The sequence below is a fragment of the Leptodactylus fuscus genome, chromosome 7 (assembly GCF_031893055.1).
Source record: "Leptodactylus fuscus isolate aLepFus1 chromosome 7, aLepFus1.hap2, whole genome shotgun sequence".
Taxonomy (NCBI): domain Eukaryota; kingdom Metazoa; phylum Chordata; class Amphibia; order Anura; family Leptodactylidae; genus Leptodactylus; species Leptodactylus fuscus.
The window spans coordinates 50,011,217-50,124,627 of NC_134271.1; the positions used below are offsets into that span (position 1 = coordinate 50,011,217).

At 42.3% G+C, this 113,411-nt stretch overlaps 4 protein-coding genes across 6 annotated transcripts in view; all 4 read left to right on the forward strand.

Moving 5' to 3' along the window:
* The first annotated feature begins 8,834 nt into the window (after window positions 1-8,834).
* FBXL8 (F-box and leucine rich repeat protein 8) lies at window positions 8,835-16,929 on the forward strand. 2 transcript variants are annotated; one of them, XM_075281889.1, is made up of 3 exons: window positions 8,835-8,860; window positions 9,665-9,842; window positions 14,469-16,929. In XM_075281889.1, the coding sequence occupies exons 2-3, from the start codon at window positions 9,691-9,693 to the stop codon at window positions 15,466-15,468; spliced, it is 1,152 nt and encodes a 383-aa protein (XP_075137990.1). In that variant the 5' UTR covers window positions 8,835-8,860; window positions 9,665-9,690; the 3' UTR covers window positions 15,469-16,929. The 2 variants fall into 2 exon arrangements, with proteins under 2 accessions (XP_075137990.1, XP_075137991.1); XM_075281890.1 differs by lacking the exon at window positions 8,835-8,860 and adding an exon at window positions 8,877-8,934.
* A 14,579-nt stretch (window positions 16,930-31,508) lies between these two features.
* HSF4 (heat shock transcription factor 4) lies at window positions 31,509-69,527 on the forward strand. Its single transcript, XM_075281880.1, has 13 exons — window positions 31,509-31,631; window positions 50,941-51,049; window positions 51,132-51,259; window positions 53,355-53,479; window positions 59,316-59,391; window positions 61,920-61,984; window positions 63,516-63,615; window positions 65,107-65,231; window positions 65,669-65,893; window positions 66,296-66,401; window positions 68,260-68,325; window positions 68,690-68,777; window positions 69,301-69,527. The coding sequence occupies exons 1-13, from the start codon at window positions 31,509-31,511 to the stop codon at window positions 69,474-69,476; spliced, it is 1,512 nt and encodes a 503-aa protein (XP_075137981.1). The 3' UTR covers window positions 69,477-69,527.
* An 11,071-nt stretch (window positions 69,528-80,598) lies between these two features.
* On the forward strand, window positions 80,599-93,142 carry LOC142214451 (5-hydroxytryptamine receptor 3A-like). Its single transcript, XM_075283399.1, has 8 exons — window positions 80,599-80,790; window positions 82,167-82,211; window positions 82,760-82,869; window positions 84,985-85,151; window positions 88,881-89,038; window positions 90,513-90,720; window positions 92,016-92,222; window positions 92,801-93,142. The coding sequence occupies exons 1-8, from the start codon at window positions 80,599-80,601 to the stop codon at window positions 93,073-93,075; spliced, it is 1,362 nt and encodes a 453-aa protein (XP_075139500.1). The 3' UTR covers window positions 93,076-93,142.
* A 16,748-nt stretch (window positions 93,143-109,890) lies between these two features.
* The window catches only part of ARL2BP (ARF like GTPase 2 binding protein), a 12,966-nt gene continuing 9,445 nt past the window's right edge, over window positions 109,891-113,411 (forward strand). The window contains exon 1 of one of the 2 annotated variants that reach the window (XM_075280579.1): window positions 109,891-109,982. The gene's annotated coding sequence lies outside the window, so the exon portion shown is untranslated. Of the gene's footprint in view, window positions 109,987-113,411 lie in introns of both variants that reach the window. The other variant, XM_075280580.1, reaches the window with a different exon arrangement.

Sequence of the window (113,411 nt, forward strand, 5' to 3'; positions counted from 1 at the left end):
CATCCTAAATTAAAAAGTGCAAAAACCAAAGAAACATTTAACGTCCTCAAGATCTCAGAATCATTAACTAGTAAGCACAGATCCTCCAACATAATATACAATAGATAAAACATAACATTTATTGAGTCTCAATAAAAAACAGCCCCATAATCAACAAAAAGGTGTATTAAAAATAATGAAACATTCTTACTAGAGATGAGCGAACAGTAAAATGTTCGATATTCGTTTCGAGTAGCCCCTCAATATTCGACTACTCGAATCGAATATCGAACCCTATTATAGTCTACGGGGGGGGGCGGGGGGGGGGGTAAGCAACGTTCGATCAAATTATACTTACCAAGCCAACGAGTGAGGGTCGGGCTGGATCCTCCGAGTAGTCTTCTCTGTGCAGCGTCTTCCGGCTCTTCATTCACTTTGCCAGGCATCGGGCCTGGGCAGAGCCGACTGCGCATGCCCGCACTACAAGCCTGGAAAGAGTGAATGAAGAGTAGGGAAGCTGCACGGAGAAGACTTCTAAAGGTAGGAGAAGAACCAGCATTGATTGGCCAACTGTATAGCATTCGGCCAATCAATGCTGGTTCTGCATCGAACTTTTACATTCGAACAGCGAGTGTACTCGATCGAGTACGAGTATTTCGAATACCGTAGTATTCGATCGAATACCTACTCGATCGAGTACTACTCGCTCATCTTTAATTCTTACCGATTCCAGTAAGTAATGTAGCATCACACATTAGGGTCATGCAGCTTATCAGCAGCAGGGATAACACATTGGGTGAGGGAGAACAATACTGAAACACTGTGTCACCCCAAAAATATGGTTCCTGTCCTAACAAGGGCAGTTTCCAAACTGACCCTAACATATATATGTCTCTCTCCTGCCACGTTGTGCGTATGTGCTCATCAGGGGATATTTAGAAGAAGGACCCAGTGATCCAAGCTGCAGAGCGTCAAACCCTTAGTGCAAGAGATCTCATAGTAACCTCACAGTAATGAATGGTTAAATATGATCCAAAATTATCAGAGTAACTGCACCTATCAGATGATGTATGCCATTGACTTTTCAGACCATGTCACAGATGCTCCCCACTTTTGGGAAAAATGTTGAGGCAGGCACAAAAACACCATTTGCAACTGTTTAAGGTGCAAGTGGAGTTAAATAGTTGCAAATCTCTGTTTTTTGACTATTTTACATCACAGAAGTGCCAACACCATTATGGTGAATCCACACCTGTCTGTTCTGCAGTTATGTACATTAGTGTTAATAAACTACACGACTAGACACAACAAATGAACTGGAATGGCGCTGAATCGATGGAAAAGAATCCCTCTTTATTTAATGTCAGGCAGTTCTTCAAAGATTTATCAGATCTATGGGTGCATTCACACTACGTTTCCTGAAGCTTATTCTGAACGTAAAACACGTTCAGAATAAGCGGCGTATAAAGCAGCTCCATTCATTTCTATGGGAGCCGGCATACGATCGCTCCCCATAGAAATGAATGAGCTGCTTCTTTCACTGCGAGCAGTCCCATTGAAGTGAATGGGAAGTGCCGGCGTATACGGCAAGCTCTGCTCATGCCGAGCCATACACGCCAGCGATCGTATGCCGGCTCCCATAGAAATGAATGGAGCTGCTTTATATGCCGCTTATTCTGAACGTGTTTTACGTTCAGAATAAGCTTCAGGAAACGTAGCGTGAATGCACCCTTATACTGCTTTAGACTAAGGCCCCATATAGCAGTCCACAGCTGAAAAGCACTGCAGGAAAAACCAAGGAAGAAGTTTCAGAAGAACTGCAGAGTTTTCATCTGCAGACTTTCTCCCTCAATTATACCTATAGGGAAACCAGCGTTTTCCTAGGTATACTTGGCATGCTGCGATTTCCAAAAAGGCAACAGTTTTGACAATCACAGAGATTCTGCTGCAGGTATTTTTCTGTAATTTGTGGATGGGATTCGCTAGTTTTTCCATGGCGTTTCCGCTACTTGGGGCCCTGACTTAAATCTGGTTTAGATGACAGCCTGGAGAAAATGTGATTAACAAAACATTACATGAACATTTACATGGGGTAATGGTCAGAAACAAAAGTTCATATAAGCAACCTGTCCATGATCATCAGCTCATGTAAAAGGGCCTTACTGTGAGACTGGAAGGTTTGTTCTTGATTCTGAAAATACAAGTGATACAAAACACATATTACTGTCACTTTAAGTCCCAGATGGAATATGGCCAAACTGAAGGTCTTTGGCTGGGTTACTGCTTCTGAAGGCTTGTGTCCGGATGCTACTGACTCAAGACAAACAACTGTAAAATGTGTTTCATCAGTGCAATGAGGTTAAAGAGCACATAAAATTTGTATGGCCAGGAATATGGTAGGTGGAGTACAGGAAATCTGTCAGCAGGTTTGACCCTGTAAGGCTAAGGCTGCGTTCACACGGAGTTGTTTGGCTCAGGAAACTGACTCAAATTCCTCCTCCAAAAATCACCTCACCATACAGTCCTATGGTAAGGGTTTTTTGGCAGGAGGAATTTAAATCCGTTTCCTGACCAAAAAACTCCGTGTGAACGCAGCCTAAGGGTGCATTCACACGGCGCAAAGTGGCGCTGATTCTGGCTCAATAACTCGCGGCAGAATCAGCGCTGATAAAAAGCCTCCAATTGAGATCAATGTGTTCCGTGCAGAAGATGGAACCCATTGAACTCAATGGGAGTCTTTTTATCAGCTCTGATTTTGCCGTGAGTTATCGTGGCAGAATTAACGCCACTTTATTCTGTGTGAATGCACTCTAAGACCAGACGGTGCTAGATGAAGAGGAATTTGATGTAGACACCGGTCTTAGATCTCTCGCCATTTTCTGTTTCCTGTGGTGGAATGCCAAAGCTGAGCTGCTTTCCACCGCTGCTTAGTTCCAAGTAAATGGTAGGATTCCTCAAGTCTGGAGAAGGTCGAACAGCATGCTTTTTTTTTTTTTTTTTTTTAATAGGCAAAAGTAGGATGGAATATGTGTGAACAGGTCCTTAAAATGCTGGTAGAGCTGGTTAGTTCTGAAGAGCTGTAAGTCGTAGGCCCTGGATTAAAAGATTGTTTTTCATGTCATGCTGCTACCAAGAATATCCACTAAGGTATGCTTAAAGTAGTTGCCCAGGACTTGTATATTGATAACCTCTCTTTAGGATAGGTCATGAATATGTGATTATTTGGGGTCCAACACACAGGACCTCCTCAGATCAAATGGTTAAACAAGCTGCCACATTCAGGTGAGCACTACGGCCTCATCGTTGAATACCAAGCACAGTGCTGAACGTTGCATCGGGTCTGTACTTGGTATTGCAGCTCAGCCTCATTCACTTGAATGAGACTGAGCTGTCATGTGACTGATAACAAGTGATTATGAAGATAATCTTGTTTCCCTTAGTCCTAACAGCGGCACAATGTGGGGTATTTCTGCCCCTGTGTGCTGGTAGGACAGGCGGTTATTTAATTAGCCAATCAAATGCGTGGCAGGCCCTATAAGAGGGCACAAGAACCTCCCCTCTGCGTGTAAATACAAAAGTACCTCCATAACATTTATATACAGTTTTATACATAAGATATGATTCCCAGGGTGGGAAATCTTGTGCCGCTGTTAGGACTAAGGGAAACAAGATTATCTTCATAATCACTTGCTCCCTGTCGTCCGTACCAGCGGCACAATGTGGGGATATAGCAAGCAGGTCCCCAAGATGGGTGGGACTAACCCATGACCGAACTTAAAATGGTCTGGGCAAAGGCAGTGGAATCTGCCACTTGGTCCTTCAGGCGGTAATGCCGAATGAAGGTGGATTCAGATGCCCAAGAGGCAGCTGCGCATATTTGGTCCACAGACAAAGCACTTCTTTCTGCCCGTGAAGTGGACACTGTCCTGGTTGAATGAAAGAGTTTTTTGAGAGAAGTCCTCAGTAGTTGATACCTTTTTTTAATGGCTAACTCAAAAAGTTTTTTGATGACATATCGAGCTTTCGGGACTACTATAAAGGTCCCTTCATCAGGATGGTATAACACAATGTCTAAAGGTAGGCATATATATACAGAGAAATGGAGTGTTAGATGCAAAATAGATGGAAAACAGAACATAAACAGTTAAAAAAAAAAACACATATATATCAGTTCACAGGAAAGCTCTCTGGTTTATGGCTTCTTTGATCAGTGACGTGGTGTCTAGTGGTTATAAAAGGCCATAAAACCCTGGGCCCTGTTTAAACCTTGTTGGAGAGTGCTGGTTGAATGGGCATGAAGGAAAGATGGAGCCGACAGCCCTTGGGCGGTATAGGCGACTCTAATAGTCTCGGTAACCCACCGGGATATTGTAGCTTTGGTGGCTTTGACGCCCTTGTTTTTCCCCGTGTAGCTGACCAACAGGTTTTCAGTCCGCCTAAAGGGGCGAGTGCGCTGCAAGTAGATCTGCAGGCATCTAACCACATCCAGCTTGTGCCATCTTTCTTCTTCAGCAGAAGAAGGGAAAGGAAAAAATACTGGAAGGGAAATCAGTTGGTTCCTGTTTACAGCAGATGGCACCTTGGGACGAAACCCAGGGAGGAACCTAAGCTGTACATGGTCAGAGAAAAAGGTGGTATATGGCTCCTCAGCGGACAAAGCTTGTAGTTCACTAACGCGTTTGGCAGTTGTGACTGCTAATAGCAGTGCTATTTTGCCGGTTAGCGACTTCCAGAGGTTGAAATGGCTGGCCACATAGAGCGTTCAGGACCGGAATAAGGTCCCATTGGTGGACAGGAGTGTTTACCACCGGTCTCAGCCTAGTTGTCCCTTTAATAAAGGTGCTCACTAAGGAATCCTGAGACAAACTCCTCCCCAGATAGGCGGACAGGGCCGTTACGTGTACCTTGAGTGTGGCCGCAGCAAGACCTCTGTCTAGTCCGTCTTGAAGGAAGTCCAGGATCGCCTCCGTAGGGGGATCAGTGGAGTCCACTTGATGCTGCAGACACCAGGCATTAAAGATGTTACCTATTCGATGGTAGTTCCTGTTAGTCGAATCTGCTCTGGCGCTGGATAGGGTCTTCAAGACAGCTTGTGACAGTCCTCTATTCCTCAATAGGGACTGGTCAACCTCCAGGCTGTCAGGTTGAGTCTCCTCAGATCCTGGCATCTCAGCTCTCCTTGGGTTACCAGGTCTGGGAGAGGGGGAAGCCTCCAATATATGCCCTGACTCATTTGTATGAGCTGAACAAACCAAGCCCTTTTTGGCCAGAACGGGATTATGGCTATTCCCAAGGCTTGGTCCTGTCTTATTTTTATCAATACCTTCGGTATGATTGGAATTGGAGGGAATATGTAAAACAGCCTGAACCTCCATGGGATGGACAGGGCATCCACCGCCAAGGGATTGTCCTCCTGGTACAGAGAGCAGAAGGTCCCCACCTTGGCGTTGAGTCGGGTAGCCATAAGATCGACCTCCGGGAGACCCCATCTCTGGACGATCTGTTGAAATACGTCTGGATTGAGAGACCATTCTCCTGATACGGTAATACCCCGACTCAGCTGATCCGCTACTATGTTCAGGGAGCCCTTTATGTGAACAGCGGATAACTGGACCAGATTCTTCTCTGCCCAGGCAAATATGAGATTCGTCTCTCTCAGCAAGGTTGGTGACCTGGTGCCCCCTTGTTTGTTTATATAGACTACCACCGTCGTATTGTTTGACTGGATTTTGACAGACTTGCCTTTCAATTCTGGGGCAAAGTGTACTAGAGCCAGGTACACTGCTCTGAGTTCCTTGAGACTGGATGACCCCAGCTCCGGACATCTCCATCGTCCTTGTACAGTTTTGTCTTGACAATGGGCTCCCCATCCCCACTGGGATGCATCTGTTGTCAACAGGGTCCACACTGTCGGGACCGTGGACCTTCCGTCTTTCAGGTGTATCCACCGTCTGAGGGAAAGACGGGTAGCGGGAGAAAGGCAGATCTTCTTGTGCAATCCCCGTGGAGACATGTTCCAGGTTCTCAACACTTCCATCTGCAGGGGACGCAAATGCCATAAAGCCCAAGGGACCGCCCTGGCCGAGGATGACATCAGGCCCAGGACTCTCATGGCGGTCCGGATGGTTACCTGCCGAGTGCGCAATAGGAATCGTGCACTGGCTTGGATTCTTTCCTTCCTTGGACTGGAGAGGAAGATCTGCATCGCTTCTGAATCCACTATAAATCCGAGGAAATTTCTTCGGGTGGATGGAACGATTTTGGACTTCTCCCAATTGATAATCCATCCTAACTCCTGTAGGAAGTTGATGGCAAGGTTGAGCTGCTGGAGGAGGGCAGCAGGAGACTGAGCTTTCAGTAGCCAGTCGTCTAGATAAGGGACGATGAAAAGACCCTGAAATCTGAGGGCCGTGGCGACCGGAGCGATCACCTTGGTGAATACCAGTAGGGCGGATGTGATGCTGAATGGCAGAGCTGTGAATTGATAGTGCTCCCTGTGGCCGGCCATAGAGACGGCAATCCTGAGGAACTTCCTGTGGAAATCAGCAATGGGGACATGTAGATAGGCGTCCTTCAAATCAAGGGTAACCATCACCTCTCCTGGCTGAAGAAACACAGCCACAGAATCCACGGTTTCCATTTGAAATGAGCTCTTCCTGATAAACCGATTGAGGTACCTCAGATCTATTATCATCCTCCAGCCCCCGCTGACCTTGGGGACCAGAAAGACGGGGGAGTAGACTCCCAGACCGTGGTCTGAGGCTGGTACCTTCTCCAGGGTGCCCTTGGTAACATATTCGGCGACCGAGGCTTCTAGACTGGCCTGCTGAGAAGGTGGAAGAGTTTGGGTGGAAACGAACCGATCTGGAGGTGGAAGATGAAAGTCGATGTGATACCCGTGCTGTATGATCTTCAACACCCATGGGTCTTGGATATGGGTGAACCATGCTCTGGAAAAGGAGGAAAGACGTCCTCCCACAGAAAGAGGGGCCACAGGGAGCTGCCCCACGTCAAAACTCAGGCTTCCTCTTGGTGTCCTCCTTGGAAGCACCACGACCAGCTCCCCTAGGGCGATATCTAGAACGCCGTTGTTGGGAAGGGCGTCTATAATTTGAGGAAGAACCTCTGCCTCTAGAGGGAGCACGTCTGCCCCTGGATGCTTGAGGTAGGGACCTTCCCCTACCTTCAGCTAATCCCTCCATAATGGCGTCTAAGCTTTGGCCAAGCACCCTTCCCGGCTCAAAGGGGAGAGCACAGAGAGCTGCTTTAGATGCAAAATCTGCCCGCCAAGGCTTTAGCCAAAGGGGTCTACGGGCTGCAGTAGACAACGCCATAGATTTGGCGGAGATTTTTAATTGATGGCGGGAGGATTCCGCCAAGTAATCTGCAGCCCTATGAACTCTTTTCATAGAGGCCAGAATCTCATCTCTGTCTACGCCCGAGTCTATATCCCGCTCCAAGGCGGCTAAGCGGTTGCGCAAAAAGTCACCAACCGTAGAGGAGGCTATGGCCACAGAGGCTTGCGTGGAGGAAGCTGAGTAGACCTTCTTCAGAACGGAGTCCGCCCTACGATCCAGAGGGTCCTGAAGATTTGAACCATCTTCCAAGGGCACCAGGGTTCTGCGGGACAGCTTTGCTACGGCCAAATCCACCTTAGGGGGAGGCCCTCAGGAATCCCACTGGGCAGTGTCAACAGGAAATAAGCTCTTGAAAATCCTGGAAAGCGAATGTCCTTTTTCTGGCTGTTTCCACTGCTGCGCCATAAGGTCGGCGTCCGCATGGAAGGCAATATGTCCCCCAGAGGCAGACATGGAGCCTTCCCCGTCAACATCTCGGCCCACTGTAGACCAGATGGACTTCAGCAGCCTGCCTGTTTGTTCATAATGGAACGCAGGTCTGCTGGAAATGACTCAGTCGTCCTTGGAGGAATCATCCTCTGCCACCCGCAGGTGTTCCAAGGGGGGGAGAGACGAGGAACGGTGCTCAGAGCATGGTCTGTTGGTGAGCTGAGACAAGGTGGAATGGATCCCCTTGAGAGAATCATCCTGCAAAACAAAAAGGAGAGTACAAACAAGGGAAAAACTATTTACCCAAGCGATGCCCAAACTCACCATCTCCTTGACCCAGGCCATCATATCTCTGGGAGAGGGCTCCACAGGTGGAGGACCTCTGCACCCGCGACAACGGGCCCACTCGTAGCCTGAAAATAATAGGCAAGTTATAGGACCAGTAGTACCCTGCAGGGAACAACCTTTCAAGCCGCTACCTACCATCAGGGAGCGGTGTGTCGCAATCGAAGCAGGAAAGATGTTTCCTCTTGGAAGAGGTTTTCCTCCTACCATCCCCAGGAGGACATTACAATGACCCACATTTACTAAGACTGTAATATTTTTCTCCAGTAAAGGAATGATTTTCCCCAAATGGTTAAAAAATAGAGGATCTCTCTATAAATTTGACGCATTTGGAACTCACCGACAAGCAGAGCATGAAAGTTGGCATGCTATGGAAAGATGTAGATTTGTGCTGAGGTTTACAATGTTGTAACTTTGCATCGGTTCTGATACTGGGTATGTAGAGATGCCAGGGCTTGTTGAGGTTGCTGTTTAATGCCCTATTTGGAGTACCAAAGCAAAAGTGCAGTGACACAATGGGAAGAATGACTCTGGTATTATGTATTCTAGTGGAGTGGACTTGTCACTATACTGGGTTTTTCTTGCTATAAGTCCTGCGAGTACAGTACAGTTGTCTCTGAATGTTAGCCTGCACACACTTTTGGCTGTTCTCACTATTGGCTCTCGTGTCATCTGACATGATCTACCAATGCTGGGTGTTGGGAGGGACAAGGTCTTGTTTCAGGAAGCGTTGTCAGCATTGCACAGTGGTGAGTATTCAGGGTGTGTAACTATGGCTGCAATACATGGGGACATTGTATGTCTGGTGTAGAACAGTGCGCAGGTCAGATTACAATGTGACATTGCAGTTTTGTGATACTATGATGTTTCATTAACCCTTTCTGCAAATATTGTAACTTGCAGACAACAAAGCCGTTGCCCTTTGTAATGATGGGAATGATTTGTGAATAATGTCAAGTATCAGAATGATCTGAAGTTTTGCTTTGTATATGGAGCAAAAACTAGGGGTACAGGTTACATAAAGTTTTATAAACAGGACTCTCTGTACCCCCTTATTGTTAATAAATCAATGGGGTTGTCAAGTGTTTGTACAAGATTTAGTTACACTAGGTTCACACCGGTGCCTGGGTTTCTGTTCTTAGGGTGCCCAAGCAGATTACATAGACATAGACATAGACAGTAAGGGGGCCCCACTGGGTTTCCGCCTGAAAAATGCAGAGGGAAAAATCCTGCTTGCAGGGGGACGGAAACCCCAAACGTGAAGTAGAGGCATGTGTGAACCTAGCCTAACTAGGATACTGCACGGTAAGGATGACACCACATGTGCTCACAAGGCACCCGTCCTCAGATCTGTAACCTTTACATGCTGGAGATCTGATATGTAAAGCCACTCCTTAAATCATCAGTCACCTGTTCTTTTATGAGCCGAGCCTGCAGAGACCTATAATCTTGTGCGGTTTGCACTGCCTTACGTGAGTATGTAAGGCAGGGACCTGCTCTCACCACATTCAGTACAAGGGTTACTTAATATCTCACATTTACTTTACGCATAGGTTGACCTGAAACCGGAGAAGCCACAATGTCACTACAATGGGACTACATGCCTCAGGAGATTCTGGCACAAATATTTTACTACTTATCCCTCACAGATCGACGGGCTGTTTCTCAAGTGTGCCAGTCTTGGGCAACGGCAGTGACATCAAACTCTGTCTGGCACTACACAGAGATCAGGTAGGCACTTGGGTTAAAATGGTACAAGCGTAAGACATCAGTGTCAGAGTATTTAAGGTATATTAAGGCTGAAGCTCCTATCATGCATTTTAATGGGGTACAGAGGCTTTTAGGCTCCCCTCAGTATACAGGGTTCATATGTGACTGCAACCTCTGTATTCCCTATAGTTACAGCCCTGTTTTTCTTTCGGTCGATGCCTGGAATACCGGTTGCCTTAAATGGCACCAACCTATGTAGGTTCTGTCTCAAAACCATTGAAATGAATTACATCTTAAAATGAAATGTTCCATTATAATAAAATGCAGATTCGTTTTAACCCCTTCACTCTGCAGCCAATTTAAGCTTTAATGATGTGTTTGTTTTTTAAATGCATGTCTTGCAAGAGCCAAAACTTTATTTTTCCATCAGTGTAGTTGTATGAAGGCTTCTTCTTTCGATTTGAGTTGTATTTTTCATTGACACAATTTTGGTGTGCATGTAACTGTTATTCATTCTTTCTTCGGGAAGTAGAAGAACTCGCTATGTTATGGAAGGCGGCAAAAAAACGCAGGATGGAATTCTGGCTAATCCCATCCACACACTGCAGAAAAATATCCACAGCACCACCGGGCCTTATGGTTGTGGGTTGTGGATCTTGATTTTCAACACAGTGTAGATGATGTTAGATCAGTGTTTCACCCTTGGAAAAAAAAAAAAATTCCTCAGGGCACCCCTACCAAATAATTTTTACCAAAAGATACAAAACTACAGTTTCGTTGTTTTGGGGTTTTTTACAACTGAAATTACAGTTGGAACCACATCAAAACGGCATGTATTTTTCTGTTGCAGTTTAGATGCATTGAAACTGCATCACAACTGCACCATGTACATGCATCCTCCACACTACACCATCCTATACTTTCCACCCAGCACATACAAAAGCTCACCTTTTACCATCACCAAGCTTCCTTAGTGGCCCCACATAGTATCATGCTCCCGAGTGACCCTCAGACACAAAATAATGCTCCTGAATGACCCTCAGAACCTAATCCTGCTCCCCAGTGGCCCCCAGACACCTGATAATGCTCATCACTGGTGGCCCACAGACAAGTAGTAATGTCCCCTCAGTTGCCCCCAGAAAAGTAATAATGTCCTTCAGTGGCCGCCAGACAAGTAATAATGCCCCCCAGTGGCCCCACACTATAGTTGTGCTATAGAAGTAAAAAAAACAACCAAAAACAACACTTACTCATCCTCGGTCCCTGGTTTCTGTGATCCCCCTCCTCTTCAGATTGATGCAGCAGGTCTTCAGTAGTCATGAGCAATAGAGCAGGAAGCCAAATTCCTGCTGTTCTGTTCTATTCAGCTACATAGGTATCTTTAGTTAATAGAAGGCATGTGGCCATTTCCTCACTGGATTGTCGCAGCACCTTTAGGATTGGAATTGCTGTGTTGGATATATTACAATGAGTTTATGCGAAGCTGCACATTGTATGTTGAGAATAAACAATGTCACAAATATCATACAAGCACATGAGGTGATACCGTGATTCTCCAAAATTAAGACAGGGTCTTATATTATTTTTTACTCCGAAAAAAAGATTAGGGCTTATTTTCAGAGTAGGTCTTAATTTTTTTTCCTATGAGCAACAGTTACACATTTGACCACTTTTTATTTAAATTTTTATCAGATGTCAAACAGCGAAAGAACGGCACTTCAGCACTGTAGATTTTTTTTTCCCCCCAATACGGTATTCACCATACAGGAAAAATATTTTTATAAGTTTGTAGACCGGGCATTTTTGAACACAGGAATACCTCATTTATATGTGTTTCACAGTAATTTTTTTTTTTTTATACGTATTCTAGTGAAAATGGGAGGCAGTACATTAGCGGAGACCTGGACCAGTAACTGTGGCCCTGGGCAGTTGTGCTACTTTGGGTGGTTGACACTTAACAATGCATGCAATCACACTCTGATTGCGGGCATTAACTTCGGGTCTCCGCTGTACATTAGCAGAGACCCAGAACAGTAGCTATGACAGTGGGGACTGGTTGCAAGTACAGGTGTGCTGCTTTAGGGTTGGGGGGGAAGGTGGTCCGGCGCCAAGCAGTTGAAATACTTTGGGGGGTGGTTCATGCTCAACAATACCCACAATCAGAGTAGACACTGATTGCAGGAATTAACTCCAGGTCTCTGTTGTATATTACAGCGGAGACCCGTTATGGCAACTATGGCAGCTGCTCTGCAGCAGAGCGGCCGCCATCTTTAAGGACCCAGCATCTGCCATAATTGTATGGCAGATGTCGGGAAGGAGTTAAACTAGCTAGGGCTTATTTCTGGAGTAGGGCTTATATTTCAAGGCTACTCCAAAAAACCTGGAAAATCTAGCTAGGGCTTATTTTCGGGGTAGGTCTTGGTTTAGGAGAAACACGGTAGAAGTAACTAAAATGTAAGAACTGATTCTCCTAGTTCAAGATTTGTATTGAATCAGGCAGAAAATTGGTAGTGAGGACAAGAACTGCTCATTCTTGAACAATACACTGCAAAGTCATTCGGCCAACAACTATTGACAGGGCTATGTAATAGCACCACACAGCTCAAGATTAACAGCATCTACATCTTGCCAAAATGGTGACCTTATTTTTAAATATGAGATGTCCTTCCAAGGAAAAAGTTTATAGTAGACTACAAGAGTGGACTGGTGAAAATCCCTAAATGGAGATCCTAAGGAACCTGAAGCTTTTGCTTATTTTAATGATTATCAGTCTTCAATGGTCCTCATTTCTTTATAAAAGGAAGGAAACAACAAAAGACTATCTGCCAAACAAGTCAACACAGTTGATCTTAGGCCCACTGTTCCCAATAACGTGCGTGGGCGGCCACTCACCTATTGAAGCCGCCCCGCTCAGCCAGAATTAATGGCCGTGCACTCAACTCAGATCTGCGTCCGGAGTAGGTGGAGCTAAATTTGCCGCCACGCGCTGCGCACGCCGCACATTTTGGCCCTCTTTCCACTTTTCAAAAGTTGGGAGGTATGCACTCAGAAAGACAGGCAGCAACCAATGGTTGTTTAATATGGCACCCGCCATATTGCTGTCTGTCCTCCTGAGTGCCGGGTCGGCCGTCAGTTTCCTCAGCACCAATCTGTGTGTGGGGGAGGGGGTGACTAAGGAAGGATCATTATACTACTGGTGGTACTGTTTGGCCATCAGGTCGCCCATCATTGGCGGAGCCTTGCCCAGCTCACTAGCTGTTCCGCTCAGCAGCTTCCAGGGCTTAGAGGGAACATTGCTTAGGCCCCAAGGTGCAGATAGCAGGGGATGCTAATTTTCTTTTCTAACCTGATCCCATACAAATAATAGCATATCCCAGGGATCTATGGAAGGTTTGATAGCTATGGAAAAGATTGATGGAGATAAGTGGCTATCAGACTCATATCATGTATGATACTAAACCAAAACACATAATTTATTAAAGTTGACCTTTCACCTCCACCATTTCCAACTCATTGCATCATTCATTAGGTGCTGTTCCACTGATTCTAGGACAGTTGGAACTTTTTCTCTAGCCTCCATCATTCCTGAGCAATCATTGCTCTTAGGCTTAGTTCACACGTAAATAACATGTGGCTTATTTTGGCACTGGAAAAAAAACGCTTCCTAATTAGGAAGCGTTTTTTTTTTTTTTTTTACCTTGGCACGCTTTTTGTGGAGCGTTTTTTTTGTAAAAAAAACCTCTTCCCATTCACTTCTTTTGCTTTCTTCAGGCGGAAAACACCTGAAGAAAGGTCATGTCGCTTCTTTTTCTCTGCTAGCATTTAGAGGATTATGACATGGATTCCGCTGTCAAAATCCTCCCCCATGTCCCTGTGTGAACTATCCCTTAGTTTCAGCACAATTATGCTCTCTGCTGTCAGGTGGTTGATCCTAGGCTGGAGCAGAAAGACAGGGACCCTCCACGTGACAGCAGAGAGTATAATTGTACTGAAAATAATAGCAATTATTGCTTATGAACAGCGGAGGCTAGAGAAAAAAAATTCCAGCTGCATAAGATTCAATGGAATAGCATCTATTGATATATGCAAAGAGTTTGGTAGAGGTGGAGAATATCTTTAAAGGGGCTCTATCATTGCGAAAAGTAATTTATAACTAATCACATCCTTGCATAGCCTTTAGAAAGGCTATTCCACACCTACCTTTAGTATGTAAATTGCTAATGCATTGCAATACATTGCCAAAAATTGTCATTTCTTTTGCAGGCTGCATAGAGCACCCTGCAAAAGAATATCACTGCAGACAAGCCTTACAAGGCTTCCGGCTGTCATGCCAACGTGACGTCGGCCCTGGAGCATGCTCCAGGCGCTGTCGATCACAGGCAAAATGGTGGCGCTCATGCACCACCAGGAAAATGGCGCCTGGGTCAACTTTGACTGAGGCGCCGGAGGAGTTAATGCACCGACCGGAGGCATTAGCGCTGGGTTTACTGTGTAAAACAGTAGACACGCGGCAGCTATGGCAGCCACCCCACTGAGGGCGGCCACCATAGTATTACAGCAGATGTCGGGAAGGGGTTAATTATAGTGTTTTAATCATCTAGTTGTGAAGTATACATATTCTTCTTAATGGTGTTATTTCTGTTTAAGATGGGTATCAGATGAAGAACTTCTGTCCACCGATGGTCTGCAGGATTTCATTGGACAAATAAGACACCTAAAGATTGTGTTTGACCAATCAAAAGAAGCAACACGGAAAAACGTGACACAAATTCTGATCTGTTTGGCCAAGGAAAGCAAGAAGCTGGAGAGTTTGAACATTGCATGTTGTGGGGAGAACCCATTTTTCTACTCTGGACTTGAAATTTTGGACAGCATCATGGAGCTGTGTCGCAAAGAAAGTCAAATAGACCTCCACCACATTGACTTAAGGAAACTGCCCTTTACTCTTAGTGATGGCTTTACAAGACTCATAGCTAGTGGGAGTCCTAACCTCCGTAGTATGTACATCAACAATAGAACATTAGTTTGCAAAGTAACTCCTGACACTCTAATACAAGTTTTACAAGTATGTCCTAAACTGACCATGTTAGGAGCCTTTTGTTCAAGTCTTTCAGAAGATGTTTTTTGGGAACTGATGAAACCAGAAAGGCCACCTCTTCGCCATTTGGATATCTTGTGTGAACGTCTAGACAAGTACACTCTTGCCATTTCTGATAAAGTTTGGGGAGCCCTCCGTCAACGCCACCCCACTCTTTCTGTGGATCTAGAGTTTGATCATACGGTCCCTGCCTGGAAAATTCCAAGAATCTTAAAGCCAAATATACCAGTGACCACTTTGCAACTCAACACTTACAATGAAATGTCAAATCAACTGAGATTTGTCAATAATCATTATACCGGAACTCTGAAGAAACTTTTTATACAGACAACATCTTCAAGTACTCTCAACTCAAATCTTATTGATTTAGCTGGGAAGTGTGCTGTACTGGAGGAAATCCATTGCTATTGTGTGGTGAGCCCTGATGTTATTCAAGCTTTCCTAAAGAACTGTCCACTTCTGAAGAAATATACCCTTAAAGTTGTCAAAGAACCACATCCTTGGAAGGCAATCTGTCACCAACCAGCATCAAAAACTCTAAAGGACTAGAGTAATGACATCTGCAATCATCTATAATCTCAAATGTAAAGCACCATGCAATTAATGGTGCTATATAAATAAATAATAATAATAATAATAATAATCACAACATATTCACACCTTCCATGTAATCTCACTGAAAACAGTCTCCATAACATGAAATTTACTCCAAAGAGGATTGATGTAAGCGCTGCACATTCAAGACCAATGTAAGATGTAGACCACATGTTTATGACCCTGGAGGGCCAGGATTTTACGTCTGGCAGGCCATTATTAGGTTTCTATGCATTATGATGTTTGAAGTTAAATGGGACACTTTGCACCATCCCATAGAAGTACATTGTGAAAGATTTATCAAAACTAGGGAACAGTTTGCATAGAAACCATTATAGTTCCATTTTTTAGAAGTCCTATTGGTTGCTAAGGATAACAGCTTCACTTTTTATATGCAATATTATTAATACATCTCTTCCCCCTTCACAGTCACAGTGGGCCTCATTTATAAAAAACTAGTTTGGAGAGAATCTAGGGTTGTGTGTGGCATGCCCATGGCATCAAGTTGCATTTCTAACTGATTGCCAGGGGCATGACTGCCATATTTGTCTGTAGTAATTGCAATGAGTCATGTCTAATGTATGCTACTCCACCTGTTAATGGTACGACTCAAATAGCAAGTAGCCATAGACCACCACAGTTTATGGCACTACACCCCTCTGGCCTTGTTGGGGCATTCAGCTACCCACATTTACAGGGGCCACTCTACTGGGATTTTTGCTCATGAGGGGCAGTCTACTGGCCATTATAACACAGTTTAGGAAAATACTTTGTTTGCACTAGTACAGGGATTCAAAAGAACCCAACATATAAACTCTACCCCACAGACAGATGGGTTTAGGGTCACCTGATTCAAACTGTGTTTTTACCTTGTGAATTGTGAATTCACAAAATGTCACAGTTTTTGTAAATATTCACAACACCCTCATTGCGCCAAAGAGGTAAGCCGCAGTACCCTTGTTGCTCCAAAGAGATAAGCCGCAGCACCCTCATTGCTCCAAAGAGCTCTTTCACATATTATAAGAAAAGTTGTCCACATATTATATTGTCCACACTGCCTAGCAGGACAGCTATTTGTATGTGTGCATGATGCATAAACATACCCATAAACCCCTCTACAGAATTCTGCTTACACCCCTGGGGAATGATTGGTTTGATAGTTTCCTCTTTGGAATAAGATCTAAAGGCTTTTACAATAAATGAACAATTACGAACTAGATAAGTGGAGAAGGTACATTTGATAGGAACCCATATACAATATATTTGCCTTTTCTCTGAGTACTTTATGTATGCCATCTAATTTCTGTGCCTTACACTCCTTTTCCTGTATGCCAAAAAAAACATGATATCAAATAAAATCCTATATGAATTAACATGGCTGTGTTTCATGAAAGTACAGCCCTACCTCTGCAGGCACTTTAAAGAGAATCTGTTCCGTAATAGTGCCCCCTGTTTTAAAGCAATAACCAGATGCATTGCTAAAGGTAAGTGGTCCCAGTTTCCAGTTAATAATTGTATTAATAACATTTTATTTTGTACAGCAGCCTGTATTCTGTTATATGTTCTTAAGAGTGACCTAATCCAGATAATAGTGTCAGATTTCCAGCACAAATTGCAGCAAAAAAATGTGGATTTCATGACATGCAACAAATTTATTAGGATTCTTAAATACTTTTTTCAGTGTTCTGTGGCTATTATTTTTATTAACAGTTTTACCTTATTATTAGTTCAGAAGACTACTATTATAACGTGTGACAGCCATGAGGTGCTATACATAAAAATTGATCCTAATTTTGCATGCATTATTTTTTTTTTGTAAATGATGTTTTATTGAATTTTTAAAATGACAATGTTGAACGCGTATATATAGTTGATAACGATAAGTATGGCATTGCAGACACAATTCAAAAATGTTCGCATGCGCTATTTTTATTAACCAACTTACCAACTTTAGTTGATGGTTGGCTATATGGAACGAACCGTTGTAAGTTTATGTAGGACCATCCAGCTACAGACTATTCAAAATCTACCAATTCAGCAGTCTAAAATCTAACGTATATGGTCAGCCTTATTCACGTGACCGTTGAACCCATGAAAGTCTCAGGGCCTATTCATGTTTTTTTTTTTTTTTAACTATTAAGGGCGAGTTCACACTTGCGCCCGATCTCCGTTATGTATTTGAATGGGTTTGAAAAGTCTCCGGTCGTGAGCGCCATTGAGCGTTTTGTGCTCTCTGTGGTGAAACCTTTTTTTTTAACCAGACACAAAGTCGGACATGCAGGACTTTGTGTCCGATTTTTTTTTAAAAAATGGTGTTGCCGCAGAGAGCACAAAACGCTCATGGGCGCTCACTGGTGCAGAGTGAATGCAGGTTTCCGTCTTCTGCCGGCAGAAAACGGAAACCTGCATAACGGAGTTCGGGTGCAGGTGTGAACCCGCCCTAAGCCAGGAACCCACGTTATGAATATGCGTAATACAGTACCTGCAAAGTGGATTGGATTGTGGCTAATTCCATCCACGCATTGCAGAAAAAAAAAATCCACATCAGAAATGGTGCAATTTCAAAAGCTGTCACGTTTTTGTAAATCATGTCAATTATACCTACAGAAATGCTGGCATTTTCCATATAGGTATAATAGGGGCATAATGTCAACAGAGGAAAACTCGGTGGATTCTCTGTGAAAAACACTGCAGAAAAAAACGCGACGCATTCCCACTGCGGTCTTTTCCAAAGCAATTTATACCTGCTGTTTGTCCTATTTTTCACAGAAGTGTCTTACAGAATTTACTTCAAAGGGTTCTGCAACCATAGTGGTCAAAAGTGAGTATTTTTAAAGGTATTGTGGGAGGGGCTGGCGAATGGCTATTGGAAATAAACTGGGGGCAAAGATGGGCAGGGACTTGAAACGGGACAGAGATGGAGGGGGGACATGAAACTGGGGGCAGATGAAGGGGGTATATGAAACTAGGGAAAGATGGAGAGGGGACATATAATGTACGGGTGAGTGTAGGAGGATTATGCTGTGTGAGGGCACATGAAAAATGAATGGGAATGGGCAGAGTCAACATAAAAGTGGGCAGAGCTAAATTTAATGGTCATCCAGTAGACAGGGGTCCTTTGTGAGGTCATTGCCCCAGCCTGTCTGCCAAGGAGCTTCATTGTGACACGCGCAGTATTCCACCTATGCAAAAGCCTAAGGAACTGTACAGTATCGGTCAGTCTCCATTTTGTTTTGCACAAGCCATTTTCCAGTTGTTGCTGACATCCTCCATAATGTGCTATGGTTCAAGTGAGTTTTCGGGATCCACAGTGCTCCTTTGCAGTGACAGTGTTTCCATGGTGGGGTGGAAGTTTCTTAAAAATGTCAGTAAGGTACAGATGACCTATAAATCCAAGCCATATATTCAGGAGGTGAATACAGGCAGCAGGTATGGAGGTATTCCAGGCAAAATTTCTGGGAATGATACAAAGTTAATAAACAAAAGTGTTATCTTTTGCCCCTTCCTAATCTACCTCTCCCCACACTTTCACTGGTTAGGTGCTCATCCTCTCTGCCAGTCTTTAGCTTTGATGATCACTGACATGATTGCTGGAAACCCAGAGTCAGGGACCAAATAAACAGAGAGGACCTGGAACCCACTATTGGTATGATAGGGGAACCAAGAGAGGGGATAGCAGTCCCGGCTGTCCAAAAAAAAACAAAAAACGTTTGATTTTTCCTAGAAAACCCCTTTAAGTGTCTGGGACATATGGCATTCAGCCCAAAAGGTGTATAATAAATAAATGATTTAACATGAATAAATAAGTGGACTCCAAAATCCACTAATAAATGTCCTCCTAGTGAACTCCAAACCCACTGTGTCCCTTCATATAATAGATGATAAAGCTCTGTCTGCCCAATGCCACCACTAGGGGGAGCTCAGTACATAGGACGTGATCCAGTTAATATAGAAGTCAATAGTAGCTGTAAGAATCATTGGTGTTGGGGTCTGACCTAGTATCATCAATGAGAAACTATTGTCTCCTGTCAAATAATGAGCTGGTCAACTATTCACATACACATATTATAGGTTATATAAAACATTATGACTCAATCTGCTAAAAAGCAAGACCTCATATGGCAATATCAATTGTAAATAAAAATAATATATGGCTCCTGGAATCTAGTGACATAATAAGAATATTTTAGTGATATATTCCTCATCCACCAATAAGCAAGCTTCATACAGTGATGTCTTTGGATAAAATATAAATGGTCTTAATGCTGAATCAGTACTGTAACTTAAGGGGTTAAATTCTAGGTTGTTTATGTCACCGTGGTAACCATCACCAACCAATAGGATTGCAGGATGTAATTTGAATAAAAACAGTTGGCGTCCGTCAGTTGCTCCTCAGTGATGCCGGAGATGGACGTCTACATGATCGGCTCTGCTCAGCATAGTGGTGAAGACTGATCCTAATACTGACAGGACATATCACAGATAACAGCTAGGGGGCGACTGTTAGTAAATGTCCAGTATTAGTCTCTGTTCACATGAACTCCTCTCTGCTATTCTGCTATTAGTATTATCATTTACAGAACAAACACAAAACATTTCCATTGATTTCCACTCATTACAGTAAGGCTGGATTCACACTACCAGTGTTAATGTCCGTTGCTGTCATCTGCATGAAGGACATTTTCTTCTCTTATATAAGTAAACAAACAAGACAGAAGATACGTGGCATCCATCATGTTTTTTACATGAATGTCAATGGGAACGGGCATAGACTGAGTCTATACCCGTTCTCTGCCACAGTTAATGGCAGTTGGAGTCTCTGCACCCCCAAAGGACATTATTATGACTGCCCCCCCCATGTATACAGGATATATGTATGGCCACTATGACTTCTATTATACACTGTACTGATATCTGACACTTATTAGTTTTATCACTCTATCTACCCAGGACGCGTGTCATATATGTATGTGTACAGGATGTTCCTGTGTCATATATGTATGTGTACAGGATGTCCGTGTGTCATATATGTATGTGTACAGGATGTCCTTGTGTCATATATGTATGTGTACAGGATGTCCTTGTGCCATATATGGATGTGTACAGGATGTCTCTGTGTCATATATGTATCTGTACAGGATGTTATGTATGTATGTGTACAGCATGTCATTATTAAAACAAGAACTAAACAACCCCTTTAAGTAAAGCCATTTATGTAATCTCTTTATATAGTTTATGTATGTTGTGTCTCTTGTATGTATATATACAGTACATTGTAGAAAATTTATTAAGACTGGCATTAATCAAGTATCCAGCTGGCTTGAGACCAAGGTGTCCACACACTGACCCATGTTCTTGGCGAGCGGGTACAGCAAGAACAATATGTTGCATCCTTAACAGATGATAGGGTCGTATGCCAAAGGTGTGCCACTTTTACACACATGTACACCAAAAATCTGCTATACATAGGGTAATATATTCCTCCTATTTTATGTATATTTCCCTTGTGTGTATTGTACGCGTATATATTTAGACATAGCTGTACGTTGCGCCAATTGTGTAATAAATACATGTAAATCTACTGTACATATGTTATGTATATTTGACAAGTATTCGTGAGGTTCAGCTGTCCATTTTGTTCAGAGCACAAACCAGAAGTGCTATTATACTGTGGGTATATACCTCAGAGTATAATAAAGGCTGGCTCAGTGTAGGTGAGCGTATATAGCAAATGGTTATATCCACCTTGTCACACCTCTCCTGAGCCTCGACTTGTTATATTCCGGGGCTGAAGAGACCCAAAGTATAATAGTGTTTTGTGTAGACTGAGCCAGAAACTTCAGGCCAAATCAGCTTTGATCTGAACCAGTTCACTTATCTCTCATATATGTGTAAATCATTTTTTTAGACATGTCTGTAAGTACTGTCACTTATTAAATAAGTATATCTGTTTACAGTATGTGTAGGGTGTGTTTACTGTTACATATATATACATATATAGACATATCTGTATCTTTAGTATGTTTGTATGGATAAGGCCTCACGTAGAAAAATGCAGTAAAAAAAAAAGCTGCAGAAAAAAACACTCTGAGGAAACACATCACATTTTTTTTCCCGCAGCGTTATCCACTGCATAAGTAAGCAAAATGAAAAAAAAAATTGCATTTTTTGCAGCGTTTTCCTCTGCAGTCTTTCTGCCCCTATATGCCATAGTTTCCGCAGGTATAATTGACATGATGCGATTTTTTTTTCCCCTGGAATGTGCAGATGGAACTAACCAGAATACACTTTGCAGGTACTTTAAAATGCAGCGCTTTTTCAACATGGGGCTTCAGCCTAAAGGTAGTAAAGGTGTGTGCATTGTATGTATATATGTTTATATTCTGAGGTTATGTAAAAATCAGCACCAAGATGCGCAAAATACTTAATAAAATATGACTTTTAATTCCGTAGTAAAAAAGATTACATCGATCCATCGGTTCAGTGATATGTGAAATTGCCTACGTGTTTCGAAACTATGTCCCTTACTCATGGGACATATACCCTCTATTTGTGAGGAGTTTTTTAAGACTGACGTTCTATACACCAGTCTTAAGCTATTCCCCATTTGTTTGTGTATACAGTATATTATAGTATATTACTAGGACAAGTCATATCTTGCTGGTCAGTGATGCTGGGACTTCTTGTTCCCCACTTATCACTATAGTGAATGAAGCAGCTGCAGAACTAGTGAAGCACAGCTGGAGGTTCTCTCCTTGCCCATTACTACTCCTGCCCCAGCACTATGCAGCTCCCGCAGCTTCTTCTTTACTCACTTGAAGGGGGCGCTGTTGCAGTTCTTTGTACAGAATATGGTTGGGAGCAGCGATGCAAGGAAAATTCAGATGTGCCGTGGCTGTCAGTAATATACTAGTACTAGTTGTAGTGTATATACCTATTTAACATTAGTAACAGCATGTTATATATTTAATGTTATATAATATTTACTGTTATATGCAATAGTATATATAATATAGTATATAATAGTAATAGTTATAGTAATAATAATTTAACCCTAACTGTGCAACCTTTTAAATAAAATATAGTGAGGAATTTAACTAAGGCTGGGTTCACACTAGCGCTTGGTTTCCGTTCAGGGATTCCGTCTCCCATTCTGCCTGAAAAATATGGAGAGAAAAGTCCCGTAAGCAGGACTTTTCTTTCTGCATTTTTAGGGCGGAAACTCAGTGGACCCCATATAGTCAATGGGGTCTGCAGGCTTACATGAGTAACCACTTTGTAAGTGGATTGGGTTTCTATTTTCCAGGTCCCCAAGTGGACCCAAAAAATGGAAACCTGTGTAGGTGTGAACCTAGCGTAAGACGGGAGTTGATATATAGCTCTGCTATACTTCACACCAGTTTCTAGCTTACTATGAATTATAGTATAGCTGTCAGGCTGCAGGTAATCCCATCCCCTCTTAGATGACCCCATCCACTGTTTTGTAAAGTAATCATTAGCAAATGTATTTTATCATTGAAACATATTTTATATACAATAGTAGCATTAAAAGGGTTTTAGGACATACTGATATATACACACAGTATAATACACACACACACATATATACGAGCATAGCCTCTTCTCTGGGCCAATGATGTCATGTTCATTGGCCACATGGTATAGGAATAGCTCAGGCCCTCTCAAGTGAATGGGGCTGAGCTTCAATACAAAGCAGTCCCTATGATATATACGGTCTGTACTTGGTATTCAGTGAAGAGGCCGTAGCCTCACCAGAATGCTGCAGCCAATTCAACCCGCTTATTGGTGGGGGATCCCGGGTGTCAGACCTGCAGAAATCATATATTGATAACCTATCCTAACAATATAATATCAATGTATAAGTCATTGAAACCCTTTTAGGCTAAGGCCCTACATTGTGGAAACACAACTCTTCTGTTGCATGTTTTTGAGCCAAAGCCAAAAATAGCTACAAGAGTAATGGGAGATATATATAAAGTACTTACACTTCTCCCTTCTGCGCAATCCACCCTTGGCTTTGGCTTAAAAAACCGCAACAAAAAAGCTGTGTTTCCGCAACGTGGGGCCTTAGCCTTAATAGTGAAAATAAATAAGTTAAGACTAACAGTAAGTAGCTTCTCTTGGACAGGACAGGAGAAACTGTGGCCTGGGGAAGATAAAAAAAATAATGCTAAGTTATAGTTTATACTAGTTATTGTAGACTGTTAATATATTATTATTATAGTGTTTTATGAACATAACCCCTTCCCTAAAGATGGTCACATCAGCTCAAAGGAGGGGGACTCAAGTCAAAGACTGTTTTATATGCTACGATACATAAAGGCAGGGGTTATATTCATAATATATTCCTTTAAGAAGTTTATTGAGATTTAGAGAATTCCCATACTAGAATAAACCTTTAAGAAATAGGGAAAAAAAAGTCTAGTACATTTATAGAAAAACATCTTCTCTGAGCCTTGTGTTGTGCTCCCATAGATCCTGTGTATAAACTAGGATCTATAGTGATCTTATATCACACGTTATATGATGTTTTTCATCCCATCGACCACTTATTGGCGTTATTCCGATGGGTCCCTACACTAACACTTTATATATAGGAGAGGAGATGACCTTCATATATACTCAATGTTACAGGGCAGTATGTAAGAACTTAACCATTATGGTCTTGTCTATAGGGGGAGTAAAGTCTTAGTGTAGGGACCCATCTGAATGAGGTCGCCGTGACGTGGCAGATGGGCTCGCACAATTCATGAAACTGTGCGCTAAGAACCTCACATTTATATCTGTAGTCAGTGATACATGAAAGTGCGGTCCAGGAATTTTATCATTTAAAGCTCCGTACCAGACGTATAAACTCACTTGTCAGGACTGGGTCTAAGCTCTGAGTGGCTTCTCTAAAAATTACTCTGGGAGTATCAGTCCTTATTAAAGATGGGTGAAACTCTGAAGATTTGTTTTCAGTTAAGCCCAAAGATTTGTTTTGTGCTGAAAAAGCTTGTCACAATTGGGAGTGAAATTATCATTATTATTATTATTATACTCTAGGGTCTCTTCTGACCTCATAGGTGATGTTATGCATCCTGGGATCACTACTTAGGACCAATCACAACACTTGCATGAGGTATGTCAAAATCATGACACTTGGCGTAACTCATGACCTAGGGGCACATGCAGGGCCGGCGTTAGGGGGGGACAAACTGGGCAATTGCCCAGGGCCCCAGCACTTGCAGAGGTCCCCTGACGGTGGAATACTTTCCCTATTAATATATGTCCTGGACTGGCTTAGCGTCACCGTCACCGAGCGGTGGATTGGGGAGGCCCTGTGGACGCAGCGCTGCTCCACCAGCCTCCCCTGACGCTCAGGCAGAGAGCAGGTCCTCTCCCTGCCTGCTCTCTGCCTGCTAACGCCGCTACGCCACGCCCCCGGCTTTCTGTCGTCTGCCGCGGGCGGCGAAAAAGGTAGGTTTACCCCTGGTCAGAAGGTCACTGTGTAGCTACAGCATCAGCTAACCAACAGCAGCCAATGCAGGAGCTGCAGGTATTCATAGAGGACGCTCTCAGGAGGCTCCCCCCTCCCCCCTTCTCTGGCTGCCCTCTGCCCACCAATGAAAGGGCTGAGGAGAGCCCAGGAGGCGGGGCTTATTGCTATACAGAACAAGGACCCTGCGTGCAGTCAGAGTTCCTGCTGTCTGTGTCCTGCACAGAGGAGAAGGAGCAGAGGAGTGCTCACCAAAGTGACAGTAAAAAAAAAATATAGGGCGAGCAATTGTACCGCACACTCTAAAGATAGATTATGGTGCTAGCAGAATTAGGGTCCTCCGACCCCAGATCAGTAGAAAATAGATACTGTTGCACACACTTTCAATGTTAAAGAGGACCTTTCACCATATCTGGGCACAGGCAGTGTTATATACTGCCAGAAAGCTGACAGTGCGCTGAATTCAGCGCACTGTCGGCTTTCCCGATCCGTGCCCGGTGTAAAGCGCTATCGGTCCCGGTACCGTAGCGCTTTACAGTCAGAAGGGCGTTTCTGACCATTAGCCAGGAACGTCCTTCTGCTTCGCGGCGCCAATCGCGCTGTGCTGTGGAGCGGGGAGGAACGCCCCCTCCTTCTCCTGATAATGCTCGTCTACAGACAAGCTGTGTGAGCAGAGGGAGGGGGCGTTCCTCCCCGCTCCACAGCACAGCGCGATTGGCGCCGCGAGGCAGAAGGACGTTCCTGGCTAATGGTCAGAAACGCCCTTCTGACCATAGAAGAGCTACGGTACCGGGCCGTAAACTCTTCACACCGGGCACAGATCGGGAAAGCCGACAGTGCGCTGAATTCAGCACACTGTCAGCTTTCTGGCAGTATATAGAACTGCCTGTGCCCAAAAGTGGTGAAAGGTCCTCTTTAAAGGGGTTGTCCCATCACAAGGATCCTATCTATACTGCTTGTTAATGTGGATGTAAGACTTTTCCTAAATACATTGCTTCAGCAAAACTGCTTTGTTTGTCCACTATCTTACTTTATTCATTTCTTTGTTGACACATCCCTTGACTTATCTGGTCAAAAGTCAAGTGAAGTATCTGCTGCTGCACGAGAGCGAGCCTGGGGGGGGGGGGGGGTAGTTTATACTTTGGGGGAAGGGGACTCCCTGCCTCTCTATTACAGCGGGTGCCGGGTCTGTATTGCATTGTGAAGGCTGTACGTCCGATGCCTAGCTGCATCGAGAGCACACACGCAGGGCCAGCGGTATAGAAGCGACGACTTCTCGCCGCTGGCTTTGCATATGTAACCCCGCCCACCAATGATGCAACAAAGCAGGAAGAAAGAAGATTTTACAGCAGCGAAGACTGGTGAGTATGCGACGTGGGAATACCCCTTTAAGTGACAATTTATTAGGGGACAAGTGATAACAATGAAAATGCTATGAACGTTCCAGTTGACAAGCATATATGAGTATAAAATAAGCAAATAAGTATAAATTCAAATCCTCCTCCTTTCCCTAGAACACATATAATTAATAACTAATACTGTCAACACTGTGAAACACATACACGTTAAATATCCCTGTGTCCACAAACGCCCGCTCTACAAATCTATAAAAATATTTTTACTGTACGGTAAATGCCATAGCGGGAAAAAAAAGTTGTCTAACTGCCCCTTCCCTGAGGCTGGGTTCCCCCCCCCACACACTCAGCCTGACTACATCCAGGCTAAGTATCTGCAGTGCTCCTGTTCCGTCAGGAAGGGGTTAATAGGAGCACTGCAGATACCCTATATTCAGCCAGGCTGAATTCCAAGTGTGTGTGTGTGTGTGGGGGGGAAACACCAGTCCTCAAGCTCAGGGAAGGGGCAGACAGACAACCATAACACCCCCTCCCCTTCCCCAGCGTCTACTGCACCCAAAAACTCCGACCATTTTAATTTGTGAAATTTTCCAGTAGCTGCTGCATTTCCCCCTCTCGGCTTATACTCGAGTCAATAAGTTTTCCCAGTTTTTGTGTTAAAATTAGGGGCCTCGGCTTATACTCGGGTCGGCTTATACTCGAGTATATACGGATATATATATATACACAGTGGGGCAAAAAAGTATTTAGTCAGTCACCAATAGTGCAAGTTCCACCACTTAAAAAGATGAGAGGCGTCTGTAATTTACATCATAGGTAGACCTCAACTATGAGAGACAAAATGAGAAAACAAAGCCAGAAAATCACATTGTCTGATTTTGTAAGAATTTATTTGCAAATTATGGTGGAAAATAAGTATTTGGTCAGTAACAAAATTTCATCTCAATACTTTGTTATATATCCTTTGTTGGCAATGACAGAGGTCAAACGTTTTCTGTAAGTCTTCACAAGGTTGGCACACACTGTTGTTGGTATGTTGGCCCATTCCTCCATGCAGATCTCCTCTAGAGCAGTGATGTTTTGGGGCTGTCACTTGGCAACATGGACTTTCAACTCCCTCCAAAGGTTTTCTATAGGGTTGAGATCTGGAGACTGGCTAGGCCACTCCAGGACCTTGAAATGCTTCTTACAAAGCCACTCCTTCGTTGCCCTGGCATTGTGCTTTGGATCATTGTCATGTTGAAAGACCCAGCCACGTTTCATCTTCAATGCCCTTGCTGATGGAAGGAGGTTTGCACTCAAAATCTCACGATACATGGCCCCATTCATTCTTTTATGTACCCGGATCAGTCGTCCTGGCCCCTTTGCAGAGAAACAGCCCCAAAGCATGATGTTTCCACCCCCATGCTTTACAGTAGGTATGGTGTTTGATGGATGCAACTCAGTATTCTTTTTCCTCCAAACACGTAAAGTTGTGTTTCTACCAAACAGTTCCAGTTTGGTTTCATCAGACCATAGGACATTCTCCCAATACTCTTCTGGATCATCCAAATGCTCTCTAGCAAACTTCAGACGGGCCTGGACATGTACTGGCTTAAGCAGTGGGACATGTCTGGCACTGCAGGATCTGAGTCCCTGGCGGCGTAGTGTGTTACTGATGGTAGGCTTTGTTACATTGGTCCCAGCTCTCTGCAGTTCATTCACTAGGTCCCCCCGCGTTGTTCTGGGATTTTTGCTCACTGTTCTTGTGATCATTTTGACCCCACGGGGTGAGATTTTGCGTGGAGCCCCAGAGCGAGGGAGATTATCAGTGGTCTTGTATGTCTTCCATTTTCTAATTATTGCTCCCGCAGTTGATTTCTTCAATCCAAGCTGTTTGCTTATTGCAGATTCAGTCTTCCCAGCCTGGTGCAGGCTACAATTTTGTTTCTGGTGTCCTTTGACAGCTCTTTGGTCTTCACCATAGTGGAGTTTGGAGTCTGACTGTTTGAGGGTGTGCACAGGTGTCTTTTTATACTGATAACAAGTTTAAACAGGTGCCATTACTACAGGTAATGAGTGGAGGAAAGAGGAGACTCTTAAGAAGTTATAGGTCTGTGAGAGCCAGAAATCTTGATTGTTTGTAGGTGACCAAATACTTATTTTCCACCATAATTTGCAAATAAATTCTTAAAAAATCAGACAATGTGATTTTCTGGATTTGTTTTCTCATTTTGTCTCTCATAGTTGAGGTCTAACTATGATGTAAATTACAGACGCCTCTCATCTTTTTAAGTGGTGGAACTTGCACTATTGGTGACTGACTAAATACTTTTTTGCCCCACTGTATATATACAGTATATATATATATATATATATATATATATATATATATATATATATATATTAACAAAATACCATACTTTGATAATTGTTGGCCACCAGATGGCAGTGTGTACATAGCTAATACTGCGGTGTTTGGTGTTGGAGTTGATAGTACAAGAAATACAACAAAAGCTTGGACACCTGCAACTGTAAATCCTTTATCATTCATCAGATATATTCCATGCTGACTGATGACTCAAGTGTGGATTTAATCCTTTTATACAGTGTGTAGTTATTCTAGTTGACAGAACATCTGCAGATCACTCATCAATATGACCTGAAAAAGCTGATGGTGCAAAACCAGAGAGCATTCCTCTACTATTACCCTTTTCACCTCCTTATTCACAGTATATTGCACACAGTAATGTAATGGTGGCCATGATGATTGTCACCCAGCTTTCCCACAGTAAGAAGTAACCAGGATATTGCGGCAATTTCACACCAGGTTATTACAAGCCATCATGAAGTACTCTTCTCTCTGCATGTTCAGGGGAAAACACACGGACCCCATTATAGTCTATGAGGGCCGTGTGCTTTCATAAGCTCACCGTTTGTCAATGCATTTACTATTCCATTTGGGGTGTTCCCCTGCGGACTCCCAGATGTGAACCGGTCCTGAGCCTTACGCTGGTCATATATATTAGCTTTCAGGCGTCTGTTCATGCGGCTCTCCAATCAATGATGGGATCATTTATACAAATGTCTCTAACATTGACATTAACAACCAAACTGCCCAATCAAATACAAAGTCCAGTCCGGCTGATGCCGGATCATGACCTGTCTTCCGTTTTTTTTTTTTCAATAGGCTTTGCAAGGCAGAAGATAGATCAAGATTCTTCTTTTTTTCTTCTGCTACTGACTCCCTTTGTAATTAATGTGGGAGTTGGAAAGCGATTTTGAGATGAATTCTGCCTCAAAATCCACCTGCAAAAAAACTCTGTGCTACAAAGTTTGGTTTTTTAAAAATCACTATTAAAAAAATACACCATAAAAAATGTTTTAGGCTGAGGCTGCACATTGTAAAAAAGCTTTGGTTTTTGCTGCAGATTTTGCAGCATTTTTCTGAGCCAAAGCCAGGAATGGATTGAGCAGAAGATAGAGGTATAAGAACTTCCTATATATTTCCCTTTCCTTTTGTTGCCATTCTTGGCTTTAGTTAAAAGAAATGCACCATAATTGACTGTGGGGTAAAACATCCATTTTTCACAACCGTTTTTCACGTGAGCAGTGCCCATTTTCATGGGTCCTTTATACACTGCATGGGGATATCCGTGAAAACAGACAAAAATAGAAAATGACCTAGACGTATATTATATCAGTCATATGTGTAAACCCCATTCACATGCATGAATATTAAAGTGGCTGTGTGACAGCTGTTAAAACTGTGCTCGCCACATGGCCGATACCGACATTCATGATCTACTTTCGGGCGGAAAACTCTTGCAAGCCTTTTTCAGTCGGAAACCCAGTGTAAACTTGGCGGACCCCATTATAGTCTATGGGGTCAGCGGGCTTCCAAGGGTAATCACTTTTTTAATCGGATTAGGTTTCCATTTGATTTCCAGTAAGTTTTCCCCAAGCAGACTCCGCGAACAGAAACCCAAAAGCAGGAGTGACCCTAGTATACGGCCCACTGTTGCAGCGTTTAAGATGCTGTAGAAACATAGTGGAAATAATGTGGCGCATTCTAGTACCAGAAAAGTGAATGAGCTTTATTTAGTCTCATACTCACACTGTGTAAAAAAAAAAAAAAAAATCTGTTATCTTTTATTTTATTTTTTTAAATCACAATATATTAATTTTAACAGTAGAATCGCAAACATTTCCATAGTTAATTTAGTAGGGGAAGAAACCACACAAAGGAAAATGCAGCAAAAACTGTTTTTTAACTGCTTTTTTCTACATGGAACCTTTTTTTAATTATTATTTTTTACATGGCCTGAAACAATAGAAATACTGGACAATGTAACGGATGGCCATGTGTTACCGTCTGTTTGCCATAGACAATAATGTTAAAAAAAATGGACTTTTAACATCCATCACAAATCCATTATTTTGATCAGACACGAAAGTCCTGTGCCTTGCTTTATGTCCATCAAAATAACGGACCTGTGACGGATTTGGTGAAAACGGACACTAAACGGATGTTTTAATGTTCATTATTACAATATTCTGACACATGCTGGCATCGGTAATGTGAACGTCCTCTTAGAATGAAGGTGCCCTTGAGGTGCTTGAATATGATGCAGCTTCAGGTCGGTAACATGTGGTTTTACCCCAATTTGCCAGTGTTTTTAGCTTCACAGCTTGTGCAGGTGAAACACACAGTCTATATGGTATATGTACAAGCCATGTGGCCAAAAAGCCATAAATACATATATGGATAAGTGAAGAATGAATGGGATATATCACTATGCTGGAAATATCATAGCTATCATGTTCTCTGCAGCTGAATGCTGAAATGCCTCAGTTATCTTCTGTGATTCAGTGGGCATTGAATGGGCTCTGTGTGATCTCTTTACATGATGTTGCATGTTTGTTCAAAGCATTGTGGTCAGAGTATGAATACGGCATCACCGGGCATTGTTCTGTAGTGGGGCAGGGGGGCAGTGCCAGCAAATTAGTGCTGAGTGTCTATGAGTGTGACCTGGTGGTGTGAATCAGCTGCAGCCACTTTCTTTGTGACACTGTGACCTCAGTACATGGGTCCCTCTCGGTTTTCCCTATCACTGTATCATCTCTCAGGCATGGAGTTTGAGTAACACCTATCTGTCACCATGCAGGAATCTGCGAACTCCCTGGCAATGGATGGGTACTGCAGTAATGTGCCAGCCTTCCTTACCAAGCTGTGGACTCTGGTAGAAGACCCTGAAACCAACCATCTTATTTGCTGGAGTGTGGTATGTACTGCTAAGGTTCTTGGGTAGTATATACTCATCTAGATTGTTAGATTTTCTGTACTGATAAATGTGAAAACCTAATAGAAATTGTCACAGTAGGATAATGTAGCGTTGACCTTTGCTTTGCTGTGGCCCAAAAGCTCCTAGGCCTGAGTGAAACATTTATAAGAGGCCCCCATCTACATATATATATATATATATATATATATATATATATATATATATATTACCAGTGTCTTTGGGCTCCCTCGGGAGTCAAGGCCTGGTTGTGACTACATCCTCCGACACTGCCCTCTACAGGTACACCTGTGACAGTGTCCAAGTGGCTAGTATACAATATTGCCCCTTTCACAGGTATTGAATGACCCCTGAGTAGTAAATGGTCAGTTACTTGTATGCTATGAGACTTGGCCTTAACCTTCAGCAGATGCTCCTGAGTCATGGAGATATATTGAGATCTTTGGTGAAGCTTATTCTCCATTCCCATTCTAAAATATTCTTTTCTATACTACCTTTAGAAGAAACACTATAACAGATCAAGGAGCCTTATATTTAACACGGTTTCTCTTTTAGGCTCATTGGTACACATTGGCTATTTTATAGCAGCCTGTGCATGTACCACTGTAACCCCTGGTCTTGTACAGGCTACCTCAAATGGCACCATGAGATCTGCAGAACGCTAGCAGATATTATTTCCCTGAACAGATATTGGTACACATTGTGCAGCTTTGTAGCTCAGAACTCAACAAGCCTCCATTTTTGTCTCTTTCATATATAATCGTAGCTCACGCTGCATTACAGAGATATTCACAGGGTGGCGCCAAATGTCTTCCTAAGGAGTTACTTGAATATGAGACCGTGTGGTAATGTACAGAGTTCATACATGTGGCAGTGCTCTGTGCATGGACCCTTATCAATGTCATAATCGATTTTTCTTATGGAAAGCCCATTGTACATCCTTAGTCCAGAATATGCAGTAGCTGAACTTTCAGTTAGAGGATCTTGCAGCGCTGACAGCTACTTGTACTGTACATGGCCGATCACATTGAATGAATGTTTCCTGAGAAAAGCATGGTTGCTTCTATAAGGATATCTATGTATGTGTCATCCTTTGTATTGATTCAGTATTTATTGAAGAGCTGATATATGCCACTCTTGGTATAGTTCTGCTGCTGTTTGCATTGTTACAGTTCACCTTACTGTTAGCAAGGTGGGAGGAATTTCTCATTTGCTATAAGACCCTTTTAATTTTAGTTACTTCATTATGTGGATGAACAGGGAGTGATCCAACCAAAATGATTAGATGTAGTATGTTCCATATTCAGCTAACCGCGGTAAGCAGATTACCTGCAATTCAATGATAGATCTAAAACTGGTCAAGACAAATCAGTGTTAAGGATTACTGTATCTGATCATTTTGGTACAATCTTTGCAACAATTATACACTCACTAGCAAAACCCGCCACTGCGTCCGCAGCTCGGTTCCCGCCCTGCTCGACATACCTGGAGTGCGGCCCAGGCAGCCCCCCATTGACCTGCAGCCGTCACGACCCCGACCTCCCCTTCCCACCACGCGCGACTCCAGGCCCACCCTGGCCGCCCATTTCCCACCTCCAAATACGAACTCGGCCTTCCTCCCTCCGAAACGCGACCTCAGCCTTCCTCCGTCCGAAACGCGACCTCGTCTTCCCGTGACCACCCTCCCTGCGACCCCAAGCCACCCCCCTTGAGGAGCAAACATCCAAACCCACAAACTTTCTCATTTATAATATTAGTAGGATTGACACACACAAAAAAATAACACAACACAAAGGTGTTGTTGTAATTGAATTAAACTTTCTAATTGGATGTAATAATGATATATGTAAGGGATTACAATAATGGGGCAAAGTGATACATTTATTGGGAAAACTGTACAAATTGGAAGAAGGCTCTAGCTTGGATATTAAATGGAAAAAGTTCAGCATGGAGGTATACAGGTTCCATATGGTACCCTGCCGCACATTTCCCCACAGATATTGCAGCTGGTCCCATGAATATTCAATCGGTAATAAATCTGGTGACCGAACTTGCTAAGGAAGTGTTGCAGTCTAACCGAAACATTCCTGGAAAACCTGTGCTATATGGAGTTGAGCATAATCCTGCTGAAAAAAGCCCATTGGAAGGCAATACATGTGGCCACAGGATGTCCTACACACATAGCTCAGCTGGTAGTCTCCCTTGTATCTCTAATAGGGTTGACCAACTGTCATATGCGATGGTTCCCCATTCATCACACCAGCAGTTGGAGCAGTGTGTTGCTCCAGAGCAAAGACAGGATTAATGCACTCACTACGAAGCCTCCATACCTGAACTTGGCCATTGTTGGATCCCAAACAGAACCTTAATTCATCGCTAAAAACAATATGGTTACATTCTATAGCAGTCCTGGTTTCTTGTTCACAACACTACTGCAAATGAAGGTGATGGTGGCTGTCTGTCAATGGCAGGACATGTAATGGGTGCTGTGACACCAAATTACTTCCTGCTAAGTGCTTGTAAGTAGTCTGTACAGAAACAGGGGTGTGTAATGAAGGAGCCACCTGTGTCTGGACGATGGACAAGGAGACTGACAAGGAAAAATCAATGTGGTGCTCTGATGGTCTGTCTCGGCCAACCTGTTTAGCATTTGTGCATATTATCACATAGCCACTGCTCACAATACCTCATAACAACTAGCTCAAAATGGCCTAGATCAGGGGTCCTCAAACTTTTTAAACAGTGGGCCGGAGGCAGAGCAGGTTGCACAGACATCGGGAGCGGTGCCCTCCACTAGGTAAAGTGAAGTGCACTCCATGGCCTGGCCTGAGCTCCCCAGGAGCTTCATTATAAATGCATGCCTGCCGGCGTTGTCGGCGGGGCCAGACAGAAGTGCTTGGTGGGCCGCATGTGGCCCTCGGGCCGCAGTTTGAGGACCCCTGGCCTAGATGGAGGACATGTCTTTAAAACAACTACCCTGCTTCTTTCAGTCCAGTGATGCTCCTCCTCTTAAAGTCTGTCAACTGGGAAAAATGTCTTTGAGTGTGTATTAGAGGCATATCTATCAGTCAGTAACTCTCACCAAGAGGTACACTACCCAAAAGTAGCCTATGAGAGCCCTTTTTATACCACAGACCACACCTGCACTTGTTTGCCTGAGACATAACTGCATGCTGACTTTTCTGTGTGGTTGCTTTACTTTTTCATACACTGTATTTAGTGTAGAACAGGGCCTGAAGCGCCCTACTATGCACAACACTGTATATCCGGTTTACTGTATTCCTTTAATTGTATACTGTGCTGAAAATTTCCTTTATTTATAATAAAAGGGAATCTATCACAATGAGAATGGCATCAGATCTGCCAGCAACAGGTTATAGAACAGGAAGAGCTGACTATATATATGTATATTTGTGGGGAACGATTCAGTGTAACTTGACATCCTTGTTCTTTCTGTGAATAATTCATCATTCTACACTGATTAATATTATACATAAGTGGAAAACTTTCAAGACAATTGACATTCTTCCCAGAAGTGAACATCCCAGAAAATTCACTCCAAGCTCAGACAATGTAGTATCCAGAGAAATGGCAAAAACCTAAGAGCTACATCTAAGACTCTACAAGCTTCAGTTACCATGTAAAAGTTCCAGTTCATGAACAATTAGAAAAAATAATTCTGGAAGAATATCCTTTGTATGAAGAAGACAAAAGTATCTATGCTTTGCTATAATGCACAGCACCATGTTTGGCTAAAACCAAACACAGCATATTAGCACAAACATCTCATACCAACTGTCAAGAACGTGGTGGAGAGGTGATGATTTGGGCTTATTTTGCAACCACAGAACTTGGGCACCTTGTAGTCACTGAATCTACCATAAACTCTTTTGCATAGCATACTTACCTGCTCTGGTGTCTGGGGTCTGGTCCTGCTGGTCTGGTGTTTTCTTCCAGCGGATTTCCCTGCCACACGTGACTACTGAGGCCAATCAGCTGCCTTAAGAAAGGGACACGCGACGCCACAGTTCAGCAGGAACTTCCGACGGAAGAAAACACTATAGCACCAGGACAGAACTGCGCAGTTGTTTTTTTTTTGTTTTTTTTCCACCTTCCCTGGCCTCATATTAAAAAAGTGGCTATCCTGGGCAAACAATTTAAAGAGGACTCTAACAATGGCAGTGTCATATACCATTGGAACACTGATAGTGTGCTGAATTCAACTTTTTTGGAATGTGCCGCCATTATAGACCTATATCGGTGCCTTTTGTTTTGGCCCCAATATCACTGCATTGTCAGAGGGGCAGCCTCACAGCTCAAAGATAATGGCATCAATATCTCTGCAACTGATGCAAATACTGGCAAAATTGACAGTGTGCTGAGTTCTGTACACTCTTAGCTTTCCAGCGGTATACAGCACCACCAATGTTAGAGTACAAGAAAATTCCTCTTGAAATAGCACATAAGGCACTAGAACGAACTGCACTTGCTCAGGATGGGGGAGGCTAGAGAACTAGAAATGGTGGAGGTGGTGAAAGGTCCTCTTTAATTTGAATCTCCTGGTCACTAGTTCTGTAATGGAGACAAAAGAGAGAACCACACCGAGCGGATCCTCGTACATTAACTATGATACTGGGCCAATCTTAGAAAAGACATTTGCCTTCCCACCTGATGGGGTTGTGCAAATGGCACAACACCGTAGAAGCATATAGTAATCTGATGGGAACCAAAGGCAGCTGCTGTGAACGTCACATGGATGTGTAGATGCAGCACAAAAGTGGACCAGCCTCCTTACGGGATTTGGCCAAGAAATACACAGTGCTTGCCCGTAGGTATTGGTGATACTCCTTTATTAACACACAACGCGTTTCTGGGTTCAAGCCCTTTTTCAAGTGTATAAAATTCCTTTCACAGTGGGCCAGAAGCAAGCACAAACCTCCTCGTTGCCGGTACTTCGACCTTTTGCAGGCATTGGATGTAGCACTGTATGTAATCGTCTCTGCCACTTCGGGTTTGGGTAGAGCCATCTGCGCATGTCCAGGTGGTCGTTTTCCGGTGGTCTGCTACGATATTTCAGTGACATTCCGTTTCCCTGTTTCTGGAATGGGGAAGTTAGTTAGGAAAGGCTAGTAGCCAGCAGGTTAGCTAAGGAAATAGAGAGGGGGTGTGAGTGAGAAAGGGAAGGGAGGGACTGAGTGAAGGCATCGTCATGGTAGTTGTAGGAAAACAGAACATGAAGCTACCCATGCAAACAATGCAGAAGATGCCAGGAGTATACTTTTTCCTTTTTTGGATGATGGATTGAAAAGTGCTCCTTGGGTGCTCAGAGTAGAGGGGCTGAATACTTTTGCACATCACACTTTACAGATTTTTATTTGATTACAATTTTGTAAACCATGTATCACTTTCCTTCCACCTCACAATTATCTGCTACTTTGTGTTAGTTTATCACTTACAATCTCAAGAAAATACATTTAACGCTGGGTTCACACCAGCGTCCGGTCTCCGTTCTGAGGTTTGCGTCTTCTGCATGCAGAAGACAGAAACCTGTCAGACCAAGTCCGGCAGTGAGCGTTTTATGCTCTCCGCGGCAAAACCGTTTTTTTAAACCGGACACAAAGTCCTGCATGTCCGACTTTGTGTCCGGTTAAAAAAAATGGTTTCACTGCGGAGAGCTCAAAACGCTCACCGGCGCTCATGGACGGACACTTTTCAAACCCATTCAAGTGAATGGGTTTGAAAAATGCCAGCAGGTTTCGTCTCCTGCCCAGTTTCGGGCAGGAAACGGAAACCTGAAAGCAGAGACCCCGGGCGCAGATGTGAACGAGCCATTAGTTTGTGTGATTGTAAGGTGACAAAATATGAAAAAGTTCAAGGAATATGAATACTTTTGCAAGTGTATATATAACATGTTTACCATGGACACCAACAACCCCAACAAGAAAACACTCATTATTACAGCCCCCAATAGAAGACTTGCATTATCACAGCTTGAGTAATAATTCACTGTCTACTGATGGAGGGTGTAATAATGAGCTGTCTATTGTTGAAAGATATAACAATGCAGTTTGTTGTTAGATGATATTATAGTCAACTGTCTACTTTGTTGGGGAATGTAATAATGACCAGGTATTAGAGGATGTAAGATACAGTCAACCTCATGCTCCCAAACTTCTGTTTTCTGCCATGGCACCTAAGGGTGGGTTCACACCAGCACCCAATCTCCGTTTTCAGGTTTCCGTCTTCTGCCGACTGGAAACCTGGCAGACAGTGTCCGACCGTGAGCGCCTGTGAGCATTTTGTGCTCTCCGCGGCGAAACCGTTTTTTTTTTATGTTTGTTTTTTAACTGGACACAAAGTCCTGCATGACCGACTTTCATCCAGTTTAAAAAAAATGGTTTCGCCACGGAGAGCACAAAACGCTCACAGGCGCTCACGGCCGGACACTTTCCAAACCCATTCCGCAGGTTACCACTTTTAAACTGATTGGGTTTGCAATTTTCGGGTCCCTAAGTGGACAGAAAGAACAAAAACGCAAATGCAGATGTGAACCAAGAGTCAAGAGGATGTAATAATGCAATGTCTATGGCTGGATTATGTAATAATTAGCTGTCATTATTGGAGGATGTAATATTGTTGGAGGATATAATAACGCACTGTATATTCTCAGAGGATGTAATAATTTGCTGTATATTGTTGGAGGATATAATAATGCACTGTATATTCTCAGAGGTTGTAACTGTCTATGGCTGGATGATCTAATAATGAGCTAACATTGTTGGAGGATATAATAATACATTGTCTATTGTAGGGTGTAAAGGGATATTCACACTATTGTTCACTGTCATGGGATGAGAACAATAGACATTAATGGCAATACAGATGGAGCCTCCTCTGTCAGCTTCTGTTCTCATTCCCTCTCATGTAGAGAGTCCTGTATGCATAACTTTTTCTTCTGTTACAAAAATAAGGGAGCGTTCACACTACCGTCGGTGTCCGACAGCTAGTGTCCGCTGCTAATGTCCGCACAAGATTTTTCATGGACATTAGCAGCAGATACTAGCTGTCGGACACCGACTGTAGTGTGAACGTCCCCCTAAACAAACATGATGGAAGAAAGCTCAGTCTGCATCAGTCACTTTATCGCTGTTAAAGTCTGTTGCCCTCATCCTTTAATGAATAAGAGCAATGGACTATAATAATGCTATTGTGAACCTACTCAAATGATGCACTGTTGTCTGAGGATATAATAATGCACTGTCTATTGTTGAGGAATAGTATAATGTGATGTCTATTATTATGTGTTTTCTATTGTTGGAGGATGTAATACACTGAATGTTATCGGAAGATATAATAATACACTGTGTAAGTTTGTAGGGTGTATGAATATACTGTTGTTGGAGGATGTAATAATATATATACCGTATTTTTCGGACTATAAGACGCACTGGACTATAAGACGCACACGCAGGTTTTAGAGGAGAAAAATAGGGAAAAAAATTTTTCAGGCAAAAAATGGTAAAATATTTAATATATGGGAGTTGTAGTTTTGGAACAGCTGCAAGACCACATTGACAGGTGACCCTGCAGCTGTACGGGGATGTATAGGGCGTTTTTTTTGTGGGGCCAGGTGTACTTTTTAGATATACCATTTTGGGAAATGTTTATTGCTTAGATCACCTTTTATTTAATTCAGAGGCAAAACAGAGAAAAACCCGGCGGTTTAGCACTTTTGATTTTGACGTTCACTGTACATAAAAATATTAGTAGACCGGGCATTTTCAGACACAGGGATACCTAATGTGTATGTTTCACAGTAATGTTATACTTTTATATGTATTCTAGGGAAAGGAGGTGAACTTTTATTTATTTTATTTTTTATTATATTTTTTTTAAGTGGTTTTTTTTTTTTTTTTTTTTACTATTTTATTATCCCCCGCCTAGGGGGCTTGAACCTGCAATCATTTGATTGCAAGTCCCATAGACGGCAATACAAGTGTATTGCCGTCTATGGGAGATTCTATACATTACTATCGCGGAGTGTCATAGACCCAGCCGCGATAGTAATATATATCTATGACAGGCCTGGGAGCCTTCATTAGGATCCCAGCTGTCATCAGAATAGGTCGGCTCCTGTTGCCTCACCGTGCAGGAGCCGGCCTGCATCACTAAAGGTATGGGGCCGGTGGGGACCGGTCCCGGGGCTAACTGACTGCCGGGACCTGCGGAGGAGGAGCAGATTTGCAGCATGGCCGCGCTACTGCCACCGCTGGTTTTCTTCAGCGGCAGGAGCGTGGCAATCTGCAGGCCCCGGCAGCTAAGACAGTCCCCGGCATCTGCTGTAATAGACCGGCGGATGCCGGGGAGTGTCTTAGCTGCCGGGGCCTGCAGATTGCCACGCTCTTGCCGCTGAAGAAAACCAGTGGTGGCAGTAGCGCGGCCATGCTGTAAATCCGCTCCTCCCCCCACATTCGGACTATAAGACGCACCCTCATTTTCCTCCGAAATTTGGGGGGAAAAAAGTGCGTCTTAAGGGTGCATTCGCACTGAGTAAACGCTAGCTTATTCTGAACGTAAAACACGTTCAGAATAAGCGGCGTCTAAAGCAGCTCCATTCATCTCTATGGGAGCCGGCATACGAGCGCTCCCCATAGAAATGAATGGGCTGCTTCTTTCACTCCGAGCAGTCCCATTGAAGTGAATGGGGAGTGCCGGCGTGTACGCTCCGGCATGAGCAGAGCTTGCCGTATACGCCGGCACTCCCCATTCACTTCAATGGGACTGCTCGGAGTGAAAGAAGCAGCCCATTCATTTCTATGGGGAGCGCTCGTTTGCCGGCTCCCATAGAGATGAATGGAGCTGCTTTAGACGCCGCTTATTCTGAACGTGTTTTACGTTCAGAATAAGCTAGCGTTTACTCAGTGTGAATGCACCCTTATAGTCTGAAAAATACGGTATGTATAGTTTGAGGATGTAATAATGAGCTGTCTATGGTTGGAGGATGTAATAGTACGTTGTCTATTATTGGAGGGTATAATAATGTGCTGTCTTATTGTTACAGTATATAATATTGCCCTGTCAATTTGCAGCATCCCAGAGTGCTCCTGCTTATATTGTCTTTGTGCCTAAAAAATAATTCATAATGTCCACATTTCACCTTAAAGAGGACCTTTCACCATATCTGGGCACAGGCAGTGTTATATACTGCCAGAAAGCTGACAGTGCGCTGAATTCAGCGCACTGTCGGCTTTCCCGATCCGTGCCCGGTGTAAAGCGCTATCGGTCCCGGTACCGTAGCGCTTTACAGTCAGAAGGGCGTTTCTGACCATTAGCCAGAGACGTCCTTCTGCCTCGCGGCGCCTATCGCGCTGTGCTGTGGTGCCGGGAGGAACGCCCCCTCCCTCTCCTGATAATGCTAGTCTACGGACAAGCTGTGTGAGCAGAGGGAGGGGGCGTTCCTCCCGGCTCCACAGTACAGCGCGATTGGTGACGCGAGGCAGAAGGACGTCTCTGGCTAACAGTCAGAAACGCCCTTCTGACCATAGAAGAGCTACGGTACCGGGCCGTAAGCTCTTCACACCGGGCACAGATCGGGAAAGCCGACAGTGCGCTGAATTCAGCGCACTGTCAGCTTTCTGGCAGTATATAGAACTGCCTGTGCCCGGATATGGTGAAAGGTCCTCTTTAAATCAATACTGCCCAACACTCCATAAGTAAATACCCAATAATGCCTCTAAGGCTGGGTTCACACAGAGTTTTTTGGGCTGGATTTTGACACAGAATCCGCGTCAGAATCAGACTCAAAAAACTGGGCACTCGCGGAATGGGAGGTGCTCGTGGAACAAAGAAGCGACATGCCCTTTCTTGCTGCGGATTCTGACACTCCCTCCTGCGACACTCGATCCTGACTGGGTCCATTCATTTGGGCCTAATATGGAGTGGAATTCTGAGACTGGATGCCGGTGCACCATATGCACTGCATCGGCATCCAGTCGCGGTTAGCCATTTTTTGGACCGGATTCTGAGGCGGCCTCCGCCTCAAAATCCGGTCTAAAAATCCCCATTTGAACCTGGATTTAGGGTCCATTCACTGGGAGGAAAATGGTGATGAATTTGGTGTGGAATTTAAGCACTGAAAATAAAGCCTGCCATTGACTTCAATGGGTTCCTTTTTCTGCATTCGGTAATCCATTCAGGGAGTCCGTATGGGGACCCCCGAACGGACTATCGAACGCATTGACAAATGGTGAATAGTGAAAGCACACGGACCCCATAGACTATATTTGGGTTTGTGTGCTTTCTGCACGAGTCATGCGGACAGGAAAGTAGATCAAGAAGTACTTTTCTATCCGCATGTTCAATGCGGAGACCGCACAGAAAGCACATGGACCCATTATAGTCTAGGGGTCTGTGTGCTTTCATAAAATCACCACTTGCCAATATGTTCAGAATTCCGTTCGGGGGGTCCCCATGTGGACTCCCCGAATGGATTACTGAACGCAGATGTGAACCAGGCCTAAGGCCCCACGTTGTGAGCTGAAGCCAAAAAGTGCTGTGAAAAAAAAAAACACTGCAGAAATGCATCACATTTTATCCCACAGTACTTTTCACAAGAAAGTATGTAGAGTTTTCCTCAGTGGACTTTCTGTTCAATCATACCTATAGACCGAGATTTACGCCACCTTGGGCCCCGGCGTTAGCCCATTTTTCTTCTAGCTCATTTTTATGCTCAACCTTCAGCCACATTCCACCTGATGGCTCTCATTCAAGAGAATTGGAGGCTTAAAATACTGCCTAACAGGTATGGAAATTCACTTGGAATTTGACACAGAATATGGACAAGCAGAAAATTTCGCTTCAAATTCCTACAGGTAATTGAACAGTGGAAAATGAAGAAGATAATGGAAAGCGGCATCTGGGTGAAATGTACGGAATCTGCCCTCAAATCCATGGTAAATTCCTCTGTGTGAACTTACTCTGAGACCAGGCCCCCATGTTGTGAAAATGCTGCGGAAAAAAATGCGACCTTTTACAGCCACTGTGTAGTGGATGGAATTTTAGCTAATTGCATCCCCACACTGCGGTAAAATACGTTCTGCTAGTACACTGTGTTTTCCAAAAACATTGGGGTTTTGGAATTCGCAGCATGTCATTTCAGCAGAAACCTCTGCAAACGTTCTGTGAAAAGCTTTGCAGTAAAAAACACTGTGGGATGCTACATGGGGCTTAACCCCTGGTTCACATTAGCGTTTGTATTCTGTCCAGGGGGAGTCTGCATGAGGACCCCCCGAACGGAATACCAATGCAACTGCAAGCGCTGTGCAGTTAAAGAGCACGGACCCCATAGACTATAATGGGGTCCGTGTGCTTGCTGTACACTGCCCGCACAAATGATTCGTGCGGGAAGTGCATGGCAAGCACACGGACCCCATTATAGTCTATGAGGTGTGTGCACTTTGACAGCACAGTACTTGCAATTGCGTTTGTATTCTGTTCGGGGGTCTACATGCGGACTCTCCATGGACGGAAAACAAAAACAAATGTAATCTAACCCTTAGCCTGGACAAATTATGCTGTGTGAAAAATCCCTTAGATTATGACCTGTGCATAAATTCTGTTCCCTGAGGCGGTGGTTATATTATATATATATATTCTGTATAATAATACACTATACAATGTGTATAATAATACAATCTATTGCTGAAGGACATAGTAATGAGCTGTTTATTATTGAAAGATGTGAGTGTGCACTGTCTTTGGTTGGAAGATGTAATAGTACTCTGTCTATTGTATGAGTACATAATAATGTGCCGTCTGTTGCCAGAGGATAATAGCTATTTTGGGGGGGATGTAATATTGAGCTGCGTATTGTTAGAGATGTAATAATATGCTGTTTTTTGTAGCAGAATACAATAGTGTAGTATATATTGTTAAAGGATATAATAATCAGCTCTCTATTGTTGGAGAATGTAACAATGCACTGTCTATTGTTAGAGGATATAATAATGCACTGCACATTGTTGGCGGATGTAATAATGAACTATATGATGTTGGCAGATGTAATAATACACGCTTTGTAGTTAGAGGATATGATAATCAGCTGTTTGTTTTGTAGAATGTAATAATTTACTGTGTAGTATTAGAGAATGTTATAATGAGCAGTGTATTTTTGGAGGATGTAATAAAACACTTTATATATAATTGCCAGATGTGATAATGAGTTTTCTATGGTTAGAGGATATAATAATACACTATTGTTTATAGTATCATTGGAGGATGTATTAACAGGATTCCAGATGATAAGCAAAATAGAGACCAGTGCGATTAAAGATTTGCAACTATCCCTGCCACTGCACATATAGCCTTGTTGACTTAGCAGACACTGCACACTTCTGCTGGGTCAAGGATATATTTAGTTTATTTATTTATTTATTTTATTTATTTATTTATGGAGGCTATTTCCAAAAATGGTTTCAAAATCAGAAGGTCAAAATCTGCAGATATATGTATGAAAGCCTACTCCAGTTGGTGTGGATTTCTATACATATATACACAAATTTCGTTGCATGTAGTTTTATCGAATTTCCTGCTTGTAAATCCTTATGGCGTGCATGTATGCATACTTAATAATATAAATATATTTCAAGTTGAAAGTTGCCAAATCTTTGACTGTAGTTGTAAGAAGAGACGTGTGTAACTGTACATGGTAAGGCTGTGTTCACACAACCATGTCGTGCTGTGGCCATTTAGGAGCTCACTCTTTCATCATATCATAATATAAAGTAGTGAGTTCAGTTCACACAGCCATGTTCAGTCCAGTACATACGACCCACACACAGAACACTTTTCCTAAACTTGACACAGTCGTGGGAACGGACTAAATATTTAGTACAATTAATTACATATTTATTTCAAGGTGTTTTATCATTAAAGATACTTAAAGGTGTTGGATTGCAGGAAGTTCAACTGTTGGGACCCCCAGGAATCAAGAGAACAGGGGCCCAAAAGTCCCCCATGTATACCTCCTGCATGAATGAAGAACAAGTCAATTCTATGAATGGAGCAGTGGTCAGACATGTGCACTGGCACTTCAGTCATATGGAGGAGACATGGCGGAATTTCAGAACTCTTTTCCCCGATGGTTGGGAGTTCCTGCGGTCGGACCCCTGTGATCTGACACTTATCCCCTATTCACTTCAGTACCGGCCTATTTTCCCTAGTTCAGGACTGGACACTTTATATTTTTTTCTTACATGAAGTTTTGAGGGCTATAACAATTTTTTTCCTTGGGTTATTCAAATAGTTTTTCATCTTTTTTGGTAATAAATAAGGCTTTATTTTTTTGTTTTAATTTTTCCATGTTTTTTCTTTATTTTAATATCCAAAAAATGTATGCCAAAAGGAAGGCATTTCTTTAAATACTTTTCCCTCTCTCTTATGGCCATTTTTACTTTAGTAACACTTATTTTTCATAGTTTTTTTAATCATTTATTTTAATACTGTCAACTAAAATTTGATTTAGGTTAGTACCCAATGGCTCACTAGTATTTTTTTTTTTTTAGTCTGGATGATTGAATAATGAGTTGCCTCTTGTTGGAGAATATAATAATACACTGCCTATTGTTGGAGATGTAATAATGAGCTGTCCATTGTTGGAGAATATAATAAAACAATGAGGCAGATTTATTAAATTTAGCATTTCATACGCCAGTCTTAATAAAGGGCCCCGAGAAGCGCAAGACGCTCCTGATTTATCAAGAGGCTTTAGCGTCTTAATAGATCAGGCACATGCCCAAGTGTCAGGATTGAAATCTACGCCAGTTAGGAACTGGCCTAGATTTCCTGTAAAAGTCTTCAGAGGGCCTTGTGCCCAGTTGTGCCACATCATCACACATCTATGCCAGAAAACTGTGTATTGTTGGAAAATATAATAATGAGTTATGTATTGTTGCAAAATGTAATTGCCTATTCTTGCAAACAGTGATTGATTATGGAACCTGACTCAGTAGACACACTGGAGAAAAGATGTGAACAAATCGGTTCTTCCAGCTGATCCCATTTACAAAATTTTGTTTGTCATTCTAGATCAGGGAGTAGAATTGTCTGAGCTTGTGGTTCACTCTCATGGCTATCAGGTCTTAGTGTGGAATAACCCATCTGTATGTCAGAACATGAAAGTACTCAATGATTGGTTCTCAATTGCCCCGGTATCTTCCTAATCAGAAGGTCTACTGGAGTACTGGAAGAGCCCTTGATTTGAAAATCTTAAAGTAAAACACTTATATTCACCTTGTCTCACCTCTCCTGGGCATCCTTGATCCAGCATCCTCTTTGGGCATCGCTTGCCTGCCACTAACGTTATACACCACATGGGTCACAGGCCTCAGCAGTCACGTGGAGCATGCTGGTCTAATTATGTCAACATGCCATACCTGACTGCTGAGACTCATTCACAGGCAGTGACCCTTGAAGTGTGTGACTTCAAGGGTCTTCAGTTGAGAGGGACATTAAACTGAAGGGCCAGATGAGGGGGACATTAAATTGGGTGGAGTCAGATGAGGGGGACATTAAACTGGGTGGAGTCGGATGAGAGGGATATTAAACTGTGGGGCCAGATGAAGTGGACATTAAACCAGGGCAGATGGAGGGGGACAGTAAAATCTGGGAGCACCAGGAGGATGATATTATAATGTGGGGGTAGGGGCATTGTTCTGTGTGGGAGTACAAGAGAAATGGGTGGGAATGACCGGAGTCAAAGTAAAAGTGGGTGCAGCTAAATTTGCCACGGCACGCAGTGCACATTCTGTTCCTCTTTCTGTACTGTTAAACTTGGGAGGTATGAGTGACTAAGGAGCTAAGTGGGGACCACAGCTGCTAGTTCCTCTAAAGGCTCCCAGGACTGCCATAGAAATATTATATACTATTCAACTCTGCTTTCTGTCTCTGAAAGATATTTATTACAATTCGAACTTCATTTGCAATGTGGATGTCGTATAAAACAATCAGATTTTGCAGTGGCTTTGTGGCGAAAAATATCTGCGACATATGAACTTGTGCTGTAGGTACATTACATGACAGCCGACCCATCATACAACATATTACTATAGACCTGCTCCTGAACGATCATAATTTTCTCCTCTTCTAGAAGCATGTAAATCCATTTACTTACTTAGGTCTGTAGAATATATATTACACTCTCTTTTGTTTGACTTGACACTCCATTTTACAGTAAACACAAGTGTGTTATTTTTCTTAAGTTTTGATAGCTCAGGGTGTTGGACTTGGCTTCTTTCCTGTGTATTATTGTGTCTTTATCCGGGTTCATGTTTTTCATGTACAAGTACTGATTGTCTAAGGCTTTCATGTACGTGAGAGTAGCTACCTGCCTACTGTGACTATAGAGACCTTTTTTTTTTTTTTATTACTTACCGTATATACTTGAGTATAAGCCGAATTTTTCAGCACAGTTTTTGTGCTGAAAAAGCCCCCCTCGGCTTATACTCGAGTCAGCAAAAAAAAAAAAAAATATTATTTTTTATTTTTATTTTTTTGTGCAATATCAATATATAGAATCTCCCATAACATAGTGGGAGAAAAAAAAGAAGCTTTAAAAAATAAATAAATAAAAGTTCTAAATCCCTCCTTTCCCTAGAATACATACAAAAGTAGAAAATGACTGTGAAACACATACACATTAGGTATCCCTGTGTCTGAAAGTGCCCGATCTACTGAATAATAGGGTATCTGCTGTGCTCCTGTTCCATCAGGAAGGGGTTAATAGGAGCACTGCAGATACCCTATATTCAGCCAGACTGAATTACAAGTGGGGGAAAAACCCCAGTCCTCAAGCTCAGGGAAGGGGCAGACAGACAACCAAAACACCCCCTCCCATTCCCCAGCACCCAGCATCTACTGCACCCAAAAACTCCGACTATTTTAATTTTTGAAATTTTCCAGTAGCTGCTGCATTTCCCCCCTCGGCTTATACTCGAGTCAATAAGTTTTCCCAGTTTTTTGTGGTAAAATTAGGGGCCTCGGCTTATATTTGGGTCGGCTTATACTCGAGTATATACGGTATATCCCATAATAGATGTTTAGCTTTTTTGATTCAGTCTTTGAAACCTAGCCAAGAGGAAAAGAAAAGGAATAACATCTGTGCTTTATACATTCATTCTCTTTATGATCCACTCCTAAACGTGAAAACACAAGGGTAGGCTTAGGCCTCATTCTGCATTTCTGCGAATTCTGTCCCCAAATCAGTTGCAGATTTTGCACAGATTCTGCCTCTTGTTTTCGATGGGAAGCAGAGATCACAATCCATGGCTCAAGACTCCAGTGGTGGAAAGCTGTGTTGGATTCTACTGTGGGTGGCTGGAGACTGGAAAATGAAGAGGAATTAATTTTTATTTTCCGCCATGTGAACGGCCCCTAACAGAACAGTGGATTCTGTTTTTATAAATGTAGTTCTCCTTTATTACAGGATCAGTTTCCCACTCAGACACCCTAAAACTATTCTATTTTGGTGGTCATAACAGACACATAAGACATTATGGTACCAGAAGGTGACTGGGTAATACACCTGCCATATGCTGCTGCTTGTAATGCCATTCTGGATACAGGGACAAGAGCTTTTGTAGCATAAAAGGTAAACTTGCATTTGACTTCTTTATCGTCCTAGTAAAACCAAAACTCCTGTTGTCCATTGACCTAGGCGAAGAACTATTACTGAGCTATGATTGTGATACTTGTTCATTTTAAAGGGTGACATCAGAGGTAAATGTGCTATAAACCTAGTCCCAGTACCTTGTAAAGGTGACGCTACAGTTTCCAACTATGTCTCTGTAACTCGGCTTTTGAGGCTAATTTTTATGTGTGATGTGCTGCAATACTATGTTATGAATTTTGAAAGGCGGGGAAGGAAAATATGAAAAAAGCCGCCGAGCAGTAACATACAAAGTACCCTGTATCCTTAAAGAGTTAAAAGAGGTTTGTAACTGAGCTCTGCAGATGTACAGTATGAATAGAACATAGACAGTCCCATAGAGCTGTGGTCAATAGTTACTCTCTAGGTGGTTAGGCAGCGAGAGGGTACTTCTTCTGTCACACCACTCGTGGACCGTAATTCAGTTGCCAGATACTTATAGGTAGCATTGCCTGGCCTGGAGCCTTTGTTAGGACCTCGGCTACCATGGCAGCCTATCAGAATCCTACAGTACTTACATGACTATTACCGTGCTTCCCCGAAAATAAGTGATCCCCCGAAAGTATGAAGATTGGGAAGGTAAGTAGCATACCCCCCCCCCCCCAACCTCCTGCACTACCTACAACCAGTGCTCTGCTAAGGGGACATTGTCCCCCGCTCCAGCCACTCCCGAAAATAAGACATGTCATATCTTTAGGACCAGAATTTAATGTAAGACACTGTCTTAATTTTGGGGAAACCAATGATAATTGGTAACCTATCAGGTATATTCTGAGTATATGAAAATAAATAATTGTTAATCAATAACTTCTTTGTACCCCCCCCCCCCCCTTCATCACCAGCCAAGAACAATAAACTGCTAGCAGACTCACCAGGGACTGTTAAAGGGGCTCTATCACTGGGAAAAGTCATTTTTATCTAAACACATGCTTGTATAGGCTTTAGAAAGTCTATTCCATACTTACCTTTAGTATGTAGATTGCCTCAGTGGTCTCTGAATAAGTCCGTTTTTATTCATATGCTAATGAGCTTCCAGCCAGCACAGGAAGTTCCCAGCAGCCTCCTCTCTCCTATTATCTTCTATGTGTGTGAAGCAAACAGGAATCTGAGTCATCATCATCATCAGCAGTCTCCTATACAAAACAATAGGAGAGGTGTGCACGATCTATCGTGCACCAGTCTAATTAGCATATGAATAAAAACGGACTTATTCAGAAACCACTGAGGCAATCTACATACTAAAGGTAGGTGTGAAATAGACTTTCTAAAGGCTATGCAAAGGTGTGATTAGTTAAAAATGACTTTTCCTAGTGATAGAGCCCCTTTAAGCCCAATTTGCTCATATTTAGCAGTTTTTCATTTTTTTTTTTTGTCTGGCCAAGCTTCCCATAACCATTATACACCTACAGCACATTTGTTACCATATTAACTACAAGTTTTTTGGGTTTTTTTTCAAGTTGTTGAAAGACTTTAATTTCAGGCATCTGGCTTCTCATTTTAGTGTGGAATTAGCCATAAGCCATGTATTTCATGGGAAAATATTGGTATTATGTTGAAACCCAATTTATTTCATATTACACTGCATGTCACATACTTTGTAGACTGTAGTGTTAGAATATTACCACTTAGATACAAGGACCATGGATTTCTACAAATATAGTGCTTGCTGCCTTCTTAGTTTGGTTTTCAACCTGAATTAGAGAGGCATCCCTTCATCTATTAGCCAGAATGGAAAGTGGCTACAAATAAGGATATATTGTCCTGAAAGATTTAGCATAGCCATGCAGAATGTGGCCTAGGAACTGCGTAAATCAATGGTCACTACATCATGAATTATTTAGGTAATCTGCAGAAAAAATACACAGATTAATCTCACAACTCTAATGTTGATTCATTTGTAGATAAATGGATCTATTCTGTGGCTGTTTAGTTTAGAATCAGCTGCAATACTTATATATAATATACTATATATATATATATTTCACAGGGATATTGTATTTCTTGCAAAAAGAGACTTTTACATTTTGCATTAAAGTGGTTGTGCGGGAGTAGATACGAATAAAAGTTAAACAGGTTGGAAGAGGTAGCTAAAATAAAATACATGAAAGGAAAAATTACAAAAATAAAACTGAAACTAAAATTTTAAATAACATAAAGTAAGTAAGGGAAGGGGGTGTAAGGGGCCTTGGGCATGATGGACAGATGAGAATGTGAATTGCCTGTAGATGTCAAAGGAGATTATAAGAGATTGAGAAGATCTGAGGCAATGGGTATAAGGAGGGCTTCAGGGCAACCAGTCCAGGGGAATATGGGTAAGTTTTTAACCAATGAAAAAATTATCTAATGTAGATTTGACCTCATGGAAAGGGTAGTATTTATTTGCAGGAATCTGCAATTATCTGTCTAGAAGGTAGAAGGTCCACAATAAGGTCCTCACAAATAATAAAGCCAGGTTTTGCAGAAGACCAGACATCTGACTCCGAAGTCAGATGGTTTTAAAATTATGGCTGATTTAATATAAAGTCCTTTGATCTAAAGCAGTCAGCAATGTGTTATAAATGTTCACCTTTTGCCATCTTCTCTTTTCAGAATGGAACCAGCTTCCATGTCTTTGACCAAGGTAGATTTGCCAAGGAAGTCCTACCCAAGTACTTCAAGCACAATAACATGGCCAGTTTTGTGAGGCAGCTAAATATGTGTAAGTGCACGATGAGCGAGTATATATTTCTATGCAGTGTGAAAAAGGCATTATATTTCTTCAATTTTATTATTATTTTTAGATGGATTTAGAAAAGTAGTGAATATTGAACAGGGAGGACTGGTAAAGCCAGAGAGGGACGACACAGAGTTTCAACATCTCTACTTTCTACAAGGACATGAACATCTGCTGGAGCATATCAAGAGGAAGGTAAGTCTCACTTTATTTGTATATACAAAAAGAATGAAATCTTACAATGTTATGATCTTATCTTATGATAGCAACTTATTTCATTCATCACATCAAATATACTATATTAGTGGGTGGCACTTTTCTTTTACTTGATACTTAATCAACAAGAGTAGAGAGAAGACAGAATTGTACCCATTAAAGAACAGAACTTGTTTATAAAGACATGTGGCTTCACCCCGCCCCCGAGGAGCCCTATTACCACTCACCAGCAAAGTGAAAGGCCCCTTCATTCCAGCAATCGATAGGACTCTCAGAAGTATGACTCCCACGGATCATCCAAGTCAGGAGTTAACTTGTTCTTTGTATAATGAAATATTACACAGCTTTTCCTATATATTTTGTCAGTGGTTTCCAGATCTCTGCCTTTTCTCAGTGAATGGAACATTAATGTTACTGTCACTCATAGGGATCTAGGTCTACACTGTCTACCAATAAGTATTTGGACACCCATGCTGATGAAGATCTGCGATAGTGATGTACGGCACGCCTTCCGCTGTTAAATATCATGAAGGAAACAGCATTGGCAATAGTAGCATGCAAGATGCCACAAAGTGCAGAGTTGTTGGATTTCGAGAAAGGGGTAATTATGGGGTACCACAGAAATGGTCGATCCTTAAGGGACATAGCAAGCAAACTGAATTACCCAAAATCGACAGTGGCCTATGTGATTACGAAGTGGAAGGGGAACGATGATTGTCGGAATGTGCCCCAAGTCGGCAGACCCCCAAAACTGGGAGATACTAGAGATTGACGGATGCTGGCCTGAGAAACTGCACCCAACCAATAGCTCACATACACCAGGAGTTTCAACAGGGATCCGGGAGTATTGTGTCTATCAATACCATCCGTAAGAAAGCATCTGCTGGGTTCTACCAACTATTGAATATGAAGAAATGTTGTTTTTCTATTCCACCGCAGGTGTCCAAGTACTTATTGGTAGACAGTGTACTTTTACACATCTGGAAGTTTGTTAGAATGCTATTCTATATAATATATCAGCTGTGAGTTAAGATGAGCATGATATTACGTAGCACATGCCTTTTTATAAATTTGACATCATTTATGGCAGTCCATGCACCAGTCTAGCAAACCTACTTCAGCTAGGAGCTGCCAAAGGCTTGCTTTATAATTTACATCAGTTTATGGCACAAATTACAGAGAATCTTTCTGGCCATGGGAGTCAAAAAAATGAGAACAAGGCGAAATAAAACTTGAGAACCCTCAAAACCTGGAGAGTGGGTAGTCTCAGATCTCCATTCTCAAAAATCTCTCTAAACTATTGCTGGACAATCCCTTTACAGAGGACCAGTCACCAAACCACGCTCCTTATCCCCTCAACCACCATTATTGTCTCTTTGAAATAGACAGTGATGTTTACCAGGTAATGAATAAATTGACAACTGGGCATGAACTTTCCTTGCTCTAGCACTTTCCAGTGGAAAACAACAATGCCAGAGCAGCTTTTGTGTTCTGATATTGCATCCCTCCACTCCCACATGTCCTGCATTGGTTGTCTGAGAAGACAAAACAGCAATATCACATAGTACCTTTCAAATATAATTATTAGGAAAAAGAAAACTGGACTCCCTTAGGATTTAAGATAACACAATGGTGCAGATTTACTAATCCTGTCTAGTAATCTTAGACCAGACATCAGATTTGTCACAGTGGTTAATGCTGGGTGATAAATCTGGTGCGTCTTTACACTGGCTTGTCTACGTATACACCACCCATTACTTGGCATAGTCTGTGACAGAAATCTGTTCCAGAATATTGGAGCAGTTCTGGTGCACTTTGTTGCATTTTAATCCCTGCCCCATTTCCCATGGAGGCCCGTCCTCTTTTCGTTCCTTGTTGGATAAGCCAAATAAGAGCTTCTATAACACATAACAATGTAGGCAATTTTAAGAAAGATTTCTTGCACAATTAAGTCAGTAAATGACTGTAAGTTTATGGAATGGTGACAGGTCCCTTTCATTTATTTTTATTACATGCATGTGAGCATCTTAGCATTTGCATTATAACTGCACATATGTTTTGTCATTCTGTCTAGGTGTCTGTTGTGAAAAGTGAGGAGACAAAACTGCGACATGAGGATGTGAGCAGACTACTGTATGAGGTGCAGAGCTTGCGGAGTCAGCAAGAGAACACAGAGTGTCAGATGCAAGATATGAAGCAGTGAGTTGTAATATAGATATGACTCCTTATAACAGGATAAGATAAGATAATCCTTTAATAGTCCCACCATGGAGACATTCAATGTGTTACAGCAGCATGGATAATACAGTAATATATAATAGAAGGAACACACACAAGCTCAGAATAGCAGATAGAAAAAAAGATACTAGGAGTCATAGCAACTAAGAAGAAAAAGAAAGACTTCAGGATCATTTAGTTCTCTGTGCGGAGTGATCTTTGCTTGGCCTGATGTAGATTATACAGCCTGACCGCAGTTGACAGGAAGATCTCAAATAGCGCTCCTTCTCACACTTGGGGTGAAGCAGTTGGTCGCTCACAGTACTGCCCAGTGCTGTCACAGTCTCATACATGGGATGAGAGTTATTCTCCAGCATGGAGCTTACCACGGACAGTATCCTTCTGTCACTCACCACCTATACTGGGTCCAGGGGGCCCTCCAGTCTATTTCTATCCTTGGCTGCTATGCTACTCCCCCAGCAGGCCACTCTGAAGAAGATGGCTGATGCTACTACAGAGTTGAAAAAGGCCCTAAGAAGTGCCCCCCGGACTCAGGCCCATAGCCTCCTGAGCAGATAGAGCCTGCTTTGACCCTTTCTGTGCAGGGCATCCACGTGATCAGCCCAGTCCAGTTTATTATGAGGAGCACACCCAGGTACTTATAGATCTTCACTATCTCAATTCCCATCTCTTGGATATCCACCGGAATTGGGACACTTCTCCGCTTACTAAAATCCACCACCATCAACTTGGTCTTCCCAGCATTAATCCCAAGGTGGTTCCACTGACACTGTTCCACAAAGTCCCGGTTTAAGTCTCTGTATTCCCTGATATGGATATTGGTTGATGTATTAAGGCCTCATCTTTTGTCATAGTCTTGAAATCATTCCACATCATTTAAGATTCCCAGATTTGTGGTCTACCCCTTATTACAGAATATTATATTGTATATTGAACAAATTGCTTTGCCAAAATTGTTATATTCACTGGCAAAAGTTATTGAATAGATTCAGCCAGTATATATTGACTTACATATTAATCCTCTCATCTCTAATGTACAATTATAAAAATTAATTTGATTAATTCAGCAGAAGAAGCAAAGTTCTGATTCTCATTAGAATCCGGTAAAAGGAAAATGTTTGTTTTGGTGCCGTGTTAGCCAGTGGTTATAAAATATAAAAAAAACAAAAAAACTTTGCAAGTCTTCAGTAGGTGATACCTTTTTTAATGGCTAACTCATAATGATGACAGAATATGACGTTTCGAAGCTTCCTCTGAGCTCCTTCTTCAGATATAACTAAAAACACCTAGAGGCTGCATATTTATAACTGGACACAGGGGTAGGATTACAGGAGGGAGGGGGGAAGAGGCTTATTACTATATACTTATAAAAACAAATAATCAATTGCCAGATCCCAGGTTCTTATATTAATGGCTGTCTTAATGATTTGTATAAAAAGACATAAACCCACGTGAGATGTTCATTCCATTGTCCAACGTCTGGAATAGGGTCATGGCCTTGTACTCATAAATCAGTTGCTGTTTCCTTGATTTAAAGTTCCCTTTTAAGATCAAGATTTTCATGTCACTGGTGATATTATGATCTTCCTGGCAAAAATGATTTGGCATGGGAAGATCAGTTCTCTGTTGTCTGATTGTATGGCGATGTGAATTAATTCTCATTTTGAGTTTCTGTCCGGTCTCTCCAACATACAGATTTTCAGTGGAACATTTGGTGCAAATGATCAAATACACCACATTAGGCGTGTTATAGGTGAACACACCTGGGATTTTATATTCCCTGTTAGAGTTTGGGATCTCTATCCTGTCAGTGGTCAGTATGTGCGGGCAGGTCTTGCACCTCTTCTGTCCACATGGAAATGTTCCTTTGTTAGTTGGAGGTGACAGTGAGCTGCTAATAATTATATTCCTGAGGTTTGGTGGCTATCTGTAGCACAGGAGAGGGGGGGTCTGAAAATATGGATCTTAGACGGTTGTCTTTTTGCAGTAGTGGATGTAGTTTGCGTGTGATACCTCTTAGTGTCTCCAGGTGTGGGTTATATGTGACGACCAGGGGCACCCGATTGTTCTCCTGTTTGGTATTATATTTTAATAACTCCGATCTTGGTATTCTGGTGGCCCTGGTGATTTGGTTATCAACTGTTCTTGGATGGTAACCCTGCCTCAAGAATGTGTTTTTGAGGCCCCCAAGGTGTTCGTCTCTATCTGCAGGGTTTGAACATATGCAATGGTATCTGATGGCCTGGCTGTATACAATGGAGTTCTTTATGTGTTTAGGATGAAAACTATCCCATCTTAGGTACGTAGGGCGGTCAATTGGTTTCCGATACAGTGATGTCTCAATTTTGTTGTCCTGTATCTTGATGACTGCATCCAGGAACTTTATTTCGGAGAAGGAGTGATTGAGGGTCAGGTTGATGGTGGGATGGAACTGGTTGAACTGTTCATGGAAGGTTTTCAGCTGTTCCTCAGACCCGGTCCAAATGATTAGGATATCATCAATGAAGCGATAGTAGGCCCGAGGCCTAATGGTGCCAGTGGATAGGAAGTCACTCTCAAGCTTGGCCATGAAGAGATTAGCGTACTGTGGCGCCATTTTGCTCCCCATTGCGGTGCCGGTCCGTTGTAAATAGATGCAGTCACCAAAGGAGAAGTAATTGTGAGTGAGGATGAATTTTGTCAGTTTCACCACCGATTCAGCGTTCATACCTCGTTTTTCCATGTAAAACTGGCAGGCATTTATACCGTCCTGGTGTGGGATGTTGGAGTACAGGGATTCTACATCCATGGTGGCCAGGATGGTTCCATCTGGAAGGGGACCTATAGTAGATAGTTTATTTAATAGGTTTGTAGTATCCTGAAGGTAGCTGGCTGTATCTTTCACTAAGGGTTTAAGAGTACCCTCCACCCATCCAGAGATCTGTTCAGTGAGGGTGCCAACACATGAGATGATCGGTCTCCCTGGGTTCCCAGGTTTGTGCAGTTTTGGAAGCATATAAAAGGTTCCTGTCCTTGGGCTTGCTGGTATGAGGCTGCTTAGGCTTATTGCTCCATCAGATAGGCCGGAGATCACCTTTTTCAGTTTTTTGGAGTATTCCACTGTGGGGTCTGAATCCAACTTGGAGTAGTAGTGCATGTCATTCAGTTGTCGGTGTTCTTCCTGTATGTAGTCTGATGTGTTCATTATGACTATAGCACCACCCTTGTCTGCTGGCTTAATGATGATGTCTTTGTTATTTCTCAGGGATTTTATGGCCCTTCTTTCCTGGGCACTGATGTTAGATGGCAGTGCTTTGTTTGTATCCAGTATAGTGGATTTGACCATGTGTCTGAAACAGTCTATGTAATTATCCAAATCAAAATTTCATCCAGTTGGAGGTGTCCAATCAGATGTCTCCTTTTTTGCTAAGATCGGAACCTCTGAAGGGGTGGGTTGGGTCTCCTCTGTGTCATCTGTGTCATGAAAATATTCTCTCAAGCGCAGTCTCCTGAAAAAATCCTCCATGTTACTGCACAGTTCAATTTTATCCATGGTTTGTTTTTTTTTTGTGTTTTTTTTTTTACATTAGAATCCGGAAATTGTTTTTGGCCACACCTCAGAGTCTGTAATGCGACATGCAGGCTTTGTCCTCCCACTTCAAACTATGATCAGGGCTGATTCTACCATTTCAGCTGCCTGAAGTGACAGTGAGCCCCTAGAACATGTGTAGTGATTAAAAGAAGCCAAGGACGTACACCCAGCTTCAATGCACGCTTAAAGGGATTGTCCAGGAATTTAACAAATTATGGAGGGGCCCAAAGCAGGAGTAACATTTTAATTTAAAAAAAAAAAAAAAAAAAAAAAAATCTTGCCTCTCCCCAACAATCAACTATTCACTATGACAGACCATTTGGTCGCCTGTGGATGCCTCGGAAACCCTGCACCCCACAGGACCCTGAGGCGAATCAGTCACCTCAGTGGTCACTGGAGATGAACTGGTGATACATGATCAGGTCACCAGTCCCTGTCCAGCAACATCACCTATCCCTATCATGTGAGACGCAGGGTTTTCAGGGACTGAGGCATGGCACATGCCCAAACCAGCTATGGTAGTAGACACCAGAGTGCCGGGGACAGGTGAGTATGTTTTGTTTTTTTAGATAGATAGATAGATAGATAGATAGATAATCCTTTAATGGTCCAACCATAGGGAAATTCAGGTTAAGGTTATACCTGCCCCGGGTCCCTCCAGAGTTTTTTTTCAAATCCTGGAAAACACCTTTAAAAATAATGTTCCATAGTGGCTTCCATGCAGTATAATGTCCCATAGCATAGAGGCCCCTCCACACAGTATACTGTCTCACAGTAGCTCCTCCACACAGTATAGTATCCTATAGTGGACTCCAAAACCAAGTATAATGTATAATAATCAAAGGCATGGGTCTTCAGGCTTCCTACATCAGGGACTGCTGAGATCTGTGATTGTCTCAGCAGTCACTTGGGTTACCCCAGCATTATTACGCGTCATGTCACCATGTGACCGCTGAAGCCCAGTTGCAGACCTTAGCGGTCCCTGAAGTTATTGAGAAGGCTGAAAGACACCCAAAGATGATGTGAACCTGTGCCAGAGCCCAGAAGAGGCAAGTTACACTGTCTGTTTTATTTATAACCGCCTCTGGATCTCTCCTCATTATACTCTGAAGTCTGAAAGTAAATTACAGTATAAAGTTTCATATAGTTGTCTTTATTAAGACTACAACAAACCTTCTACTGAAACATAGGGTTCTATAGTGATCTAATTTTGGTTCTGTAAAAATAGTGCCGTTATGGCATACAGCTATGAGAAAATCCAATTATTAGGACATAATAAAAATACTGGTCTCAAATTTAACTACAATGTTAGATGAACAACACATGAAAAACAACTCTGAGTCATTATGTATTTAACAAAACTAGCCCAAAATACAGACGATGTATGTGAATTAAGAGGTTAATTAGTAGAAATGTGCTGATAATTAAATCCCCTTAATTGATAAGCAGGAAGCATGACAACCTCTATAAAAGCAGAAATTTTAGCAGTTTGCTGGTCTCGAGCATTCAGGCATATCTTAAAACAATGCCAAGGAGCAATAATTCATATTAATTAATAATTCATAATATAATAATTATAATTAATAATGATTAATGATGAATTAATAATTAGCAATGATCTAAGAGAAGCAACTATTGCTGCCCATCAAAGAAGGAATGACTATTTCCAAACTATTTGAAATTCATACTTTTTTAGTGAGAAAGATTATTATATATTTAAGTAGAAAACAGTCAAGATAGTTGAAAATCATCTCAAGAATGGACATCCCAGAAATTCTGAGAAAATGCGACAAATCCAAAAAGTACATCTAAGACTATGCAGACCTCAGTTAACAAATGTTTCATGGTCATGACGGTACAATTAGAAAAAGAAAGACTTAGAGGGCGTTCCCACTAGCGCCGCTGTCCGCCCAGGGGTTTCTGTCCTAAACCCTGGGGAAACTGGACAGGGGACAGCTTCCCGACGGTCAGCTTTAAAACTCATGCATTTGAATGAGTTTTTAAAGGTAACAGCCGGTGTCCGTGTGCAGCCTCTCCGCCTGGAAACCATTTTTTTTGCATAGATACAAAGTCGTATAAGAACCAGATGTTTTTGTTGTGTTCCGATATCTAAAACTATAGAATTCAAAGAGCCTGGACTTTACTCTTGTCATGACTGTACAATATTGATAATTAGTGAGCAGAATATTGTGATTATTATTAGCGATGCCATTCTTCTTTTGCTAGGCAGAATGAAGTCCTGTGGCGAGAGGTTGTTTCACTGAGACAAAACCATTCACAACAGCAGAAGATCATCAACAAGGTGAGTGTCTAAGCTGGGAAATGAACTGTTCCATCTCCATTTGTTTAGATGGGGGCAATTAGTTGTAAATCCATAATAATAAGATATCTGGTCCTGTGATCATAGATGGAACATTCTCACACCTGCCCTCCTCCAACCTATTCCCAACATTACTTCTAACACATATATCAATGTAATATACTGATGACACATACATAAATACTATATTTCCTAATGATATATACATTAACACTATAATTCAGTAATGGTATATATATACAAGAGGCTTCTTTTATTACAGTACATTTTACATAAAACAAAGTATCCAGTAGGCACATTAGAATACACATCATAGAGGCATGATAGAATATGTTAAAACAATTATACAATAAGGACAGTAGAAAGTACATACAAATCTAGATTATTAAGTATAATTATAGGTTACCACTTATATCATAATGGTGTAACTACAGAAAATTCTGGAAGTGGCCGAGAGACATTTGCATCAAATTTATTAAACACTTGTTCACTTGCTGTTCAACTATGACCCTAATTCTATCTGAATTATTTAATTTGCTTATGTATATAGGGCTCAAAATCTAAGTTACCTATCAGTATGTCTTTGTAGTGTGGGAGGATACTGGAGTACCCAGAGGAAACCCACCCAAACGCTATGCAGATGTAGTGCTAACCACTGAGCCATATGCTGCCCTACTTATAGGGGCTCTATCAGCAAAATTATGCTGTATGAGCCCCACATATGCGTGAATCCTATTAATATTATAAAGGTGAAAGTTTGTGAGTTTGGATGTTTGTGGGTTTGTGTGTTTGGATGTTTGTTCCTCAATCACGCAAAACCCGCTCCACCGATTTGGCTGAAATTTTCCACAAACATAATTTTTTGTCAAAATAGCGCACATACGTTTTTCCCAGGACCCCCACAAAACCCAAACTCACATCACTATCTCTGTAATCTCACACACTTTGGACCATAGCAAGCCACAAAATTCATATTACCCTCTACAGCAGAGGTCAGCAACACCTGGCACACGTGCCAAGAGTGGCACTCCTGCCATATTTCACTGGCACACCAGCAGCACAGGACCTGCAAGAGTTAAATGAAGTCCAAGCGTCCCTTCAGTGCTCTGCTAGAGCTGAGGCATAAGGACACTCCCCTTTGAGAGGGGTGCAGGAAACCAAGGGGGTGGAGTTTAATCGCTCAGGTCTCTGCCTGCTATAGTGGTCTGCATCCTGCAAAGATTCCCCGAGGAGGAGAGGAAGCTGCTAGCAAAGTGAAACTGAAAAACACACAGGTACATAGGATTACTATTCTCATTAATGTCCGGCATTTGGGCTTATTAGTTTAGTGTTAGTAACTCCATGTGCCTCACATTAATAGGAATAAATCCCATCATGTCCCTCATATTAACCCCTGTGTGCCCCATATAAAGGTTACTAATATGTGAGACATATGGAGGTACTAATAAAAGACCTCAATAATGAAGATACTTAATTATTACCTCCAAGTCTCTCCCATATCAGTAACTCTTACACAAGGGTTAATGTGAGGGACATGATGGGGTTAATTGCTATTAATAAGAGGCACATGGAGTTACTAAACTGTCATGCACAGGGACAGACTTTATGTTGCTTGCTCAACAGTATCCTGTGCCGAAAACGTACATGTACTGGCGGTAAAATAACAAATCATACAATGTCGTATATCAAAGTATATTCACTTGAAATACCTCTTTCCCAAATACACTATGTAGAGTTTCTCAAAACACCGTATAGCAGCTGAAATACAAATTAACTTGAACACAAAAGTCTCATGTGTTCTCAGTATTACAGCAAAAACAAGATACAAAGTTACATTTCATATCCCATACCTTATACACAGTACGAAAACCTTACCTGCGCCTGTATTTAGCCACTTCTACAATCACCGCAGACGAAGTCGCGGGTACCAGCTAGTATAATATAAAAACATATATGTAAATCATACCTATCGTGCACAGTGGGCGGTGATGCACGATCAAAATCCGCCTCTTTGCCCACGTGTGAACGAGCCCTAAGTGTGAGAGAAGCAAACAAGATGGAGTCCACAGACTAGCACAACAGTAGCGGTACAATAAAGAGAATTAGGAAAGAAAAACTGGAAGCAGGTAATAATAGGCAGATGTGCCCTGCTGGAACTCTACAGTGACCATAAGGACAATGCACTAGAAATCATTATGAAGCCAATATTCTTATATAATATACTATATCCTACATAGTCTCTTCACAGAAAACACTAGTGTTAAAATGTGAATACTGTTTAATAACGGGTACTATAGAAATGTGTATAAGGAATAATAGTATACACTATTATTCTTATATAATAATTCACATAAGGTATATTGTATTTTCCCTTGGTGGCACCTATATACAGGTATAGTGAAATGTGGATATCATTATCAGTTGTTTTCCTTTGCTTATCGTTGCATACAGAGGGTCAAAGGTCAGTGAGTTCTGTCACTAACACCTGATTCTATGCTTTTTTATGACAGTTAATCCAGTTTCTGTTCGGACAGCTGCCTCCTGGCCCCTCCAGCACTGGGATAAAGAGAAAGATGTGAGTGCCTGCAGGAGATCACCCCCCACCCTGCTCACAAAACTCCCCACTAACAAAATCACAAGCTCAGCGAGGCCCCGAGTGCGGGTCACCTGACCCACTCACCCTAGTGATGGGCACTGAATGGACCTGCTGAGTCAGATCTGCTGACCACTGGCTTTCAAAATACTGTGTACAAAGTGCCCTCTCAGCTCCTGGGACTATTGTGGGGGCAGAGAGAGAAAGGGAAAAAGCATCCCAAAATAGGCAAATAAGCATAATAACCCAACATTGATAACAAGGGTTATTGATACAAGCACTATCGAAATGTAGAGCTATAAGCTACATTGAGAACAGCTTGAGATTTCTCTAAAAATAGAATAAAATCAGACAAAACTATATGAATAGTCTTGTAAGGATCATTCTGTCCCTTATTACCAACAAAGGTATCAATAATTACTTACATATATAGTATCATCTTGAGAAACTAGTAAACAATTTACCTGCATCGATATAATTCTACCCCAAAATTTATATTTACCTGTTTACTTGGGGCCTCTCGAGAAAAGGCTTCCAATAACTGACATGAAAATAATGGTGGTATCTCTAAGGAGTTGTCTTGTAAATAAGTATATTGGCTCTCAGCGGACCAACTCAGTCAGAACATCAGCAGCATACCCTTAGTATAAACAAGGTGTCAAAAGTCAGAGTAAAGCTTTGGTCACACAAGCGTTCAGTGACTATAGGGACCCCATTCCACCTAAAATATGCTCCATCTTGCTATAATATGAAAGTGTTACCAATGTACATAATAGAAAGGGAAACTTCGTGACTTTACATATAACTACTTCCTTCACCTGTAGAACTGTCTGACTGTGAGAATGTATGGGAAGAATATGCAAATCTGTCTTCCATGATGTAATTAGGAAGTCAGGTGCCTCAGTGTTGCAAACCAATAGAGGGCGCTCACTGGAATGTGCAAGCCTGTCTTCCCTGATGACAGAATCTCAGTGATATAGCCCAATAAAGGCTGCTCCCTTTAACATCATGCTCAACCTTCCAAGAGGCCTTTGTTTTGCAATGATGCTGGGATTATTACCAGGTATATTCTCTCAACCGAAGACGGCCGTTTCGATGTTATTGCATCTCGTCAGCCCGGTGTAGAGAAGATTAACCTGGTAGAGGTGAGAGGCTTAGACAGGGTTAGAGGGATATCGTCACTCCTTGGGGAGAGACCACTATATAGGTGTGTGGAGACTTATTAAGCCTTTAGCACTCCACTTTGCAAGGGACCATGGTCCCTAACTGTGAGAATGTAGTGATATAGAGTATAATGTGGAAAACCGGTTTAACACGCTGATACCTTGATACAAAAATCTCTCTTACCTGTATTTGCCCAATAACCACTCAATCATTTCTGTTCTCTATTGTGTGTACAGCATTTTGTTACAATTTGGAGCATTTGCAGATCTTTAGTTGCTTTATCCTTTGTATTGATGTCCATAAGATTTATGACTTTTAGATAAATAAATACAAATTGTTTCTCTTTTAGACCTCTTATGTTGGATGATGGGAGCTCTGCCCTACCACTGTCCAAGTTTAGTAGGCAACTTCCTGTAGATTCCCTGCAAGACCCATATTACATTCAGTCGGTGAGTTTGCAGTTGGTACGTTGTAAATGCAGGAGCTTGTTTTAAAGCTAACCCCAGCATATAATAAAATGTTGAGCTAGTCATAGATATACTTGGACTAACAAGACTAACTATATTTTCCCTAAGTGTGTAATTTTCCAAATTTTAGCTGATATACAGTCCTTCTTTGCATTTTCACACCCACAATATTGGAAGTGCAATTACATTTTTTGCTTTGAGCAAATAAATTTTAGCCATAAAATATTGACATATTAAGCAAGCTGATGACATTTCCTGGTTGAATAATTCATTGTATTATATGTAAATATATAAGTACCTTATAATGATGTGTATTGCTTAGTGTCCACAACCTGATACAACTGCCCCAAATTTGCTTGGACTGTCTCAAGAAACAAACTTGGAAAATCGGACATGTCCTGTATACCATGCACCCCCAAAACTCCCTTATGAAAAAACCAATCTTCATTACAGGACTGCAGTAATGCCTTTTAGCTTTCAGCTTTAGAGATGACATGTAAGAAGGTTAAAGCTACCATATAGCATCGATACCAGGTTATGCCGGTATTCCATCTGTGAACGGGTTATGTAGTGCCAACTATGGTAAATACTATAAGTTCCCTTAAGGACAGCAAAACCTGGAGGGCATGAAACAAGTAAATAATGTTGAGTCTCTTCTTTACTTAGATAATGAGCTCTGAGTTATTAGGAACACATATATACTCTCCTATGGCCAAGACAATAAGGCTGGGTTTACATGATGCTTATTTTACTTAAAAAGATTGTCCAGGATTTGAAGGCAATTGATACTGATCAGAAACTGTATACAGAGATCTGTACACTGTAGTGATGGCGCGTGGACCTGCAGCCCCACTCCCATTCACTTGAAGAGGAGCAGGGCTGTTTCTGGCTGTATTCATAGTATGGTGGCAGAAACACCTGTTTCGACCCCGACCTATCTGATACTGATGACCTATTCACTTCAGGTCCTGGACAACCCCTTTATAATTGCTATATTCCCTAGCACATGTCACTATCCATTTCATTTGTATGATAACAGCCATTAAATTGAAAACCTCTGGTTTACTGGCATAGTAGACTTGTGTCACTTGTTACTGTAATGAAAAGTTGCATGTAGTTCTTTAACAAAAAAAAATCACCATCTAAGCCTAGCCTAAAAAGAATATTTTGTGCAGTTAACTTTAACCCCTTCCTTCCAAAACCACTGTTTGTTCATTTTCTATTTTTACACCCCTCCTCCCAGGAGCCATAACTTTTTTATTTTTCAATTCATAGAGTTCATGAGGGCTTATTTTGTGGAGGATAGGCCATCTATATTAGAAACTGGATAACCCCTTTAATATTCTGTATGATGTACTGGCAGCATGAAAAAAAAATCAGAATGGGTTGGAATTGCCATTGTGTTATTCCTGCTTTATACTGTATGATATTTATATTTAGTTTTGAGTGTCTCATACTGTATTCTCTATGTAGCCACCTACAGATCCAGCATCCTCTTTAAGCAGCCCTGCTGTCAGTGCCGGACCCATAATATCGGATGTGACAGAAACTCTACCCACAAACTCTGTGAATGCACAACCTAACGCTGATGTGGAAAGGTAAAGAAAAGATGCATGTATTTAGATCAGGATATATACAGAGCATTATAGGAGAATATGTTTTATGTCTCTAAACTTTTCTGCCATCTTGTACTTGTGTGATTTCAGTCCTGTTACATTGGCACTGCTGTGCACCCATGTTTCTTTATCTGGTGTAGCTGTGTATTTGGATACGTTGACCTGATAATTTAGTTACCAAAGTAATTGTCTCCATTTTTTCATGTTTTTGTGGTCTAAAGATGACTCCATTATCTGTAAAATAAGTGAATTGTGTGTGAAGCTTATGTAAAAATCTACTTTAAGGCATGGCTGAGTCAAGATGGATCTCATCTTGTCCAAAGTAAATTACCCTATAATAAATCTTTTTTTGTTTTATTGCCTCCAAGCTGTTTCTCATTTATTAAAGTCCTATTTGTGGTCATTGTGTGCACTTTTAGGAGTAAATGTCTCCTACTGATTAAAGAGGAGCCGATCAGTCCTGTAGTAAAGGGATCATCTGAAGCCGACGTCTCTCTAAGTGCCTGCAGTGCATGCTCTGACCCGCCAGTGTTGCCAGTTGCAATGGTTCAATACATACTGGAAGGAAAAGAAACTTGTAGCCCATCCCAGACCTCAGGATCCCAGCAACTGGAGGCACGAGGACGGAGAAATCCCTTAGAAAGGTTGGTGAATATTTAGCTTTATTACTTTGTCCAGTGGACTGTTATGATTTGTGCCTTACTGAATGCTTTCACCAGAATGGGCCTATAATGTATGAAGGCGATGCCATGCTCTTGTCCATACTGTTATCCTATCAAGAGCTTTTTGGGGTAAGGCCTCATATTGCAAAAATACAGTGGTTTTGGCTGCTGTGAAAAAGCAGTAGAAAAAAAAGTAGTGGCGCTTCAGAAAGTCGCAGTGTTGCCCTGCCCTTAATATGTGCTACATTTTACTGAGGGGCTGTGTGGGCCCTTCGGTTATTGAGCCCCTTGGAGATTTGCACCGTTTATTAGTGTCAGAAATAACTCTTATATATGTACATGTGGACATAGAATGAGTAAAATGTGTCCATTCCCTTTCCCTAGGCAAGAACTGCCAGAATCCCTGGACAGTACAGATGTTAGTTTGGAAGGACTACAGTTGCTGCTCAGAAGTCAGCATTATAGTCTGGATTCTGCTGCTGTTCTAGATGTAAGTATTTCTTGGATAATGTACAGATTTACTTATTCACAAAGTATTTGAATTTGATGGATAAATTATTTTAAAATATTACTTTCATGCTGGAAGTGCTTATCCAAAAGATTAAATTTAGCTTTTCCGAAATTGTTGTGTTAGTGTTAGTTACCTTCAATTTGCCATTTCTTAATTCAATAATCAAAATAGGTTTAAAGTTGACTAAAGCGAGAGATTATCAATTCATTTAATATGTTATGTAATTGTTTGCTGTCATTGACTAAAATTATGAGTAAATAGTGTGATTTGCCAATTACCATTGAATATTCATCACCCTGCACTATATGTGTGTAATATATATATATATATATATATATATATATATATGTGGCTGTTTACGTGAAAAGGGCCCAGATCGTCGATACTAATTATAGAGAAAATAGTCCAAAACATATTTGGGTAAAAAAAATCACAATTTTGTTTTATGCAAAAATTTTATTTAAAAATATGTCAAGTTTACAAATTTGTTGAGACTTTTAAGAATTTGTACACTGTTACACCATAACCGTTACAATGATACCAAGAACTCCATATCGACAGTGTGGGCCCTTTTCACATAAACAGCCACATATATATATTATATGTGTGTGAATTTCACATTACCATGGCTATTTTATCAGTCCCAGTCTAAGTCTTTATCTGTGTGATATGTTGATGTGATACCTAGTTTCGTGTAATATGATGAATGATAAAATGTATGATTTCTGTCTCCTTCATCATTACTTGGAAGTTTGTACATACTTACTGGCTCCATTAGATACTTTAATCTCCATTTCTTTCTCTATAAAAGAAAATTTAGTCAGTTCCTCACAGCCCAGCTAGACTGTCAGGAATGCCCTTCTGACAGTAGGCAGACATCGGTAACGACACAGATATCTCCAGTCCTGGGGCACATAAGGGGAAATCCAACAGTATGCTGAATTCAGTGATCTGTTGGCTTTCTAGCGATATATAAAACTACATATGGAGGAGGACATGAAAAGTCCTCTTTAAAGGAGTTTTCTTGGCTAAAAATGTTGAGGACTTAGGGTAGGTTATCAATACCAGGTTGGTGAGGGCACATGGCACCCCACTGATCAGCTACTCAGAATCTGGTTCTATTCTCTGTGCAGTGGCTATATCGAGTCACTGCAGCTTAGCCCCAGTAGGTGCTAAATAGGAGCTGATCTGCAGTAACTTGCTCCACCATTCTGAGTATTAGCTGCGGAGAACAACTGGTGGGATCCCAGTTGTTAGACCCTCACCGATCTGATAATGATAACCTATCCTTATGATATCCAGAATATCCTTATTCTGGAAAACTCATTTAAATCTGGGATGTTTTTAGCTGAAAAAGTACTTTATGGTAAATCGTAATTTTAAATGTAATTTTTCTGGAGATTTTTTTATTTTTGCATCTGCACCTATTATAAACCTAAAATAGCATTTTCCTAATAGATGTTTATTTAAAAAAATGTATACAGTGTAAACAGCTGTGTTTTATTCAGAAAACAATCCATCAGAGAAACTGTCTGATGGTTTGTCCCTCTAACCTTCATCTCTGTTCTCCTAAGCAATCATAAACATTCATGTAAGCAGAACTTTTGTCGATGATCTCTGACGGATATAACTGGAGAGAGGACTTAGTAACCTGCACTGTATGAGAAATAGCGGAAGCTGCAGGGTATAAATGGTTAAGAATTTTTAATAAACACTTATTAGGGAAAGATTTTTAGCTCAAAATAAGTGCATGCATTTGCAAATTTTTAGAGGAAGGAAGATCGCATATATTCATACAATATGTATATTGATTATAATACAACATCAATTCTTGCAGGTGTTCAGTGCTGGCCTTTGTGTAGGTGAATGGAGTCTTCCTGCCATGGATACCAGTCTGTCACCGGTAAGAATGCTTCATGATTTTGCCAGAAGTTTTTGATGCAAAGTCCTCCACCACATTTCATGTCAGCGTTTCCTGTTGGACTTAAAAGTGTAATAATGTTGATATTTGCAGGCTAATTCATACAGTGACATGTCGGTAGTTTCCATAAGTGTACTGAAACCTCCACATTTGGAATAGGGCTGTCCTATGCATAGAGATGGTGATATATTTTATATAGGATTGTCCTGTAATGGCCACCATTTACTTTTACACACATAAAATGATTTTTCAATATGAGTGCATAAAATATCCTGTACTATGCCATGTCTATGGTATAATGGAATATGGAATAATTTAATGTATTTGAACTATGCTTTATATTTAGATACAACAGCTCTCGGTGGATCTGGAGAGGAATGGAGCTGAAATGCCTCCTAAAGGGTTGAATCCACAGTTCAACTCCTCTTGCTCAGGTAAGTCTAAGAATACACATTGCACAAATACAGCATTGGACTCTGCTGAAATGCAGATGTAAAAATTGCTGTATTTTTAAATCCCTGCCACTCAATGAGATTTCATGTAATGTCATCTACACCTTGCAAAAAAAAAAAAAACAACACTCTGGCCATTACGTTCCCCTCTCCACATGAAAAATGCAGAGAGAAAAGTCCTGCAAGCAACACAAGTCCTGAAGCCAAGCAGAGACCACACGGACCCCATTATAGTCTATGGGATTCACGGGTTTCTTTAGTTAACCGATTAGGTCTCCGTTCGGGGGGGGGGGGGGGTCCTCAAATGGACTTCCTGAACAGAAACCCATGCGCAGATGTGAACCAGACCTAAGACTGAAAACAGCAGTCCTGGTTATCCCAAAGCATCTGATCTGTGGCAGTCCCAGTTGTCAGAGCCTTGCAGGTCTAATATTGATGACCTAACCTAAAGATAAGCCATCAATATTAGAAAATGTATAATTAATAGATTTCTGTTGTGTTCCAGGAAAAGAACCAGATCTCGAGAACGCAGTACCTTTTCTGACGGAAGAGATGGTGAGCCTGGCAGGATCCTCGTCACTTTTTGGTGCGGATGATAGTGTGGCATCTTACCTCTCTAGTGCAGTCCTTCAAGGTGATGCTTCCCTTAGACTGCACCCTCAAGAGGAGAGGAATGAGTGACCCTCACACCTATGTATATGTGTCATACTTAGGGTGCCACTTTACTGAAACACTGTATATACAATCAATGAAAATGGACCTACTGCACTGTATACAATATTTTCTCATAGCACTAAAATGTAGGGAATATGCAATATTAGATTCTCCCAATTTCAACCTATCTTGGACTCAGATCTAATTGTCCAAACCAAGACCCATAAGAAAATATAATGTCCTTTCACCTATTTTCTCTCCATTCTCTGTGGACACAACAGGGAATTACTGGATAATGTTTCTGGTGTTTTGAGTCTAAGTGAAATATAATATTCTGTCAATTGCCAAATAACTTTCCATGGTATAAACGTATATCACTAGGACCATGGTTCTGATATTTGGGGCTCTCAACAATCTGAAGGGGACACTGCACTGTTACCTTATATTCACATGACATAAAAAACATAATGGATAAATATATGAATGTGTGATGTCACAGCTGCATTGCTCTCAATGTTTGTGAATAGAGACTATTCACATTACCGATATTTTGATGGTCCGTTGTGACGGACCATCAAAATATAGGTTATGTTTTATTTTTGTCTGTTTTTACAAATGACTACATACACTGTAATGCTCCCCTTTCCTTTCAGTTGCAAACACTTGTGAAAAATGGATGTTTTTCATGGGAATTTACATAAATTTCTTGCATGACCTGGAGTCCAAGTGTACAAGGAAACTTGGAAGGGGGCTCAACACTAAAACATCACAGCAGCCCCTTCACTCTCAGAATCAGAGGTCTCAGAAGTTGTAGTGTTCCTAACAATACACCATCATTTCAGATCATATGAGAAAGACTCTTTTATTGTCAAAAATGTTGTTATAAACCTACTGTGCGCCATATTGCTATATATTGCAGAAGGTTCATTTTCAGCAGGGGAGAGAGGTTGTTTCTGGGGGTGTATCAAGCACACTCAGGTTGAATGTATGAAAAGTATCGGGATTCAGGAACAAACCACAAAACAAAAAATGTAAAACCTCTTCAGAGCCATCAATGTTTTGCACATGAATAGTACATTTCTCCTGGCTTTTAAGGGGTTAACGCCTTATATTTGTGGCTCATTTTGCATTATTAAAAACTGATCCCGGTAGAGCCCACTGTTCCTTTCCTCTGTCCCGGTGAGGAAGGTAATAGGGTATTGTTGAATGTAAAGAGTTACCTGCCGTGAGCCGCTAAGGATTCTGGGAAGTGCTGGTAATTTGTTTTTGAAGACCAAGGACAGATATAATTATTTTTAAACAAAGTTGATCTTTGTTCTTTTTATATATATATTTATACATATAGATATACATGTGTAGGTATATATCCGGACTATAATAATATATACTTGTGTATACACTTAGAACATGATATTAATATGTGAGAACTTACACTTACTCTATAGATTTCTGACTGTAACATGACAGTATTCTATATGTTAACCTTCTTAACAACAGGGCACCCTTGATATTATTAGGGGTTCATTTGCTGTTTTGCCATCTACTCCCCTGCCATACTTCTTTCTGATCGGGTTCTCTTCCACTACTGATCTGGGTTGTGTATATTTCCAATAGGCCCAAACTGCTGATTTTGTAGGATTGGCAGAGTTTAGCATTCATTTTTCACAGGCACTAGACACATGGACTCTGATGGCTTGCTTTAGTCGTGAGAGTTTGAGTACCCAAGGTCTATATTGCAGACAAAAAGTGGAACAGTTACCCAAAGAACCAGTCAGATTCTAGTTATCAATTTGCTAATACAGGTCAGCAAATTGAAGAAGAGATCTGAATGTGCCTTCCACTTTTTGTATGTTGTTTCCATGTATTTTGCTCTGGGGTTCCCTTTACTGTATCTTGTCATTGTGTCATCTATTCAGATTTTAACTTTTTCAATAGCAAGGGGGTCTATTCCAGAGAACGACATCGTTTAACAAGCAAAATAAAACAATTTAAAGCAATTAGACTCTGTTCACACTGGTATTTTTCTTGTTCCATTATTTTATGAAAAGTTCAGCAAGAATATGATGGTGTGCAGCTAGGGTTGAGCGATCGAGATCAGAAAAGATTGGATCACGATCAGCGATCGAGTAAATTTCACAATCGCGATCGGGTTCCGATCCCACCTAGACAAGATCGGGAACAGAATTCCGATCCCGATCGCTCAACCCTAGTTACCTGCACAGCACCACTGCCGCTCGGAGCTCCGGGCTGTTGTTTTCTGTCCTCTCCTCTCTCATTCACACGCCAGCAGAGCATCGTGTGCGCCCCTGCCTTCCTAGGCTAGTGTTACTGATGCTGGGAGTAGGCGGGGCTTGTTGTGGCTTAGGAGAGTGTGGGCGGGTACAGGGCGGGGAGACGTGAGTGATTCTGAATGAGAGAGGAGAGAAACGGACAGAGAACAACGGCCGGAGCTCCGGGGAGCGGCATACACACCAGGAGGGGAGGTGGCAGCGGTTCTGTGCAGGTCACCAGACAGCAGGGTGGACTAAGTAGCCGGTGGATTTTTTAATCACTAAGCTGTGTAGTGAATAGGATCGTTATTAAAATCCGATTTTCGATCATTAGAAAATCCCATTAACTTGCATTAGGATCGGAATTGGGATCAGGTTCGGATGAAAAATGATCAGAAATCGGATTTTAAAAATGATCCTGAAATCTCAAGATCGGCTCAACCCCATGTGCAGCACTTTTTTGCTATAAAAAAATCTGACATACCCTATTGTAGGTCAGTCAGATCCTTTAGGAATTGTTGGGATCAATTTGAAAACCAAATCCATAGCTGTCATGGCTCTATTAAAAATAGAGGTGTGCTCTATTAAGAATGAAAGTATGCGTGTGTGAACAGAGCCTAATACATCTGCATGACAAAGCACAGTGGTGTTCACTTTAAATTCAGACATCTGTCTATACAAAGTCACATACCATATAATGCAAAAACAATGAATGAAAACATATATTATTGTAACTCCTATAGTTATGATTAATTTTTGGCATATTTGGCATATTTCTCATACATTGTACTCCAAGAACTTGACAGTCCTTGGGCATTATATTGGAAATAACTTCTGAGACGTACTGTGTGGCTTCTTATTACATTACTTTTGACTTCTTCTACTTTCTTTACAATCAGGGCATCAGGTGTTGAGTTCAGTGTTCCTGTAATAGGGGTGTACTGTTTTTTGCTTTTTTTGTTCTTGTTTTGTTTTTTTACTCCTTGTCAATCTCAGTCACCCATTTGACTAATGGCAGCTAATGCACTAGTCCCACAGATGAATCCCATATTGTCCACACAAATACCCCTCTTAGAAATCCTGTAGTTTGGGAAAATACACTGCCGTAAAGATGGATGTAAATTCTACACGCTAATTCTATTTTTCCCAAAGTATGTTAAGATTTGAGGTGTAGTGCTGTATTTAAAAACTTGATATTTTTTTGTGTTTCTGATATATCTGCACAAACATTGAAATTTTCAGTGTGCATTGAAGGGCTGAGTGCTTGAGGTCTTTAGATAGCCAATATGTTCTTATGGGACTGGTGCATTAACAATTGCCTTAAAAGTTCATGCCCATCAGGTCAAGATTTATTTACCATCTTGCTACAGTTTAGGAATTATAATATTAATATTTCTGACACGTTTACCAAGTTGTTTGTATTGTGGCTATTTGGTTTCCCTGTAGCCTTGAGACATTAATGAGAAGTATATGAAAAAAACTAGGCAAGGTAGACATGGCGACATTTGGTCAAGTGTCAAACTATGATCAAGTGGTTACCATGATACAATTTCAATGTTTCCTTTGTCTTTGTTATACTTGGGTTATGGTAGTCCAATAATTTTAGCTTGATCAGTGTTAAGCCAAATGCCACCAGGTAGACCCAACCTAAATGTGATCTTCTGAGCAAAAACTGAATAGTAAATTTTTGTGTAGTCACCCAAAAATACTTAGCAGGGGTACCATGAGGACGAGATCTCTGGAAATCGCTGGTCTACGTTCTTTAAGACACTTTCATCAAAGTGGTGTAATGGTCTGCCATGGCCTCCTACCAACTAAGAAAAGAATTCAACGGGGCCAGAGTGGACCATGAAATGACATACTTGTCAAAAGTGATCCAGAGAAAGAAGCACAGGTACCGTAGAGATCCACATATCATAGGAATTCAGGTAATGTTTTACAGTCTAGAACTTTGATCCTAACAAAAAAAGTAACTTTTTTGTCACATTTACAAAACCAATAATGTGAGTGGGACTAAAATATAATATGGGACTGAAATATAACAGGTACATATTTTAGTGAAAGAAGTTTTTTTAAGAGCTGTATACAAACTGGTTATGAAACGCTCATAATTTGTGCGTGACAACCATCTCAACCACCGATGTACCTGACAAGAATATGAATGTGACTGACAGCTGTATAACCTATAAGACTGTATTGAATTAACATGTATACAAGATATACATATCTTCCTCATATTTGTTCAGGCTACATATACATTCACCCTTAAGTGTACCTAGCTCCTTGCTGTATATACTCCATAGTTGTGACTGGTAGCCCTGTCTTCTCTTTGCTGTATACATTGTAGCTCTACTTGAATCTGATGCACTAAAAGACCATTTGCACTATGCTGTAAATTTGTATAGTTTTACAAACAGCCCAAATTCAATAAATATTGTTTTCTCATTCAGCTTGTCCGACTCACAGTTTGTTCTAGGGTGGATTTTATTATACGTCATTGTCTGAATGTACTGTTCCCACAAGAGGGGAGTGGACAGTAATAATATAGCTTCCTGGTTAGATAAGTAAATAGCCTCTGGGTACAAAGGTAGACTATCAGGATGACTGCTTTGCTTTCTCCAATATATTTGTAAAAACCCTGGCTATGTACACATATGTACTTTGTCCACTGGAACTGATCATGAATGTTTGGCAGTTACGCTAGTGTGTAACTTAATTTATGATTTTAAGAACCATATTGTAAATTCAGATATTAACATTTATGTTGAAGCATCTTCTACTGTACACTCTTCTCAGTCTATTCTGTGTATCTGATCAAGGCTAGAGCTAAATGATGGTATGGGATGTTGTACAGTACTCTTTAAGCAAGCAGTATCCATCCACACTTCGTTACTCTACAAACACTGACAACATGGTGTCTGCTACTCACTTCATCCTCTAGCCCTCTCTTCCATTCCACCATGACAAATAAGATAAGAGAGTATAAGATAATCCTTTAATAGTCCCACCGTGGGGGTGTTACAGCTGAATGGTAATACAGATACAAGATAATAAACAGTAATATATTACAGAAGTAGACACACATAAGCTGAGAAAAAAATACTAGGAATCCATAGCAGCTAAGGAAGAAAATAAAGAAGGAAGACTTCAGGATCATTTAGTTCTCTGTGAGGAGTGATCATCACTTGGTCTGATGTAGATTAATAAACCTGACAGCAGTTGGGAGGAAGGATCTGCTGCCAAGTGCCGTCAAGGTCTCATACATGGGGAGGGAGTTGTTCTCCAGCATGGAACTCACCATGGACAGTATCCTTCAGTCACCCACCACCTGTACTGGGTCCAGGGGGCTTCCCAGGACAGAGCTGGCCCTTCTGATCAGCCTGTCAAGTCTATTTCTGTCCCTGGTTGATATACTGCTCCCCCAACAGGCCACACCAAAAAAGATGGCTGAAGCAACCACAGAGTTTAAAAAGGACCTAAGAAGTGGCCCCTGGACTCCAAAGGCCCTCAGCCTCCTGAGCAGGTAGAGTCTGCTGTGGCCCTTTCTGTGCAGCGCCTCCAGGTGATCAGCCCAGTCTATGTTATTATTGAGGAGCACACCCAGGTACTTATAGGTCTTGACTATCTCAATGCATGACCCTTGGATCTCTACCTGGATCGGAGCACTTCTCCATTTGCTAAAGTCTACCACCATCTCCTTGGTCTTCCCAGCATTAATCCTGAGGTGGTTCCGATTGCACCATTCGGCAAAATCCCGGTTTAAGTCTCTGTATTCCCTCTTGTCACCATCAGTGATAAGGCCTACTACTGCGGAGTTATCGGAGTACTTCTATAAGTAACAGCTGGAGGTGTTGTGCCTAAAGTCAGCAGTGTACAGTGTGAAGAGAAAAGGGGCAAGAACTGTACCTTGTGGTTCCCCTGTACTACAGATCACAATGTCAGACACACAGTCCTGGGCTCTCACATACTGAGGGCGGTTTGTCAGGTAGTCTAGTATCCAGTTGGACAGGTGTGACTAATCCCTGAGACTCCCCTGTTTTAGACGCTACTGCAGAAACGCAGGGCATATTTCGACCATGAATATCATTTTACTTGTGAGCTGTGGAACAGCCTGTATTGGCCAAACTACCCCTAGAGACCTGAAGGCGCTCTCTCAAGCACATGACTAGGCATGGCAGATTACAGGGGGCCCACCCCTTAATGCAAGCTACTAAATGCTGCTTTAAACCCTCCAAAATTCTACTACTCCCCGAAACTACCCTTTTCCCACCAAAGCCCTGACCTATGATCAATTGAGACCACCAACTGCCTCCCACCCCAATAAACACGCCACAACTCAGGGATGGATATAATCGGCCACAGCAGCCATATTTATTAACAAAACTACATAAACAAATAAATAACACTTTCAAATAAGCACACAATGGGTAAGAGTCCTTGGAGTTATGAAGATTAAACAACATGAATGGCCTGGCGCTACCATGAGCACATAAATATATGTGTATATATATATATATATATATATATATATATATATATATATATATATATATATACTTACCGCCAGCTGCTACCACCGGCTCAGCGGCACCAAGAGTAAAGATGACCCCTACTTCATGCACCAGCTCACAGGACTAAGACCCTGTAATCGTTCACCGAGCGCCAGGCCATCCAACAACTGACCATAACACTGACTATATAAGGTGGAGCCTATTACTGACTCCACCCTTTGTTAGTAATTTACCCCCCAAATTCCCCAGGACTCCAGCCGCCAAGGCAACCGTGACAATCCTGAAGAAAAAAAGGACGAACCTAAGGAAGAAAACAGAACAACAAACAACGGGAGGGAGGGACAACCTGTCTTCTTGCTGCGCGCCCCACGAGTGCGTGCGTCCCAGGCCGCGCGGCCTAATCAAAACTGGCTCCACTAAGCCCCGCCCCCTGCCGGCTTCGCACCGTACACAGCCATTGGTCCCCCTACTGCCCGCCCCCATCATGTTCCCTCTGCAGTACGAGCCTGCTACGCTCGTTCTTTTGCATCTGTTTACAGCTAACTAAACAAACCACTACAGTAAACGGTCCAAACTGGCTAAGTAACAGGTAACTAATGTCTCCTTCTAGAAAATAAAGAGCAAATTCCACCCCTTATACACAGCAGCATAAGAACAGGTAATTCACTCCTCAGGAGACAGCATAAGGCTGGGAAAAGGGAATAAACAGAAGTATAACAGAAGGACTATATAGACGTAATGTCATATAGAACTACATCTTGTCCTAGTAAAACCATGGAAGCACAGCCATCTGCAAATGGGTAACATTTTTAGTTTCAAAGGTATTGAATGATATCTAAAGTACAACAAAGAGGCAAAGAAAGGACAACAATCGAAACAGCCCTGAAAAGAAAATATATAGAATATCATACAACGGTATAAAGGCAAATCCAGAGTGATAATAGGGATAAAAAGGTAAATAACCAGTAATAAACATGTTGGGGGGAGATGGGCAGCGCTGTAGTGCACATGTTGGAGGGAGAAGGGGAAAGGAGACCCTGCCTAGGGTAAAAGACATAACACTCAACCCCACTGATAAATTAGAGCTAGAGACATATGACAGATCCAGCACTATTTACCTCCACCAAGCAAACACCGGAGAAGATAGGCCAGGAGGGAAGAGAGGATTATGAATCAGAGGGAGTAATGGGGAGAGAATGGGAATTTTTAAGCAGAAACTAAAACAAATCCTCAACCTGCAAATGGGTGACATTTGTAATGGATCCTTCCACGTATGAAAAAGGAAGATTCTGTAATCTTCTATATGCAAAAATTTTAGTGAAAGACATTCTTTTTACCTGTTCTAAGGTAAGTGGAAATCTAATATACATTTAAAGACCATTTCCAGCAGTACTTCAGGTTTTTCCAGTAACAGAAAGCTCTGAGTAGGACTAAATGAGGCCAAGAAGTTCTACAAAGTCCTTTCATTCTGGAAATAAGATGTGATCCAGGATCATTATATCCAGTGTCACTGACTTCATCCATGTGGTCCATAACTCTGTCTCAACTTAACTCCCTTTATTTCGCTAAGACTGGCAGGATCCTCTACAACAACAATAGGAAAAGTGAAATTGCAAAAGAAGTATACAAAATGTACATGTCAAGTACTTTATCGCCAACTTTAAATTTATAATCCCCGTTGGATAAAAAAAAAAACCAAAAAAAAAACAGGAGAAAAAAAACGTCGAAAAAAAATAATTACACAAACCATTGCGCCAGATTTGTCGAGTCATGGGGACAACCTCATAGAAAATGGTCCATTGTATTTTTTGTTGCTCTTCTGTGTTCCTTTTAACATTAATTTCTATCTGACTGAACCTTTTCTTTGAAGAAATGCATTTAGTTATCATTTCTCATGTCCCATTTCTCCACCTTCTTCCTCCTTCCTCCACCACTCCCAGGTAAGCACATGTTACCTAAATATGCAGTGGCAGCTTATGTGTTGTCTTAGGTTTATACGTTGCTGGATGTGTTTGCTTCTCCTTCTCCTTCCATCCTCAGACTCCTGATTCTGTGGAAAAACATGAGCTCCAAAATAAGTTGTTTGTCGAGTTCAACTGCTTGAGTTTGGCATGCCAAGGGTTTCTAAGATTAACAATGAGATGTGACGGGAGCCGGAGACTCTAGGGTTCAAGAGTGCTTCTGAAATGAAGAGGATTCTTCTGCTTTTTCTTTTTCTTCTGGACCTTCTGTGCGGTAAGTTTCCTTTTTGAATGCCAAGTAATATTATAGTGGATTACCATTTCATATATGGATGGACTCGGACCCCCAGGGTAAGGGTCACTCAAATTTTGTTTTGCTCTTCATTACTCATACAGGCTGTATTCCCAGAAGGCAAATCCTTACTATGTTGCATATGAGATGTAAAGATTGAGAGTCCTCAGTAGTTTGATAACTTTTTAATGACTAACAAAAAAATATGACATATTGCGAGATTTTGGAACGGCTATAAGGTTTCTTCATCAGGCTGGTACCAGCCTGATGAAGGAACCTTATAGCCGTTCCAAAAGCCCGCAATGTGTCATCATTTTTTGTTAGCCATTTTAAAGGTATCAAACTACTGAGGACTCTCAAGCTTTACATTTCATATCCACTGGCTAATACGGTACAAAGATACATTTTTCTTATACATATATGATGTATATATGATAGAATTCTCTAAATGGACAGAGGTTGTTTTCATACATCAATCCCCTTAAGCAATTTTAGATTCATAGTTACAGCTATTTTATAGCATAACAAAACAGACTTTTTTTTTTTTTTTTATAAAGTAATGAAGTAGGAATCAATGGCGCCATGACATATCTATAATCTGTGTATCTAGGGAAGCATCAGAAATTTCATCATTGTCTCGTAAGATCACTTTAAGGGCAGCCACATTTACAATGCGTACATTCTGTTACACTCCCTATTAGTAACCATTCTGCTTTATAAGCCAAGCTCCACTTGTCAGCATACAATTCTAATATTATCACATGTATTCTGAGCTTCTCAGGCATACGAATATGTGTATTCTGTCCCCATATTCTTGTCTATAAGAGTAATACTGTTGTGAAATAAAATCTTCCTTCCATATATATTTCTGACATGTGTAACTGTAGAGTCTGTGCACTGCTAGGATCAATTATTTTGTGTATTATTGTGTATCTATATGTATTTGTTGATTATAGATTAAGTTTGATAATCTTTATGAAGCATTTTCCCACCTCCGCCATCTCCAGTTCTTTGCATCCTTTAAAGGACTTTTTCTCCTAAATTGCTTAGGATGGGTCATCCATCATAGATTGGCAGGGGTCTGACATCTAGGCCCCTGGCAGACCAGCTTTTTGAATAGACTGCAGAGTTTGGTTTGCAGCCTCTTCAGTACTTACAAAGCACAGCACCGTATTTGTATAGTGGCTGTGCTTGATACTGCAGCTCACTTGAATGGGACTGACCTGGGATCAGGCCATGTTATCAATGGTCTGTGATGTGGAAGTCATGCTAGGAGGGCAACTCTGCTGCTTTAAGCAGCTGATCCGCCAAACAAAAAATTCGGAAAAAAGTTGTTTTTGCATTACCATCTTCTGACAAGTGTAACATTTTTATTTTTCTGCTGAAGCACCTGGATGAAAACTTGTGTTTTTGCAGGCTGAGTTGTATTTTCATTAGTTCCTTGTGGCTTTTTTTACGACATTCTTCGAGTAGATACAGCAATACCAAATGTGTATCTGTTTATTTTAATTTTTTTTACATTATAAAGTATAATAGGGAATTTCCGTATTTTTAGCTATTTATTTACTTTAGATTTTTCCTTTTTTTCACTCCTTACACATTGCGGTCATGATTGACTACAGCATCTAAGAGGTTAACATGTGATAGCAATGATCTCCAACCACGGCAGGGTGTCAGCTATATGTTAGATGTATAGCAGTGAGCACAATGAGGTTAGTATATGCCACTCCAATGATTCTGGCACTATTGGCATTTTTTCTTTAGCCCCCACCATTTCTGAGCGAAATATCTAAGGCTGCTTACTGTGAATTGGGTGGTCTCAGGGATGACAAGGCAATGGGGTGGGATTCTGATTTGACAGTGTCCTATCCGAGGCGAGCAGTGTCTGAGTCATGCCCCCTAGCTTGCTCCTTCTTGACACTTCCCATTTGAAAGAAGAAGTTTATTTAGTATATCAGGTGCCAAAACTAATGGCACTGCTCGAAACCGTGGGGACTAGAGAATCAATTCCAACTGCGCTGTGATGCCAACAACTGGAGTTGGAGGTGAGAAAAGGTTAACAAACCCTTCCGGTTACAGATTGTAGCTAATGGGGTGTGCAGCTTGTAGTATCTGATGCTATTATTATGTCTTGCTCTTCAAACAGCTTTGACAGATGCCCAAGACACATGTGGATATTACAATGTGACAGACAGCATTGGTGTTTTGGAGCAGTCTCCTCGCCTTATGAATATCAGACCTGTTAAAAACTGGCGTGAACCTACAATTGTATCAGTGGATATGACCTTCAGGGGAGTCCTGGATATGGTACGACATATATAATAAGATCCGTTGTAATGCTATTTCATTACATTTATGAACTTTACCTAAACTTCACCTATGTTGCTTCTATGTTGCTATGTTTCATCTATATCTATTTAGCCATTACAGTATATCAGAAAACGCTGTGCGTCTTAGCAGTAATACAATCAAAATGTGCAAATGTTAGAAATATATCCCCGACTCCAAAAAGTTGTGAGACTGAGTAAAATGTAAAAAACCCCAAAATGATCTGCTAATTTCATATAATCATATTATATTCACAATAGAACATACTGTATATCAGACACATTTTTCCATTTCATTTAAGGCAATTCATTCATTTAGAAATTGATAGCAGTAACACATCTCTGAAAAGTTGGGAAAGGGCCACGTCTACCATTGTGTAGCCTAGTTGTCAAGGTGTGTTGCCATCAGTTTCTAAATTTATAGTGGAACTTTCACTGCTGGTATGTTATTCTATATTCTGTTGTGAAATATAATATTATTATATGAAATTTCCAAACCATTGTATTCTTGTTTTCTTTACATTTTACTCAGCATCCCAACTTTTTTGGAATTGGGGTTGTACTATATTAAGCTATAATGTATTCCTATCTACACTATTGATGCTTACCCCAATCATGATTGATGAGTTTAAGATGAGGGTCAGGGGATAATTGTACACATCAGGGAGAGTGTGTGCTACATAGGCAGTACACACACTTACAAGTCATTCCTGGGATTCTGGGTAAAAAATATGCAAATCTATTCTCCAGGATGTAATTAGGAGAACAGTGCACTCTGTGTGCTGCCCTCTAGAGGGCAGCATCCTTAACATCATGCATGACTCAGTTATAAAGTCTATTTAATCAGGATGTGGATTTAATTGCCAAATTAGTATTTCTATTCCAAAAGGAACAGATTCCCAGCTATGGACAGCGCTGTTTCGGCCTATTGAGCCATCCTCAGCATAGCGTAGGGATACTGATTTGGCAGAGTGAGTGACTATAGACCAGGGTCAGGGGACAATCGTACATATCAGGGAGAGTGTGTGCCTACATAGGCAGTATGGAGACTTACAAGTCATTCCTGCTCCGCTAGGGATTCTGGGTAAAAAATATGCAAATCTATTCCCCAGGATGTAATTAGGAGAACAGTGCCCTATTTTTTTTCAGTAACTATTATTATGTTAAATAAGTTTTATATCAAGTCTTAGAATAAATAGACTCTACAAAAGTGTGACACATTTAAGGTCAAGAAAGTCCATTGTAGACCATGTAGATCTTACTAGTTTGTTAACATCTGGCTTCTTCATAATTGTAACCTGCTATTAGAAAACCAACCGAACTGCCCTTTGTCCTTTTTTGACAAATGTTTTGCAGGATGAAAAGCTGCAAATTATGACAACTTTGATGGATCTTGAAATGGTAAGATGTCTGTTAGTGGTACGTGTCTTTACTAAGTAAATAGCCTCCAGAAATGAAGTGACAAGTTGTATGGCTGATGTTCAGATAAAAGCGATCTGATAGCATTTCATCTAACATTGAAGACAAGGCTCCAGTATTTCACACTGAACAGGTTGTTCTACTCTGGCTCATAAGGAGGATATTAATGTAGCTGTATGGTTGATAAAATGTACAAGAACATTATATAAGATGGCTGCTATCCTGCTATTTTTGGGACTGGCATCACTCTGTCTTCCACATTCTGAGAGGTTGCTTCCAGTTGCCTTTGTGCCTGTCACTGGTTCACTCGGCTTTCAGGCTCTACATGGGAGAAGGATTTTAGGCTTGGTCTATACGATCTCAAAAAAGTCCATGTGATAAGTATTTTTTGTAACAGCTATCACATGGCTGCACTAAAACCAATGCATATCTGTGGGTCTATTTACATGTCCGCTTTTTTGATAAACTGAACGTTCTATTTTTGGCCATTTATTACTCTAGAAATGTCTGACTGTATTTTCTTTAAATAGATCTGGGAAAATCAATTGTTATCTTGGGATCCGGAGAAGTTTTGTGGTATAAAGAGTGTCCTTATACCAGAGGGCTCAGTCTGGTTCCCTGACATCAACATATCTGAAATGTAAGTTACTGCCGCAGGGTATATTTTTTGTTATAATCAAGTGAACATACATAAGTACAGTATGTGAGGCATAGGCTTAGCTTGAGAGCCATTAGAACTTGTTAGAACAATAGGATTCACAAAAATTAGGTCTGCTTCAGAGGAACCCCTGCTCTTGATGTAGTGATGGATAAAACACTCCATATTCTGCCTGAATCTGTGGGAAGCCTCCACAGTCTGTAGTTGTCCATGCTGTATTTTTTTAATGTAGATTGTGAGCCCATAATGTACATTTTGTTCTCTATCAGTATTGGAGGAAATCCACGTAAACATGGGGAGAACATACAAACTCCTTGCAGATGTTGCCCTTGGCAGGATTTGAACCCAGGACTCCAGCGATGCAAGGCTGCAGTGCTAACCACTGAGCCACTGCGTTGCCCCTTAAAGTTGTCCAATGTCGGGCTTGAATCCACAACCCTGAGATTAAGAGTCTCATTCTCTACCAACTGAGCTAGCCAGGCTACTGTGTCCACGCTGTAAATTCAAAAGACAGACACTGAGCAACCTTACAGTGTAGTATTGATAAAAGATCACATTAGAAATCCAAAAATGTACCAAAAGACCAAATGGCTTCTCACCTGTTGTGGTTGTGAAATGTTCATAACTAGATATGACGTTTGTTTAACAGGCAGAGGAGGCAGCACACTCCATAAACACCGATTATCAGGGGAAACGGGATCAGACAGCTACATCAAAGAATAGTGGAAGCGGTGGTCTCAGGTCAAGGAGGGCATACATGTAAAATATATATATATATATAGAACAATCATTTCCAAACAAATCAATAATAAGAACAAATGCATAAAATAACATAATACATTTTTTTTTAAGTCGGACATGCAGGACTCTGTGTCCGGTCTTTAAAAAACGGTTTAGCCGCGGAGAGCTCAAAACACTCACCGGCGCTCACGGCCGGACTCGGCATGAAAGGTTTCCGTCTTCTGTATGCAGAAGTTGGAAACCTGATAACGGAGTCCAGACGCTGGTGAGAACCCAGCGTGAGCTAGAATGAAATGAACATAAGGCCTCTTGCCAGCTTGACCCGCACACTGGTCTCGCAAGGGGCCTGGTGGGCAGTGGTTAGCGGGAGTATCTCTGCCTACAGCAGACACGCTCCACACTACTATAAGAATTCCATGCATACATGAAGCCTTATGTTCATCTGTGTGAGACGGTTGGTCCACCTCAACATCTTGTCCATAACGGTTGTTCTGCAAGCGTTCACCATTTGTCTATGGCATCTTTTCCACTTGCTGTTTGGCGAGTGGCTACAATGGTGTTATGAGCATTGTTTGGTTCCAAGCTGAGATTATACAGTATGTGTCTACAGTGAATTGCATGTAACCATGTATTATACCAATATATATTTCATTTTATTTCTTGATGCATGGGTACAATCTCATATCATATTGGCTTGTCTCTACTGTGGTGGCATATCAGCCTACTACTTTTTATTATTTCATTTTATGCATTTGTTCTTATTGTTGATTTGTTTTAAAATGATTGTTTTATATATAATTTTTTTTTCAGTTTGCGCACTTGAAAAAGGTCACTTTTGGCTCAAAAAGTGGTTGCGTTGTGCAGTTTCCTAATAAGGTTTCAGTTGTCCAATACGTGCATATCCTTCTTGACCTGGGATCGCTGCTTCCACTACTTCAGGCAATCTTCGGGGAAACCACTGACACCATACCTTGATGCAATAATAGGGCTTTTAATATTAATGACCTATCCTTAGGACAGACCAAACTTACAACTTCAGTATTACATTGGTGGCTCTTAATCTTGGTACCCGCTCCAATCTTCTTTTAGAAGTGAATGGAACAAAGCTGCAATACCCAGCACAGCCACTATAATATGTATGTGTATTGAGCACTCAGTTTATGTAAGATAAGATAAGATAAGATAAAATAATCCTTTAATAGTCCCACAGTGGCAATATGAACAATGAATAGGTTTCAGTGCTCACCAGTGCAAATGTCAGTATTCTGACCCCCATGATCAAATACTCAGGACCTAGCCTAAGAATAGATTACCAATATTGAAATTCATCTTTATTTTTTTTTAAATTTTTAACAGAACAGAGGATGATTCTCTAGATGTGCTCTATATGCAGCTATTTTACAATGGCACCATAAGGAGGACTAAAACACTGAAAGTGATGACCACATGTCCTCTTGACCTTTATAAGTTCCCTTTTGACACACAGAAGTGCAACCTGACATTTGGCATGAGTATGAGTACAGGTAAATAAACAAAAGAACTGGAATGGTTAGTATATGAAGAGTGGTTACACATATTTAGTAACTAGTTTGTAGTAAACTGGTTTCAACCCAAAATTTTCAAAAGTTTAGTTTTTTTTTTTTACAAAAACCAAAACTTTGCAATTTGTCTCATATGAACTTTCAAAATGGCCACTACAATGTGCAAAATGAAGAAGAAGGACATAGAGGAGGAGGATCACATGGTCTGCTATAAAAAAAAAAAAAAGCATTGTTAACATAACCCCCCTCCCCAAATACAGAATTTTGTCTATAACTTTCCATAATGGGTTTGAACTAGAGATGAGCAAGTAGTATTCGATTGAATACCTCCCCTGCATAGTTATTGGTGTAATCGGTTGAATACCACGCGGTAAACGTAGTAAAAATTTGATGCCCCTCCCACCTTCCCTGGCGCTTTTTTACACCAATAACTATGCAGGGGAGGTATTCCATCGAATATACTCACTCATCTCTAGTTTGAACCAAACCAAGTCTGAACATTTTGCAGTTCAATATGCACAAATCGGGTAAAATGGCAATTCCATGTGAAGGTATGGAGAAAATAGAGAAAAAGAATCAGATGACCGTAAGGATCAAATGGACTCCCCCATGATGCCTTGCAAGCAGTACTAATCAGTGATGGGTAAACCAACCTGAATATTCCAAATTGTTCATTTTTTAGCGAAACCGAATAAACGGCGATTCATCTCAGACTAACTAAAATGCCTGTTTTACAATAGATCATAGAGAGTATTACATATATATACAGTATATATATATATATATATATATATATATATATATATATATATATTTATATGCAGTATATATATGTAGTATTAGTAATAGATCCAAAGAGTATTTACATTGCTTTTACCAGGGGCGGATCCAGGGCGAGCCGGGCAACCGTCCGGGGCCCCGCGCTTAGCGGGGCCCCGCGGCGTGTCCGGGACCTAACAAAATGGTCCCGGTCGGCATGTCCCGATTCCAACTGAGCTCAGCGTTAAAGCAGAATCTGACAGCTCCTGCTTTAAACGCCTATGTATTCGGCTCATCGGCGGTAGGACGCCGATGAGCTGAATGCATAGGCGTTTAAAGCTGGAGCTGTCACAGCTCAGCTCCTGCTTTAACGCTGAGCTCCGGGCCTCCGGCATTTGTAGCCGCGATGTGATGACGTCATCACATCGCGGCTACAATATGTGTATGAGAGAGGAGAGAGCTGCGAGGGAACGAAGAATGGTGAGTGTGTGTGTGAGTGTGAGAACGGCATGATACTGGGGCAGATGGAGGGGGGAGAACGGCATGGCACTGGGGCAGATGGAGGGGGGGAGAACAGCATGACACTGGCGCAGATGGAGGGGGAGAACGGCATGACACTGGGGAAGATGAAGGGGGGAGAACGGCATGACACTGGGGCAGATGAAGAGGGGGAGAGAACAGCATGACACTGGGGCAGATGGAGGGGGGAGAACGGCATGACACTGGGGCAGATGAAGGGGGGGAGAACAGCATGACACTGGGGCAGATGGAGGGGGGAGAACGGCATGACACTGGGGCAGATGGAGGGGGAGAGAACAGCATGACACTGGGGCAGATGGAGGGGGGAGAACGGCATGACACTGGGGCAGATTTAGGGGGGAGAACAGCATGACACTGGGGCAGATGAAGGGGGGAGAAAGGCATTGCACTGGGACAGATAGAGTGGGAGAGAACAGCATGACACTGGGGCAGATGAAAGGGGGAGAATGGCATGACACTGGGGCAGATGAAGAGGGGGAGAACAGCATGACACTGGGGCAAATGAAGGGGGAGAGAACAGCATGACACTGGGGCAGATGAGGGGGGGAGAATGGCATGACACGGGCAGATAAAGGGGGGAGAACGGCATGACACTGGGGCAAATGAAGGGGGGAGAACGGCATGACACTGGGGCAGATGAAGGGGGGGATGGCATGACACTGGAGCAGAGACGGGGGGGAAATGAAACTGTGGGCAGATAAAGGGGGAGAATGGCATGAAACTGGGGACAGAGATAGAGGGGGGACATGAAACAAGAGGTAGATGAAGGGTGTATATGGAAATGGGGGGGAGATATAATTTACGGGTGACTGTAGGAGGATTATACTGTGTGGAATCACATGAAAATTGAATGGGTGGAGTCAACATAAAAGTGGGCGGGGCCTAACTTGTTGCGGCGCGCGCAGCACTTTTTATTCCCTCTTTCTGGTCTTCAACAGTTGGGAAGTACAGGTTAGAAGTGCAAGACCCCCAGTAAGTAGGGCCCCGCCAAAGTCAATTGCAACTTTAACTCACATGTCCAAGTTACTGGTGGTACTGTTACTGCTGTGACACTTAATAGAATCCACTGAGTTTCAGCAACTGATGGCTTGAGTACAGTCTCAGTTGAGATTTCCTATCCATCATTATTTCTCCTGGAAAGCTGTCCCGTGCTTGATATCACCTGCTTGATATCACCATGTGTGTAAATATCCATGTAAGGAAAGTTACACACCACCATCAATCAGGGGTGAACCTAGGCTTTGTGCCGCCTGAGGCAGACGTCAGAAAGTGGCCCCTCCTCCCCGGGAGGAGGGGGCGGAGCAGAGGGTATGGAGCCAAGCGGATGGGCGGGGCGGAGCCGGTGGCGTTAGCAGACAGAGAGCAGGCAGGGAGAGGACCTGCTCTCTGTTAAGCGTGAGCGGCGGCCGCTGGAGCAGTGTTGCGTCCACAGAGCCTACCCAATCCACTGCTCGCTTTCCGTGCCGGGCTGCCGAGATGGTGACGCTAAGCCAGTCCAGGACAGCAAAAATGCCGCCGCCCCCCCAGGGCCCCAGCATAGCGCCGCCTGAAGCGGTCGCTTCAGGTCGCCTCATGAGAGGTGCGGCGCTGCCATCAATATACAGAGCAGCATGTGTGGGCAGGAACAATACATAGATTTCATGAACCACTGTGTCAATCACATCGCGGCTACAAATGCCGGAGCTCAGCGTTAAAGCAGGAGCTGAGCTGTGAAAGCTCCTGCTTTAAACGCCTATGTATTCAGCGCATCGGCGTCCTACCGCTGATGCGCTGAATACATAGGCGTTTAAAGCAGGAGCTGTCAGCTCCTGCTTTAATGCTGAGCTCAGTTGGAATCGGGACATGCCGACCGGGACCATTTTGTTAGGTCCCGGCCGCGCTGCGGGGCCCCGCTAAGCGCGGGTCCCCGGGCGGTTGCCTGGCTCGCCCGGCCCTGGATCCGCCCCTGTCCACACCTAACTTTGGGATGTAAATCGCCTCAGTGGTTTTTGAAAGAGCCCGTTTTTATTCATATGCTAATTAGCTTCCAGTCGGCACAGGACGTTCCCAACAGCACTCCTCTTTCCTATCTGTGTGTGCAAGCAGGAATCATTCGTGCGGGCAGTGCGCGACAAGCACACGGAGCCCATTATAGTCTATGGGGTCCGTGTGCTTTGACAGCACATCGCTTCCAATTGAGATTATATTCTGTCCCGGGGTTGTCTATGTGGACTCCTTCCGGATGGAATACGAGCGCTAGTGTGAACCAACCCTAACAGGACTGTTTGAGAATGGTAGGTAGGAACTAAAGAAACATAGAGTTGGAGTTGGTGTTGGCAGCAAAAGGTCCTTTTTAACCTCTTTGCTATCATATACAGTGTTTGCTACCAATGTTGTGATATAAAATAATAATGTTGTATAATCTTCCACCAGTGTCTGATATTCTGTTGACTCCATCCTCCACTGCTGAGCAGGTTACATTACTTTCTATGGAAGAATTTGCAAAATCAGAATGGAGTCTCAAACAAATCAACATTATTCAACTAAATATTTCCAAGTATGAAGAGCAATGGAGTAAAGTAATTTATCAGGTAAACTCGTCCCAGTGTATTGCAGTGGTATGTCATATCATTTTTGACAAAATTTGTGGCAAATCCTAAGAAAGTCCACATACCATGCATAAGAATGGGGTTTCTACAACCCTGCCGACATACAGCAGAAAAAATCAGGGGCAGTTTCAGCTGCACAGGGTGGAAGGAAGGGGGCCTATGGAAGCTGCCTATGGAAGGAAGGGAGCCTGCTCAGCTGAATAGTTAAAGAGGACCTTTCATCAGATTGGGGACAGGCAGTTCTATAGACTGCTGGAAAGCCGACAGTGCGCTGAATTCAGTGATCCCGATCTGTGCCCCGGGTAAAGTGCTATCGGTTCCGGTACCGTAGCGCTTTACAGTCAGAAGGGCGTTCCTGACAGTCATTCAGGAATGTCCTTTTCCACAGCAGCGCCTATCGCGCTGTACTGTGGAGCGGGGAGGAACGCCCCCTCCCCTCCTGATAGTACACATCTATGAACGAGCACTGTGAGCAGAGGAAGGGGGCGTTCCTGTCCGCTCACACAGTACAGCACTGTAGGCGCTGCTGGGCAGAAGGACGTTCCTGACAGACTGTCAGAAACGCCCTTCTGACTGTAAAGCGCTATGGTACCGGGACCGATAGCACTTTACCTGGGGCACAGATCGGGAAAGCCAATAGTGCGCTGAATTCAGTGCACTGTCGGCTTTCCAGCAGTATATGGAACTGCCTGTGCCCAATCTGATGAAAGGTCCTCTTTAAGATGATACATGAAGCAAGGGGGTCCACCCGGCAGCCTCTGCTCTATACCTTTAGAGTGAATGTGACCGGGCGGCAATAAGAGTATTTGTTGGGCAAACATTGTACGTCAAATCTCATGAGGTTCGCCTAACAAATTCTCTCAGTGCTGCCTAGTGACCTTTGCTGTTTCGTTAAGGTCTTAAACAAAACTGCTATTATACTTCAGATCCCAGAGTATAATAAGAGAGCTTCAGAGGTGGTGATTAAACATAATAAACAGTTACTTACCTTTCGTGGGCTTCAGTGCCAGTTTTCTGACCTTCTGGTCTTAGAGATGTCGAACATTATCCACAAGCCAATCACAGGCCCCAGCGGTCACGTCAGCGTCATGATGCAAAATTATGGCAACATAAACCACGTGACATTATGTCAGCATAATTTTGTGTTAAGTCGCCAACGTGACCGTTGAGCCCCAATCACAGGCCTCAGTGACATTTGATGTCATTCATTACGTCTCTATGACCAGAGGAGTTTTTTTATGTTTAATTCCCTTCCCTGGGCCTCTAAAAAGACCCCAGAGAATAATAATGGTTTGTGGGTGGCCCTGAAAATTTTGGGAAAATTTGTAAAGAAAACCGCATAGAATTCAGGGAATATGCTTGGTTATATTTCTTAATTTTTTCTTATAATAATAAAATGGAGAATCCCTTTAAGAAATCAAATGTATTTTAATCCATTTTTTTCTTTTATTCACAGGTTCTGATAAAGAGAGCTCCTGTTTTATATGTCATTAATCTCATTATTCCGGCCTGTCTGCTTGTGATAGTAGATGTAGCGAGTATGTTCATCCCTATGGAAGCTGGCGAGCGCCTGGGATTTAAGATAACGGTTGTGCTTGGATTTTCTGTACTTTTGTTGATTTTAAATGATTTTCTGCCCAACACTGACAATCCACCAATATTAGGTATGTGTATTAATGCTTATGAGACTGTAGAAGTGCTAAAATACTATATCAACAAATCACTGCCCAGCCATTTCTATAGCTATAGCTTTAAAGAGGACCTTTCATCAGATTGGGCACAGGCAGTTCTATAAACTGCTGGAAAGCTGACAGTGCGCTGAATTCAGCACACTATCGGCTTTCCCGATCTGTGCCCCAGGTAAAGTGCTATCGGTCCCGGTACTGTAGTGCTTTACAGTCAGAAGGGCGTTTATGACAGTCAGTCAGGAACATCCTTCTTCACAGCAGCCTATCGCGCTGTACGGTGGAGGAGGGAGGAACGCCCCCTCCCCTCCTGATAATACTCGTCTATGGACGAGCACTGTAAGCAGAGGAAGGGGGCGTTCCTCCCTGCTCACACCACACAGTGCGATAGGCGCTGCTGTGGAGAAGGACGTTCCTGACTGACTGTCATAAATGCCCTTCTGACTGTAAAGCGCTACGCTGACTGATAGCGCTTTACCCGGGGCACAGATCGGGAAAGCCAACAGTGCACTGAATTCAGCGCACTGTCGGCTTTCCAGCAGTATATGGAACTGTCTGTGCCCGATCTGATGAAAGGTCCTCTTTAATCCTAAAAAACAAAAGAATTGCCTAATCAAATTTCATCATATAGAAGTAATCATGTGATATGTATTGGTCAGTACTCTTGTTCTTACATGCAATTTATATAGCATATTCTGCTCTTACTGTGCTGTCGCAACTGTGCAGGGTTTTATTTTATGCCAGTCAGGATCTTTGTGTCTATGTTACCAACTTGGGGGTGAAATGTGCTCTCATAGCTCTGGTAGAAGACCCAACCAGGATAGCAGACATTCGACTCTTGTGAAAAAAAAGAGCATTCAGGCCTCATCCACATAGCTATAGTATGGTTTTATACAAGCATGATACAGTATGACATTGATCTGAAGTCTCTTGAAGTGGGTTGGTGTGGCCCTGTCTCTTATCTCTCGCCATGTTCACTCAGATCACATATTACCTAGATATTCTCCACTAGAAGCATTACTAGAATATATGAACAATATGACACCATGAGCAGGCAGCAGATTATGGTTACCATGAGAGGACCTTAGGGACTTCACGTACCTCCATATAGCTGTTAGCTGTGTGAATGAAGCTTTAGGGATATTTTTATTTTCGAAAACATCAGTTATTTATTTATATAAGGTATAAATCCTTGTATAATCAGCAATGTTTTTCTTAAAAAATATTCTTCTGTTATGTTTTTTGTTATTTTACTTTGTGATGTCTACATTCAGGTGTCTTCTGTATGGTATGTCTGCTGATAATGATTGTTAGCATCATAGATTCAATCTTTATATCCTATATGCTATACCTGTCTGCTGTAAAACCGGAGGTACCTAAATGGTTGAAGATTTGGGTACTGAAGCGACTGGCATATGTGCTTCGAATTTCAGTACAAGATGAATTTTCAGATTCAATGACATTGGCAGTGAAGAACAAAGGTATGGATGTGTATCTGTTCTCATTTATAGTGTCTATAAAATAGTTCACTCCATTGTGTACTTCATACGCAGCTCTGTTCATATTTGTGTCTAAGGCACGTACATAGTCCCCAATAGGAAGAATGGCTCTACATGTAACACTGTTCTTCTTGTCAAAATGATGGACAGATCTTATTGTAGGTCATTGAGGTTCTTTGTGAACTTCTAATTTCCTGGTAAGAAGGAGCCAGTATAGTGCTATGTCTTAAAAAACAAAAGCCAGAAGTGAACAATGCCTTATATGATTTAACAAAATAGAATTATAGTATATTAAAGTGGTTGGTGCATTAAGACAACCCCTACTCTTCGGTTGTTTGCCTTAACAAGGTTACTCCCCTGCTTGGGATACTTTCTTCCATGAGCCTGTTAGTAAACGTACACTCATTCATTGGAATGAACAGCATGATACTGAAATACATTGGAATATATGGCCATCCCAAAATATCCCCCAGCACTGCTGATCCAGGAGCGGAGCCTGTAGGACCAGGTGATTCAGGATACATACTTTTCTGATCTAATACATATTCCTATGTCTCTAGCTGTGGAGGAATCTCCAGCACTTCATGAATCAGAGACCGAGACTAACAGACAACTATCAAAAGACTCCAAGGATAGTCCAGAGATTAAACTACTCAAGAGATTATTATTGGAACTGCTTATGGTCCGTCGACATCTTATTGTCTCCAAGAAAGAGGAGGCTGCAAAGTCAGAATGGAATTTAGTAGCTTTTGTCTTGGACCGGTTCATTCTCATCCTCTATCTATTAATTGTGACTATCATTGTAGTTATCGTGGTGCTGGTTTGGGCTATTTAATAAGCTTGAGTTGTGTTGTCTGTTGCATGATATAGCAACTATCTGAGCGATGGAAAAAAATTCATATGGAGGCGCAAACAACCGAACATAAAAAAACGTTTAGAAAAATACATATTGTACAATGTATATGGCAGAAAGTGGTCATACATAACATACTATGATATCAGAATTATCATGGTATTAAAGCCATCTATGAAGATTTTACCTATCAAAATATTGGTATCTTTAGTAGTGGTCCTAATAAACTGATATCAATTTTTATCTAAGGAGGAGCTGTTGGGATTAATGAAACATTATATCTGCGAATGCAATGATGATATATGCAAGCAATTACAATATTAGAACGAAAAGATAAGTTTATGAAGGAAAACTGTACAATTGAAAGGAGACTCTAGTACCATGTTGGGACACCTCTAGCATGGATACAAGATGGCCATGGAGGTATACATGTTCTCTATAGTGTCCTGCAGATCATTTGCTGACAAGCATTGCTGCTGCACCTATAGGTCCTGCATACTCCTTTTTACACCTCACCCATTTTCTGAGGACAGGATATAGATGAAGACTGCAGTTTAGAGAACCATTGGCTCGTTGCCCTGCCATTCACCTTTGGAGACCAGATGAGACCTGCTGTTAGCCCTGGGGGACAGTAGCAATATGGTGTCCACCTGGCTGGAGCTGCCCAGTCACACTACACCATTGCAGATTGGCTACTGGGGCTATGATCTGGTGTAGATTTCGGCAGAGGCACATGGCCTGGTGGAGGATGTGCCTGCATCTCATCATGGATCTGGTGAATACTCCACTGTTGCAGGGTCCATCAAGACTGGCTTATAATACTGTTCTTGATTAATTAGCCCTACTGCAGTGTTTTGCCACAGAGTTTGGTGTGTCTTCTATGCTGAAAATTGTGTCTAAAATGGCTACATAAGAGTCACATTGATTTCAGTTATGCAACTTCTTGGGTTTCTTTTCCCAAGTGTCGGAAAAAATGTTGCATTTTCATTCTTGCTGTGGTTTCAGTGCAGAAAACTTGAGAAAGTGGCAAAACCATCAGTCAGTAGGAGAGATAGGAAGCTGCGCTGCTCACTCTGCTACAAACTCTAGTGGTTGGGTTTAGTACTGCAGTACTGCATCATTGAAGGACGTAGTCATATGCAGATATTTTTCTTCCATTTTTCATGATTACATTCTCAAAAAGTGTAAAGTTTATTTTTCTGAAAGTGTAGCTGTTTAATGGTTTGTCTTTTTGCGGAATAAATCATATTTTTCAATGACACTTTTCTGGAGTGCCTAAGACTTGACAAAATTTTAATAACGCTTTCTGGAGAAATCTTCCTGCTTTTATGATTTAAAATTCTTCATTGTTTGCCATATAGCATAAATAACAACATGTTACCTCTAGGCAAACTTTGTTACCTTTCAACTGTTGAACCCCTTAAGTGCTGCGAATTCTATTGACTGAACATCTAAATGGTTAAAAACACAGATCAGACTTATCGCAGACACTGGCATTGCAGCAGGGCATCAGCTGAATGCTACAGTACAACTGACAGCCATTGTGCATTTGTACATCACATTAAGGTACTTTCAATTATGACACAAACTGAAGAGGTTTTACGTATTAATGACCTATCCTTAAAGGGGATGTCCAAAAATTTCAAGACTCGGAGTGAGTGACGTCATTGATTCCTTTCCTGTGGCCGCTGATTGGCCTCAGCATTCAGGTGTGACACATGACTTCTGCAGGCAAAGACCTGGCATCACTGGACCAGGTAGCTATGGTGGACACTGGAGTGTTGGGGAATAGGTGAGTATGACTTTTTTTTTTACTAAGTTTTACCTTCCCTGGACTCCTCGCTAATTTCTTAAATTTGTGGAAAGCCCCTTTAACATAGATTATCAGTACAGGGAAACCTCTTCAGAAGCCCACACCTTCGAGAAGGCCCCCTGTAAAGACAAATTTTTTTCAGTGACTGATTTTCCTGCTAAAAATACACTATGAAAGTTACCTCTCTCTAAAGCCTGGTTGACATCTGCGTTCGGTATACTGTTCAGGAAGTCCGCTTGGGGACCCCCGCACGAAATACTGAAAGCATTAAAAAAAACGGTTACCTAACGAAACCACTTGGACCCCTTAGACTATAATGGGGTCCGTGTGTTTTCTGCGTGGTGTCCAGCACCACACCTCTAATGAGGTAAGGGAGGCAATAGCCTCAGGCAGCGTTATGCCAGGGGGCAGCATTTTGAGTAACCTAAGCCAGTCCAGGACAGGCCGCTTAAAAAAAATAAAAAAAATAAAAGATGTATGCGACTTGTCCTGGGCTGGCTTAGTGTTTTCGGCGGGGAAGAGAGAGATGGCTTGAAGACAACCAGGGCTGGCGTTAGGGGTGTGTGTGTGTAGCTTCTTAACCCTCCGGACACTATAGATCAGCAGTTACTCCTACCAGTGTATAACATCCTGTCCGTGCAGCCCGAACTTCCCCTTCCCCCTCACAGCAGTTGTAATGTCCCAGTACTGCTTGTCCCATTCCCTTTAATAGTCCTTGCAGACCGAGATGGTATGGACATTTGCATATAAGGTAAAGCGTTTCCTCCCCTTTCATTCCTTCTCTATTTTACCAGAGCCAGCACACATAGGGGTCTATTAATGCGCCATCTTGTGGATGTTTTTGTGAACTACACCTGCCTATACTTTGCCCTTGTAATTTGAGTTGCCAGTGTAAAGGGGTGTCCAGTATAATCAGGTGACCTTCAGGACCTATCAAGCTCCCTTGACTGGTCTGGAGGAGGAGGAGTTACAGCCCCTTCTGGGGGGGGTTGGGGACCTTTTGTCTGAGCCCTTTGTGTGAAGACAGCTGTAGAGCAGCACATGAGATGAAAACGGCAGCTAAGCCTCAGAGCACTTCCAACAGAGATGGCTTTTCCTCTGTACTCAAGATTCTCCTCAGAGAGTGTTTTCCTCTGAAGCTCCAAGCCTACAAGCACTAAGCTACGGACCTGCTTATCCATACATCTGGGAACATCACAAGTATCTCTCTATTCAAGTAAGTCTTTGGGACAAATCTATATTTAAGAAGCCCATAGCTAGTCTGGCAGAATTGAGGGTCTCCCGCTCCTGACAAATTGTATTCGCTCTTCTACATACATGTACCCAGTTTGTTGAGGACTAACCCCCTGGATACAGGCCATCTTTACAAGTATATACAAGTTTAACTACCCAAGCAACTACTAATTAAACTATCCAAAGCATTCCTGCTCCAAACTCTATCACCTGCTCAATTGGACACTACCTACAAAGATCGCTGTATTGTATGTGAAGAATTACTCCATATGTACATTTGTATTACCTTGTCCTGCTAGTAAAAGAGCAACGGCTACCCCTGAAACCTGGTTGTCTGTTGTCATTATCAGATATCACGTGGGGGTGGGTAGTCGGGGACATCAAAAAGGAGATTTTGTGCACATTTGGGACCCAGGGACCCCCTGAAAGCTGGCCACATCTGATATATTACCCGTGATACCAGCCCTGGCCCTCCTGAGTGTTACACAGTGTCTGATCGTAGTGTGTGGGGACAGGAAAAAGAAAAGAAGTCTACAGCGATTGAACAGCTTCACTCCAGACAAATGTGAGTGGGTATTTTTTTGGTAAAATATAATATTTAATATGTATATATGTGTACATTTGCTTATAGTTTGCATCTTGTATACTGTGTGAGTACTGTATGTTTGTATACAGTTATGTGTGAGTATACAGTCCTATGAAAAAGTTTGGGCACCCCTATTAATCTTAATCATTTTTTGTTCTAAATATTTTGGTGTTTGCAACAGCCATTTCAGTTTGATATATCTAATAACTGATGGACACAGTAATATTTCAGGATTGAAAGTTCAAAGCTCACTGAGGTTACAAAACCAATTTTGTGCTTCAGTAAGTCAGTAAAAAGTAGTTAGGGGAATTCAAATCAATAAAATGATAAGGGTGCCCATACTTTTGCACCGGTCAAATTTTGGTTTAATGCATATTGCACATTTTCTGTTAGTACAATAAACCTCATTTCAATCCTGAAATATTACTGTGTCCATCAGTTATTAGATATATCAAACTGAAATGGCTGTTATAAACACCAAAATATTTAGAACTAAAAATGATTAAGATTAATAGGGGTGCCCAAACTTTTTCATAGGACTGTATATGCTATAATAATTTATGTGTGAGTATATATGCTATAGTAATGTATATGTGTGAGTATATATGCTATAATATTGTATATGTGTGAGTATATATGCTATAATAATGTATATGTGTGAGTATATATGCTATAGTAATGTATATGTGTGACTATATATGTTATAATAATGTATATGTGTGAGTATACATGCTATAATAATGTATATGTGCTAGGATAATGTATATGTGTGAGTATATATGGTATATGTACGACTGTGTAGCTATATATGGTATGATGTGTGTGGTATGATCTTACTTATCATACACCTATTTTTTTTCCTTGTTTTGATTGTTTTTATTTTTATTCTATATTGTATTATTACACTTAAACTAATCTTATTTCTATAGTATATATTTTATCTAATATATAATCTCATTAATTCTAATCTATATATTTTATACTTATATTTAGTTATTTACTGTTATCTTAAAGGGGTTGTCTAGGAATTGGACCAACTCCTGTGAAGGCCAGGGCAAATAAAAAAGCAAAGCACACTCGCCTATCCCTGGCACACTGTCACCCGCTGCCTGCGTCTGTTCAGTCTTTGCTGGTACCTGGATGCTGTAAGTCCTGCGTCCCACATGACCACTGAGATCAATTAGTAGCCTCAGCAGTTGCTGGTAAGTGATGGTGATGGTGTGAGTGATGTCAGTTCCTTTCCAGCAGCCACCGAAGCCACTGATTGGTCTCAGCAGTCACATGGGACGAAGGACTTACAGCATCCAGGTACCAGCACAAGACTCAACAGACACAGGCGGTGGATAGCGCTGGGCATAGGGAGAATGGGTATTGTTAGGTTACACCTCCTCTGGCCTCCATATGGGTTGTTCCAATTCCTGGACAACCCCTTTAACTATCTCTGAAGACTCTTCAGATGTTTCCATCGCTGGTTCCTATAAATAAGATGAAGTCACAAATGAATATAAATCCTTTTATTTCAGATGAATGTAAGGATAAGATATGCATCTTCGTCATATAATATGACTATGCGTTGACATCACTTACATCCTCCTCCTCTGGGATCCTCTTGCCGTCATCCAGTTTCATGTAGATCCTCTGCAATAGATCAGGAAGTGGTTAGGTTTCCGTGTTATGTAATATTATTACCATGTGTAGTAATCTAGTGAATCTATAAGAAATGGTGAGAAAGCGCTGGAGTCCTGGTGTTCAAATCCCGCCAAAGGCAGAAAACCATCTGCAAGGAGTTTGTATGTTCTCCCCGTGTTTGCATGGATTTCCATCCCATATTCCAAAGACATACTGATAGGGAAAAATGTACATTGTGAGCTCTATGTGGGGCTCACAATCTACATTTAAAAAAAAAAAAAAAAAAAAATGGTGAGAAGATTCCGCTCTATAGAGGATCTGTGGTGCTGGTGTAATGGAATGACATGTTATGTGTCAGGATCTGGATGCGATCAGTCAGTAACATGTGGAATCACAGAATAAGAAGAATCTGCAGAATTGTAGACTCAGAGATCTTCTGGGCTGTGGGTCACATGTATGTATTACAGTCTATGCTTTAAAAGGCTCTTACCCCGTCCTCAGAATCTTCATCGTCATCTCCATCCTTGGAGTAGTAAACAGATAAAATATTTCATTAAATATAAAGAGTTCTGGATCTGAATCCAACCAAGTACAACATCTGCATAGAGTTTGTCTGTTCTCCTGGTCTTTACATGAGTTTCCTCTGGGTTTCTTCTACACTCCATAACATACTGATATTCCTAGAAAACTTACCCTATTGTAGATGTGTGTGAGATAAGGACATTATATTATGAGTCCTATTGGGGACATTGATTGATGTGTATAATGACAATCTCTATAGAGCGCTACAATACAGCACAATAACTAACACAATTGTACGCTATTGTCTTCTGTTATCTGGGGAGAGGCCTGTGAAGTGGATTTTCTGCAACATCAGATATAGACATCTATGAATCAAACTCTGCATAGAGTTTGTCTTGCCAAAATCTGACATTTCTGTGTTCATTAAATGATCAATATTTCATCAGTGAAACCAATTTATTTTCTTAACAAAAAAAAACATTTGGGAGGGTTTCAGCTTTCATATGAGTCATTTCTTAAACCAATAGATGAATTTAAAGCCAGGTTATAAGCTTTTGATTCCACAACATGGATAAGCGACAGAACTTTTGTCAGGGACTGTACCTTATAATTACATTTTATAGGATTACTACACAAACCTTTCACCTCTGACATTTGGCATCAGGGAGTGGTTACACAACATCTATGTAACAAATGTAACAATATCAATTTATAAAATAATTTATCTGAATATTTAACCCCTTAAGGACCAGGCCATTTTTTGGTTTCGCATTTTCGTTTTTCCCTCCTCACATTTCAAGAGCCATAACTTTTTCATTTTTCAGTTCACAGAGTCACATGATGGCTTATTGTTTGCGGGACAAATTGTACTTTGTAATGGCACCATTCAATATGCTGTGCAATGTACTGGGAAGCTGGAAAAAAATTCAGAATGAGGTGCAATTGGAGAAAAAATGCATTTGCACCATTTTCTTATGGGTTTAATTTTTACAGCATTCACTGTTTGGTACAAATGACATGTTACCTGTGTTCTACGTGTCAGTATGAACGCGGTGATACCAAATTTATATAGTATTTGAAATGTTTTGATACTTTTAAAAAAATGATAAACTTTGCAAAATAGAAAAAAAATTTTGTGTCATCATGTTCTAACACCTGTAACTTTTTCATATTTCCATGTATGGAGATGGTTGTGGTGTCTTTTTATGCGGGACAAGATGACGTTTCTCTTGATACCATTTGGGGAAAGATCTGATGGTTTGATCACTTTTTATTCAATTTTTTATAGGAGGCAAAGTGTTGAAAAAAACGCTTTTTGGCTGTTTTTATTTTTTTTGCCGCTACGCCGTTCGCAGTACGGGATAAATGTTTTAATATTCTAATAGTTCGGGCATTTTGGAGCGTGGGGATACCTAATATGTTTATGTTTAATGTTCTTTAATTACTTTTATAGCTAATCTAGGGAAAGGGGGGTGATTTGAACTTTTATATTTTTTTTATTTTTTTAATACTTTTAAAAAAAATTTTTTTTCTTCTGTTACATTTATGATCAGACCCCTTAGGTACCTTGAAACCTAGGGGGTCTGATCGCTCATACTATTCACTGCAATACTACAGTATTGCAGTGAATAGCAAAATCCCAGCACTTCTATTAGACGATGCCTCGGGCTGTATGATACAGCCGGCATCTGCCGTGTATGGAGCGAGCTCAGCGTGTGAGCTCGCTCCATACATCCCCATGCGACCCATGACGTACAGTTACGTCAAGGGTCGCTAAGGGGTTAAATATAGCCAGGGTTACAATATAGATACTAGTCCATAAGGACCTGTAGTTGGTTTTATTGTCCAAAATAGACCTGACAGGTTTCCTTTAAACAGCAAAAAACAGAAAAAAACAGGGCACTCACCGACCAGTGGATAAAACTTGACAAACTTTTATTTCATTCTCTTAAAAACATATAGTGGCACTCACATATGGGAATCGGATCAGATGGAACAAGGTATAACTGAAGCCAGTTTTATTGTCTAAAATAGACCTGACAGGTTTCCTTTAAACAGACTGCAGCACCTTTAAAGGGGTTGTCCCATCACAAGGATCCTATCTATACTGCTTGTTAATGTGGATGTAAGGCTTTTCCTAAATACACTGCTTCAGCAAAACTGCTTTGTTTGTTCACTATCTTACTTTATTCAATTTTTTGTGGCCACAGCCCTGACCTAGCTGCTCATGAGTCAAATGATGTATCTGCTGCTCACAGGGGGGAGGGAGGAGGGGCTAAGTGCAGGGAGCGAGCCTGTGTATCTAGCTATTCCTGTGTCTACACCATGTGACCTAGGTCCTGCACTCAGATAGAGGAGCTGCTTTCATTTCTTCTGTTCTCCCAGTTATCAGGCTAGCTAATACAATTGTGTTCATTATGGCAGAATCAGGCAGTCTCTGTATGTAACACAGAATGGAGTTGCTGCTGCCTGTACTTCATAGTCCAATGTGGGTGGGCGGAGCTACATGCGAATTTGGGGGCGGAGCTAAACAGCAGGTTGCCTGTGAAACCCCGCCCACCAAATGATGCAAGAAACCAGGAAGAAAGAAGATTTTACAAGAGTGAAGACTGCTGAGAATGTGAGGTGGGAATACCCCTTTAAGGTTTACACTCTGCCACCAGGGTGAAGCATATTACATCCAGGTGAGCCTGACCTATGTAAATCTCTGTCTCCATTGATGAGATATTAATATTTCTCACAATATGTAAATGATCAGTCTGGAGCACTGAAGGTGGATCTAATACACCAGTGTGAACATGAGAACACAGGGCCAGGTGAAATTTCAGCATAGCTATCCCTGTCACTCATAGAGAGGTGGGGGTGCATTAGCATGTAACACTCAGGAGGGCCAGGGCTGGTATCACGGGTAATATATCAGATGTGGCCAGCTTTCAGGGGGTCCCTGGGTCCCAAATATGCACAAAATCTCCTTTTTGATGTCCCCGACTACCCACCCCCACGTGATATCTGACAATGACAACAGACAACCAGGTCTCGGGGGTAGCCGTTGCTCTTTTACTAGCAGGACAAGGTAATACAAATGTACATATGGAGTAATTCTTCACATACAATACAGCGATCTTTGTAGGTAGTGTCCAATTGAGCAGGTGATAGAGTTTGGAGCAGAAATGCTTTGGATAGTTTAATTAGTAGTTGTTTGGGTAGTTAAACTTGTATATACTTGTAAAGATGGCCTGTATCCAGGGGGTTAGTCCTCAACAAACTGGGTACACATATGTAGGAGAGCAAATAGAATTTGTCAGCAGCAGGAAAACCCTCAAATTCTGCCAGACTAGCTATGAGCTTCTTAAATATAGATTTGTCCCAAAGACTTACTTGAATAGAGAGATACGTGTAAGGTTCCCAGATGTATGGATAAGCAGGTCCGTAAGCTTTAGTGCTTGGAGCTTCAGAGGAAAACACTCTCTGAGGAGAATCTTGAATACAGAGGAAAAGCCATCTCTGTTGGAAGTGCTCTCAGACTTGGCTTCCATTTTCAGCTCTCCATGTGCTGCTCTACAGCTGTCTTCACACAAAGGACAAGACAAAAGGTCCCCAACCCCCCTAGAGGGGGCTGTAACTCCTCCTCCTCCTCCTCCAGGCCAGTCAAGGGAACTTGATTGGTCCTGAAGGTCACCTGATCATAATGGACATTCCTTTACACTGACAACTCAAATTACAATGGCAAGTATAGGCAGGTGTAGTTCACAAAAACATCCACAAGATGGCGCATTAATAGACCCCCTGTGTGCTGGCTCTGGTAAAATAGAATGAAGGGGGAGGAAACTCTTTACCTTATATGCAAATGTCCATACCATCTCGGTCTGCAAGGACTATTAGAGGGAATGGGACGAGCAGTACCATGACATTACAAGCATGCCTCCCAACTTTTGAAGAACCAAAAGAGGGACAAAATGTGCGGCATGCGTAGCACACTGTGGCAAATTTCGCCCCGCCCACTTTTGTGTTGACTCCGACCATTCTCATTAATTTTTCATGTGCCCGCACACAGTATAATCCTCCTACAGTCACCCGTAAATTACATGTCCCCCCCTATCTCTCCCCCAGTTTCATATACACCCTTCATCTGCCCCCAGTTTCATATACACCCTTCATCTGCCCCCAGTTTCATGTCCCCCCTCCATCTCTGCCCCCAGTTTCATGTCCCCTCTATCTCTGTCTCCAGATTCATGTCCCCCATCTCTTCCCCCAGTTTCATGTCCCTCCATCTCTGTCCCCAGATTCATGTCCCCCATCTCGGCCCCCAGATTCATGTCCCCCATCTCTGCCCCCAGATTCATGTCCCCCATCTCTGCCCTCTGTTTCCTTTCCCCCATCTCTGCTTCCAGTTTCTTGTCCCCCCCCATCTCTTCCCCCAGATTCATGTCCCTCCATCTCTGCCCCCAGATTCATGTCCCCTTCATCTCTGCCCCCAGATTCATGTCCCCTCCATCTCTGGCCCCAGATTCATGTCCTCTCCATCTCTGCCCCCAGATTCATGTCTCCACATCTCTGCCCCAGATTCATGTCCCCTCATCTCATGTGTCATGCCGTCCTCTCCTTCATCTGCCTCCAGTGTCATGCCGTCCTCTCCTTCATCTGCCCCCAGTCTCACGTTCCACCTCAGTGTACACATTACACTTACCTACTCCTCACTCCCCCGCCGCTCTCTCCGCGCCTCTCTCTCGCACACAGATGTAGACGCGATGTGACATCATCACATTGCGTCTACACAGCCAGTAGCCGGAGTGCAGGCCGACACGTCACCGAAATCGTGAATGTCCCGCGAAAATCAGGACGGTTGGGAGGTATGGCATTAGAGCAATGTGGGGTGCAGCAGTTTGGAACAACAGAGCCGCCCTCGATGCTCCAGTTTGGTCAATTATATATTGTAAAACAACTGAACATCTTAGCGATGGAGGCAAAAACTTTCATGGCAAAACATTACATTCAGGTAAGCCGGATCTATCTAACTGTGTTGCTGGTTTAATATGATACACCCTGGTGACAGACTCCCTATAAGGGCCCGATCACATGGGCACAGAGGGGGTGGATTATTGCGTGGAATCCACATCATAATCCACCCCCTCACAATGGTGGTCCATGGAGACCGCTAGCGTTCTTTTTTCCGCTAGCGGCATGTTGCCGCTAACGGAAAAAAGAAGCGAGCTGCCCTTTCTTCAGGCGGATTCCGCGGCTCGGTGAGCCACGGCGTCCGTCTAGTGGCAGCAACCTCCAGAGTTGGCCCATTCACTTCAGCCTACTCCGGAGGGAAAAGCCTCGACTGTCAGAAGCCGTGACAGTCGTGGCAAGCAGATTTTGGCCGGAGAGTGCCAAAATTCGCTCTACCGCCCCCCCCCCCCCCCCCCGTCTGAACTAAGCCCCCCCACCCCCACATGGGCCTCAAATCTGTTCTATTATGTGACTTGTTCCACCACAACAAGCGCACCTGCAGCTATGCTAGGAAATAAAGATGTTATTTCTCTGGTGATGCGACGATACAAAAAATATTTTATTTAAAAAATGTTTTTTATTGTACAAAAGTTAAAAAAATATACAAAAGCTAGAGGTCTTTGGTATAGATGTAATCGTACCAAACAATAGAATTAGGGTGTCAGGTTATTTAAAACACATGGTGAACAGAGTAGCCCCAAAAAAAATAAAAATGAACCCCCAGTGGTGAGACTTCCCGTAGTGATCAGATACTTGTAACCACCCTGTGGATAGGGAATAAGTGGTTATTGTAGGAAAAGTTCTTTAAGATCCAGTTCACATTATAATTTGCCAGTACTATAGATATTCCAGGTAGTGCCAGGTACATGACCAGTAAATATCCTGTAACCAATTGGATAATGGAAAATTGGAGCAAAAATACAGGGTTTGAACACAAATGTGTAAAATATGTTAGCCATTTTAGCCTAACTGTAACAAATATACTGGAAACATCACTGAGTAATTTACTAATATACTGTAATAAGCTTAGCATTGTAGTTGTCCACATGTGGAATACAGTCAGCTTCCCTGATGGTCAGTTCCAAAATGACTACTGATAGAGGGGTATGTGCCTAAACCTGTCCATTAGCGCCCTCCATTGAATAACCCTGTGCATGGTGCTATATATTTGCAAGTTATCTATGGTGTGATGAACGGGTCTAAAGAGGCTAAAAACTACAGAATCAGCCAAACTGGTCACAGGTCACTTCTGCTTATATACACTGTCATACCTCCCAACCGCCCCGATTTCCGCGAGACATTCACGATTTGGGTGACGTGTCCCGTGGTCCCAGTTGGAGGGAGGTATGTCCTGATTTCAACTCAGATCTGCGTCCAGAGGACGCAGATCTGAGTTGAACACATACGCGGCTAAAGCAAGGAGCTGACACAGTTCAGCTCCTTGCTTTAGCCGCATGACGGCGCCTACTGGCTGTGTAGACGCGATGTGATGATGTCACATCGCGTCTACAACTGTGTGTGAGAGAGAGAGAGATGCGCGCAGAGAGCAGCGGGGGAACGAGGAGAAGGTAAGTGTAATGTGTACACTGAGGTGGAACGTTAAACTGGGGGCAGATGAAGGAGAGGACGGCATGACACTGGGAGCAGAGATGTGGGGACATGAATCTGGGGGGCAGAGATATGGGGACATGAATCTGGGGGCAGAGATGTGGAGACATGAATCTGGGGGCAGAGATGGAGGGGACATGAATCTGGGGGCAGAAATGGAGAGGACTTGAATCTGGGGGCAGAGATGTGGAGACATGAATCTGGGGGGAGAGATGGAGGGGACATGAATCTGGGGGCAGAGATGGGGGGACATGAATCTGGGGGCAAAGATGTGGGGACATGAATCTGGGGGCAGATATGGAGGGGACATGAATCTGGGGGCAGAGATGGGGGACATGAATCTGGAGACAGAGATGGAGGGGACATGAAACTGGGGGCAGAGATGGAGGGGGGACATGAAACTGGGGGCAGATGAAGGGTGTATATGAACAGTGGCGGATCCAGGGTTTGCGGGGCCCTGGGCAATTGACTTTGGCGGGCCCTACGCGCAGCGTGCCGCAGCAAATTAGGCCCAGCCCACTTTTATGTTGACTCCGCCCATTCTCATTCATTTTTCATGTGCTCCCACACAGTATAATCCTCCTACAGTCACCCGTAAATTATATGTCCCCCCTCCATCTCTCCCCCATTTTCATATACACCCTTCATCTACCCCTAGTTTCATGTCCCCCCCTCTATCTATGTCCCCAGTTTAATGCCATTCTACCCCTTTATCTGCCCACAGTTTCATGTCCCCACCCCCCGTCTCTGCCCCAGTGTCATGCCGTTCTCCCCCCTTCATCTGCCCCAATGTCATGCCATTCTCCCCCCTTCATCTGCCCCAGTGTCATGCCATCCCCCCCTTCATCTGCCCCAGTATCATGCCATTCTCCCCCCTTCATCTGCCTCAGTGTCATGCCGTTCTCCCCCCTTCATTTGCCCCAGTGTCATGCCGTTCTCTCCCCCTTCATTTGCCCCAGTGTCATGCCGTTCTCGCCCCTTCATCTGCCCCAGTGTCATGCTGTTCTCCCCCCTCCATCCACCCCAGTGTCATGCTGTTCTCCCCCTCCATCTGCCCCAGTGTCATGGCGTTCTCCCCCCTTCATCTGCCCCAGTGTCATGCTGTTCTCTTCCCCTTCATTTGCCCCAGTGTCATGCCGTTCTCCCCCCTTCATCTGCCCCAGGGTCATGCCATTCTCCCCCCCCCTTCATTTGCCCCAGTGTCATGCTGTTTTCCTCCCCTTCATCTGCCCCAGTGTCATGCCATTCTCCCCCCTTCATCTGCCCCAGTGTCATGCTGTTCTCTCCCCCTCCATCTGCCCCAGTGTCATGCTGTTCTCACACACACACGCTCACCTTTCCTCGTTCCCCCGCAGCTCTCTCCCTCATACACATATTGTAGGCGTGATGTGACGTCATCACATCGCGACTACAAATGCCGGAGCTCAGCGTTAAAACAGGAGCTGAGCTGTGACAGCTCCTGCTTTAAACGCCTATGTATTCAGTTGTAGGACGCCGATGAGTTGAAATCGGGACATGCTGACCCAGGGCCGGCTCCAGGTTTTTATGGGCCCTTGGGCGACAGAGCCTCAGTGGGCCCCCTTGTAAAGGAGGTGGGGGAGTAAAATGTGCGGCGCGCTCTGCGCGCCGCGGCAAATTTGGCTCCACACACTTCTATGTTGATTCCACCCATTCTCATTCATTTATCATGTGCTCCCACACAGTATAATCCTCCTACAGTCATCCGTACATTATATGCCCCCCCTCCATCTCTCCCCCAGTTTCATATACACCCTTCCTCTGCCCCCAGTTTCATGTCCCCCCCTCCATCTCTGTCCCCAGTTTCATCACGTTCTCCCCCTTCATCTGCCCACAGTTTAATGTCCCCCGTCTCTGCCCCAGTGTCATGCCGTTCCCCCCTCCCCTTCATTTGCCCCCCAGTTTCATTGGGCCCCCTCCATCTCTGTCCCCAGTTTCATGCCGTTCTCTCCCCACCCCCTTCATCTTCCCCAGTGTCATGCCGTTCCCCCCCTCCCCTTCATTTGCCCCCCAGTTTCATGGGCCCCCTTCATTATGTTCCACCTTAATATTTAATACAAAACAAACACTTACACTCACCTTCTATCACTCACCTTCCATCGTTCCCCCGATGCTCCTCTCTCCAGTCACATACGCGATTAAAGCAGGAGCTGTGAGATCAGCTCCTGCTTAGCTCCGGCCCGGCTTGCGTGTGTAGGCGCGATGTGATGACGTCATCGCGCCTACACACGCAAGCCGGGCCGGAGCTTTAAAGCAGGAGTTGATCTCACAGCTCCTGCTTTAATCGCGTATGTATTCAGCTCATCGGCGGACAGACGCCGATGAGCTGAAATCATGACAGGCAAGTGCCGGGGGGCCCCCAGAGGCTCTGTGGGCCCCGGCACTTGCCTGACTATGCCGAGCTGACCGGGACCATTTTGTTAAGGCCAGGCCGCGGGGCCCCGCGGTTGCCCGGCTCTGGATCCGCCCCTGTATATGAAATTGGGGGAGAGATAGAGGGGGGACATATAATTTACGGGTGACTGTAGGAGGATTATAGTGTGTGCGGGCACATGAAAAATTAATGAGAATGGGCGGAGTCAACACAAAAGTGGGCGGGGCTAAGTTTGCCGCGGCGCACATTTTGTCCCTCTTTCGGTTCTTCAAAAGTTGGGAGGTATGCACTGTGTGCTATGGATGTATTACCCTGTGTGTAGTGTATATATTGTGTGGATTAGGATTTACCAATAAGTGATGAAGATGGTACCTGCAAATAAAATAACACAAAGACACAAACACACTCACAGACACACACAGAACAACACACAACAATAATACAAAGAACAATAAAGTGCCTATATGGTTCCAAAATCCAATATAACCAAAATGCTCCTCGTAATACACGAGATGCTCCAATCCTGCTACAGTACTGACTGGCAGCTGAGCAGCAGGTGATCTGAGAATTCAAATAATAACTGGCAGCGCAGGTGCCGGAGCTGATCAGCCGCATGCCAGTCACATGCTAGTATTCTAATAGCATGTATAAATACAGCATATACAGTATATTATATATATAATCATTAAGAAATGTCTAGATTTTTCTTTTTTATATTTTTTTTGTTTGTATATTTAGATATTTTTCTAATATTGAAAAACTTTCTTTACTTTTTATTTAGCCTCTCCAAGGGACTCTAGTAGTAGCTGGTAGTGTTGCAGGGCATTAATCCAGTTGAAGACAATTTTCTTCATTGTAGGGGGAAAACTCCCCCTTGACTCCAATCTGTCTCTTCAATAATAGGAGATTAAATTGGATAAAGACATCGGTCTATCAAGTCCAACCTATAACCCTACAATCCCTACAGTGTTGATTCAGGGGAAGGCATGTGGCTGACGCAGAATCTGCCTCAAAATCCAGCTCCAAAAACAGCTCCCATTGACTTCAATGGGTGCCGCTCACTTCTTTTTTCTGCTAGCTAGTAGAGATAAGCGAACACTGTTCGGAACAGCCGTTCCGAACAGCACGCTCCCATAGAAATGAATGGAAGCGTCCGGCACGCGGGGGGTTAAGCGACCGGCCGCCGGCAAAGCGTACGTGCCAGGTGCTTCCATTCATTTCTATGGGAGCGTGCTGTTCGGATCGGCTTATCTGTACAGTGTTCGCTCATCTCTACTAACTAGTAGTGGAAAAAAGAAGCGAGTTGCCCTATCTTGCCGCAGATTCTTCGGGCCTAATTGAGGTCAATGGGAGCTGTTTTTGGAGCCAGATTTTGAGGCGGATTCTGTGTCAAAATCTGCTCCAAAAAACTCTGTGTGAACATAGCCTTAGGGTTTCTGGTTATTTTTGTAGAAAGGCGGAAGTGACATAAGCAGTGAGGTGACTGGAAATGGCGGTAGTACCAAACAGTGACAGGGAATAAAAATGTTGGTTATTTATTATTACAAGATGTCTGATTTCTCAAGTCATTCCCTAAAACCAGATTGGCAGGGTCACTTTACCCATATTCATGCACATTATTCCTAGTAATCCGCGGTGTCCTACATTATAGCAGGTATTACAGGGTAATGGCCCTGAATAGTGTGTGGTGCACAGGATTGTATTTATCACTCTGTGTATATTACTATGGCAACACATTTCGTTTCAAGATACAAATTGTCTAAAACTTTATTGCTCTTTCCACAATCTGTTGTTACTTCGTTTTATCCAATACAAAATGTTTTTACAATTCCTTCCAGGGCAGGTAACGAAAAACCCCAACCATTCTCTGTTGCCATGGAGACGGTCAACGGCGGCGCCCGTGCGCTGATTAGTAGTTCCTCTGGACGTCTAATCATCAGCCATTCCTATTGGTCCGTTGTGGATGATCCATGCATGTCATTGGTCTGACGTACATTTGCTACATCCCGGAAGTGAAAGTCGTGCAGTAGACAACAAGAGAAGCTTTATTTGTATTCGGCAAAGGGAGAATCTGTACGGCTGCAAGAAATCCATCTGTGCTGTATTAACACGTATGTACGTCGTATATTATTATTATTGAGTCCTCCCGGCTGATTGTGCACATGGATACCTCCAGGCCAGCTGAATAGACACAAAGACTTGTCTGTCCAGTAATGAATTGCTCCAGAGTATGCTGCTCTTATCTGTGTACATGCTGACGTGCTGTTTTATATGCCTAGCCCCCTTCTTATAACACCTATGTGATTTCTAGCATAGTGTCTGACTGTATAAGCTGTGGTGCAGCTGTGGAGAGGACAGCATTCTATTTCTCATTACACGTCTGCAGCCTTCAAGGGGTTGTGCAATGAATTCAAAGGAACCAGCACCAGCATCTACTGCGCCATGTTCTGCAGTTATGTCCCTTTATAGGGGTTTGTCAGGGGAGTATTCATTCACTTACTACTGACAGGGATGCAATTGATGGCGATGTCACGACTCCCAGGTCATATGATTAGGCAAATGCTGCCTCTGATCAATTGGACTGGGAGTTGTGACTTTGCTGAAACCCCAAGGTCCATCAAAAGCTTCCCCGGGATCAGGTAAGTGAATAAATACTCCCCATCCCCTAATACTACCGGACAATCCCTTTATGTTGCCAAAGTTATAAGCTTTTGAAACTGATTTTGGCATACGCAAATGTACCTGAACTAGTCGTGGCAGCGGACACTACAGCGTTGTAGTCTCTGGGCCTTTATTTTGGGGCATCAACACACAAGGCATGATTGACAAGTTTCTCCACATCAGTCAGTTCCTTTTCTCTCCCTTAGTTTGCCTGAAATCATGCTCAGATGCAGTTATGGCCGCCACTGTGCACTGTTTGTGGTGTATGCTAGACATAATATGGCTTAAAACCATTTAATTCAAGGGAGGCCAAGATCTTAAAGGGGTTGTTTGGGATAACCCCTTTTTTTATATGAGGCTGGGGAAGGAGAAAAAAACAAAAACACACTTGCCTTGCCCTGGTTGTCCACTGTCTCCAAGTGCAGGTTGGTCGTAGATTAGACTTTGGAGCAGCAGGACCGGACCGTGTGGGGAGACACCGGAACAACGGGGACAGATGAGTATGAGATGTTTTTTTTTCTTTTCTTTTTTTAACCTTCCCAGCCTAATATTAAAAATGTGGTTATCCTGGACAACCTACTTTAAGAGAAGAGAGTCATTTTAGTGTAGGGATCTATCTAACAGAGGTCACCTCTTTGTTTGCAGATGGGCTCAAATACAGTTTATCAAAATATAAATACCAAGAACCTCATTTTCATATATTTTATATAGAGTAGGTATTTGCTGTAATGCTCTTGGTGCTTGCAGAGTGCTATTGCAAGTTTTTGTATTACAGCCACAGCAACATGCGCCTGCATTATTTATTTATTATGCTTACTTGTAAAGCGCCAGATTCCGCAGTGCTTTCTTGTTCACATTGATTTTCAGTTCTGACCAATTTTTGTGTATTTGTTGCACTATCTTTAGTTAAGGTCTTAAAGATTTAAAGCCTACCTAAGTCAAAGATGAAGTCAGTGTGTCATGTAATAATTTTAAGGATGTTGACCTCCTACATCAGTGGTAGTAAACCTTTGGTATACGCGCCAGAGGGGGCACTCAAAGCCCTCTCTATTGGCACATGCACTGTCCCCCCCCCCCAATCTAGGCTTCCTGATCGCTCACTAATGGGGTGACCGGTACAAGATTCTCAGTTAGTAAGCGATTGCATACAGCTACACATACAGCTACACATACAGCTACACATACACATACAGCTGAAAACTGTCAATGAAGGCCATGGGTCCGCGGCTTACAATGACAAGAGTGTGACCTCTGCCCAGACCCAGGGATGATGACGTAATTAATCGGTAATCGGTGCCTGCGCTATGGTAGAAGGAGGTTGCCCGGCTGCTCTTCGTGGGAGGTAAGGTAACTGTCATATGCTGTGTTGGTTGGCCCATTGTGTGTTTTTCTTTTTTCTTTCCAAAATAACACCTCAGCATTAATGATAATTCCTGTGTTGGCACTCTGCCAACCCAGTGGGTTTTGGGTTGCAGTTTGGGCACTCAGTCTCCTAAAGGTTCGCCATCACTGCCCTATATGAAAGTGTATAAAGTGCAGCCTAAAGGTGGCAGTAACCCTAACCAAATAGCTGGTTGACTAAATTTTCACTTCAATGCTATTCATGTTCAAGATGAACTGTAGAGTGAACTTTTTTTTTTTTTTTTTTGCTTAATCCCAAATAAATCTGTCCAGCCTTGTTGAAATGAACAAACGCCAACTTTAGCATTCTCAGCTCCCATATCATACTTTACTTTATTTGGTTCAGTGTACAAAAATGAATTGCAGAGACAATTGCTGCCCTCTGACTAAGCTGGGCTCACAGCCCTGATACTAAGATATCATGCCTCATTCTTTCCTCCTTAGTTCCTCCTCCACTCCGACACTATCCCACTGTAATATTACCCAGTGTCCAGTTACACCTTTCTATATCACCCACTCCGACACTGTTTACATGGTCCATGAGAGCGAGGGAATACATGAGGCAGCAGTATTTTAAACAAGTGAATGGGTTTTAAAGCTGACCGCCAAGTTTCCATCTCCTGTCCAGTTTCGCCGGGCTGAGGACGGAAACCCGGCAGAATGGCAAACACTGGACAGGGGCGCAAATGTGAATGAACTCTGCCCACTCCCCCTTTCCTCACCAAACTCTTCTATGGAATCTGATACCTCTATGAGCTGCAGTCCTTTGTGGGGCTTGTTCATGCTGAGTTTTTTTTACTTCAATGGGAGACGTTTGCTTCTTTTTTCTGCTAGCTAGTAGCGGAAAAAAGAAGCGACGTGCCCCTTCTTCCCGTGGATTCTGCAACTGACTCAGCCGCAGTTTCCGCAGTGCGAGACTCCCTCCCGATTAGGCCCATTCATTCGGGCCTAATCTGGAGCGGAATGCCGTGCGGATTGTTCACACGTGGAATGCAAATTCCGCCGTGTGAACATACCCTTACAGCAAAATAAATTAAACAAATATTTTAGTGAAATTTAAGTTTAAAGGGGTTATCCAGGATTTGAAAACATGGCTGCTTTCTTTCAGAAGGAGCTCCACTTCCTTTTCTCTATTCCAAATTGCAGCTTGGTCATGTGACCAAAGGATGTGAGGTTTCTTTCTGAGTGGAGCTCATCCAGGTTTTCTAAAGCAGGATAGCCCCTTTAAGAGGTGGGAGAGCAGCTTAATAAGTGAAGAGAGAAGTATTTTTCTCTAATATTACAAAGTTTCTTCTTTGCTTGTATAATTGATGAATTTAAAGTTTGTTGAAGTATTAGTCTCTATTTAATTTTATTTAAACTGCAAAATAATGTTAAAGGGGTTTTCCCATTTCAGTGTTTCAGCAGCTTTACCTTCAGTCTGTTCTTCTCACTTCCTGTATTTCTCTCCCCTCTCCTCCCTCTTGATAGAACGGGCT

What these genes read in the sequence shown, in the direction of transcription:
- LOC142214451 (XM_075283399.1), top strand. Translation starts at nt 80,599, where the DNA reads ATGCTATTATTATGTCTTGCTCTTCAAACAGCTTTGACAGATGCCCAA. An exon ending in TCAGGGGAGTCCTGGATATG is followed by an intron (nt 80,791 to 82,166) that starts GTACGACATATA and finishes AATGTTTTGCAG; the next exon opens with GATGAAAAGCTGCAAATTAT. An exon ending in GGAGTAAAGTAATTTATCAG is followed by an intron (nt 89,039 to 90,512) that starts GTAAACTCGTCC and finishes TTTTATTCACAG; the next exon opens with GTTCTGATAAAGAGAGCTCC.
- HSF4 (XM_075281880.1), top strand. Translation starts at nt 31,509, where the DNA reads ATGCAGGAATCTGCGAACTCCCTGGCAATGGATGGGTACTGCAGTAAT. An exon ending in TGTGAGGCAGCTAAATATGT is followed by an intron (nt 51,050 to 51,131) that starts GTAAGTGCACGA and finishes TATTATTTTTAG; the next exon opens with ATGGATTTAGAAAAGTAGTG. An exon ending in TGGAGCATATCAAGAGGAAG is followed by an intron (nt 51,260 to 53,354) that starts GTAAGTCTCACT and finishes CATTCTGTCTAG; the next exon opens with GTGTCTGTTGTGAAAAGTGA.
- FBXL8 (XM_075281889.1), top strand. Translation starts at nt 9,691, where the DNA reads ATGTCACTACAATGGGACTACATGCCTCAGGAGATTCTGGCACAAATA. An exon ending in TGGCACTACACAGAGATCAG is followed by an intron (nt 9,843 to 14,468) that starts GTAGGCACTTGG and finishes TTTCTGTTTAAG; the next exon opens with ATGGGTATCAGATGAAGAAC.